This window comes from Manihot esculenta, chromosome 1, assembly GCF_001659605.2.
Source record: "Manihot esculenta cultivar AM560-2 chromosome 1, M.esculenta_v8, whole genome shotgun sequence".
Taxonomy (NCBI): Eukaryota; Viridiplantae; Streptophyta; class Magnoliopsida; order Malpighiales; family Euphorbiaceae; genus Manihot; species Manihot esculenta.
In genome coordinates this window covers 30705839-30846821 of record NC_035161.2, presented here as the reverse complement: position 1 = coordinate 30846821, position 140983 = coordinate 30705839, and the positions used below count along the sequence as shown (strand labels likewise).

At 34.2% G+C, this 140983-nt stretch overlaps 15 protein-coding genes across 33 annotated transcripts; 8 read left to right on the top strand and 7 right to left on the bottom strand.

Annotated features, from left to right (window-relative positions):
* Positions 1–1204: 1204 nt before the first annotated feature.
* Positions 1205–3095, top strand: LOC110609823 (rootletin-like). The gene is made up of 3 exons (XM_043959304.1): positions 1205–1649; positions 1807–2006; positions 2088–3095. The coding sequence occupies exons 1-3, from the start codon at positions 1205–1207 to the stop codon at positions 3093–3095; spliced, it is 1653 nt and encodes a 550-aa protein (XP_043815239.1).
* Positions 3096–28581: 25486 nt separating this feature from the next.
* LOC110599746 (IST1 homolog) lies at positions 28582–30095 on the top strand. Its single transcript, XM_021736320.2, has 5 exons — positions 28582–29064; positions 29147–29250; positions 29339–29510; positions 29596–29703; positions 29791–30095. Exons 1-5 carry the CDS (start codon positions 28879–28881, stop codon positions 29980–29982), a joined length of 762 nt encoding a protein of 253 aa, XP_021592012.1. The 5' UTR covers positions 28582–28878; the 3' UTR covers positions 29983–30095.
* A 6353-nt stretch (positions 30096–36448) lies between these two features.
* On the bottom strand, positions 36449–37518 carry LOC110626621 (30S ribosomal protein 3, chloroplastic). Its single transcript, XM_021772649.2, has 2 exons — positions 37173–37518; positions 36449–36935 (listed from the first exon to the last, which is right to left on the bottom strand). The coding sequence occupies exons 1-2, from the start codon at positions 37404–37406 to the stop codon at positions 36657–36659; spliced, it is 513 nt and encodes a 170-aa protein (XP_021628341.1). The 5' UTR covers positions 37407–37518; the 3' UTR covers positions 36449–36656.
* Positions 37519–38464: 946 nt separating this feature from the next.
* On the bottom strand, positions 38465–52370 carry LOC110631143 (NADPH-dependent diflavin oxidoreductase 1). Of its 10 annotated transcripts, XM_021778871.2 has the most exons (13): positions 51940–52369; positions 51144–51361; positions 49170–49247; positions 48970–49074; positions 48317–48408; positions 48046–48230; positions 44119–44216; positions 42865–42939; positions 42662–42772; positions 41238–41360; positions 40500–40619; positions 39440–39662; positions 38465–39356 (listed from the first exon to the last, which is right to left on the bottom strand). In XM_021778871.2, the coding sequence occupies exons 2-13, from the start codon at positions 51282–51284 to the stop codon at positions 38827–38829; spliced, it is 1881 nt and encodes a 626-aa protein (XP_021634563.1). In that variant the 5' UTR covers positions 51285–51361; positions 51940–52369; the 3' UTR covers positions 38465–38826. The 10 variants fall into 10 exon arrangements, with proteins under 10 accessions (XP_021634563.1, XP_043813191.1, XP_021634571.1 ...); XM_043957256.1 differs by lacking the exon at positions 42662–42772 and having other exon boundaries at positions 51940–52370; XM_021778879.2 differs by lacking the exon at positions 51940–52369 and having other exon boundaries at positions 49170–49198; positions 51144–51282.
* A 5216-nt stretch (positions 52371–57586) lies between these two features.
* Positions 57587–63523, top strand: LOC110631133 (T-complex protein 1 subunit gamma). The gene is made up of 13 exons (XM_021778861.2): positions 57587–57818; positions 57936–57997; positions 58696–58768; positions 59254–59321; positions 59748–59817; positions 60056–60124; positions 60208–60279; positions 60621–60694; positions 61331–61993; positions 62069–62194; positions 62351–62455; positions 62558–62632; positions 62987–63523. Exons 1-13 carry the CDS (start codon positions 57794–57796, stop codon positions 63176–63178), a joined length of 1674 nt encoding a protein of 557 aa, XP_021634553.1. The 5' UTR covers positions 57587–57793; the 3' UTR covers positions 63179–63523.
* A 936-nt stretch (positions 63524–64459) lies between these two features.
* LOC110629906 (probable carboxylesterase 17) lies at positions 64460–66014 on the bottom strand. Its single transcript, XM_021777114.2, has one exon. It carries the CDS (start codon positions 65857–65859, stop codon positions 64837–64839), a length of 1023 nt encoding a protein of 340 aa, XP_021632806.1. The 5' UTR covers positions 65860–66014; the 3' UTR covers positions 64460–64836.
* Positions 66015–72512: 6498 nt separating this feature from the next.
* On the top strand, positions 72513–79666 carry LOC110631092 (T-complex protein 1 subunit zeta 1). Of its 2 annotated transcripts, XR_002490459.1 has the most exons (16): positions 72513–72781; positions 72854–72917; positions 73429–73564; positions 74305–74456; positions 74555–74602; positions 74702–74794; positions 76187–76293; positions 76392–76506; positions 76623–76709; positions 76947–77151; positions 77313–77407; positions 78277–78345; positions 78442–78549; positions 78639–78757; positions 79272–79404; positions 79450–79666. XR_002490459.1 is itself a non-coding variant. In XM_021778810.1 (15 exons), exons 1-15 carry the CDS (start codon positions 72648–72650, stop codon positions 79345–79347), a joined length of 1608 nt encoding a protein of 535 aa, XP_021634502.1. In that variant the 5' UTR covers positions 72513–72647; the 3' UTR covers positions 79348–79666. The 2 variants fall into 2 exon arrangements, 1 of the variants encoding a protein (XP_021634502.1); XM_021778810.1 differs by having other exon boundaries at positions 79272–79666.
* Positions 79667–81023: 1357 nt separating this feature from the next.
* On the bottom strand, positions 81024–86080 carry LOC110631115 (uncharacterized protein DDB_G0275933). Its single transcript, XM_021778837.2, has 3 exons — positions 85876–86080; positions 85551–85698; positions 81024–81462 (listed from the first exon to the last, which is right to left on the bottom strand). The coding sequence occupies exons 1-3, from the start codon at positions 85928–85930 to the stop codon at positions 81384–81386; spliced, it is 282 nt and encodes a 93-aa protein (XP_021634529.1). The 5' UTR covers positions 85931–86080; the 3' UTR covers positions 81024–81383.
* A 579-nt stretch (positions 86081–86659) lies between these two features.
* LOC110631104 (14-3-3-like protein A) lies at positions 86660–89718 on the top strand. The gene is made up of 5 exons (XM_021778825.2): positions 86660–86818; positions 87636–88150; positions 88336–88458; positions 88902–89018; positions 89450–89718. The coding sequence occupies exons 2-5, from the start codon at positions 87665–87667 to the stop codon at positions 89516–89518; spliced, it is 795 nt and encodes a 264-aa protein (XP_021634517.1). The 5' UTR covers positions 86660–86818; positions 87636–87664; the 3' UTR covers positions 89519–89718.
* A 2292-nt stretch (positions 89719–92010) lies between these two features.
* On the top strand, positions 92011–94198 carry LOC110627085 (GDT1-like protein 4). Of its 2 annotated transcripts, none has more exons than XM_021773330.2 (12): positions 92011–92370; positions 92443–92511; positions 92588–92647; positions 92730–92777; positions 92873–92964; positions 93062–93098; positions 93276–93323; positions 93392–93460; positions 93553–93597; positions 93686–93737; positions 93834–93906; positions 94025–94198. In XM_021773330.2, exons 1-12 carry the CDS (start codon positions 92347–92349, stop codon positions 94110–94112), a joined length of 705 nt encoding a protein of 234 aa, XP_021629022.1. In that variant the 5' UTR covers positions 92011–92346; the 3' UTR covers positions 94113–94198. The 2 variants fall into 2 exon arrangements, with proteins under 2 accessions (XP_021629022.1, XP_021629030.1); XM_021773338.2 differs by having other exon boundaries at positions 92023–92370; positions 93686–93747.
* Positions 94199–95934: 1736 nt separating this feature from the next.
* Positions 95935–105866, top strand: LOC110631073. Of its 3 annotated transcripts, XR_006350931.1 has the most exons (14): positions 95939–96507; positions 97090–97187; positions 97273–97359; positions 97451–97616; positions 97728–98477; positions 99904–100046; positions 100136–100330; positions 100422–100512; positions 100616–100784; positions 101289–101399; positions 101480–101576; positions 105136–105230; positions 105323–105438; positions 105525–105866. XR_006350931.1 is itself a non-coding variant. In XM_021778786.2 (13 exons), the coding sequence occupies exons 1-12, from the start codon at positions 96367–96369 to the stop codon at positions 105420–105422; spliced, it is 2148 nt and encodes a 715-aa protein (XP_021634478.1). In that variant the 5' UTR covers positions 95949–96366; the 3' UTR covers positions 105423–105438; positions 105525–105866. The 3 variants fall into 3 exon arrangements, 1 of the variants encoding a protein (XP_021634478.1); XM_021778786.2 differs by lacking the exon at positions 105136–105230 and having other exon boundaries at positions 95949–96507; XR_006350932.1 differs by lacking the exons at positions 100616–100784; positions 105136–105230 and having other exon boundaries at positions 95935–96507.
* A 905-nt stretch (positions 105867–106771) lies between these two features.
* Positions 106772–110690, top strand: LOC110609813. Its single transcript, XM_021749637.2, has 5 exons — positions 106772–107011; positions 107519–107569; positions 109066–109188; positions 110243–110326; positions 110486–110690. The coding sequence occupies exons 1-5, from the start codon at positions 106772–106774 to the stop codon at positions 110603–110605; spliced, it is 618 nt and encodes a 205-aa protein (XP_021605329.1). The 3' UTR covers positions 110606–110690.
* Positions 110691–113719: 3029 nt separating this feature from the next.
* Positions 113720–117586, bottom strand: LOC110619673. Its single transcript, XM_021763214.2, has 5 exons — positions 117321–117586; positions 117169–117213; positions 116790–117077; positions 116539–116714; positions 113720–114318 (listed from the first exon to the last, which is right to left on the bottom strand). Exons 1-5 carry the CDS (start codon positions 117544–117546, stop codon positions 114103–114105), a joined length of 951 nt encoding a protein of 316 aa, XP_021618906.1. The 5' UTR covers positions 117547–117586; the 3' UTR covers positions 113720–114102.
* Positions 117587–121283: 3697 nt separating this feature from the next.
* Positions 121284–127298, bottom strand: LOC110631044. 6 transcript variants are annotated; one of them, XM_043957226.1, is made up of 7 exons: positions 126375–127296; positions 124254–124535; positions 123699–123821; positions 123258–123338; positions 122816–122872; positions 122623–122734; positions 121284–121736 (listed from the first exon to the last, which is right to left on the bottom strand). In XM_043957226.1, the coding sequence occupies exons 1-5, from the start codon at positions 127255–127257 to the stop codon at positions 122844–122846; spliced, it is 1398 nt and encodes a 465-aa protein (XP_043813161.1). In that variant the 5' UTR covers positions 127258–127296; the 3' UTR covers positions 121284–121736; positions 122623–122734; positions 122816–122843. The 6 variants fall into 6 exon arrangements, with proteins under 6 accessions (XP_043813161.1, XP_021634445.1, XP_021634452.1 ...); XM_021778753.2 differs by having other exon boundaries at positions 122663–122734; XM_021778760.2 differs by having other exon boundaries at positions 121284–121726; positions 122663–122734.
* Positions 127299–129570: 2272 nt separating this feature from the next.
* LOC110631034 (allene oxide cyclase, chloroplastic) lies at positions 129571–131302 on the bottom strand. Its single transcript, XM_021778740.2, has 3 exons — positions 130844–131302; positions 130624–130745; positions 129571–130089 (listed from the first exon to the last, which is right to left on the bottom strand). Exons 1-3 carry the CDS (start codon positions 131265–131267, stop codon positions 129688–129690), a joined length of 948 nt encoding a protein of 315 aa, XP_021634432.1. The 5' UTR covers positions 131268–131302; the 3' UTR covers positions 129571–129687.
* Positions 131303–140983: the final 9681 nt, after the last annotated feature.

The window sequence follows — 140983 nt, the reverse complement described above, 5'->3', positions numbered from 1 at the left end:
GGGCTATTGTCATGGGCCTGGCCCCAGACCGGGGTGAGGAAATCCAGCGGTCATCAATTGCCCCTTTACCTTCTCGTCAGTTATTGTCCGACTAATGAGGGGGTAAACCTCGAGAGTAATAATGATCGCGCCGCCCCAAGACAAAACTGCTCCAAACATCTTTTCGGCTCTTCATTGTTTCAAATTTCATTTCCTGTCAGTTTCCTTAGAACGTTCGCTCTTCTCTGCTCTACTGCTCTCTTTGCTTTCCTTTGCTCATCCGCCCCAATCGTTTTTCAGGTACGCCTCTCCTTTTACCATGGATAGTTCTAGCCTCCCCGATGTCGTCAACCTAGAGTCTAGCATCACCCCGTCCAACATTAGGAGTTTCATCTCCAAGGAATACCTGGATACCCCTCTTTTTCACATCCGGACTCCTTATTGGAATGAGAGGATCATTCTCTCTGATCCTTCTCCTCCCGGCCTAATTGACCCTCAAAGAGACGTCAGTCTAGTCTTCTTTATCAAGCAGATGGAGTATGGTTTGTCTTTTCCCTTTTCTCCGTTTTTTAACGAGGTCTTCCGGTATTTCGAGATCACCCCTCGAATGCTAACCTCTAACTCCGTTCTTTTCATGTCTTGCTTCGAATCTGTGTGTCTGAGCTGGGGGTTCACACCCACGGTTCATTTGTTCGTCAGCTTCTTTAGGCTGGTCAAAGCGAGCAAAAAATTTTACTACTTTGTCCCTCGTGGAGGATTGTCCATCTTCACGGGCTATAAGGACTCCATCAAAGGCTGGGTAGAGGGGTTTTTGGTGGTAGAGTTGAAGAAGCAGATGGGGTTGGCTTGGGAGCTCGATCTCCCCTGGGAGGATGTCTCTCTGAGTTGCAACGACCTGCCCCAGTTGAGCCTTACCGACCAGGTCGGATTCCTTCGACTGACTTCTGTGGAGAGGAAGTATGACGTCGAAAAGTGCTTGTATGCGTCCAACCTTCGAGATATTAAGGACGCGGGTATCTTATTTTATTTGCCTGCGTTAATTTTGTCTTTATGATGCTTACTGAGAATGGCCCTAATCTGTCTTATTCTTGTGATTCTTGCAGCCTCTTCAGTGAAGATGGATCAGATTAAGCCTCCCAAGAATCTCATACTGTCCCGGGAGTGCATGGATGCTGCTCTGGATGCCCTCCTGGCTGGGCAATCTGTTGGGGAGGCTACCTAAAGGATGGCCGAAGGTATTTCTTCCAGGTCGGCTATCCGACCTCCTTTTCCCCCGGTCTCTTCTCAAGCTCCCAGATCGAGCTCCCGACGTAGCAAGTCGTCTCGGCCCTCTAGCCACAGCAGATCGAGCTCGGCTCGCCAGTCCTCTCAAGCCCCCCGGCCTCGACGCTCTTCTACTGAGAGGACGAAAGAGGTTCCAAGAGTTCCTTCTGCAGTGACTGAGGACACCGTGCTGACAAGGACGGATCCTGTCTCTCCTTCCGAGGAAGCTCCTGAGGTGCGGATGGAGGTTCCCGTCGCTAAGGAGGATGCTCCAGAGGGGAGAAGGGAGGTTATTCTCACAAGTGAAGGCACCCAGGAGGCCCCTGTCGGAGTTGCCCCTGCTTCTGAGGGGGTTGGACCCAGTCCTGTTGATAGCGGGAGTGTCGGAGAGAAGGTTGGGGACAAGCGTCCTGCCCCCACCGAAGCGCCTGCCCCGGCTCCTGTCCCAAAGAAGTCTCGGGCTTCTAGGAGGCCGCGCTCCAGCTCTCCTCCCTCTTGAGAAGAAGAAAGAGGCTCCCGTGGTCCCCCTGTTGTCCGCTCCTGACAATGACATCTTGAATGCAGAGGACATCACCCACCAGTCTCCCGCAAGTGTAGTCGCCAAAATTATCAAGGAGCGAATGTTTGGTGGCGTCATAGAGGCTTCAGACCCACGCTTGCTTGCTCTTACTAGTCTTCTAGCCAGTTCTACCAGGGAGCAGGCAGCGTTCTGGTCTCGACCTCGGGGGGAGCTGGGAGACACGATCAGGGAGATGCTCCTGATGGTAAGTCATTCGTTCCGGCTTCTGCTCGTATTCTAATTTTCTTTGTTTCTTTATTATGACAGTTTTCTCTTTTTACACTAGGTGATGGGCCTCTTCATGGAGGTGGACGCTCGTGACCACTCTCTCCAGGAGTCTATGGATTGCCGGGTTGAGGAGGCACGTTTGGAGGAAAACCTGTCTGCCACCAGTGATGCCCGGAGCAATCTAGCCGCGGCCCATGAGCATGCCAAGTCCCTAGAGGCGGAGTTGTCTCACGCTTGGAGGGTTCTTAAAGAATCTGACGAGAGGGCAACTGCTGCTAAGGTCCGCTGTGAAGAAGTCTTGAAGCAGCTGTCCTCCACGGTGGATGCCTTTCGTGAAAGGGACGAGGCCCAGCGTCAGTACGAGGCCTTGAAGGCTGATTTCGAAGGAGCCCAGGCTCGTCTTAACAAGGTGGAGGTCCAGAAGGAGGGAGCGCTAGCTTGGGTTGAGGTTCTTGAGCAGGAGCTGAGTAAGAGTTCTGATCGCATTAGAGATCTGGCCTCAACGGCAGAGGAGTCTAAACTTCATAATCAAAAGCTCTGCCATGAGGTCCAGGCTTTGGAGCACAGATGCTCAGCCCTGCTCGAGGACGCTAGACTCGTTGAAGATAGGATTCAACTGGAGTGTGAGAGGCGTCTGATGGAGTATAAAGAGTCCCCCGAGTTGAAGAAAAAGATCGAGCAGGCCTGTGAAGCTCGCCTCCAGGATTACAAGAGTTCTTCTGAATTTAAAGCCATGGTAGCTGAGGCCTGCGAGGAGCGACTTGCGGAGTTTAAAGCTTCTGGTGAGATGAAGACAGCCATATGGAATAAAAGCTTCCGCATGTTCGTCTCTAGGTACAACCGGGGCTTAAGGACAGCCAGATACGCTCCCTCCACCCCGTTGGCTGAGCTCCGAGCTGCAGAAGAAGACTCTGATGGCGAGGCGGTGCTTTATGGGGAGGATGACAGACCTCTACCCAAAAGAGCTTCTAGCAGTGCAGCTGGGCCTTCTGAGGCAGAACCCGAGCTGGGGAACGACGGTGCTGGGCCTCAAGGGCAGGAGATCGTGCCTGTAATACCCGGCTAGATTCTGGCATCGGAATCTCTACCTTCCGGCGGAATCTCCGTTGAAATCTGGAATTTTCGAAGATGCCAGAGGCTTCTAGAGGGGTAAAATATGTTTTCTAAAGTGTTTTCTACTGATTTCATGGTTTTAAATGAAAAAGAATTGAGTTTTGAAAAGAAAAGACCAAGGAGGCGTTTGCCAGGTTCGGCCGCCGAAAGTGAAGTTCGGCCGCCGAACATGGAAAGGCTTCGGGAGCGCCTTTGGCCTCCGAAAGTCTTGTTTGAATGAGCCAAGGTTCGGCCGCCGAAAGTCAAGTTCGGCCGCCGAACATGCATGAGTTTAGGGGGCACGTTAGGCTGCCGAAGGTCTTTGACCAGGCCGCCTATAAAAGGCCCTCAGATCGGAAATGGGAGAGTTTTCTCCCCATTCTCGAGCTCAGGTGAGTTTATGCCTTCCTTTGGTCGTTTTCGTGTTTTCTCTACCCATCTCTCAAGTTTTTCATGATTTCTACCCTTGTGTTTGAAGATTTAAAGCTTAAAAGGAGTTTTGGGAGCTTGGAGCTTTTGGAGCTTGGATTCTCCACACCTCCGAGTTAGGGATTACACCACCCTCGATCTTCAAGAGGTTAGTGTAGATCTCTGCTTTTCTTTATGTTTTAATGAAGTTTTAAGTAAGTTTTATAGAGTTTGATGGTTGAGTTTGGGTAGAAATGCATGTTTAAGGTTTATGTGGGTTTTATACCCAATGTATGTTATGTGATGTTTGTGTTGAGGAGTTTATGTTAGTTTATGCTCCTTTATGCTTGTGGGAGTGAGTATGCATGTTTGGGAGAGAGTATGTAAGGATTTGGGGTGTTTTGAGTTTGGTTTTTGGCTTGGCAGAATCGGACCTGTCGTCCAGAGGGGACCAGGTTCGGCCGCCGAAAGGAGTTTCGGCCGCCGAACCTGCATGGGAGGCAGTCTTTAGGCTGCCGAACGTGCCCCCGAAGGAGGGACTTTCGTTTCTGTCCAGGGGTTTCGGCCGCCGAACCTGCCGCCGAACCTACCCGAGTTTCGTCTCTGGAAGGGACTTTTGGCCGCCGAAGGTGCCGCCGAAAGTGCCCTGTCCAGCCGTTTCTTGGGTGTTTTCCATGCATGTTTAAGTGATGTTTAGAGGGGTTTTTGGGGGTATGTTTATAAGTTGTTTAGAGTATGTTTGGCACCTCATTCGAGTCCACCTATGTAGGATCGGACCCGAGGGATCGAGGAGGCCATCAGTGTTAGCAGTTTCAGAGTCGGTTCAGCGTCTGCCAGAGGTGAGTAGAACTAAACTTAATCTTTTATGCACAAAATCTAATGCCTAAAGCATGTTCATGCATCATGATTATATGTAGTAGGTTGATTGCACTAGTTTCACGAATATGACGCATTGCATTATTTGATGTTGATGGAGGAAGGGTGGACCGAGGCGACTTCAATAGCCCATATCTGTCACGCGTCTTGTCTTAGTCCTTTGAGAGCCGGACAAGTACATGTAGGAAAGTCCATGTGAGCTCTCTGTGGACCAGACACCATGTCATGTATGTTACAGGCCTTTGTGAGCTCCTATGGGGGAGCCGGGCACCGACAGAGGGATTTTTGATGTCATGTCCATCCTCTGAGAGGAAAGATGCATGCAAAAAGACAGACTCTCAGAAACCAGGGTCCGTGGGGAATAAATATTGCATAAGCCCCGAGGCGGACAAGATTATGTGATTTCTCTGTGTTATGATGCATTTCATGAAAGCATGTAATTAATGAACTGTTTTCTATGTTTCTACTCACTGGGCTTTTTAGCTCACCCCTTTCCCCTAACCCCAGTGTTGCAGGTTTAAGTCAGAGTCCAGAGGCTGCAGGGTAAAGTCAAGGTTAAGATATGCATGTTGTAATAGCTTAGATTATGTTTATGTTTAGTATGTTAGAGTGGACATGTATTATAAATTCATGTAAGATAATGTAATGTTAAGTAAAGTTGTGTTTATGGATTAGTGGTGCTTGGCCCTATAGACTGGTTAGTCCCTGTTAATGCATGGTTATGTTTATGTTATATGTTGAAGTTGAGAACCAAACTTGAGGCATGTAATGTTACCCCATTGGAGTATATGATGAGGACTCCAGTGGAGGTTTTATGATTTTATGATGTATGTTTCATGTCAGGATACATGCACAGGTCAGGTTTGGGTTCAACAGATGTTCAGTTTTCATGTTTTTATGGTTAAGTTTTAATCATGTATGGGATTTGACCAGGTAATAGTAGGTATGTTTGGCTTGCTACGGGTCCCGGCGGCCTTAAGCCGATCTGGATCCTAGCGCCGAACAGTTTGGAGCCGTTACGGCAGGGTATCGGTTTCCGGGCTGTTACAGTGCCTTTCGTGGGCACTGGGGGGTCTGAGCAGGAGGATGCTGGGCCTCCCATGGATAGCAATGTAAATAATGTAAATGTAGATAGTGTAGGGGATAATGTAGATGCTAGTGTAGATGATAATGCCCCCTAGGCATGTAAGTCCCCTAAGGACTGTTTTTCCTTCAGCAGAATAGGTACTTGTAATAGATCGTGATATAGGCTGTAATTACTTTCTCTACTTAATGAAACTTAATTTTTGTTTATTGTGCATACTTGAACAGTTCTTATCTCTGCTTATTTTTTCAACTTACATCGGGCTATTTATACTATCACAAGCGTAACTTGTTTAATTTGTTAAGAATAAAACATTTAAGTTATTCCCCATAATTTGTAAGGGATTGAGCACATAGTCCCTTACTGCTTGCCTTTAAGCTATTCAGGGTCGAAAGCTTAGTCAAAGACTTGGCTTCTGACTTAATAACTTTCCAATTTCACAAGGGTATTCTTATCTGCAGGCTTTTTCCGAACTGGATTTACCTTAAGAGTAAAATGTTTAATTAGTCTCCCGTAGGACTCAAATATAGCAGATTTTCATCATGAGTTAAATTCCTAAAAATCGATTAAGATGTAATCTCGGGTGTAGAGCCTTCATATCACAATGATAATAATAAAGAAAATATGTACCTTTTAACTTGGTGAGCAGGGCCGACCTTCTTATTTTTATGACAAGATTTGAGATTGAGGCCTTATCTGCTTACCCCATTGAACTTCTTCTTAGCTTATAGGAGGTGTGTTCTCCTCAGTTTGTTTTTGAGCTTTATGAGCTCGGCTCTCTTTTGCCTGGTTTTCTGAGTTCATTTTTTCAGGTCGGCACTTTTGTCCTCTTGTCGTCTTTCATCTGATGATTCAGTTTTTGGGTATGCCCTGGTTGGGTTCTTTGTTGCTTAGATCTTCCTCTAGGTTAGCCGAGCTAGTTTAGTGCCATCAATCAATCTTTGGGGTCGGTGTCTTACTAGCCTGTAATTTGAGTTCAGATTTAGACTCTTTATATCTGCCTTAGTATATTCTTGAGGTCGGCATGGCGCTTTGCCTCCTTTGGTTGTCGTATGAGATCTGAGTCTCTTTATCTTAGGACTTGAGCTCCTTGGGGAGGTTGGGGTCTAGCTTTGCTCTGGGAGATCTCGGGGATCTCATGAGCCGTTTTTGCTCCGAGAGATCTTGGGGATCTCACCGGCCGTTTTTGCTCCGGGAGATCTTGGGGATCTTCACCGGCCGTTTTGTGCCAGGAGATCTTGGGGATCCTAGACTTGTTGCTCCGGGAGATCTTGGGGATCCCGGTCTTCTACCTCCCTGAGGTCTCTATGTCTCAGTTTGGTTATGCCAGGAGATCTTGGGGATCTTGGACTTGTAGTTCCGGGAGATCTTGGGGATCCCGGTCTTCTACCTCCCTGAGGTCTCTATGTCTCAGGTCGGTTGGTGATGCCAGGAGATCTTGGGGATCCTGGACTTGTAGTTCCGGGAGATCTTGGGGATCCCGGTTTTCTTATTCCAGGAGATCTTGGGGATCCTGGTCTTCTACCTCCCTGAGGTCTATATGTCTCAGGTCGGTTTGTAGTGCCAGGAGATCTTGGGGATCCTGGACTTGTTGCTCCGGGAGATCTTGGGGATCCCGGTCTTCTTATTCCAGGAGATCTTGGGGATCCTGGTCTTCTACCTCCCTGAGGTCTCTATGTCTCAGGTCGGTTTGTGGGCTTTTATGCATGTTCCATTTTTCTTTTTGTTTCTTTCATGAAAGCAATGTGAGTAGCGACAAATAAAGAAGTTAGACGACAATCAGCGTCTTAGTTTATTATCATGCTTTAGAGTACACTTGGTTTTTTACATTTGATAATATCTCAGGGGAAGTATCTTTTCAGGTGCTGGATATTCCAGGCATGGGGCTCAGGGTTTCCTGCATATCTTCAATTCGGTATACCCCTGGCTTGACCACTTTTGCTATTCTGAAGGGCGCCAACTTGCCTACTGTCGCTCTTTTTCCTGTAGCTTCTAGGTTTCTCAGGACCAGGTCTCCTAGCTTCAGGCTTCTTTCCCTGAGCGTCCTCCGGAGAGAAAGTGATAGCCACTGGAGAGTGTTCGATGACCTGCACGACTTCGGCATTGCTACTTTCCCCATCTCGGCTCCTCTTCTTCCTTCTTCAGCTCATCTGATCTCCTGTGCCTCCCACAATCATGTTGATGGTCCCACTGGACCCATCATTCACCGGTCTGGCTCCCGTTCTCCTCGGTGCTTGGGCTGCTGGGTTAGGCTGAGGTCTCTGTCCCTCCGGTTTCTTCACAAAGTTCTTGAGGTGTCCTCTCTTTATCAGCCTCTCGATCTCAGCAATCAACTGAAAGCAGTTATTGGTATCATGGCCGTGTGTGCGGTGATACTGACAGTATTTGTCAGGATTTCGTTGATCTGCTTCAGTTCTCATAGGTCTGGGCCATTATAGGAACTCTTTGTCCTGAACGGCCATGAGCACTTCGGCTTTAGAGGCATTGAGTGGGGTCGGCTTCTCTGGAACCCATGGAGGGAGTGGATTCTGCTCTGAGACCCGAGGAGGGAGGGGTCTTTGGTCCCTTCTCTCCTATTGTAACGACCCGAAAATCGGACCGCTACCGGCGCTAGGATCCGGGTCGACTTAAGGCCGCCGGGACCCGTAGCAAGCCTAACATGCATCCTGTGAACCTGCTTAATCCCGTACATGATCAACAATATACATAAAAATTAAAACTTTTCTTTACATGGAACATCAACCAAACTCAACCTGTATAAACATAAACATAATCTTGATCCCCCTATGGGATCTCATCTGTGCCCTCAATGGGTAACATACATCTGTTGAGTTGGTTTACATAATCATCATAAAAAGAAATCTCTAAGATCATGTAATAAAATGGGATACAACATTCTATGGTCAAGCACACTCTAACATCCATAAAACTCATTACATAACTGTACTATACTTTTACATTACAATTTGATCATGTCCATTGCTATCTATTACATAAGCATGACTTCTTCACTCTAACCGAACTCCCGTACTATATCCTGTACCTGTAAGCCTGGGGGAAAGGGAGAGGGGTGAGCTAGAAGCCCAGTGAGTAGAGCTATTAAAACACATTAACACTATGCTTTATGAAATGCATCATAACACAAACAATTCATATAAGGGTTGGGTGAACTCGTCGCCAATTAGTCCAAGTTAACTCTGTGCCAGGCCTGTAGAATGGGGTCCTGGTCTTTCCTGTCAGAACATACATTACTTACCATTTTCCAGGGCCTCCTCTGGGCTCCTGGTCTTCGAGTCCCATAACCGTGCTTTACTCTGTGCCAGGCCTGTAGACTGGGGCCTGGTCTTTCTTACTCTGTGCCAGGCCTGTAGCATGGGGCCTGGTCTTCCTGTCTTGGACTAACTGGGTCATCCGACATTCACCCACATCAACAGTAATCTATGCAATGCGGCATATTCGTGAAAACTAATGCAATCATCCTATTGCATAATCATGATGCATGAAACATGATAAAGCATTTAATTTAAAAGATTAAGTTTAGTTCCACTCACCTCTGGCTGACTCTGACAACACCAAAGCAGCTGAACTCACTGCTGGGGTCCTCGGTTCCTCGGGTCCGAACCTACACAGGTGGACTCAAATGAGGGACCAAACATACCTGAACATAACTCTAAAATATCCCCCAAAAACCCCCTAAAACATCCTGAAATTATCACAGAAAACATGCATGAAATGGCTGAACAGGGCACTTTCGGCGGCACCTTCGGCGGCCGAAAGTCCCAGACAGAGACGAAACTCATGCATGTTCGGGGGCACCTTCGGCGGCCGAAACTGCCCGACAGAGCCGAAACTCCTCTTTCGGGGGCAAGCTTCGGCAGCCGAATGCTGCCTCCACAAGGGGGTTCGGCGGCCGAAAGTTCCTTCGGCTGCCGAACCTGGTTTCTGCCAAAGGGCAGAAACTTGGTTCAAACATGCACATTTGCCTCCCATATCATCAATCATGCATAAATCTTACTCTACAACATGCATACTCATACCACAAGCTCCTAGGGGTCTCAAACTACCTTAAACCCCATCTACAACACATCCAACACATACACATTAACCACATTGTTCAAAAACACATATATCAACTCATAACTCAACATATACCCTAACATGCATTTCTACCCTTAGATCTTGCATAAAACTTGTTTAAAACGCATAATAAGGGTGGATCCGAGCTTACCTCTTGAAGAAATGAGAGGGAAGACGATCCTAGCTTGGAGATGAAGAGATTGAGCTCCTTGAACCTCCAAGCACCCAAAACTTACTCTTTGCTCATAAATCTTCAAAATAGAAGTTAAAACTCGTGAAAACCATGAAAGATCTAGGGAAAACACTCAAGATCGAGGGAGGAGCGGCGGAGACTCACCTTGGCCGACAATGGGAGAGAAAAAGCTCGCCCGTGCGGACCAAAGGGACCCTTTTATATGTGGCTGGCCAGGCCACGTTCGGGGGCCGAATGTGCCTCCGTATCCATGCAATGTTCGGCGGCCGAACATGAGGTTCGGCGGCCGAACCTTGACTTCCCTCACTCATGCTTTCGGGGGCCTAACGTGCCTCCAAAACGCATGCATGTTCGGCGGCCGAACTTGACTTTCGGCGGCCGAACCTGGATTTTCCTCTAAAGCTATTTTCATGTAAAAACTCATTTAATTCACACTTAACATCATTTAAAACATAAAAACATTTCATAAAAACATGATTCTACCCTTCTAGAGGTCTCCGACGTCCGAGATTCCACCGGACGGTAGGAATTCCGATACCGGAGTCTAGCCGGGTATTACATTCTCCCCCCCTTAAGAACATTCGTCCCCGAATGTTCCTCAACTAGCACATGCATAGCAATCAACATAACATACATACATAAACACATAAAGATCTAACCTTAAAAGAGATGGGGATACTGTTGGAGCATGGACTCCCGTGTCTCCCAGGTACACTCCTCAATATTGTGGTGGTTCCAAAGGACTTTCACCATCGGGATTTCCTTGTTTCTTAACTTTCTGATCTGGGTGTCGATGATCCGTACTGGCTGCTCAACATAGGTGAGATCCTCTTGGACCTCCACATCAGGCTCACTAAGAACCTTGCCCGGATCTGACACGAACTTTCTTAACATAGAAACATGGAAAACCGGATGGATTCTTGCCATAGAAGCAGGTAAGTCCAGCTTGTACGATACATTCCCAATCTTTTGCAAGACTTCAAAGGGTCCGATGTACCGCGGAGCCAGCTTACCCTTTTTCCCGAACCGAACCACTCCTTTCATCGGAGACACCCTGAGCAATACCAGATCCCCCTCCTGAAACTCTACTAGCCTTCTGCGGATGTCTGCATAACTCTTCTGTCTGCTTGCAGCTGTCTTGATTCTTTCTCTGATCATGGGCACCACCCTGCTGGTGATCTCTACTAGTTCGGGTCCTGCTAAGGACCTCTCTCCTACCTCTTCCCAGCAAACAGGTGATCTGCACTTCCTTCCATATAAAGCTTCATATGGGGCCATCCCGATGCTAGCATGATGACTGTTATTGTAGGCAAACTCCACCAAAGGTAGATGCTGCCTCCAAGAACCGCCAAAGTCCAGCACACACATTCTGAGCATATCTTCTATAGTCTGGATGGTCCTCTCCGACTGTCCGTCCGTCTGTGGATGGAAGGCAGTGCTAAAATCCAATCTAGTACCCATGGCATTCTGCAGACTCCGCCAAAACCTGGAGGTGAACTGGGGCCCTCTATCTGACACTATAGAAACAGGAACCCCATGCAGTCTGACTATCTCATCAACGTACACCTGCGCCAACTTGTCCACAGAATAGCCACTCCTGACAGGGATAAAGTGAGCAGATTTGGTGAGTCTGTCCACAATTACCCATATGGAGTCCAATCTGTTGGACGTCGCCGGTAACCCCACTACGAAGTCCATAGCTATATTCTCCCATTTCCACTCTGGAATAGGTAGCGGGTTAAGCATTCCAGCCGGCTTCTGATGTTCCAGCTTCACCCTCTGACATATCTCGCAGGCTGACACAAACTGTGCCACTTCTCTCTTCATAGCTGGCCACCAATAGACCTTCTTTAGATCCTGATACATCTTGGTGGCTCCGGGGTGAACGCTGTATCTTGCATTATGAGCCTCTCTCATAATGTCTCCTTTTAGCCCAATGTCATCTGGTACACATAGTCTGCTCCCATAGCGGAGGATCCCCTTACTGTCGAATCTGAACTCACTGTCCTTGCCTGACTGAACCGTCCTGGCAATCTTCACTAACTCTGGGTCCTCATGCTGTTTCTGAGCCACCTGCTCCAGAAACACGGGTGTCACTTTCATCTGAGCGACCAAGGCACCTGTACCAGACAACTCCAACTGTAGACCTTCCTCAATGAGCTTGTAAAACTCCTTCATCACCGGTCTCCTTTCTGCCGTGATGTGGGATAGACTGCCTAGTGACTTCCGGCTTAGGGCGTCTGCCACGACATTCGCCTTACCCGGATGATACTGAATCTTGCAATCATAGTCACTCAGCAACTCTACCCATCTCCTCTGTCTCAAATTCAAATCTCTTTGACTCAGGATGTACTGCAGGCTTTTATGATCTGTGAAGATCTCACATTTTACCCCATAGAGGTAATGCCTCCACATCTTGAGTGCAAAGATTACTGCTGCCATCTCAAGGTCATGTGTGGGGTAATTCAACTCATGCTTCTTTAGCTGCCTAGAAGCATAAGCAATCACCCTCTCATTCTGCATAAGCACACAACCCAGTCCCACACGGGACGCATCACAAAAGACTGTAAAGTCCTCTTCACTAGATGGCAGAGCTAACATTGGGGCTGAAGTCAATTTCTTCTTGAGCTCTTCAAAACTCTCCTCGCACTGGTCGGTCCACAGAAATTTCTGATTCTTCCTGGTTAGTCGGGTCAGAGGAGCTGCTATCTTCGAGAAGTCCTGAACGAACCTCCTGTAGTAACCTGCCAAACCCAAGAAACTCCTGATCTCTGTCACTGAAGTGGGTCTAGGCCAGTTAGCCACAGTCTCTGTCTTCTTGGGGTCTACCTCAATACCATTCTCTGACACTACATGCCCCAAGAACGAAATGCTCCTCAGCCAGAACTCACACTTGGAGAACTTGGCATACAAGCCATGTTCCCTCAAGGTCTGTAGAACCAACCGCAGATGATGGGCATGCTCCTCTGCATTCCTGGAATACACCAAGATATCATCTATGAAGACAATAACGAAGTGATCCAGGTACTGGCTAAACACTCTATTCATGAGATCCATGAATGCTGCAGGGGCGTTAGTTAACCCGAACGGCATCACAAGGAACTCAAAATGCCCATATCTGGTCCTGAAAGCTGTCTTTGGTACGTCCTCTTCCCTGATCCTCAACTGATGGTACCCCGATCTCAGATCTATTTTGGAGAAACAACCCGCTCCTGCTAGCTGGTCAAATAGATCATCGATCCTTGGCAATGGGTACTTGTTCTTGGTAGTGACTTTGTTCAACTGCCTGTAGTCGATACAAAGTCTAAGGGATCCATCCTTCTTTCTCACAAACAAGACTGGAGCACCCCAGGGTGAGGTACTCGGTCGGATGAAGCCCTTGTCTACCAGCTCCTGCAACTGCTCTTTCAACTCTTTTAATTCTGCTGGCGCCATCCTGTAGGGAGGGATAGAGATCGGTCGGGTTCCAGGCATCAGTTCTATCTCGAACTCTATCTCCCTAGCAGGTGGTAAACCTGGCAGTTCGTCTGGGAACACATCTAAGAACTCTCTAACCACTGGCACCGAGGCGGGCTCTCTGACCTGACTATTAAGCTCTCTCACATGAGCCAAATATCCCTGACATCCCTTCCTAAGCAACCTACGAGCCTGAAGAGCTGAGATCATACCTCTAGGTGTACCCCTCCTGTCTCCTCTGAAGACAACCTCTGATCCATCCTGACCTCTGAACCTGACTACCTTGTCCCTGCAGTCCAAGGTAGCACCATGGGTAGATAACCAGTCCATCCCTAGAATGACGTCAAAATCTGTCAAATCTAGAACCACTAGGTCGGCGGACATGCATCTCCCCTCAACAAACACAGGACTACACTGACAGACTGACTCTGCCACTGATGGATCACACTTGGGTCCACTGACCCAAAGAGGACACTCTAACTCAGAGATCATCAACCCCAACCTCTGAACGGCTCTCGGAGCAATAAATGAATGAGATGCACCAGGGTCCATCAATGCATATACATCCGAACATCCAATGATGAGATTACCTGCCACCACGGTGTTGGACGCGTCTGCCTCCTGCTGTGTCATTGTGAAGATCCGTGCTGGGGCTGACGGACCTTCACCTTTGAAACCCGCTGAAGAAGAGGCTGCTCCTCTCCCTCTGCCTCTGCCACTGGCCTGAGTCATGGCTGGAGCTGCTGGCTGCACTACACTGCCTGAAGCTGTCTGCTGGGACTGAGCCATCGGGGCCACTCTTGGACAATCTCTAGCTATATGCCCCTCCTGACCACATCTGAAGCAAGTGTTTGTCCCAAACCGACATACTCCCCTGTGTGGCCTACCACACCTCGCACATACTGCATTATCCGCACCAGAGCTTGAGCCACTCCCAAATCCCAGACTGGACTTGACTTTACTCCAGAACTTGTTCTTCTTACCCTTGGGTTTACCCCATCTCTTACTGCCTGAAGTTGCTGCACTCAAGGTAGAGGGATCTAGCTTTCCCCCTCCCGGAGTTTTAGAACCAGAAGCTTGTGCCACTGTCTGCTTAACTGTCCCCTGAATGATGGCACTAGCCTCCATTCTCCTAGCCATGTCTACTATGGCATGAAAACTCTCTCTGTCTGCTGACTGTACCAAGGAGGAATACCTGGGATGGAGCTTCATGATATACCTCCTTGACTTCTTCTGGTCTGTGCTAAGGTCTTGCCCTGCAAATGGCAGCAACTCCATAAACCTGTCGGTATATTCATCTACACTCATGTCATCAGTTTGCCTCAACTGCTCGAATTCTATCATCTTCAATTCCCTCGAACTATCAGGGAATGCCCATCCTGCAAACTCGTTTGCAAACTCTTCCCAAGTCATGTTGTCCACTCTCGGGTTCACATAATTCTTGAACCACTCTCGTGCCTTCTTGCACTTTAGCGTGAACCCAGCCATCTGAATGGCTCTACTGTCATCCGCCCCTATCTCATCTGTAATTGCCTTGACCCGCTCCAAATACACGAACGGATCATTACCGGTTTCAAACTGGGGGGCACCCAGCTTCATATAGTCTGTCATCTTAACCTTGCTCCCACTGGCTGAGCTAGGTCTAGGAGGTTGAGCAACTGGGGCTGCTGGTTCTGCAGGTGGTGGAGGTGGTGTAACATTTTCTGGATTTGGATAGTAGGGTGGAGGTGGATACATTGGATACTGAGAGTATGGTGGGTAGTAAGGTGGGTATGGCATCTGTGTGGGATAAGGGGTGAAACTAGGGTAATCCGATGTACCTCCCATCGAATACCCGGGATGTGGTGAGAAATGTGGGTAGTGAGGTGGCTGAACAAATCCCGAGGCCTGAGTGCCTCCTTGGGACTCTCCCATTCCTTCTTCTGACATATTGACTCCCAAACTGCCATCCCTCCTCTGTTCTACGTCCATATCATCCCCCATATCCTCTGACGCTCCTCCCTGAACTGTTCCCCTTACTGATCTGCTTCTACCCAGATCCAAAGACCTTCTAGGGTCTCTTGCTACTCTGTCCCTGTTGGACCTGCTAGACATTGCCCTAGGCAATGCTGGAGGACGGGCGCTCATGCCCTCATCCTCGGGTGGTACTCCAGTCAATCTTGCTGATCGACGAGTTCCTCTCATCCTGTTTTCTGAAAAACAGTACACATCACAAGCAACATTAGCATCATATGGTTCATGTGGGCACACATGAACCCTCATCACATACATCACATATCATAGCATATCATTAATGCACATGCATAAAGTCATGGCATTTCACATCATTATGCAAGACAGGACTCCACATCCTATCCTAGTGGACATGATCTTTTCCTATTGTGCTTGACCTTCTATAACCTCTATGAGCCCGACACTCTAGGTCCGACCATATGAACCTAGGGCTCTGATACCATTCTGTAACGACCCGAAAATCGGACCGCTACCGGCGCTAGGATCCGGGTCGACTTAAGGCCGCCGGGACCCGTAGCAAGCCTAACATGCATCCTGTGAACCTGCTTAATCCCGTACATGATCAACAATATACATAAAAATTAAAACTTTTCTTTACATGGAACATCAACCAAACTCAACCTGTATAAACATAAACATAATCTTGATCCCCCTATGGGATCTCATCTGTGCCCTCAATGGGTAACATACATCTGTTGAGTTGGTTTACATAATCATCATAAAAAGAAATCTCTAAGATCATGTAATAAAATGGGATACAACATTCTATGGTCAAGCACACTCTAACATCCATAAAACTCATTACATAACTGTACTATACTTTTACATTACAATTTGATCATGTCCATTGCTATCTATTACATAAGCATGACTTCTTCACTCTAACCGAACTCCCGTACTATATCCTGTACCTGTAAGCCTGGGGGAAAGGGAGAGGGGTGAGCTAGAAGCCCAGTGAGTAGAGCTATTAAAACACATTAACACTATGCTTTATGAAATGCATCATAACACAAACAATTCATATAAGGGTTGGGTGAACTCGTCGCCAATTAGTCCAAGTTAACTCTGTGCCAGGCCTGTAGAATGGGGTCCTGGTCTTTCCTGTCAGAACATACATTACTTACCATTTTCCAGGGCCTCCTCTGGGCTCCTGGTCTTCGAGTCCCATAACCGTGCTTTACTCTGTGCCAGGCCTGTAGACTGGGGCCTGGTCTTTCTTACTCTGTGCCAGGCCTGTAGCATGGGGCCTGGTCTTCCTGTCTTGGACTAACTGGGTCATCCGACATTCACCCACATCAACAGTAATCTATGCAATGCGGCATATTCGTGAAAACTAATGCAATCATCCTATTGCATAATCATGATGCATGAAACATGATAAAGCATTTAATTTAAAAGATTAAGTTTAGTTCCACTCACCTCTGGCTGACTCTGACAACACCAAAGCAGCTGAACTCACTGCTGGGGTCCTCGGTTCCTCGGGTCCGAACCTACACAGGTGGACTCAAATGAGGGACCAAACATACCTGAACATAACTCTAAAATATCCCCCAAAAACCCCCTAAAACATCCTGAAATTATCACAGAAAACATGCATGAAATGGCTGAACAGGGCACTTTCGGCGGCACCTTCGGCGGCCGAAAGTCCCAGACAGAGACGAAACTCATGCATGTTCGGGGGCACCTTCGGCGGCCGAAACTGCCCGACAGAGCCGAAACTCCTCTTTCGGGGGCAAGCTTCGGCAGCCGAATGCTGCCTCCACAAGGGGGTTCGGCGGCCGAAAGTTCCTTCGGCTGCCGAACCTGGTTTCTGCCAAAGGGCAGAAACTTGGTTCAAACATGCACATTTGCCTCCCATATCATCAATCATGCATAAATCTTACTCTACAACATGCATACTCATACCACAAGCTCCTAGGGGTCTCAAACTACCTTAAACCCCATCTACAACACATCCAACACATACACATTAACCACATTGTTCAAAAACACATATATCAACTCATAACTCAACATATACCCTAACATGCATTTCTACCCTTAGATCTTGCATAAAACTTGTTTAAAACGCATAATAAGGGTGGATCCGAGCTTACCTCTTGAAGAAATGAGAGGGAAGACGATCCTAGCTTGGAGATGAAGAGATTGAGCTCCTTGAACCTCCAAGCACCCAAAACTTACTCTTTGCTCATAAATCTTCAAAATAGAAGTTAAAACTCGTGAAAACCATGAAAGATCTAGGGAAAACACTCAAGATCGAGGGAGGAGCGGCGGAGACTCACCTTGGCCGACAATGGGAGAGAAAAAGCTCGCCCGTGCGGACCAAAGGGACCCTTTTATATGTGGCTGGCCAGGCCACGTTCGGGGGCCGAATGTGCCTCCGTATCCATGCAATGTTCGGCGGCCGAACATGAGGTTCGGCGGCCGAACCTTGACTTCCCTCACTCATGCTTTCGGGGGCCTAACGTGCCTCCAAAACGCATGCATGTTCGGCGGCCGAACTTGACTTTCGGCGGCCGAACCTGGATTTTCCTCTAAAGCTATTTTCATGTAAAAACTCATTTAATTCACACTTAACATCATTTAAAACATAAAAACATTTCATAAAAACATGATTCTACCCTTCTAGAGGTCTCCGACGTCCGAGATTCCACCGGACGGTAGGAATTCCGATACCGGAGTCTAGCCGGGTATTACACCTATGGTTGTCTGTAGGGCTCAGGTTTCCTGCCGTGCTTCTTCTCGTGTCTCTCCGGCCTCCTTTCCTCCGAGGCTTTCCCCTTATCTGCCACTCCCTTAGCAAACCTGCTTGTTATCAAGGCATCATCCTGTCTTATATACTTTTCAGCCCTCTTCATCAGCTTCGCCAGTGAGGTGGGAGGCTTCCTACTCAGCGAGCCAAAGAACTCAAGTGAGGTCGTTCCCTTCTACATGGCTTCCACCGCTCTACCCTCGTCTAGCTCGGGGATCTGCAGGGCCTCCGTATTGAAATGGGCGACGTATTCCCTGAGCGATTCGTCCATTCTCTGCCTGATTGTCTCTAGATAGCTCGTCTTCCTATCTGCAGGCACCCCGGCGATGAACCAGTTGATGAAGCGAGTGGCCAGATCTCCAAAGCTTCTAATACTTCCGGTCTCGAGGCTATTAAACTATGCCCGTGCTGGCCCCGAGAGCGTCGTTGGGAATTCCTTGCACATCAAGGCATCTGACAAAGTCTGCAGCTCCATGAAAGTCTTGTAGTTCAAGACATGCTCCCGGGGGTTCCCAGCTCCCAGGGGTTCCCAGCTCCGTCATATGCGGCCATAGGCGGCATCATGAATTTTTTGGGGACGGTCTCCTGCTGTATCCACTTCGAGAAGGGTGAAGAGGTGGGCAGGAGAGCTTGATTCTGATCCTTCGTTCCCAACTCGGCCAAGAGTTGCTCTCTCATCTTTTGCAGCTTCTGGTCTACACTCTCCTCCTCCTGCCTGGGCTTCTTCTCTAAGTGGTACTCCTCCTCTTCCGCTTCGCTTCTCGTCCACCTGGTCGTTCCGGCAGAATAACTGTCGACCCCATCATTCTCAATCATCTCCCTCACCCTCCTTCCATGGACCCTAGCTTCCGGTTCCTCCTCTTCTACAGCCTTTCGCCTCCCGTCCCAGGTTTCTCGGCTGACAGTTTGGGGATGGTTGAAGGTAGGTTGAGGTTCATTGGTCTGGGGCTCTTCTACCACCGGTAACACATTTACTGGGGTGCTGAGGCCCCGTTGTTGCATTATCTGCCCCAGCCAGTGGGCGGTGTTTTGTAACTGAAGGGCGATAGCTTGGAGGTCCTGGTTGGACAAGGCAGCAGCGGACACATTCCCCGCCGGGCTTGGCGAGGGGTTAAAAGGGATGGGTGGTTGATTGTTTGGAGTTGTAGGACTGGAAAAAGAGAACTGATGCCCCTCTTGGGCAGAGCTCAGGTCATTGGGAGTGTTAAGATTGTTGTTTTCATTATGATTAGTCATCGTGGATGTCAGTAGGTTTTGTAAGAGTGGAACTTCCGGTGATGAGAAGATCTCCTTCGTTCCCACAGACGGCGCCAATTGATGATCTGAAATCCAGAAAATAGGGTTTTACAAGGGTTCTGTAAATTTAGCAAAAAAAAATCCCTTGAGAAGAGAATGTTTCTTCCTTTTATCTGTTTCCATTGTCTGTCAGTGACGTGTAACGGTCTGACTTCCATTGGGCCACCTGTCTCTGCCATACTGATACGATCGTACGAGGATATCATATTTCTGCCCCATACGTAACAGCCCCTGATTTTCCCCAGGTGCGCATGCAGATGGTCCCATAAGGCGAATGGGCTGAACTCCTTCCTGGTTCCGGGCCGGACCGGAAGATAAGGTTAAAACTAAGTTCAGAGAGGATCTGCTCGATGGGCCGTGAGGGCTGGACCGGCCTGGTTGAGAAATTCAGATGAAGCCCGGTCGCGAGACTGAGCGGACTGGACCCAGTCTGCGTGAGTGACTTGGGAACCTCTAAGTAATGGACTATTGTCATGGGCCTGACTCCAGATCGGGGCGAGAAAATTCAGCGGTCATCAGATATAAATGAATATTTTAAAATTATTTTTTTATATAATTTAAAAATGTTATCTAAGCAATAATAATAGGATCAAATTTGGGATGAATATTTTAAACGTAGTTGAGAAGGAATAGGATATAAAATGAATTTTGAATACGGGTTACAGCTAGATAATTTTCAGGTAGTTGGCCGCAACCATCCAAAAATTTACCCACTCATCCACTTGCTGATGTCAGCATTAGCCACTGAAATATTTGCTTATAGCTTGCTGAGTTGTCGGGTATTTCAGGTGATAACAATTAAAAACTGACTTTATTTAGTTGACAAATTTTGCCCATTGGATTGGGTTTCAGTTGAGTTTGTGTTCTGATTTAGAGTTGGCTTTAAATGAATTCAACATTTAAGATGTGAGATAACGATTAAAATTGACAAATTACTATCAGAGAAACACTGCGTTTTGCATCAAGACATGACACTAATTGTTATGGCGATTAAGGTTACCTTTTTTTCTATTATTAATATTTCATTTGTTTTTAGAAAATAATTTATATTTAAAAAATATTTATTGCGAAAAATATTATATTTTCTTATAAAATAATTTATTTTTTATTATTTAATTTTAATTTAAAAAATAAAAATAAATTAATAAATTTATTAAAATTTTATAGAAAATAATTTTTTATTCCTTAAAATTATTCTTTTTAAAAAAATTAAATTTTTTATTAAAAAATATTAAATGTCTTAAATGTTAGAAAATATAGAAAATATTTTTTAAATAATATTTTATATAAAGTAAAGAACGGTTTAATAAAAAATAAATATAAAATATATTTACATTTTAAATATATATTTAAAATATTTAATAATTATATTATTTTATTTAATATTATTGATATTAGATAGAGTCTTGCAAATAAGAATAACATGCACGTAATTTATGATAATGTTAAATTAGTTGTAACACTAAGTTTTGATTGGTGAAAATTGGATAAGTTTTGATAATTTTTCGAAATCTAGTTACGTTAAAATTTATCAATTAGATTAAAACGCAATAAGACAAAAAAAATTAATTTATTTTTATCAAAAACATATACTCAAGTTTTAATGGTAATAAAAACTAAATCATACCACAAGAAGACCTACAATATTAAAAAATTATGTAATATTAGAAAAATAGCATAATTTTAATAAATTATTCATATAAATAACAATATAATTTTAAATTTTTAGAAGAACTTAATTTTTAAACATATTAATATTTTTTAAATAAAAATCGAGCTAAATAAACCTTTTAGCTGAATCAGTAATAGCTTCAACACTCTGGTCTGAATATTTGAATACACCACTAATTGATTAATTTAATCCTGCAATATTATTAACATTAGAATGCAAAAGTTCAAATAAAAATAAAGGCGGACATGCCCATTCAAAATCAAACTTAGAAATAGCAACGCTCGCTACAGTATGAAGATTCGCCGACCTCTTAACATATCTAATAACTATAAAAAGCCACTCCTACAATAATAATCTACAATCTGAAATAACAATAATTCGATATGAAATATCCAAATTATTTGTAGATAAAAAATTAATTAAAATCTGGGAATAGTATTTGCCTTCGTTTCAACTAACTGAGTGCTTTTTGAAAACAAATAGTCTCTCCAAAATCAAATTTTGCATCGCGGGAACGGTGCAACATAGAAAACATATTAATATAACTAAGAAATGTTATTAAACAGAAAACAATCTAAAGTAATTTCATCTCAAGCATTTTATGTAAAGATTATATCACTATTAGAGCATCATCAAATCTACTAATAGCAAAATCAATAAAATCTGTTGAAAAAAATCATAATTAAAGAAGGGTAAACTGTAATTTAGTCCCTCTGGTTTAGTGAAATGTAACATTTTGTCCCTCTGTTTTAAAAAATCTTCAATTTAGTCACTGTGATTTTTAAAAATTATGACATTAGTCCCTCCCGTTAGATTTTCAGTTAAATCACCGTTAATTTTAGTTAAAAAGACTAAAATACCCATTCTCTCTCCTTCCTCTTCCTCCTCCTCTTCTTCTTCTTCTTCTTCTCTTTTCCGATCTCCTCCTCCTTCTTCTTCTTCTTCTTCTCTTTTCCGATCTCCTTCTTCCCGATCTTCTTCTTCCCGATCTTTCACTCGACGTTTAGCATCCACTGGCTTAACATTTTGACTATCACAATTATGCTTTTTTCCATAATTCATTACAGAATGATGTTTGTCAAAGCCACTAATCCCAGTCCCCTCTTGACTATCATCTATTGCAGGTACATCATCAGAGCAGGCACAAAAGTGATTAGGTCTCTTGCTCAAATTAGGTAGCTTTCCCATACAATTACTCTGATTTGTAGATGCGCAACCAAGTCCTTCCCCTCCTTCTCCAGATGCACTAGTATCCAACTTTGAAGTTTTCACAGCCAGAAATTCTTCCCTGGACTTAAGATTTTTCAATTCCACTGATAATGACCGCAATTTCTGCTGCAATTCAGTTGTAGTTTCCACGCACTGCTCAAGGTGCTGAGGAACAAGAGCAGAGTTGAGTAATTCATCACAAAGGAACTTAAGAAGAAAGGAGATCAGAAAAGAGAAGAAGAAGAAGAAGAAGAAGAAGAAGAAGAAGAAGCAGAAGAAGGAGATCGGAAAGGAGAAGAAGAAGAAGAAGAAGAAGAGGAAGAAGGAGGAGATCGAAAAAGAGAAGAAGAAGAAGAAGGAGATCAGAAAAGAGAAGAAGAAGAGGAGGAAGAAGAAGGAGATCGAAAAAGAGAAGAAGAAGAAGAAGAAGAAGAGGAAGAGGAAGGAGAGAGAATGGGTATTTTAGTATTTTAAACTAAAATTAACGGTGATTTAACTGAAAATCTAACGGGAGGGACTAATGTCATAGTTTTTAAAAATCACAGTGACTAAATTGAAGATTTTTTAAAACAGAGGGACAAAAGGTTACATTTCACTAAACCAGAGGGACTAAATTACAGTTTACCCATTAAAGAATAATATATTTTTAATAATTAATCAAATAAGGCTTTCCTTTATGGGCAAAAAAAGTTAAAAATAGTTTGAGTTTCAATTTTATATTCACTAATTTCCTAAAATATAAAAGTTATAAACGAAAATGAATTTTTTATTTTTAGTTACTTTTTTAAATAAATCGATGAATTTGTTTTTTACAACATGAGATAATGGGTTTTTTTTAGGAAAAACCTGACTTTAGATTTTAGCATTTTTTTTAAATTTTATTTTAAATTATAATAAAAAAAATCTTAATCAAATATTATTTTAATATAGATAATTGATGTGGTTGAAACGGAAGCATATTGCGATTATCAATCTATAAAAAAGAGAATATGAGGTAATTAGCTTACGTAAGTCACTCTAACGTTTAAGATAAAGGCCAGTATAATATAATGTTTTGAACTTGTATAAGAATTACATACATTTGAGTGATCTAACTTTTATATTGTAAAATTATGGAGTTTGTAACGACTTGAAAATCGGACCGCTACCGGTGTTAGGATTCAGATCGACTTAAGGTTACTAGAGCCCGTAGCAAGGCTACTATACATCCTGTTACACCTAACAAAATCTCATACATGATCATACGATATAACAAAAACTTAAACATTTCATGAACCAAGACTCGACTTGTGCATATATCAAAATTGAAATCATAAAACTCATACTAGAACTCTTATCAAATGCTCCAGTATGGTTAATATAGCATGCCTCAAGCTCAGTTCAAACATAAACTCATACTTAAAACTTTTACATAAGGAGCATGCAAACAGGGATTATAAGGACAAACATTAGGGCAAAGCACAATTCTAAAACCATAAAACAATGGATGTCCACAATTATACTATCTCAAAAGACTATACCAGCAACTCAGCCGACTTTCCCGAGCTAACTCTGATCCCGCAAACCTGGAGTTAGGAGAAAGGGATAAACTATAAGAGTCTAGTGAGCAGAACATAAAGCAGTTAAATAAATATATGATCGTATGAATGCGTCATAATACAAACAATTCATATCAAGATGGACTTGTCACCAGTAACCCTCTACAAATTCCAAAAGTGCCCAGTGCATGATGGGTGATTCTCAGGACTTTCTCTTAAATATAACATACATAACATATTCATAGTGCCAGGGGCGTAGAATGAGTCTCGACCTGGATTTTCTCTTACATATTGCCAGGGGCATAGAATGGGCCTCGACCTGGACTTCCATATCCATCATGACATACTCGAGGGCTAGTGGGTCATCCAACATCCATCCACAACAACAATAACTATGCAATGCATCATATTCGTGGATTCTAATGCAAAACAACCTAATTATATATACATGGCATTCGTGATGCATGAGCATGCTTAAAAGGTTTGATTTCTTTAAAATAATAAGTCAGTTCAGTTCTACTCACCTCTGGCTGACGCTCGCCTAATACTGAAACAATTATCTCACTGCAGGCCTCTACGGTCTTTCAAGTCCGATCCTACACAGATGGACTCAAATGAGGGACCAAACAAAATTTTTACAATACTTTAAACAACCCCTAAGAAACCCCTAAAAGCATACAAGAACATACATGGAAAACAAGCAGAAAAAGGCTAGACAGAGGACTTTTGGCGGTAGGTTCGGCGACCGAAGGTCCCTCACAGATCCGAAAGTCAGAACTTTCGGGGGCAGGTTCGGTGGCCTAAAGCCTGTCATAGATTCGAAAGCCAATACTTTCGGAGCAGGTTTGGCGGCCTAAAGCTTGTCACAGATCCAAAGGTTGAAACCTTCGGGGGCAAGTTAGGCAGCCAAACGGCTGCTTCCACGAGCAGGTTCAGTGGCCGAACCTGGGTTCTCCAGCAAGGCAAAACTCGATTTTGCCCTAGCATGCAGCCTCCCAAAAGCTTCCAAACAACAACTAAACGCACATGCAAGACTCCAATAGCTATTATAAACACTTAACACACATAAGAGACCTCAAAAACTTGCTCTAACACAACATGTATCAAAAGATACCCAACAGAAAAGCATCTCACCTCAAAACTACTATAAACTTTAAACTTTTTGAATAAACAATCATGCATGCCCCAAAAACTTATAAAACTTGGTTTAAAATCTTCGAAAACATAGGAGAAGCAAGGATCAACTTACCTCTTGAGGACAACGGGGCACACAACAAAGAAGAACTTGAAGGAAGAGGGGAGAATGGTTTTCCAAAGGTCTCCAAAGGTAAGATTTGAAGTCCCAACTTGAATCTTAAAAAATAAGGTAAAAACTTATGAATTCTCCAAGGAATTGAAGCAAATTTCAACAAGAACATCAAGAACAGGACATGGATTTACCTATGCCAGAAGACGGAGAAAAGCTTTCTCGATTTTCGGGCTGAAGGCCCTTTATAGGTGGCTGAAAAAACCACCTTCGGCGGCCGAACCTTTAAAACCTTTACAAAAGATCCAAAATCATTTTATGAAAATCCTATTTTACCCTTCTAAAGATTCCAACTTTGAGATTCCAGATTCCGATGGAGATTCCGCCGAAAAGTGAAAATTTCGACGCTGGAATTTAGCTTTGTATTACAGAGTTAATTAATAATTTTCTTGAAAATTTGATTAGTATCCACTGATAAATAAGAGATTCTGTAATTATAGGCGTAACAGAGATTTAATATATAATATTTTTTTACGGTAATTTTCTATAGAGTAGATTGACAAGTCGAGTCTTTATGAAAAATTGAGACCTAAAACGTCCAGGTCTTCTTCTTTTTTGTGGAACCGAATATTATCTTATCATATATTTACTACGTAGCTCTATTTTTTAGTATCAGTGCATGACCTATGATTATTGTGTTATATCAATAATGTTATCAACTTTAAATTTATATGAAGTTTAAAATTAATTTTAATTAAAATTAATTTAAATAATTAAAAAAATGATAAATACAATAAATAATAAAAAGATGATAAATACCATAAATAATAAAAAGTATTGTTGATAATTTTAATATTCTCACTCCTTTTACACTTCTATATGTTATAGGTCATTGTAATTTTGGAGTAATATTCAAGATTGTGACCTTTGAGTTGAATCTCAATCAAAACAATTACATAAAAAATAGGGAGATTTATAATTTAGTCCCTGAATATTGCCATTATTAACAAGTCAGTCCCTGTATTTTTAGAAACCTATTAAAACGTCCTTATGTTTTCTTTCCGTCAATAAAATAGTCCTTCCGTCCTTTTTTCCATTAAAATTAGATAAAAGAGGAGAGAGAAAATTTTTAAAATCCAATTTTACTCTCAAATAAACTTCTTATTTAGTTTTAGATATTGCTATTATTAACAAGTCAGTCCCTACATTTTCAAAAATCTATTAAAACGTTCGTATCTTTTTTCATATCTATTAAAACGTTCTTATCGTTTCTTTTCGTCAATTGAATAGTCCTTTATCTTTTCTCATATCTATTAAAACGTTCTTATCTTTTCTTTCCGTCAACGAAATAGTCCCTCCTCATTGTTTCTTTCCGTCAACGAAATCGTCCCTCCCTATATTTTCATAAATCTATTAAAACGTCCTTATCTTTTCTCATATCTATTAAAATATCCTTATCATTTCTTTTCATCAACGAAATAGTCCCTATCTTTCCTCACATCTATTAAAATGTCCTTATCGTTTCTTTCCATTAACGAAATAGTTCCTTCTCCTCCTCCTCCTCCTCAAAAAAGAAGAAAAAAAAAGAAGAAAATGATGATGATGAAGGAGAATAAGAAGAAGAAAAAGAAGAAAAAGAAGAAGGAGAAGAAGGAGAGGTAGAAGAAGAAGCCTCCTCCTCCTCCTCAAAAAAGAAGAAAAAAAAAAGAAGAAGATGATGATGATGAAGGAGAAGAAGAAGAAGAAGCAGAAGAAGGATGAAGAATCGATGAAGAAGAAGGAGGAGGAGGAGGAGGAGGAGGAAAAGAAGAGGGTAATTTGGTCTTTTACTATATTTTTTAATGACAAAAATAGACGGAATGACTATTTTATTGACGGAAAGAAAGAAAAGATAAGTACGTTTTAATAGATTTCTAAAAATACAGAAACTGACTTGTTAATAATGGCAATACTCAGAGACTAAATTATAAATATCCTTAAAAAATATAACTAATGTATCAAAACGTTTAAAAAAAAATTATTTTTTAGTTTTTGTAATATGGAGAAATTTATTAATTATTTTTTTTAATTTTAAAAAATATATTAAAAATATTTTTATAATTCTAAAAAGTCTATTAATTAATTAATTTATTAATTTTAAGCGTTAAATATTATAAAAAATATTTTAAATATAAATTAATTAATTAATTGATATTTTTATTAAGATTGAAAGATTAATTAATAATTTTTTTTATATAATATAAGAATTAAATAATAAATTTTTAAAATTTTTAAAATGTGTTTGTCGAGGAGGAGAATTATAAAAACCTCCTTCTAAAATAGAAAAACTATTTTAAGAGTATTACTTTATTTTCAAAAACTTGCTCCAAACGGAAAAAAGTCCCTCATAAATCATTAGTTTAATGAGTCATTTTTCAATCATGTTGAATTCTACAGCATTATTTTTTTTTGGCCAATCATGTCGTTCTCTCTCACTGCCTTCAAATCCAATCTCTTTAACAACTCCATCATACAAGTTTCAATCAAATTTCCAAGAAAATTACACATCATCTGTCTCCTAATTTATTTTTTAGAAGAATTACAATTAGGTCCCTTATTTTTTAAAAAATTTACTATTTCTAATTTATTTTAAAACTACTCAATTAAAAAATATGTACATTTTTTATTTTATAAAATCAAACTCCTTACTCATATAAAAAATAATATTAGCCAATTTGAATATTTATACTGTTTAGTCAATATATTTTTAATTATATATATATTATTCAGTATAAAAATGCACAATTTTAAAATAGAAATGAATTAATAAAATTTTCTTTTTTCTTTTTTTAGGAGTTCACATGAGTTTCTTTCAAAAATATCTGGTTATAACTAATAAAATAATAAAAAAAATTGCATTATTCAAAGGTTAGGTTTAAAAAAGCAAATAATTGTAATTTATAATTTGATTACGTATTTTGTAAGTAATGTATTGTGCATGTCTAGCTGGTAACTTGTGATTCCAACATTAATTCCCCTTGTAAAAAAAAAGTCCATCTTCTGTGTTCATTTTCTTACTCATCTCGTATACTACCACCTTCTAATCAAGCAAACAGCTGTACACTCTTCCTTCACAAGGGAAATTAGTTTCAAAAAGTTTCTGTTTATTCCTTACTGGGTGTGCCTAATCTCATATTTATTGAGGTTTGCGTATAATTAATCAAAAAATAAATATAATAAATGCATAAATCTCTGTAAATATTTTATAAAATGATTATATAACTAATTTTCATTTGACTTGGTATTTTTCGTCTCTATCTTATTTTTGCTTTTCTTTCCTATTTTCTATTCTGTGTTTTCTTTATTTTTCAAACTCTTCGATTCCAATGTATAAGAACAAGTCATACTACGTGCTAGCTGGGAAGAAAATACTAATTTGGTCTCATAAAAGAATTTGAATTCTAAGCTATACCATACATGGTCTGCTGCTTCTTTTAAAAGTTTCTGAATTCTGATTCGTACACCGAAGAAGAACTGGCTGGTCTAACATTTTTGGTCAAAATCAATTAAAAATAATAAAAAAATGTTATGTAAATATTCGTATGTATGGCTTGTTATACTATGTAAACATTCTATCCACCTATAATGTTTTAACCCACTCCACCTCCACCTCCACCTCCACCTCCATGTCTTAGCTTTACCATAGTTACTTGCAAACGGAAGCCAACACGTGGACTGGTGGCGATGCTCCCTAGCTAGCCGCTGAGAACTTCTGTTAAAACATGTGTTTTTTGTGATAATCGTTTTTTGAGATGTTGACATTCATGGGGAAAAATATTTAATTTGCTTCCTTCAGTTTCTTTCTCTTGCGTACGTAGTCTACAAAAACCAGGTCCAAGAAAGGAAGACAGCATTCTACCAAACAAAGAAAAAAAAAACGACGAGAGCAAACAAAATTATGGAGGCTATTGTAAATGTTTTTCTTAGAAAGAAGTTCAAGACCTCTAGAGTCAAGATTCTTGCAAAACTTGCAATCTCTAGGGCTCAAATCCTCTGGAAGCAGAGACAAGTTCGGTATTCCCATGCAAAGTCTGACGTTATTGAGCTCTTGAAACTTGGTTATCAAGAACGAGCTCTTCTTCGTGTAAACTCACTGTTCCCTTCTTTAAGTAATCGCTTCGTTCCTTCTGTTTATATGTTTATAAATATATATGTGGACTTTGCAGGTTGAGCATGTGATGAAGGAGCAAAATATGATGGATGCGTTTGCTATGATCATGGATTATTGCTCCCTCCTCATAGACAGAGTCATGCTACTTAAGAAGAACAAGTTAGTTTCTTGATTTCTCTTAGTTATATATACAGTACGTAGATGATTATTGAATTATGTTTACGTGGATGTGTTTGTTCTTACACAGGGAATGTCCTGAAGAGCTAAAGGAGGCGATTTCCAGCTTGATCTTTGCGTCTTCTAGATGTGGGGAGTTTCCAGAGCTGCAAAAGATTCGTGGGATTTTTGTATCAAGATTCGGGAGAGAGTTTGCTGCTCATGCGATTGAGTTGAGGAACAATAGTGGAGTGAATCCTAAGGTAAAGTGTTACCATAAAGAGATGCATGTTTGGTTTTTATTATTTTTGGTCTAAATATTTGGATATTTGTATGCCTTTGATTTAGATCATACAAAAGCTTTCGACACAATGGCCAAGCTTGGACAGCAGATCGGAAGTCTTGAAGGACATTGCTTCTGAGAATGGTATCATCTTGAATATGGAGGAAGACGAGGTAATTAAGAACTTCTCAATCCTCTAACAACTACAACACTCTGTCCAAAGAGACTAGATGTTTTAACTGCAAGAAATGATATTTCAGGAGAAATTTGAAGATGATGAATTATCTGAGGACGAAAATGATGTCTTGCCTAAGGATTTAAAAACAAGAAAGAAGTACAGAGATGTTGCTGCTGCTGCTCTAGAGGCGTTTGAATCAGCAGCTTATGCAGCAGCAGCTGCAAGAGCTGCTGTTGAACTGTCGAGACCCAAATATGAGGACACTGATCGATGAGAACTAGGAGACCACGGTGGGTGGGGGGGACCAAAAACGTAAATTTGATGAGAAGTGTACATTTGTTTTTCTTGGTTTTTGAGATTGAGACATAATTCTGTTTTCTTTTTCTTTTCCATTTATATAAATTATCTGATTACATAAAGTGAAGAACTGAAATGATTTAATTTTTCTGATAGAAAAAGAAATGATTTGATTTTTTATTTTTTTTGCATGATATAAACAATACGTCATTCCAACATAAGTCTCGTGATATAAACAATCCATACTCCTTCCTTCCTTCCTTGCCACCTGTTTTGAGACAAGGACAAATTATTATTTAGTTTATATATTTTAATTAAATTAATTATTTAGTATTTTTATTTTTAAAAATAAATTAAATAAATTTTATTTTTTACAAATAATTAATTATTTATTATTTTGAAATAAATATAAATTAAATATTTAAAAAAATAAAAGCATTTTTAATATTATATATATATATTAATAATTATTTTTTTTAAGTAAAAATTAGAGATCCAAAATATAACTTAAAATATTTTAAATTTATTTAGATAGATTTATCACGAAATTAAATTTATGGATGTATGTATTAATAGTTAAAATAGATAAAATGATTGTATAATAATGAATTGATTATTTAGTTTATTTTTTTAAATAAATAAATTAAATAGTGAATTTAACTAAGCCAATTTCTGTTGAAACAATCTCTTCTACCAAATAAAATAACAATAATAAATGAACAAACTATGCTATAATCTTTTTTTTTTTCTTTGGTGGTTTAGTGGTTGGTCTTCTGGCTGTCGGAGTAGGAAGAGAAAATACATTTAAAAACACTTCCGTGCTTAAACGCGTGATTTTTTTTTTTTTTTTCCAATAATATCAACTGATCTTTGTTTCGCCCTTAATTTGAAAAAAAAATCAAAATAATAAAATTTAATTCGATTTAATTTTTTTATTCATCCTTATAAAGACATCTTTTATAAGAAAAAAATTGAATTATATTAATAATTTTATTTATTTTTATTCATAAAAAATTCATTTATTTAGAATAAATTTTAAAATAATAAAATTCAATTAAATTATTTTATTATAAATAAATTAATAGTAAAATCAAGTTGATTTGTTTTCTTTGTCATCCTTATCATTCTTACTAAAGATGAATATTTATTCTTATAAATAATAGTCATTTTTATCATATTGAACATATTTTTTGATAAACTATTATTAATATTTTTTATAATATTAAAATTAAAAATTTTTATTTATTATTATTAAAATGTAAATTAAGATGGATTTTTTTAAAAAAATTAACTTAAATGTTAATACTCGATATTAAATTAAATTCTAAAAAAACAATTATTAATTAAAAGAAAACATAAATAAATTTGAAGCTAAAATAATAAAAAATAAAGGAAAAAAAATAAAAGTAAAGTTTTCAATAGCCAATTAAGTAATTTAATGTAAATAGTTTCACATGAAATCATTATTTGCAAAATTTTAAAAATTTTAATAATATTTTATTTTAATTCAAAATTAATTCTCACAAAAATTTAATATAATTAAATATTTATATTATTAAATATAAAAATTAAAAAAAATAATTAATTTAAATTCTCTCAAAATTAGTTACTTTAAACAATGAGATTTAAAATGAAAAATTTTATTTCTTTTTAATTTACAAATTTTTAATTTTTTTAAAATATCGTGCATAATATTATGAAAATTTATTAATTTTTTTTTTATAAAATAAATAATAGAAAACGGAGGCCAACAGACGGATAAGGGGTCTAACTATTGAAATTTATATGTCAATGTTAAAGCTAAAGCCAATAGAATTTGACCTTATTTTTGTTTAACATTCTATTTTTTTTTCCAATTTTAAAAATAATTATATATAAAGAATTAATTTTCGGTTCTTAAAAATTTAATATATTTAAATTATACAAAATTACTTTTATGTTATATTTTCAATATTATTAATTATATGATTTTAAATTTTTATATTATGTATTGAAATCTACTTTTTTATTTTTTTTGGTATTGAATTTAAAATAAAACCTATAACTTTTATTTATGATGATCGCTGGATTTCACCATTCCGATATAAGAGGTTTAATCCATAATAGCGATCCTGGTTTAAGGGTCAAAGGGCCTCATTAACGCATCGGCCTGGACCATCCAGCATCAAGGTCGAGCCTCCCGTAAATCTCAGTCTTCTCACACCTGACTCAGCTCTGAAGTCCAATGTGATAAGGGGCAGCCGGCCCATACGTCAGGCGGACTTGTTACACGCATGCCAGAAGGAAATTAAATGGTCGTTTAGCATGGAGCAGACGTCTGATATTTCAGTACATACATATACACATGCCAGAGACAAGTGACTCAATAGTGGCAGGGCCGTTAGACCTTATTAGCCGACAAAAAAAAAAGAATAAAAGAAGAGAGCTCCCTCGCCTCAAATCAAGCTTATTAAATCATTGTAAAACTCTATTATGTACATATCAAATCATCAATTTATATTAAAAATTTTATTATATAATAATATTGGAATAAATCTTTACGAGTATATCTCAAAATTTTAATACAAAAAGTATATTGCAATGCAGTGTACACAATTTTTATTTTATAATAATATAAAGGATAAATGACAAAACTTAAAATATAGAAATTATCAAAATTAAAAATTAACAAATGTTTTATTGTCCTTTAAAAAATAAAAAAATATTTATATATAATAATATTAATAAAACTTTTCATATTCAAAAAATTATTTCCTCGTTTAAGAAAATAATTATTTTATGTATAATGTCTTAATTTTTTTATTAAATTTGTATCTTTTAATAAATTTTATGTAAATAATTTATTTTTATTTTTAAGAAAATAATATTTTTATTTAATTTTCATATTATTTTTTTTTTATAGAAAGTCATCCATTTTGCATTGTAGTTGGCGCAGCCCTTTATCCTCTCTTCGAGATTACATTTTATGCTGTTCTCAAAAAAATAAATAAATAAATAAATTCACGTGGATAGATAGACACGTGAGTGGGTGTGGGAAATATTTTCATCCATTAAATAATTTTATAGTTCAAAAAATAATATTTCTAGAAATGAAAATGAAAAGGTTGGAGCTGGAATCTCTTCTTGTTTGAGAGAAAAATTTAAATAAAGTGTTACAAAATTATGAAAGATTTATATTTTTTTAAAATTTAAATATTTTAAATTAAAAAAATTAAATTTTTTCATTTTAAATAAAAAATAATAATAAAATCAATTGAATTGAAATTTTTTTTCATACATAGGGTTAAGATTCTAAATTGAGATGTTAAATTCCCCGCCAGAGAGCAAGAAGCAGGTTTATTCCGCTAGATTTTTTTTTATTTTTAATTTATTGATATAAATATGAAATTTATATATTGAAAAATGAATTATATATAAAATATAAATTTTAATGACTACATATATTTTTATCAAAATATATAATATTTATGTACTTAAAAATATAAATAAATTAAAAAATTTAATAATAATAATAATAAAATTAACATTGGATAAGACTATGGAAATTTAAATATAGCAAAATGAAAAATTAAATTTGTTCTTTAACTATACAACAATAATAAAAAATAATGAATTTCATATTAAGATGGAAGGAAATCGGGTTAAAAATTAACGAATTCAGACAGCAGCGGGTTTTGTAATCCCCAAATATGCTTAGCAGATGATTACAGGTGTGGGAAACGATTGTACACTCCCCAAAGACCAGTGTATATCTAATGCACGACCACAATGTCGGGAAGCAACAGCAAGATTCTCACTTGAAAATATTAAATTTTCTGTGACAGCCGTTATTAGTAGTTTCAATATGGGAATACAGAACTAACGATTGAAGTTGTTAGCAAGTTCACTTCCGTCCGAAGCAGCAGTCATGGTCTAAAATATACTTTTGAGCACTTTTGAAAATCTAATCGTCCCGTAGAACATTTCTCTAATACTTTATTCGGACAAATGAGTGAATACATGTCTCATGATATATTAACAATCCAATGACTCAGATTCCTACTTTCACTGCCACCTGCTTTAACCCATCTCTTCAACCAAATAATATAACAATCATAAATGAAGAAACCATGCTATAACCTTAGGGGTTTTGGTCTTGTAGCTATTGAAGGATATGTAAATTTAAACCACAGGATTTTCTTGAGTTTCTGTCAGCAAATGTAGGATTCACACTCTTCAAATCTACTGATCTTTCTTCCACAGTTGATAATGGTTTACCTATTGAAATGGTCTCATTTAAGGGGTATAGAGCATGTGTCTCTATTCCTTTAGAAAAAGTAGATAATTGCAGCTTACATCATTCACCAGGTATTTCACTCTGTATACAAATAGATGAACAACTTCAAAATCATCTACCCCTTTAGAAATCTACCCCAAGTTAGGTTTGCAACAAGCTTACACTAACCAACTTAAAACGTTAGATTAGGGTTCTTAAACCATTTTTTCTCTTCCCTCCATTCTAATCAACAAAGAAATAAGATTATATAGTAGCCAAAGGCAATGGCTACAAACCCAAATGCATAGTTTAATCATTCACAAGAAAAACTAAAGGGAGTCTACAACAGCTTACTTTAAGTGCCTTTCATAACTTATTGAAAGCAACTTACCCGAACCAGATGCCGACACTAAAAAAGACCTTTACTCGGAAGCCAGGTTATGGTGCCCAATTGCACACTAACCTAAAACTTGCAAAGGGTGTTGGTCGATTAAGACAGCAGCACAGTGGTCATGGAAGTCGAGATCCGTTAAGGATTAGGTAACAACTCACCTGTCAAATCAAATAGACCCAAAAATGGCGATGCTTAAGCGCGCAACCTATACCCGGCTGTCTATCAGTTTCAGAACAGAACAATGACGTAGGTTGGGGAGCTCATCACATGTCAAAGTTATCTAGAAGGCAGCATATCTTCTATGCCAGTGGTGGTAGGAGACAGAATAAAGTCAAATTTTGTTACTGGTCCCAACAATCTGGATGCATTTTGTGCAATCTTGATTGTTCAGCTAACAAGAACACCCCTATCTCAGCACAGCATCAGTAGCATGTTAGATAGCAAGAGGTTTAATTTCAGCAGTGGACACTTCAACACTAAGTCCAACACAGTTGAAGGTCTCTATCCCCATAATTTTATGTTTAGCAATTAAGAAATTATTAAAGAGTTTCTTTTTATTGTACCACAATGATAGGAAAAAAAAACTTGGTAATGTTTGAAAAATCCAGCTCAGATTCTGTCAAAATCTAACAATAACGATCTAATTGAAACAAAATAAAAGTTTAGTTATCTTGTCGAGTCAGTAACTAGATTCACCTTCGATGAAATCAAGTCTATTGCAACACTGTTGTTAGAATACTACGATACAATCCAATAAATCCATTTGAATCTATAGAGTGAATCTTAAATATACCTGAATATTATGATTCTTAATTCAAATTTTACGATTCTTGATTCGAGTCTTACGATTCTCGATTCTATTCCACATCTTAGCGATTCAAATGTATAGGGTAAATTGAAAATTTATGGGAATTGTGACTAAGGCGATAATAAGGTGAATGTATGTGCATCAACCGAGCCTTCACCCGATTCAATTAATTATTTATAAAGAGTTTATCAAACCTTCTATTTTCAAAATCTAAGATTTTGCTATAAGAAGTATACACAAAACTTAGCTATTTTTCTTCCTCCATCTATTCTCTTACCTCTCCCTTAGTCCCTTTTCTTTTTTATTGTTAATTTCCTTAACTAATCATAGTTGTCAAGTTATGACAATTTATATTAATAATATTCTAACTTGCTATCCTTTTTATACTGTTTAATTATTTGACAATTAATTTATATGAGAGTTTCAACATATGTATAATGATAACTATTGTCTATAATTCCAAAGTTCGTAATTTACTAAATAAAACTATATAACATAATAAATACATATTCTTCTGTTATACAGAATATTTCTAATTAGATAAATGATAATTCTATATTTATCAAAATATGTCATTATGATGTATTTTTTACTTATTTTTAGAACATATATTATTTTTAATTGATTTTTAAATTTTTTATCGAATCATATGATTCGGTTAGATTCTCTATTCTAAATTCATAAAATGAATATTTGGATTCTCGATTCAAATCTCAGTTTGATAACAATTATCCATATTCCACATCCATAGTTAGTATTAAACGGCCATTGTCAACAACGAGCAGAGATTACTAAATTCCAATTAGAACAGAACAGCACTCCTAATTAGTGTGTTTTGACCTTTAAGATAATTATTTCACACCCCCATTTACAAATGAACTTATGAAAGTAATAACACACTGCAAAATAAAAAACTATTGACTGGGGAAAGGAAGTCGAACTCCTATTATATCACATGCAACTATTTGCAATAATCCCCATAACTAACACAGTAAGCAATGCACAGCTATTCAATTTATAAATAAACAAGATATTTCATATAATTTCAACAAGAAAGAATGAAAGCAGTTGAAACTTGAAACAACTCAACTGAAGAGTTTACAAGGTAATTGTAATCCTAACCTTTGCAATATAGATGAACCTGTCCACACTGCTTCTAACTTGCAAAAATTTTTTTTCTGTATCTGTAACTTGCTATGAATTGCTTCTACTTTCCTGCCACAAGTTGATGACATCAGTAGCCTGATTGAGAAGGATATGCATTTGCTTCCGGGATATCCAGGGCTTGCTTTCAAGCAACATTTTAAGCTGCTCCCAGGCATCTTCTTTGGGCCAGAAGTAGTAAGGACTCAAAGGGATTGTGCCAAAGCCTGGTATCACTTGGTCTAGAGCAACACCAATTGCCTTCTGCATCCAAATTAACTTCAATACTATCCTCGGTTTCTCCATTGGCTTCACCACCACTCCAAGCCTCTACAAAAATTATATTGAACAAAGGAGTCAGACCAGTGCCCGGGCATGAATTCGCCAAGTTGAATTCTGGAAGGAAGAATTCAGAGATAGTCCAGTTCTACTATGATATATTGAAAAATAAAAATAACAACAAGGAGGAAAAATGCCCAACCCACTTGCAAAATCGAATTAACAATGTACAAATACACTTTTAAGAACTCAAAATTCAGCGGTGAACAGAATGATATACATAATAACCTCTTTATCTCTGGGTGTTTCTTCTTCAGAGAGAACTGGTTCAGCTGCTGAAGCTGAAAGTTTGAGTTTTGCAGTGCTCTGAACGACTCTCAGACTAGAAGCCGAACTTAAGTTCAACAAGGAAGATTTGGGTTTCACAGACAACACTGGGGTTTTAAGGAGGTTTTGTGAAGTGAAATTTGTGGGTTTTAGAGAGGGATTGATTTTGGGTCGAATTGCCATGGATGCTGACATCTTCTATTTTCTTGTGTTCCGGTGAGGCGAGGTGGTCGTATTGTGGGAACCAAGCGAGATACAAAAACCTTTTTTTTTTTAAAATCGGGGGCGGGTACTGACGGTGTAGATTTATATCCACCGGATTTTTCTTCTCTATCTATATTCATTAATAACCTAAAATTCACGTATAAACAAGTAAATTTTATTATTTCGTTTTTTTAAAACATTATTTCTTTATTTTATATCTTAATTTCTGTTTATTTCATCGAGAAATTTTGAAAAATATTTTTTTAATTTTTTTATATTTAAAATATTTTTAAAATTAATTAATAAGAAATATTTTTTATAAAAAAATTAATTATTTTTTTTTTTTCAAAATACACATTTCACAATTTTATTAATATTTTTATATACAAATTTATTAGTATAATTTAATTTTTAAATTAAAATTAAATAATAAAATTACAAAAAGTATTTTTAAATATAAATTATTTTTTAAAACAAACGGATGTTTAATTTATGATAATTTGAATATGCACAAAATAAAAAATTTTCGTCATTTATAAATATTTATATTTTCTCACATTAAAAAAAAAAAGAGAAATCTCCATATGTTTTACATAAATATTTAATTATAAAACTTTGTCTTTCTAAATTTGTATGGAAGTATTAAGTTATATGTTATTAAATCAAAGTATCTTTTATTAAAAAAAATATATACTTTTTATATTCATTTAAATAATTTTATAAATACATAATTTTATTTTGTACTTTTATAAGTTATACCAAGTAGATTTATTTCCCATGAGCAAAAGAATCATTTTTCATTCCAAATAATACTATTAACCAAATTCGAAATGAGTATTTATGTTGAGAATGATATTTTTTATAAGATGTAGACATATTCTTTCAAAATATATATATATATATACACATAAAGCAAGAGAAACATCATTAGTAATAAATCCAGTATCGAAAATTATTTGAATTCGAATATATATTGTACAAAAATAAATTATTTTACCAATCCATTGACCATTGTATTTCCTTCATATAAAATAAATAAAGAGAAAATTGTCACTCATTGTAATTCTAACAATATCCTCGGATGAAAACTGTCACTTCCAGACGCTTGAAAAATAATTTTCTTCAAATATAAAAGAGAGAGAGAGAGAAACTTGATGTTAGAATTCAATGTTTCAGTTCATATCATCATATGACCTGTCTATGGAAACATCAATAAACGGAACACGACTCCTAAGTCTCATCTGCAGATGAAAATTGAAGCAAACATAACCTTAACTGAAGCCAATCTTGTATTCCCTTTAACTGCTCAACATACTCTTCCTGAATCAAATGTTGTATAACCTGCTTGTAACACTTTCACTATTATACTTCATATGGAATTACACTGTGATGTTAAAGAACACAGCAGCACTCAAGACCATGCTTCAACATGGTATCTACCATCCCTTTCCAACCTCCTAAGTTGCAGCTCAGCAGTTTCCTTCGAAACCCCAGCTTCTCGGGATATTATATCCTCGAACGCTGCCCTTACATCTGAGGGCATTTTGGTCGAAGATCCTGCGACATAAATAGAAGCCCCCTCTAATAACAAATCCCATATCCTCCCACTATGTTCTTGCATTTTATGCTGCACATAAACCTTTTGCGGCTGGTCTCTTGAAAAGGCAACATAAAAACCCCCACCCCTTTGTTCTGCAAGCACCCCATTTTCTAGTGCATGAGACAGCCAAAAATCTTTATATAAGAAGTCATTCTCCTCACTTCGGCAACCAAAGAAGAACATAATGGGAGCAGCTCTATCAGATACGTCTTGTATGGTTCTTTCCTCCACAAACCCACGAAAAGGTGCACATCCTGTCCCCGGCCCGACAAGAATAAGGGGAAGTGATGGTGGTGGTGGAGGAAGTAAACCTTTGTGAAACCATGCTGGAATATATAAACCTGCTAATTACAAATGCGCTACAGGTGTTAAACAAATTTGGTCAATTTCAATCCACAGGAAGTTTCAATTGCAGAATATCCACCTGTATTTTGTTGAGGATCTAATTTGGCAAGCCACGTGGAGCAGAGACCTGTCCGCGTCCTCTTAAAAGGTGTTGTCCATGACACTACATTCACGGTCAAGTGCACTTGATTAGGATGAGCTGAAAGGGAAGAAGAAATGGAGAAAGCCCTAGTTTTCAATTGAGGAACCAACTGCACCAACCACTCAAAAGGCATTTGCACAGAAGGGAAATCCTCTAGCACCTGTATCAGAAAGAATTAAAGACAACAAATTCTCAGGAGAAGCAAGTACATGCAAATGTATAAGATGCAAAAGATTCAATTGGTTAGAATAACAGGTTCCTCTACATTCTCTCTAAGAGCACAAATAATTCCAAAATGATGGTACCTAAAAAGTTGAGGAGCCACCTTTCCTACCATCACAAGAAACCACTGAACGCTAAAATTAAACACACAAGACAAACTGGGAAGTACTCCAATCGTTTAATATAAAGCTGTTTACCCTTCACAAACACCCTCAATGCAGAAGGCATCCATGAATAACCTATATGAATATATTGTAGCAAAAGCCAATCATATTTCAATTGTTCAATATCGAAGGATAGATGCCTAGGATTATACTCTGTTGTCGCAATTTTGTTAAAATTGAAAACCTTATTCGTTTCACCAACCACATTTTTCTTACTCTCCATGTATCCTAAAATAGTTCCGTCTGCAGCACAGGTATCATTTCAGCAAATAATACAGTAAATGAGTAGTTTTAATTGGGTGAATTGAAGTACAATTCTTGTCTAAGACACTTCTGCTAGCAATTATGCTTAAAAAAAGATAAAATAGACCAGAACCTCATTCTTTTCACCAAATTCACTTTCTTTCTTCATCAAACCATTTTATTTATGTATTACTGGATTTACTTAAGCAAATTAAACAGAATTTATATTAACATTGTGAGGAATTAAACCTTAAATATATAATATATATTAAGATGCCTAAGGAATTGAACCTCAAAGAAAGAAGCTTATCAACTAATGTACAATGCACAAAATGACAAAACACATCAATTATGTTTCTTAAATTCACCTCCAAAACAGTTCTTCGTTCCTTCTGGTTGTATTGGTATAGATCATCTCTTCCTTCAGGTGATGCAAAATATTGAAGTCTCTCCTTTTCATGTTGAGCTGTTGCGAAAAAGCTCATAACCTGAAAAAGTATATGCATAATCATTAATAGTATGGAAGATGAGAATCATGCAGGCAACAGAAGTGTACAACCATCAAAATTTAGTGGGATCACCTTAATGTATTAATCATCAGCCTTAACTAAATTAGTCACTGACACATGTTTTTTCACTGTATATAGAGATTAGATTAAACAAAAGTAACACTCATCTCAGTCTCAGACAGGAAAAGGTTATTCTGCTAGCAGATATTGAATTTTATCAAGTGCGACACTGCCAGACATCCAATTAGTATCCTACGTTTTTTAGTTTCACAATTCAACCAGGCAGATCAAGTAGCACAATAATTTCCAATCAACTAAATTATTGCTTAGTGGAACTTATATACAGTTTATAAGCAAGAAAAACTACAACAAATTTAAGGATCCAAATTATGAATTCACAAAAACCAAGTTGTTATTTTGTATTTTTCGTTAATTTTCCAATAAGTATATTTGCAATGCCACATGGAAGATGTAACTGTCATAAGCACAATGTGGCAAGACAAAAACAGCACACAGATGGAATATCAAATAACATGTCCTCGGTGCTGTTGGTTGATAAAGTTTGCTAGAAGAGCAAAAAACATACAGGATCCTTGCCTCAAAGAAATAGCGTCTAGGAGAAGCTGATGCAACATCCATATTTAGTTCCACAAAAGTTTTTAGCTTGATAGGGACATTAGGGGCATTGCTTTCAGCACTTTCCATCACTCTAGGGTGCACCTGAAATGAGGCACAGAAAGGAAAAGGTTAAAATGCAATTCACCTACATCAGACAAGTATGAAAAGTAGCATTAAAATATAGACAACCTAATGGAATAATCATTGCATCAACTAAGGGAAATTGTTTCCCTTCACAAACTATGCAGGTCAGTCAATAACTCAACCTAGGCTCTCAAGGTCAGATATACTGTTACATTCAGAATAATTGCGAATTAGAAAAGAAGAAAAAATCAAATTTTAAAAAGCAGATATTAAATGATTCTAGGTACTTGTTCTTTCATAATTTAGAAGCCACATCACGAGTTCCAAAGTGAACGAAGTTTGAGTTTTGCAAGCTTACAAGCACTGATCAGGTAGTTTTCAAGGGCAGGATATTTAGTAAATAAGATAAGATTCATCTCCAAGTACAAGCTTGAAGAAGGGTAAGATGAGTCAAGTTCCAGATGTTCAGTAGTGGGTACTGGCTTGATCCAGTTCTGGCCACAGCTGAGTTGTGTCTGGAACCACCTTGAAAGAGGGTGGCGTGGGGGGGCTTGAAAGAAGATCCAAACCAACACTCTCTCTTAAAAAATAAGGAAATTTGAAAAATTATTTCAACTTTGAATTGCCTCAATCCGTATTAAATCCAGAATCAAACCAGAGCCAGAACGGCGCTTGAAAGTTGAAATGACCAGAACCTGGGCCTGGCTGCTGGTTTGGCCTGGACCAGCTCCTGTCCAATGATTCAAGCAGACCAAAACCAGACCATAGGATCCCTCCTGTTCTGGTTTTGATCAGAATCTAATAGTTGAACTTTTTGTTCAATTTTTTAAAAAGGAAACCTGGTTTTGACCTGAAACCAGACTAAACAATTTGTCCAGCTCCAAGCCCCAAATTAGATTATGGGCAGGCTAACCAGAAATGTGAGGAACCGGAAAAGTGGGGAAACAGCCCCTTCCGTCCAGTTCAATTGGACCATGAACAGGTACAGGATTGAAACTGGCCTTGGCCAAGTCCAGCTTGCTCTACAATTCTATTAATTTCATTGTAAAATTCACAAAGAATAATGCAAGACCTGTATGAACTACAACAGAATAATGATACTTGAGAGGAATTAAGAACGCAAGATTACTATGCAAGTGAGTTAATCCCATGTTCATTTAACAAAATGTGATGTCCATAATCACTTTCACGTGGAGCATCAATTGTACCAATCACTGATAATGAAATCCTCACACACAAGCAATATAAAAGAAAATCTCTATCCAGACAGCAGCACTAAAATATGCACTCTACATGGTCAGATCAATCCAAGTGCATACAGTGATGAGTGATTCAGGTTCCAAATTACAGTGCTGTATAAAAGCATCCACTGCAGCAGGATTTTGACCAGGGAGAAGTTCAAGGACATCACCAACTTCATATTTGATTGCCTGTACAATCAGTGGAACATGCTAAGAAGAGGATACCAAATTTAACTCGATCAACATATAATGACATTCAGAACATAACAAGAACGACTCACTGATGAAATGAATTCAAATTCAAAATGGCGCACATCTTTTCCACAGTCTGCTCTAGTCAATGGTTGATTCTTTACCTACATGAGGAAATTCAAATGGGTCAACATCAGAGTGTAATTTGGTAGATGTTAAGTAAAGAGAACAAGGAAGTCCTGAGCAAGCACCTATATACAGTTTTCCATATCCACAACAAGAAAGCAAAGCCATCTTAACGTTAAAATAAAAAGCTACTGAGGAAATAATATTCCGAACGCCTATGTCAGGACCTGGGTTCATACCCTGACCCACAATCAAGTCACCATGAACCAGAAGAAGAGGGATCAGAATAGAAGTGGAAGAGAGAGAAGAAAGAGAGAAGTGAGAGAGATAAAATTCACAACTTGTCAAATCAAATACAACTTCTCTAACTGATTAACTAACTATTTCCAGCTCAGCACCAAAGCTTTCACTGCTACAGTTGGTCTTCAACTGCTCACTAAATAAGTCATACTCACACAGCCTAATATTAAAAGACATCATGAACTTCAGATCTTCTTATATTTATTGATTCAGGTCATAAACATCAATTAGCATTATTACCACATCCCCCTCAATCTCTTAGTCAAATTTATCATTAATTAGTTAACCTGAATATTATGCGGGAGTTATAGGGCCAATGTTATGTTGAGAAGCTAACGAATTTAAGCAATAACACATCTTGGGGTAAATATACATGATTTGGCAACAGAAATCCCATTATGCAATAGGCCATTTGATTTGAAGCCCATGCCTCAGAAGCTCATTCTCCATTTAGCGTCATCTTCACAAGTTAACAGTAATTTTTTATAAAATCATAAGAAGTAAAAACTGAATGTAATTGTTAAAGTGCCAAAGTTCATATATGTATATATATACATTGTCATTAAGCCTACTATAAAATAACGACGAAAAAATATATATATAATTCAAGCAAGAATAGTTTAACCAGGCATTAGAAATTTATAACTGGAAAACCACAAAACACCTTCATAATAAAAAAACATGAGATTGATTCTTTTCCATTTTTATTGACATTTGCAAGCATAAATGAATCATTTTGCATCTTCAACAATGACTTTACCATCAGTAGAAAATTCTCTCAAACTGATTAAGTAACTTCAAATATCATAAAGCAGCGATATTGCAATTCATTGAACTATAAGTTAACTGAAAATGGAGGAGCAGTTATTTGAAATGTAAATATCCCTTGCATTATACCACAAGCGTGATATACTTACCATTTTAAGAAGACAATCCGGCCTGTTCTTGTCATGAGAAAATTTCCCAGGCAACATCGAGCGAGCCATCTCAACATGCATTTGAATATTTTTTAAACCTGAGACAACCACAAGACGAGCAGGCCGAAATAGTCAAGAAGGATTTGGCATCATTACAGACTTCATAAAAAATGTAGGCTTGAACTGAGTAAAAGTACAGAATGAAGGAAAAGATGGTCTTTTTATACAATCCCAATTAGACTGTAATTGAGACTAAAGTCTGTTTGAATTTGCAACTACGCGCAAGCATATGGCATTTGGGACTCAACTACTTGCTGAGGGTATTTGGTAAATAGAATAATTGGGGCAGCTTTCAAAATTATAACTCAAATACTAAAGAATAGGATTTCTAATTTTTAACGTATAGGCTTCTAACTGCCAATTTCCAATATATAACTGTTAGCCGCAACATCAATGATTGACTGTAACTGCTAATCAAAACAAGCCCTAAGTTTAGTTGAGTTAATGGGGTACTTGTTCGACATTGAATTGAATTATAAAACAATTACATAAATTAGCTTGCAATAACTCATTAGTTTATGAGTTTCTATTGTAAAGAACCAAATGCATGCTTATTAATATTTCTATTTGAAACAGATGAAACCCTATTATTTGGTATCAATTATATTGTGCAATAACAGACTGATACAATATATATATATGTATAAAACAGCATAGTGCCATAGTCACAGAAGGGAAAATGAGTCAAGAAACACCCGCTTTTACACTGTTGCAGTCCTCTTACTATAATCTTATCTCTACTATTTCTAACTTATCTACTCATTAAATTATCCAGTACCGCAAATATAAAATAAGTCAAGCCACACAGGCTACTTGAAGCTCAGCTCATTAAAAGCTTACTTGAGCTCATTTGTGAGATTAATGACCCAACTCGAACTCAATTTTAACATCACCTACCCATTAAATTATCCAAACTTGGGCTAGGAAACCTATTTTGGCTTGGGAACCTGCTAACTTGTAGGTTGATATGCTTAAATTTACTAATTTCATTTTGAGGTCAATTTTATGTATACGTATACACTAAATATATATCAAAATTTTTATTACTAACCTTTTTAATATATGCTTAAACATAGTTCTTATTACTGGTTACATATTTGATCATACAATTAATTAAAAGGAACATAAATTGTGAAGCATATAAAAATGTAAAATATAAATTTCTTAGTTGTTTGAAAAAATTGTAAATTGTTTATTTCTAACAAACAAACTTATGCATACAAGGATGTTCTCAGCTCAACTTGACCATTTAAGAAATATGCCAAACCCAAGCTTAGATTTAAAGTTTGTTTATAAATGAGATGAGCAAACTTTAGGGAGCCTACAATGGCCAAAACCCAGGTCAACTCAGCTGGATGCCTTATTTGCAACTCCACTAATATTGTAATACCCGGCTAGACTCCGGTATCGGAATTCCTACCGTCCGGTGGAATCTCGGATGTCGGAGACCTCTAGAAGGGTAAAACCATGTTTTCATGAAATGTTTTAATGTTTTTGATGATTTTAAGTAAAGAGGAAATGAGTTTTTGGAATAAAAAACACCCTTGGAGGAAACTCAGATTCGGCCGCCGAAACTCAAAGTTCGGCCGCCGAACATGCATGCTTTTCGGGTGAGCCTTAGGCCCCCGAAGGCATAAGTGAGGGAAGCCCAGGTTCGGCCGCCGAACATGGCATGCATGCGGGGGCACGTTCGGCTCCCGAATGTGGCCTGGCCAGCCACTATAAAAGAGCCCCTTAGCCGAAATGTGCGAGCTTTCTCCCCATTTTCGGCCAAGGTGAGCCCTTCCGCCGTTCCTCACCATCCTTGAGTTCTTTCCTTCAAATCTTTCAAGATTTTCACACGTTTTTGCTTTGTTTTGAAGATTTTCGAGTTTAAAGAAAGTTTTGGAGCTTTGAGGTTCAAGAACTCAAAATCTCCCACCTCCGAGTTTAGGACGTCTCTCCCTCGATCTTCAAGAGGTAAGAGCCGATCTTAAGCCCATTTCATGTTTAAAGTAAGTTTTATGCAAGATCTATGGGGTAGAATGCATGTTTAGCTCATAGTTAGGTTTTTGAGTTTATGTTGTGTTTTTGAGCAATGTGTTGTTGTTGTGTGCTGTAGTTGGGGTTTAAGTTAGTTTGAAGCCCCTAGGAGCCAATGTATGTATGTTTGCATGATTTGGATGAGTTATATGCATGTTGGAATGGAAAGGAGAAGTTTTTGTGCAAAGGGAGCCAAGTTTCTGCCCTTTGGCAGAAACCAGGTTCGGCAGCCGAAGGACTTTCGGCCGCCGAACATGGCTTGGGAGGCAGGCCTTTCGGCTGCCGAAGTTGCCCCCGAAAAGAGACTTTCGTCTCTGTCTGGGACTTTCAGCCGCCGAAGGTGCCGCCGAACCTGCCTGGGTTTCGGCTCTGAAGGGACTTTCGGCCGCCGAAGGTGCCGCCGAACCTGCCCTGTTCAGCCTTCCTTTGCATGTTTTTGCATGATTGTTTGAGGTGTTTTAGGGGGTTTTTGGGGGATGTTTTTAGAGTCATGTTCTAGTTGTTTGGTCCCTCATTTGAGTCCACCTGTGTAGGTTCGGACCCGAGGAACCGAGGACCCCAGCAGTGAGTTCAGCTGCTTCTGAGTCAGTAGAGCTTCAGCAAGAGGTGAGTAGAATAAACTCTTATATTTTAAAGCAAATGAATTATACAGTTGAGCATGTTCATGCATCATGAATGCCATGTGATGAATTAGGTTGTTTGCATTAGAAATCACGAATATGTTGCATTGCATTTATGATGTTGATGTGGATTGGTTATTGGATGATCCTTTAGTCCTCATATAGTATGATGATGTTACGGCATGATATGGTATGGAAGTCCAGGTTGTACCCATTCTACGTCCCTGGCACTATGTAAGAGAAAGTCCAGGTTGTACCCATTCTACGTCCCTGGCACATTGGTATGCATGATATGTTATGATTAAGAGAAAGACCGGTTGTACCCATTCTATGTCCCGGCACTTTGGAATGTAGAGGACTATTGGTGACAATACCATCCGAGATGTGATTTGTTGTGATGTGTTGCATTACATGATGGTATGAGATTTAAATGTTGTTTTCTATTATTCTGCTCATTGGGCTCTAGTAGCTCACCCCTTTTCCCTAATCCCCCAGGATTGCAGGTACGGGCTAGACAGAGAAGTCAAGAAGAGTAAAGTCTTGTAATTATAATAGTTAGAAGGTGGACATGATAAATTGTAAGATAAATGTAAAGTTGAATAGTCATGTTATGTATATTGATATTGAGGATTAGAGGTTGTGCTTGACCCTATGGATGTGTTATCCCTTTTAAATACATGATCTTAGATGTTTTATGATATAGATGCTTAGCCAACTCAACACATGTATATCGCCCATTGGGGCATTGATGAGATCCCACAGAGGGGTCAAGTTTATGATTATGGTTATGTTCAGTGCATGCACAGGTTGAGTTTGGCGTATGATAGAATGTATGAAAGAAAAGTTTTAATTTTTATGTATGTTGTTGATCATGTATGGGATTAAACAGGTTTACAGGTTACATGTCAGGCTTGCTACGGGTCCCGGCGGCCTTAAGCCGATCTGGATCCTAGCGCCGGTAGCGGTCCGATTTTCGGGTCGTTACAAATATTGTGTTTCTCCTCTATTCTCCAAGTTCCTCCCCCAAATTTACGCAAATTCATCATTTCAAAAACACATGAATACTGATTCTACAAACATATGCATTTTGACATATTTGTCTGAATTGGTTCTGAAAAACAGTATGTAAAAATAAAAATCTGTCCAGAAAGATTAAATTTTTGAATAACTATGTATAGCCCTACAAGGCCAAGAAAAACAATTGTACTCCAAACAGTTGAGTTACCTGTATCAGTAAGTAATTGCGAGTCCACCATGTCAGTTTCATGATATATTACTTGGAATTTAGGTTGATCAATCAATTTTGATTCTGGAGTCACAAAATCTGGACCTTTTGGGAATAAATTAGGACTGACTTGGTACAGTGCACGCCACAAGGATGACATCCAAGGATCCAACTCACCTTCGTACCTAGAAATGAAAATCAAGGTTTTTGGCACTTAGTATTACCTCAACTCATGACACACACATATTTATTGCATTTGTAGTGTTTGTACCCTGAAGGGTGCTGATCATCTCCCAATCCTCTTTCAACAATAGTTGTTGCCCCAAGATCTGAAAGCCTTCTGTCAAGCTTCTTTGCCACAAACTGCAGCCATTACAGCAAGCAAAGTAAGCAGAAAAAGAAACCAAAATATTTCAAGATGGATTCTTGAATGAAAATTCATATCCAAAATCAAATGATTCCACATAATACAATGTTTTCAATCAAATGATTTGAAGATCTAATTTCACCTCAACAACTGAAACGAGTCAAATTGATAAGGATTATACACTAGGTGTTATGTTTGGATAATACATAAGCCATAGAGATGCCAGACGGTACAAATACTAGGAGGCACAACGTGAACCCAAGTTCTTATCTTTTAAGTGCAATAGAAATACATACACAACAATACATTTGGAAATGTGCTCGTGGTTGCATTGTCAGCAGAAGATCCTAAAAATATGTAAAGATTCCTAAAGCCCACAAAAATAATATACTTGAAAGATTCATAAAAAGAACTTAAGTTTAAAGCTCGATTCTCTAATTAGAAAAACATGGAATGGCAAAATGCAGTAGAGAATTACAGCTCTGAATAACTAAGAAGATTAATGACAATAACAACTCATACAAGCCACAGAAGTATTTCCTCTGGAGATTACTTACATTATATTTTTGGTAACCAGAATCACCCAATCCAAAAACAGCATAATGAACTCCATCTAGCCAATGCTTACTAAGATTTTTCTGCAGAAGGACCCTCCAAAAATCCTAGAAAGACAGGAAGGAATTTTAGAAGAAAACAAGGATGAAAAGATCTGTTCTACCCCCAAAATGAACAACGAAAAATTATAATGAAATCCAACCTTCATAGAATCTGGTGTATCTCCCTGGCCTGTGGTAGAAACAACAAAAATTACAGTGTCTTCTTGAGGTAAAGAACTCTGAGATATTACAAAATTAACATGCTATTAAGCACTGTTTAAAAGGCATTACAAAAATGTTTCAATATAGCTGATATAGTTGTTGACAATAGGCTGTCTTTGTTTCACTATATGGCTATGTTCTTCATTTTCTCAGACAGTCTAAGAAAACGTTACTAATATTATGCCAATCCACATTTTTCATTTCAATTTTTCCTTTTATACCCATTAATTCACAGAAAAGTTGTTATGTTTATCTTTCCTTCAAGTTATTTACCTTGAACAATATAAAAATATTATCAATATCACATTTTATTATGGAGCTAATAAAGGGTATAACAACCAAAAATAGTTCAAACGAGTAACATAGCTCATTCATCCATGTGATCCGTTCAGCAGAGACATCATTGTTTGTTTCATAGTTACCAGGATCTTGGTACTCTTAAGTCGTGGTACAGGTACATGGTACGCCAATTAATGAAATATAGGGTAAGTAGGGGTAGACTTAATTAGTATGCTAATTCAGTTGGCGGAAGGTTTAGTCAGTATGCCAATTTAATTTGAGACGTGTAAATTTTATTTATTTAATGTAATATAATTTTTAAATAATTAAATATATGGCTAATAGTTGATAATATTTATATTTTCTAAAAAAAATAAATTTTAACTAGTAAAATAGACATTTACACCTGCAAGTTAACACTACTACCGATTCCACTAATATTTAAATCAATTATCTCACTTAAAGGTTTCAAAATGTATTCTCTTCTTTTTATTCTTCTTTTGCTATAGTCTTTCTCCTTCTCCCCCTTCTCTTCTTTTTCTTCTTGTGCTTACATGCTATTGCACAAATGAATATTTGTTGATCTTTCTTCTTTCTTTCTTCCTTCCATCTTTTCATTTCTCATGGAATCCTCTATTTTGGTGAACCAGATCACATCCCCAATGATTTGGGATGCAGAATTGCGATTTGATACGTAGTACCTGGATCACGCTTCCTTGGGGAGTGAGATCTGGTATCTATGGTTTGTTCCTCCATAAGATTATTCCAGCCAGAAAGATACATAGTTTGGCCAAATAATTGGTTTTAGCCACATGGTTCATTGGCTCACACATTACATGATTCATCCCAATAGAACAAGAGAAATCTTTCACATGGTTCATTGTTCAGCCATACAGCTCAAAAATTGTGAGGCTCATCCAATAAATTAGAAAAATCTCAATCAAAGATGGTACTCTTATATTTTTGGGACTCTCAATCCTACCTTCAACAGAAGCCCTCATAAATAGAAATTAACTACCATCTAGAGTCTATATAAAGAAATCATCTCGTCATGCCAAGGTAGGTCCTTCTTATTTAATCACACTATTCTCTCTAATAAATTTTACACTCTAATTTCAAAGTATCTTTAACTTACTTAAGCATCAAAGAAGTTGCTAAACCAACCTATCTGGTGTTTCTCTCATCTTGCTCCATATATACCCAATAGAAAATCTTGGAACAACATCAGGTAGAACATGAAACTTTTTTTTTTTAACTTTGTGGAAATGGGCATATATTTTGGGATGTCCTAAATAGGAATGGCAAAAAACTTCTCTAGGAGTATATAATTTTTTTTTTCAATTTTCTATAGAGAAGATATCCATTTCAATGAAGTTGCAGAATTCATTCAGCTGACAAAAATTTCCCACATATATTAACATTGAAAATAATAGTTTATGAGACTCATAAAATTGTCATTCATTCGCTTGCCTACATTTCTCAGAAAATGCATGAAGTATCAAAACTTAGAAGTTGGAATGGCCGAGTTTCTACCAATTAAAAGATATAGATACTAAGATAAAAGATTTTAATTTTATATGCAATAAAAAGAAAGCTAAAAAAATGAAATAATAAACTGATAAAAACAAACTTACAGCGTCAAATTCATCCATGGAACAAAGAGTGATAGGGCAGCCTCTGCGCTCAGCCTCACGGCCAATACGCTCAGCTGCATCCAAAGCATTTCCAGTTTGAGTTGCATATAGTATTACCAACTTCTTAGGTTTCTCAACCATGACTGTAAAAACTTGGCTGCCTTTCACGAATTTTTTTTCCTTTTTGTGCAGAAGGAGATGTTGACTAGGGTGGAAACCTACAGAGAAAAACAGTAGTGTTATTATTGCGAGTGAACAAAAGTTTAAGGCCTGATAAAATAAAAATCACATTTTCAATTTTCTTAATTTAGACAATTTTACAGGGACAATCTAGGGCGACTTTGTTTTTAGTGAACTTTGTTTTTTACAAAGTAAACTCTATGGCTCTACCTTATCAATAAATAGTGTGGCAAGGGTTTCTGTAATCACTTGGCAGAAAATTTACTAGTGAGGAGTCCCATTCTAATTGTGAAGGAAACGAGAGAAAACCATTTTATTTTCAAAATATTTAAAAAAAAAAAAAAACTACTTACATTTTATATGTTTCATTATTTATTAATAAGTCTAAGATAAATAAGCAAAATTGAACTCACAGTAAGTGCAATTCTACTCTTCCAATCCCCAATTCCCATTTCAAAAAAAGATAAATAAGCAAAATTAAATTATTATACGTAGTCATTTCCATACGTCCCAATTCAGCCCCTAATTGGGAGATATCCATTAATTTTCACCTAAAACATTTAATTTAGGTGAAAACAGAACTAAAAAATGGAAAAAAAAAAAAAACTATGAATACCACAAATCCCCTGCTCTGAGTGGACAAAGCGGCGTCTCCCGGAAATACTGTGTAAAGCTACTGGTGCCGCCACTGGTAGAAGTCGGCTTGCTGGCAACACTCGCAATCTGCTGAGATCGTTGGTGGCTTCGAGTCTATCTCTGGTTGGGCATGGATGGCTGAGGGAGATGAAGGAGCTGAAATCGGGTTCTTAAGGGGTGAGTGTGTGACGGGCGTGGGATTTCGCGGGGCTGAGGGATTGAAGGTGTTTTGGTGGAGATGAGTTGCTGTGGAGGAAGGAGATGGCTACGGGAGGGCGAAATGGAGGACGGACTAAGTGGTAGTGCCTCGCAGCGTGTGAACTGGGAGAATGGGGAGAAGACTGCTGGCTCTCTAGCTTTCGGTAGGAAGGAGATGATGGTGGGGAGGTGGGGATTGGGTTAGTGGGTAGGTGGAATCGCCTCTGTGAATGTCGTTTGCCTTGAGGTAAGAGAAAATCGGAAGGGTGAAACGGCAGTGTTTTGGAAAGGAGCAGACGAAGAAAAAAAAGTTAATAAAAAATAAGAGATAATTATTGTCGTGTCTATATAATTTATTTTAATTAATTAAAATATTTATATAAATTTAAAATTATATTAAAATATTTTTATAATTTTATTTCATTAATTAAAAAATATATGTTAATTATTATCTATTTTTATTTATAAATTTATTTTAAATAATTAAAAGATTTATATAATTTTAAAATTATATTAAAATATTTTATTGTGTTAATTAATAAGAATATTTATTAATTTTTATTTATTTTTATTGTTAATTTATTAGTTAAAATTTAAAAAAAAATTTAATTAAATTTTATACTTTTATTAAAATTATTTATGTCCGATTTATTTTTTTATCAATTAAATTTTTATATTTTATTTTAAAAGTAAAATAAGACTATATATAAAAAAAATATTTTTTAATAATAAAAATATTACTTTTTGATATTAAAATATTATTTTAATAAAATTTTATTTTTATAATTTTAAAATTATTTATTATTTATATATATTCTTTTAATATTTTTATATTAATTAAAATACTAATTTTAAATTAAAAATAATAATTTATTATTAAAAAATATTAAATGAAGTCATGATTTATTTTACTGTTTAATAAAAGTATATTGATTGAATTGATAAAAAAAAATTGAAATTAGTTGACGATTAAATAAAAATATATAAGTTTAATTTGATTTATTTTTTTAAAAAGAATTATAACCAATTATTCTATTCACAAAAAAAAACTCACCATCCGCTTTACTTTTAATCTGTTTTCATATTTTTTTGCATCTTTTTTTATATTTCTTTAAAACATTAAAGATTTATGACAACAATAAATTGTTGACTGTATAAATAAAATGAAATTGATAAACCGTGGATAAGGGATTAGTTAATACAATATCAATTTGAACACATAAATAAATTCTTTTGTTATGTACAATAAATTAATAATAAAAATAAATAATAAATATATTTTTAATTAATAAAATAAAAATGAAAATTTACAATTTAGTCTATGAGTATTACCATTATTAACAAGTCAGTTCCTATATTTTTAGAAACCAATTAAAACATTTTTATATTTTATCTTCGTCAACAAAATAGTCATTCAGTCTATTTTTATTGTTAAAAATATAGTAAAAGACTAAATTACCCCTAATTATTTTCTTCCTCCTCCTCCTCATTTTCTTCCTCCTCCTCCTCATTTTCTTCTTCATCAATTCTTCCTCCTTCTTCTATTTCTTCTTCTGCTTCTGCTTCTGCTTCTTCTTCTTCTTCTTTTGCTTCTTTTTCTTCTTTCTCTTCTCCTTCTTCTCCTTCTTCTCCTTCTCCTTCTTCTTCTTTTTCTTCTTTTTCTTCTTCTTTTTCTTCTTTTTCTTCTTTCTCTTCTTCTTCTTCTTCTTCTTCTCCTTATTCTCCTTCTTCTTCTTTTTCTTCTTTTGTTTCTTCTTCTTCTTCTTCTTTTTCGGAGGAGGAAAGAAAAAATATGGATTATTTCGTTGACAAAAAGAAACGATAAAGACGTTTTAATAGTTGTGAGAAACGATATGGACTATTTTGTTGACAAAAAGAAACGATAAAGACGTTTTAATAGTTGTGAGAAAAGATATGGACTATTTTGTTGACAAAAAGAAACGATAAGGACGTTTTAATAGATTTCTAAAAATATAGAGAGGGACGATTTCGTTGACGGAAAGAAATGATAAGAAAGATTTAATAGATATGAAAAAAGATAAAAACGTTTTAATAGATTTTTGAAAATGTAAGGATTAACTTGTTAGTAATAATAACAATATTCAATAACTAAGTAAAAGATTTTATTTGAGGGTAAAATTGGATTTTAAAATTTTTCCCTCTCCTCCTTTATCTAATGTTAACGGAAAAGAGGACGGAATGATTATTTCGTTGATGGAAATAAAATATAAGATCGTTTTAATAGATTTTAAAAAATACAGAGACTGACTTGTTAATATTGGCAATATCTATGGAGTAAATTGTAAATCTCCCAAATAAAAATATAAGAAAATTTAATGTAATTTCTTTATTCTAGTTAATTAAGATAAATTAAAGTAACACTATCAAAATGTTTTTCAATTTTGATTAATAGATTAATAGTAAAATGAATTAATTAATATTTTTTTAATCGATAAAATAAAAATATAAGAGTATTTTAATATAATTATAAATTATAAAAATATTTTAATTAATTATCTCAATTACAAATACACAATAGTAGTTATCTAAAAAAATAAATACACCTATTGCTCTCTAAAATCCTTTCTCTTGAACTGCAAAAACAAAAGTAAAGAAGGTTTCAAAATCCTAACACTATTTGGGAGGATTTTTTTAAAGTGATGAAATTTTTTTTAAGACTTTATTTTATAAAATCATATCTTATAAAACCTTATATTATTCTACTTTCGTGTAAATCTAGTAGTTATAAGAATTTATAAGTACATTTTGAGTTAACTAATTTTAATTTAAGAGTTAGAAAATTAAAAGTACCAAAATAAATCAAATGTTAGGAGTTGAAGTGTTAAAAAAATAACTAAAATTAAAAATTAATTTTTTCTGTCTTCTCCATTTATCTTTTTAAAATTTTCTTTTCCTTTAATGTTAATTTAATTAAAACAAAAGAAACTATTAAAATTAAAAGTGAATGAAATTTAATGAAAATTCGTATTTTGTAAAAAAATTCAATCAGCTAATTAAAATTGACTTGAATCTAATATTTTTAAATTTTTATTAAATTATTTGAATAAAATATAATCTCTACAATCATAAAAAATAAATACATAAAACAGACTTAAAATATGCATTAAAAAGTAAAACAATCAAAATTCAGTCTTGGTTATAAAGTTACAATTTATTAAAATTAAAATATTTATATAATATATTTTTTTTCAATTACAAGGCACTGTATCTATGACGTGGGTCCAATAAAATTAAAAAAAAATCACTGGGACTGCAAATCAAAATTTTTAAAAGTTAAACACGAGTAGCACCATGGATCTCATTCAGACAGAGATTCAAGCACTTGAACTACAACTCAGAGCAATAGTTTATAAAAGGAAAGACAGCTCCATTCCAAAAACAAATCCAATAAAGCAAGTTTCCCAACTGAAAATTGTTAAGCTCTTAACCAATAACGAGATAAAAATTGTGAGAGGTAGACAAAACTCGCCCAGTTAATAGGAAGAGAGGACAAAGGATTTGTTTGGCGAGATTCAAGTCGTCAACCCTGAAAACCTTTTTTGCGCTGCTTCGGGAGATAACTCCAATTAAACATTTGTACTGTGTTTCGATGGTCAAATAAATTTAATTTAAATTTTTATATTTTTATTTTAAGTTATAATATAATATAATATTTTTTATAATAATAAAATATAAAAAATTGGAATTTTAATTACCATAAAAAATTTAAAATATATATAGGTATAATAATTAAATTTTAAATTTATAAAAATGAATTCAAAATAAAAAAACTGAAAACTAATCTATAAAAAAAAAATCAAACCTTTGATTTGAGAGAAACGCCTAAGAAGCGTATTTCCTCACCCAGCCTCATTTCCGATCACAATTCTAAAGGATCCAAAAATCACAGCAACAGTTATCCAAAATAAACCAATAATCCAGGATTATTTACACACAAATTAACAATAAATTTACATGAAAATTCAACAAGCTATTTACATGAATTTCCTAAAGGCTATTTCCAACAGTAAATTTCAGCAAAGAAATTCAATCGACAGTGACCCCAATTTTTCAACAAAATTGTTTATATTAATTTAATGAAAAAATTACAAAAAAAATCACAACAGCAATTTTCGATCAACAACAATTTCATACCTCAAAACCTAAATTTATAACAAGCAATTCACATTAATAGATTTAATAAAAAAAAAAAACTAATTTACAAAAAATTCGCATGTGATAAAAGCCTCTCTTTTAATATAAATAAGTCGCATCAAAAAATTAAAAAGTTGGGTTTTTGGATGAAGAGATCCACAGTAAAGCATCATGTAAATTTATGAAAATTTTGGGATTCTGAAATTTCAATATGAGATGAAAGATTCGCAGCTTGAATAAGATAAAGAAGAATCAGCATGTGAAGAAGACAACCACATGCAGTAGTCTTGGACACAGAAGGATTCGAGGGAGATAGGGGGGGGGGGGGGGGGGAGAATAAGGGATATTGATAATAGAGATTTGAGATAAGAGGAGAAAAAGCTAGGCCAGGTAAGAAATAAGTACTATCACTTCCCTATATGCAATTTTTTTTCCTGCTCTATCTATATATACTTTACTTTTATTCCTCCTTAACATTTTCATTTATCTTCCAGTTTTTTTTTAATTAATTTTAATATATGAAATTCTAAATTATCACCTAATTAAATTTCAATAAACCAAATAAAAAGTAATTAATTCAATAACAAACTTAACAAAAATAAGCAAATAAGACAGCAAATCTTTTATATAAATTAAACTATTTTATTTTAGATTATATATTTATAATTATTTAAATTAAACTTTTATATATTTTTTTTGACATGAAAAGGGAAAATTTTATTAAATTAATGACAATCTTTAATTATTGTCTATTTTATTTTCCTTTATTTTAAAAGTAATTTCAATGAAAATTTATTTTATGGTTGCAATAGTTAAATTAATTATAAACATAAAATATGTTTCAAATTATATTAAATTCATAAATAACCATATCAAACTAATAATAGGAAGAAAAATAAAATGACTATATTTTGGGACCTTATCAATTTATTCCAATTGTTTTAAAAAAAAATACTCACACTATTTAATGATTTTTATTTATATTTTTTTTATTATCTTAAAATTATTATTTATTTTATTTTTTTAAATCATAATAATATATGAATTACTTATTATAACTCTATTTTTTTATTTTTAAGAAATTTTTGAAATATAAATAAAAATAATTAAAAAATTAATATGAAAAAATGTGAAAATGTAACGTGGATAAAAATTATGAGAGGGGGAGCGGGAAAGCAGCAGCAGTATTTAAACGGTGCCGTTTTGTTTCCAAGCCTGCACCTGCACAACACGACGCCGTTCGACTTAGGGCAATAAATTTGAACTCATCTCTCACCATTTTTCAGTTCTAGGTTTCTAGTTCTTTCTCGGCCCCGCCATTTATTGTATGCCGTCTGAGATCTCCACCGACTGTGACCAGAACCGACCATCTTCGCCGATCCACCGCTCCGGAAGCCTTTAACAAACTGGTTTTTCTACTTGGCATTGATACAAAGATCCACCTTGTTAGTTGTTAATACAAGAAGAAGAGTAGGTAAAAGATGAACGCTCCTGTTCTCGTTCTCAGTAAGTTCCTTTCTTGTAGTCCCTATTTTTATTGTCTTCCTGTGAGATCGCTGCTTTTGCTCTGATTTTCTTTTTTACTTAATTAATGGAGTGTGAATGTACTGGAAAAATGAGCAGAGGATTCTTTGAAACGGGAGTCTGGAACCAAAGTACATCATGCCAACATTCAGGCTTCCAAGGTAAACCCTTAGCGGCTCTGCCATTATCTTAAATCTGTAAAAACACTTTCTTGAGAGAAGCTTAACTTTTTTAATTTCGGATGTAGAGATACAGAGGCTTAAGTTTTTTGCATGTGTTTCCTGTTCAGTTTTGTTTTTTTGGACGGTTCAAATGTTTAAGTCTGCTTCATAGAGTTGAATACTATGTGCTTTCTGCTTGTTGCATTGTGTTAACTTTTCGCTGTAAATGGTACTCAACCCGGCTTTCTTAAATTTTGAACTGGTCGGGGCCAGCTACAGATACTCTTTTCCTTTTGCTGTGTATGATGGCAGATGAAATTATTGACTCTAAGACATCGACTTCACAGTTGAATACCTTAAAACTATCCTTTTTGCTGCTTGACATTTTTGCCTAGTAACATTTGACAAATTTCTGGGCGGTTTGTGTTTCTTTGTTCAACTGATGGCTTTATATTAATTATTTCTGTTTTTCTAAACGACAATAGATCACCTTGCTGCATTTTCTTCACTAAACTGATAAGAACGCCTTCAAGTTTTTTATCTTTGTTCTTGGATATTTAATACACTAATTATGAGTATGATTGATAGTCCAGCATCAATGCGTCACCAACCTAGTTAGTCTGAGATATATGAGATTTTAGAACTTCCGATTTTGTTGTTCAATCATTTGATTTTGATCTGTGTCTAATACTTGACAGGCGGTTGCTGACATTATCCGCACTACTTTGGGTCCACGATCTATGCTGAAGATGTTACTTGATGCTGGTGGAGGTGGGCCGTTTTTTGCTTGTGTTAGTTTTTGAAATGCTTGTGCATTTGTCTCTCTCTCTCACACATTCACTCATACAAACACATGCGGAGGAACATATTTTGCCATCTTCAGTACCATTAACATTGAAGTACTTAATGATCGTTCTTCCTTTCTTTCTCTTCCTTTTTGTTTTCTTTTTTTTTAGTTGGGCGAGGGGGGATGCTAGAAATTGTTAAAATGAAGAACATGTGGATAGGTGCATATGCATATGAAAAATGCACATATATGTTAAATTAATATGAAATCCCATTGCTTAAGTGTGGAATTAGCTTGTTAAAGGTGCCATTTTATAATTATAGGTTGACATGGAGGATTGATACACATACATTTACTAAAGGACAGTGAAAGTTTTATCAAAATTCAATGATGAGTGTCAAGATATTGCATTCCTTAATGGAGATTTTCGTATGGGTGATGATGCTATTGTTTTGCTGGTTGTTAACAGGAATAGTTGTCACTAATGATGGGAACGCTATCCTACGTGAATTAGATCTTGCACACCCGGCAGCAAAGGTATACCCCCTTTCCCAACAGAAAACAATCCCAAACATTTTTCCGTCAGCTGGAAACATATGATCTCTCAGTTTTTAATAGGGATGGTTTGTAAAAATGTTCCTATGTCTGATTGAATTTTTCAATTATGGCCCGTTCTTTGGAAATGGTCATTTGTCACAAGTGCTCAAGTTATCAGGTGCAATGCGGTAGTTGTGTGTAGATGCTAAAAAATTGCACGTTTTATTTGAGGTACTTACAAATAGCCCACAACTGTAAATAACAATTGAGGTCAAGGGTTTTTGAGTGATTTATCATTTTAATTATCACTAAGTTGATTTTTTTATAAACTAATGTGTCTTTCATCTGAAATTTTCATTCACTTTTCTTTATGATATTTTTGTGTTGACTTGTTTCTATCTTTCTGATATGTTTTTCCTGTGACAGTCAATGATTGAATTGAGCCGCACACAAGATGAAGAAGTAGGAGATGGGACTACATCTGTCATTGTTCTTGGTATATGATTTAAGATTAAACTGTTATGTGCACCAATGAAATGATTCTTTTACCTTGTAATTAGGGAGTAGTTAACAAGTGGGATTAAGCAACATTTGCCATATTTGTTTAGTGTTGGCTATGAGTCTGACTTGAGAGTTGAGATACATAATTATAATTTCAATTACAGCTCATTTAGGAGAATTGCAGTGTTTATAATATCATTTGTTAATTTTTTTGTGGAATGGCTTTGTTACAGCTGGAGAGATGCTTCATGTTGCTGAAGCCTTCATTGACAAGAATTATCATCCTACGGTCATTTGCCGAGGTAATGTGGGGAATGTTTAATGTTACTCCTTTTGCCTTTTGGATCATAATTTTGCTTTTTGAGAGCTTTTGATTTGATTGCAGCCTACAATAAGGCTTTGGAGGATGCTGTTGCTGTGCTTGACAAAATTGCTATGTCCATTGACGTTAATGACCGTAAGTTGCTAAGTGGTTCATTAGCTTTATTTTTTCATTATCATGATTAGATTGCTTGAGCATATCTTGGTATTCTTGGAAATTGCATGAACATCTAAGTTTATTAATCTATTTACAATGAAAGATTCACATTTTTTGTTCTGAGATGTGCCTACATCTGACATTAGTTCCAAGGCTAAGTGTTGAATCCTCTATGTATTTATTTATTTGGTTTGTTGACGCATGAGATGCTGCAAACTGAAGTAAAGTCAAGGTTCATAGCTTTGGACCAAATGATTGTAAGGTCACATGATATTTGTTTTATTTTGATCGTATGAGTAACATGTGTATGTGCATGGCAGGTGCAATGATGTTGGGACTGGTTAAGAGTTGTATAGGCACAAAGTTCACCAGTCAATTTGGGGATTTAATTGCTGTAAGCATTTCTCTCATTCTATGGGTTATGCATGTCTTATTCCATAACTTTTATAATGAGTGCCTCCTGTTTTTGTAGTTAACGTTTTGAAAATTTTTATGTGACATGAACTTTTAGTGTCCAAAGTAATGTGGCTAAACAGTCAACTGAAATTTCAATATGCAAATCGATCTTCATATATTATATATATATATATATATATATATATATATATAGAGAGAGAGAGAGAGAGAGAGAGAGAGAGAGAGTACGCATTTCTCTCATTCTATGGGTTATGCATGTCTTATTCCATAACTTTTATAATGAGTGCCTCCTGTTTTTGTAGTTAACGTTTTGAAATTTTTTATGTAACATGAACTTTTAGTGTCCAAAGTAATGTGGCTAAACAGTCAACTGAAATTTCAATATGCAAGTCGATCTTCATATTTTATATATATATATATATATAAGAGAGAGAGAGAGAGAGAGAGAGAGAGATACAGTCTCCATTTATTTTTCTTGTCCTTTCATCTTTTTGTATTTCTTCTTCTTGTTTCAAGTCCTCAGATATTAGTGAGTGCTGGAAATTAATTATTTTCAAGAACCTATCCTCGCCCTGATTGGTATTTTATAACTAATTTTGTATCCTTCATTCAGGATCTGGCAATTGATGCCACCTCCACTGTAGGGATTGATCTTGGTCAAGGATTGCGAGAAGTGGATATCAAGAAATACATTAAGGTTGAGAAGGTACCTGGTGGCCAGTTGGAAGATTCTAAAGTTCTTAAAGGAGTTATGTTTAACAAAGATGTGGTTGCCCCTGGCAAAATGAGGAGAAAGATTGTCAATCCACGAATAATTCTTCTTGATTGTCCCCTTGAGTACAAGAAGGGTGAGAACCAAACAAATGCAGAGTTGGTTAAAGAAGAAGACTGGGGAGTCCTACTGAAAATGGAGGAAGAATATATTGAGAGCATGTGTATGCAGATACTAAAATTTAAACCAGATCTGGTTATCACAGAGAAAGGGCTCAGTGATTTGGCATGCCATTATCTAAGCAAGGCTGGTGTCAGTGCAATCAGGAGGTTAAGGAAGACGGACAATAATAGAATTGCAAAGGCATGTGGGGCTGTCATTGTGAACAGACCAGATGAATTGCAAGAGTCTGATGTTGGTACTGGGGCCGGGCTATTTGAAGTTAAGAAAATTGGGGATGAGTTCTTTTCTTTTATTGTTGATTGCAAAGATCCAAAAGCTTGTACAGTTCTCTTGCGAGGTGCCAGTAAGGATCTCCTGAATGAAGTGGAAAGGAATTTGCAGGTAAGCAATTCTTCTAGTTTTCAAGTCTGTTATGTACATAGACCACAGAATTACTGAAGCCTGTTTTCAATACAGGATGCAATGTCTGTGGCCAGGAATATACTTAAGAACCCAAAACTTGTTCCTGGTGGTGGTGCTACAGAGTTAACTGTCTCTGCCACTTTGAAGCAAAAGAGTTCAGCTATAGAAGGAATAGAAAAGGTGAGTGGCCTTTCATTGATGACTATCACTGTTTAATATACAGTTTAGCCATCAAAAACCTCTCCGGAAAGTATTTGTGGGTAAACAAAGTTTTGTGCTTCTTGACATGATTTTTTTAAGCCATGATTATTTTTATCTTTTATGATTGTAAAACAGTGGCCCTATGAAGCTGCTGCCATAGCTTTTGAGGCCATTCCACGAACTTTGGCACAGAATTGTGGTGTTAATGTGATTCGGACAATGACTGCACTCCAAGGAAAAGTATGAACCTTAACCTTGTGTTTGTATGGCAGTTGAATTTTTTTTAAATATTTTTAGTTATTGTTAATCTGTTTCTGTTTATTGCTGCCAAATTTTATACAGCATGCAAATGGTGAGAATGCATGGGTTGGCATAGATGGGAACACTGGTGAAATCACTGATATGAAAGAGAGGAAGGTATGATAATGTAGTTTCATATATCCCTTCATGATAGAACTTTGTTCACCTATTACTGGCGTTATTTTATTTATTTGTCTTATTCCAATTAGGGATTGAACTTAAAATCACGGCCCTCTAGATGTCATTGAGCTAAAGCTCATTAATACTGGCATTCTCTTTTTGATATACACAGTATGAAAACTTTGTGATGTAGTTTGAGTCATTTAACTGTGTTTTCATGTGGACTGAATGGAACATGTTCAAGCTTATTGTTAAGATCCATTTACTGTAATCATATTCTTGGATCAAAAGTCTACTGAGGGGAACCGCATCAGTTTGAGTGATCTGATAACTGTTTGGTTGTATCATCAGATTTGGGACGCCTATAACGTGAAAGCACAAACCTTCAAGACAGCAATAGAAGCAGCATGCATGCTTTTAAGGATTGATGACATTGTAAGTGGGATCAAGAAGAAACAGGCCCCAGGAGCAGGCCAAGCTCCGTCCAAGCCTCAGATTGAGACAGAAGGAGATGCAGACGGTGAGCAGATACTTCCTGACTGAAGTTATTGAGCTAGCTTTCCTTGAAGTATTTGTAGGGGTGTATTTCCTCCGGCATTTCTGGTTGGTAAAACAATTGAGTAGCTGTGATTTTTGTCCATCTCTCATATCTTGTTTTGAACAATGGGGGGTATTTCGCATGATGAGTCAATCGTTGGGATTCTTTTGGGTGCTAACCAGTGTGTTCGTACATGATATTATTAATTGGTCACTAGCTGCCTGTATGGTGTCTATTTGATATTGTGGTTTTAGGGGGAAAAAACTTGCAGGAAAAACATCATTATAGATGCCGTTGAGACAAAACAGTTCCATAAAAAGGTTCTATTCTTATAGTGTTCTGACTAAAAATCTATTTTGTTATTGCATTACAAGTTTTAGTTCAATGTTGATGTATTATTAGCTTTTATCAATCCAATTTAAAAGGTTTGAGCCAATTCTTAACTGGTATAACATGAGGGATTTGGTGAATATAATTTTTATCAACGTTTCAAAAATAAATTTTAACAATTTAAGATTATAGATATTCTCTAAATGGCTTAATTTTTTTAGCAATCAATTTTAACTAACAACTTTTCATCCTAATCGCCAACTCTCGACTGTTTTCCATAGAAAATGCTTATGATAAGAGTTGTAGTGTTCGTAAAATTTTTAAGACTCAGATGTTACCAAACATTACAAACATAACTAAAATTGAGCCAAGCTAAAAAACAAAAGAAAATATCTTTTGACCGTACTCGGACTTTAAAAAAAAAAATGTTGCTTTATATGCGTATGTTGGAGTTAAAGAAGATATGCTCCACTTCTCCGACAATGATCTCATAATAGTAAATAAAATTCCAACATTGGTGGTCCTTTGAGGCATCACTACCTCTCTTAATTTACTTTATTTGTGTATATAAAATACACTTCTTGTAGAAATAAGATTCCGATGAAGTGAGTAAAAAATATGGACCATTGCTTTAAATCCTCTAAAAAAATACGACTTGATTAGTGCTTAGGAAAATTGTTATCTTAAAAAAGTAATTTAATGTTTCCAAGAAAATAAAAATAATACATGGTGTTAATTAAATCTAATAAATTACTTTCTATTTTAGAACTTTCACTAATCCTTATTTGAGATCAAAGATTTCAAAAGAATTTAATTAATTCATTTTTTTCTATTAAATTTTTTTTCAAGATGAAGTTATGCATAATTTAATTAAAATTTATTTGAATTATTTTTTTGTAAAATAAATTATATTGACCTGAGGGTAAAAAAACCAGAAGATATTAAAAAAAAAAATTCTACAAAGTAAATAAATGTGGCCTAGATATGAAAAGAAGAAAAATGATGCTTTGGTCAAAAGCAAAAGCAAGTTATTATTGTGTGCTTTCTTTTGACACTGAGGATATCAAGACGAAAGTTGTAGAATGTAGAATAAACTGACTTCATCAGAAAATTAGAAAAGAAAAGAGAAAAAAGATACAAGGCAAAGACTAGCATAAAAAAGCCATTAAACTAGTACTTCAGCAGTATATTGCCTGCCTAGTAGTGCAGGAAACTTATAAACAAACATAATCAATGAAATCTAAAAGCTTTTCTAACGAAAGTATATGGCAGGATTCCAATAAAGAAAAGATAGAATCATGGAAACCAAAATGGGTCAATAGATATCCTCTCATCATTGATTGATGAAAGCTCTGAAATGTGATATCATTTCTTGAACCTTAATTTGAGAGAAATGAGAGTTGTTCAGAATTTGAAATGCATGTCCAACTCCTTTGTAAATAACCTTCTCCACTCTCTTCCCAGAACTAGCCAACGCAGTGCAGAATTCCAAGTTCCTGTCTTTGAGAATGTCCATCTCTGATATGCAAACCAGAACAGATGGAAGCTGCAAATCTCGGAGTTTATTTGCCAGAGGATTGCAGCATGGATGATCACGATTAGCCCCTGAAGGCAGTGACAACCTCCAATATGCATCAGAGGCTGATAAATTTAGTGCTGAATTGGCTGGTTGAATCATATTTTTCTCCGATGATGTTCGTGTCTCTCCTCCGAAGAAGGGTTGGATCAGGATGATACCCTTGAGATACAATGGCTTTAAGCTGGATTCATTTGTGAGATTGGTTCCTAGTCTTGTAGCTACATTGTAAGCTATATTGGCACCAGCACTATCACCTGCCAGGAACAAGCTGGAGAAATTGCACTGACTTAACCACCATTTCTGCTCAGAAGAGCCAATCACAGCCTGCTGTTTTACCCACATAAGAGCGTTGATGCCATCATCATAAGCAGCAGGGAGACGATTTTCTGGAGCTAGACGGTAGTTTATGGACATGATGATGCAACCTGCTTTAGAAGCAAGATTGGCTAAGAACTCATGATAACAGCTCCAAGCAGCTGAGCCAACACAGAAACCACCTCCATGGAAGTAAACAAGCAAAGGAATCCTGCTGCCGGGGAAGTTTGGAACGTAAAAACGTGCCCATAAGTTAGTGAATTTGTCAATAATAACATCTTTAGCTGTCACACCATCTTCTCGAATTCCAGCACAAGGTACGTTAGGAACAATCGGAAGTCTTTCAATGCGTCCATCTCTGTAAACTTTAATAAGCCCTTCAATCTCTTCAACTGTGACTCCATTTTTATTAGCCTTGCCTACTGGATGATGAAGCCTTGGATCGCAAGAGATGGTGGCCATTTTTTTCGAGTCTATAATACTTGGGATGAAATGGAAGGTATGTTTTTTGCTGTGCTTGTTAATGAGTTGAGCTGTCTTTATATAGAGATTGAGAAGATTAGGCCAAAGAGGAAGAAACTTCAATGGAGAAGGAACCTTCTCTAACACTTTCCTTTATTTGACAAGTAGGCAGTTGATTTGATTATGTCAACTGATAGATTCTCATATGAGGTGGAGACTCTCACTTTTCAAATTCTTTTCTGAATTCTTGGTTATGTACCGGTCATTTTTCAAATTATATCCAGTTACTATCCAAGAAAAGAAATTTTCATTCTGAAATTTGCTGCTCCATTTTATCCATTTGATAAATGAGTAGCAATCTGAGTAGTATAAATTCACATTTCTAGGAATAATCATATTCTTGTCTGATGAGTCTCCTGAAATTTTGACTCTTAGCAGTCAATCAATCCATGTGAAGTATAAAGAAAATAACTGTCAAGTGGGTACCGGAATGTCCCCAGCGTGCCAACTCCGGTAGTCTAGTAAGTTTCTATTGGAGGAGAGGAAAAAGATTGTCAGCATTTTCAGACCACTTAATTGTAAGCCGTTGGAAGATGATAACTATGTAAAAAAATACAACTGGAAATAATTTGTCTTTTCGTGATTTGATAGTCGTATATGAATATATTTGAATTTCTTATTATTTTTCACATTGGTGTTACTGGTCATCAACTTGATCTGCATAGAGGAATCCCTTGAAAAGATGCTGTCAACGCAAGAAACTTGCATTGATAATAGTGTCTTCCTAGTTTATTCTTTCAAATGTTTGTTCATATTTTTCTTACAAAGAGTCTAATGGAAAAAAAAAAATCATCTTTACAAGATTGAAGCATATCCTTTTATCAAGATGTCAAGTTTCTAGCACTTAAAAGAAAAAAGTATACACAACCAAATGAGTGATCTGCATGGATACACATCAACTGCTGCATCTAAGTTTGATTTCTTCAATGCCATTTGCAGATGATTGTATCCCACTTCTGCTTCTGATGGCTCAAGTTGATTACTCATGGAGAAATTTTTGTTTTTTTCTGACTTTTCATGTAGCACATGAAAAATTGACAGCATGCTCATCAAAATATTCCTCTATAATCTCTTCCTTTATCTCTCTGAGTCTGTGTCACAGTCATTCTTCTTGTGTTGTAATCTTCAGAAGGAATTTAGATCTTCTGCATAGCTGACTTTAATGTTGAAGATAATGACAGTTGCTCTTACTAGATAACCATGCACAGCAGAATTTTGATCGTCCCCATGTTTCATTTGATAAAGAATTATATTTTCTGCTTCATTTAACACAAGATTCTTTGACATGGTCTAGAACATTTCCTTTTTCAAAATGATTCTCTATTTTGTTCTTTTTTAGTCTTGATGAGATCCACTCAATAGTGTAAAGATTACTAGTGTTTCAAAACAATGTGCAGTCTTCCATTTGTCAAAAGTAAGTGATATTTACTTGTACCACTTCTCCCAGATATTCCAATGGATGAAAAAGAAAAAAGATGAGAAGCTTTCCAAAGCAGAAAAAATTCTCAAGATTTTATTCTTTGTAATTTGTACTTGGCCCCAAATCTTTTTGCCTTCCGTCCATGCTTTCTATGCTTTTTTTTTAGTCTAACTATCCAGTATCCAAAATACATTAACTCTGCTCATCTAAATTCACACCGACCAGATTACTAAGAGGTAAAGCCTCATTAACTCGACTCGTTCAAATTTTTACCGATCGAGTCACTCTGGAACAAAATACTCTTAACTATAAAAGGGACACGAATCATCCCGACTCAATTGATGAAGAGATTAAGATTGAGTTCTGCTATTGGCTAAGTATGGATTTATGAGCTCATAAACATGACGTATGTCGATGAAGTGCCTCAATGTCTATGTTATCTGATGATCTGAAATCCAGAAAATAGGATTTTTACAATGGATTCTGTAAAACTGGAAAAGTTTAGACTTAGAGGAGAGTATTTCTCCTTTTATATATTTCCTTTTGTCTACTAGTGACGTGTAACAGAATGTGTATCATTGGACCACCTGTCCTTGCTACGTTGATACGGACCCTGCTACGTTGATACGGACCCTGCTACGTTGATATGGACGTACGAGGGAATCAGATCTCTGTCCCATGCGTAATGGCCCCCTGATTCTTCCGAACGCGCGTACGGGTGGTCCCATGTGAAAGATGGGCAGATCTTCTTCCTGAATCCGGGTCAGGTTGGAAGACAGGGTGTGGACTAAGTCCAGAGAGAATTTGTTCATCTGGCCCAAAGAACTAAGCCGGCCTATCTGAAGAGATTGGTGGGAGTTTAGTCTTCAAGGCTGGTGGACTGGCGGGTTGGGCTTAGATCATAAGGAAGACTTGAGGGACTCTATGTACTGGGCTGATATCATGGGCTTAGCCCCAGGCCGGGGTGGAGAAATCCAGCGGTCATCATTATCTATAACATCAGAAGTATAAATGCTTCATATATATATATATATATATATATATATATATATAAAGTGAAGTTATTTGGAAGAATCTATGAAAGAAGATGAAGAAAGTTTCTGAATGGGTTTACATTATTTCTTTAATGTCAGAATTCGGTTGATATACACTTAAACTCTTCTGAAAGTAGATAGAAAATTCTTGTTTGAAGTTGAGAGCTGAGAATATATGCACATGAGAGACCATGAAACAAAGATTTTTGCCATTCCTTGAAGATAATACTTAGAATTTGAATCCTTCATTTCTATACAATGAATTTGAATCTTTCATTTCTTTTAAGAATTAAATAATCAAACAATTCAAACGTTAATTACGAAAAAAAATCAACAACGAATGTACATGACAGTTAAAAGAGTTTTTTTTTCATTTCTCTTTAAATTTTTAAAATAAATACACTGAAAATATTATCTATTTATATGTTCAGAAAAAGTATAAAAAAATAAAATAATACTCAAAAAATTCACCTGAAATTATTTCTAATTGTGTACCATAATATATCATTAAGGCTATTATTAAGACTCCATATCTCAACAATTTCTATGTTCTTTTAAAAATAAATTTGGATGATCAAAGCTACCTTCAGGTGTATCTGGACATAATGAGGCATTAGTCAAATAAGGCCACCATTCTGGACATTCATTAAAAAAATCAAGATGCCCTGAAATCGTCTCAAAGTTAAAGATCTTGAATTCGACTCCAATCAAAATCAATTATATAAAATGAAAAACATACATAACAAGAGAAGATATAGAAACAAGTGACATGCATGCCCTGCATAATTATTGTTCAGGGCAATGACGTTCTGCTTAAGCTTGAAATGTGACATCCCATATTGATACAGAATGAAAAATTATAAGCGGTTAGTAAAAATTACTTAGCATAAAATAAATTTAAAAATTATTTGATTTAATTTGAATCAAACTATTATAATTAATATTAAAATTATTTAAAAATTAAAAAAAATTGTGTCGGACTGTGACATATGAAAGGTGGTATTACAGGTTGAGACGCATGTTTTTGCATGTATACAATTAAAGATGTATCCACGCAAGGGAATTTAGTGGCCTAGAGAAAGACTAAAGAGCAAATGACCTGATCTATTGGGTGAAGTGTTATGTTTTAGGGAGGCATTGAGCTGGTTGAAATCTAAAAATTATTTTTCAGTTTGTGTGGAGACAGATTGTGAGCTGGTTGTTAACGTTTTGAATTCTCCACACACTCTAATTCTTCATATTTTGAGTTGATGATTAATGATGGTAAGACTCTTCTTCATGAGCTGCATTATGTTTCATTTGCTTTTATTAGGAGATCAGCGAACCAAATTATTCATACAGTTGCAAGGGCGGCTGGTTTTATGTCTAATTTTGATTGGGGTATGCCCTTCTTTATTCTTGTACGACGCATTATTCTTTAATATTAATAATATGAGCTGAACTTTCATTTTGATTCAAAAAAAAAAAGCCAATGACCTGATGCATGCCTGCAGCCTTATCCTTTAACAAAGGAAGCTATTGTCTAGAAAAATATCATAAATCATATGAATGGGCAAATGAACGATTTTAGAAATTATATAGTGAGACAGTAATTATTTATACGACAAATATATAAATGGCAAGTCAAGAGAAATTTAGCATATTAACTGCATTCAATTATTAAAAATGAGGTAATTTAGTAGAATTTACAATTTAGTTCTTTTTTTTAATATTAAATAATTTAGTCCTTCAATTTTTATTTTATTAATAAAATATTATTTTAATTAATTTTAAAATCAATTAATTATTAATAAAAAGAATCAACTCAAATTAGATTGATTAAATAGTTATAAATATTAAAATTATAAAGATTAAATTGTTATAAATTATTAAAATTAAAAGAATTAAACTATTATAAAAAGTGAAATTTAAAAGACTAAATTATTTGATTTAATAATAAATTTTAATACAATAACTATTTTGTTAAGATAATGAAATTTTTGGAATTAAATTTTAAATTTTGTTAAATCTCACGAACTTTATTATAGATCACCATCTAATTTTTTTATCCATTTTTATAGTGCATGTGACTAGAGATATAGTCGGATAAGTTACTGTAAAAATTAAATTATCTAAATTTAATTTATATTGTTAATATTTAAATTTATACTAAATTTCATTAAAAATTAATCTAAACTATGAATTCATCTCAAATTGAATTTGATGATCTAAGATCCAGAAAAATAGAATTTTACAAGGGTTTTGTGAACTTAGAAAAATTTAGTAATAGAGGAGAGTGTTTCCTCCCTTTTATCATCTTTCTTCTCCCTCACGCGAGATAGCCTTTCCGCTATAGGACCACCTACTTCTTAGTGCAGGTTCGTACGTACGGATAACTCAGGACCCTCCCTGTGTCAGGCAAGCATTTAATTTCCTTCGGCGTGCGAGTGGGCAGGGCTGCGAAATGACGGAACCTGCAGTCTTTTCTTCTTGTGACCGGGTTTGAGGGAAAATGACCGGAGCCTAGAAAAGGGCTGGCTTTAAGGCTGAAATGGGCCGGACTGGTCTGATTGAGTGACTTAAATAGGAGTCCGATTAGGAGGATGAACGGGTTGGGCCTAGCTTATTCGGGGGCTTAGGAGCCTCCTAATTGTGGGCTGCTGCTATCGGCCTGGTCTCGTAGTGGAATGGAGAAATCCAGCGGTCATCACAATTATTATTATTCTAATAAAATTTAAATTTCTTTCGTGTTATATATTTTAATTAATAATTTATATAAAAAGTATTTTTCATTAATAATTTTTATTTAAAAATTTAATATTTTTAAAAAATATTTAAATTTAAATTTTTAAATGAAAAAATAAAAAAATCTATAAATATTATTATAAAATATATATTTTTATATTAAGTTAATTATTTATATAAATGAATTTGAATAATAAATATCCTATAAATAAGATTTCTTTCTTTCGCTCTTTCTTTTTGTGAGTACTATTACTTTTTTGGGGAGATGGGGTGGGCATAGATAAAATTTGCTGGCGGAATGAAATATTCAGTGGTCCCATGAAAGGATATTATGCCAAAACTGTATAAACTGGTAAAATTGCTTGCCCTTGAAGTTCAAATCTTTTTTGTATCATGCAAAATGCCATTCTACAATTCAAAAGCTTAAGATCTTTTATGTTGGAAACCAGTTAATATTGGGCCATGCATGTTTACCTCACAATCTTCGTAAGTATCCAAAGTAGAAAACTTTTTCAATTAATTAAGAATTAAAATATCATATAAATATATAGTTTTTATTATATTTAATTAAATAAATATAATTAAGTGTGTGCAAGAATTTTCTATGAGTGAATAAAAGATTAGATTCTTTTCATGCATGAGAAACTGATGTTTGGAAGCCTCCCATGGACGGGCAAATGGGTTGCCACCCCTTTGTATCTTTATTCTGTAAAATGTTCCACTTCCTTTCATCTTTTTGAATTTTGACCACTTTCTTCCACACGTGTGTCCATGCTAGAAAGGGCTCTCACCGTATGGTCACCTAATTTTTTTTTTTTTTTTTTTTCTTTAAAGGGTCATTAGCTGTATCATATGTTTTGTATTTCAATCGTACATAAAACACCGTAGCTGTATCATATGTTTTACTAATACATTAAAGGAGAAAGTTAAAGAAAATGAAAAAAAATATTTATTATAATTAATAGAATATAAATAAATATAATATCAATGTATTTTACTGATTAAGGCATAAAAAATTAGTTATAATTAGAAGAGAATCGAATAGACAGTATATTACCCTTATACCATACTTTATAAACTTTTTGGTAATACTCTGAGAAGAAATCGTATCTTCCTGGTTATCTTTTGCTCCAACCTCTCCCATTGGGTAGTCCCTAAGTCTTCCCCCATCTTAGTAAGCTAGGATTTCTCTTACAGTTGGGTTAGATCGATCGTAATCTTGTAGTCCTGGGCCTTGGGTCTCAGGTCTTTGTAATTTGGGTTCAAAGAGAGACTTTTTTGCCATTCCAAATGGACCAAATCCAAATATCAAACGGAATGGACAGCAAATTTAAAACGGCGCGTTTAAGTCAGAATGGGGAGGGATTTTAGTCGAACAGTAATAATCAAATAAAGTTGTAGAAAAGCCCTAAAGGCTGAAGCCCACAGCTTCTTCTTCTCTTCCTCCTTCTTCTTCTTCTTCTTCTTCTTCTTGGCAGTTCAGAAACTCCAAGCACACATTTCCTTTCTTCAGCTATCTAAATTACATAATACTCCCTTAGCATAAGAAGATGTCTCTGCGAGTTTTGAACCCTAACGCTGAGGTTCTGAACAAATCGGCGGCGCTTCATATGAACATCAATGCCGCCAAGGGCTTGCAGGATGTCCTCAAGACCAACCTTGGCCCCAAGGGCACCATCAAGATGTAATCCCTCTCTTTCTCTTTTGTTCTCTCTTTTTCTGGTTTTTATTTGTTTATTTTATATGCATGTTTTAGGCTTGTTGGCGGAGCTGGAGATATCAAGCTCACTAAGGATGGTAACACTCTCTTGAAAGAAATGGTTAGTTCTCTTCTCACGATCTTTCAATCTGCATTGGATTTTCTTTTGCAAAATTAAGTGTCAGTAACTACAAGCAGGGCCACGGCTTTAGTCTCACACTTGTCTGTTTTATATTTGCTTATCGGGTATCGATTCAATGGCAATTTTTTGTAGTGTTTATGTGTGTTCCATCCAATTTTGTGGAGAAAAAGGAAAATGTAGTCAGATTTCATATTAAGGATGTACGCTTGCTGGCATAAATGAAATATAATGTGGCATGTTGGTAAGTATTAGTTGCCAAATTGAAAGCAATGTGCAATCAAAATGCTGGATAAGATTTAAAGTAATTGATATCTCTAAGATATCATAAATGCTAATGCTTTTGTTTTTATTCAACGGTTTAAGAACGCCAAGTGAAATACATGTGCAGAGAAGTTGATGAATTGTTTGTTACAAGCTATTTCATCCTCTTGATCTTCATATATTTACTGCTTACCGAATATCTTTGTTTGTATTTCCTTGATGGTTGCAGCAAATTCAAAACCCAACAGCAATTATGATTGCAAGGACAGCTGTTGCCCAAGATGACATAAGTGGAGATGGTACAACTTCTACTGTGATCTTCATTGGAGAGCTTATGAAACAGTCTGAACGATACATTGATGATGGTTAGATTAAATCCTTAGTAGCTTTCAGCCATGTCATTGGTCACTTTACATTCCTGATTTATATCCCTTAAGTTCCTTTCATCATTCATATTATTATTATTATTATTTCACAATTATTTGCTACTTTCCACTAACTTTTATCTTTTACACTTGCTCACTTGATGATTAATATTGGGAACCATAAAGGAAGAAATAATTGTGTGAGAACAACAGCAACAACTTATCATTAATCTCAAACTAATCGGGGTTGGCTATATCTCCATTCAGCTTTGATTGAAATCAATTATCCATCAAGATCCAGAAATTATAATTCTTTGATACTACCTTTATCTGCGTCACTTTAATCTCTTCCTTTTTCCTTCTTACACCTTCCATCCATGCTTCTGAACTTTGTCATGTGATGCTCTATGTCGGAGCGTTGGACATGACACTGTTGAACAAATCAAAAATTAAGTTGGTATTTTCCAATAATTGTGTGTGCATGTATACACAAATATTGCACACTTAATCCTTTTAGAATTTATCTACAAGGTATCTCTTCTTTCTGTCAACTCCCTTCATTCTTCCTTATAAAGAACTTATTATTGCGATTTCTGGTTTCTGTTAAATTTTTTGAAATGGGAATACAAGACGGGCATTATGAGATTTGATGTGAAAGAACATTTTAGGGAGTGTTCACGTTCACAGTTATAGTTACGTTAGTGGTAACCTTTGTGCATGAAACATTTTGTGCATTTTAGGTATGCATCCCCGTGTTTTGGTTGATGGTTTTGAGGTTGCCAAGAGGGCTACACTCCAGTTTCTTGAAAAATTTAAGACTCCTGTGGTATCCGGTGATGAACCTGACAAGGAAATTCTGAAAATGGTTGCAAGAACAACGCTAAGAACAAAAGTAAGTGCATGGTTTATGTTAATTGTAGACCTTGAATACTAAAGTTGCATTTATTCTTTATCGGAATTCAGAAGTTCACTTCTTGTTTCCTCAAACAGTTATATGAAGCTTTGGCTGATCAATTGACTGACATAGTTGTTAATGCGGTGAGTTTAGCAAGTGTTAATAGTTTCAAGACGCAAAATCAGGTTCTAAAGCTTTTGTTATCTGATACTTCCATTAATTTTAATTTGAATCTATGGCAGGTGCTTTGTATTAGAAAGCCCGAGGAAGCCATAGATCTATTCATGGTGGAAATCATGCACATGCGTCATAAATTTGATGTTGACACTAGGCTGGTAAGTTTATCTTTCATGCATTAGTCTCTCTTTTGTAAATGATGCTAGTAACTTAGAGTAGGTTTACAAATTTGTTTTCTCAATATGCAAACTTTCATGAATTATTGAAGTTTATTGAGCTCAAACAATATAGAAGGGCCATGTCTTTTTTGATGACAAATATCAGGATTTGAGTTGAGATATATGGCACATAAATATAATTCTTGACAAAATCTGTGTTTTACGTCAAGAAATGCCAGACCTTTGTTTGTTTGTTGGTTTTTCATGTCCCATTTAAGGCATTCTTGGAAGTCATTCAAGCACTAAAGAGGTTCTTTGCTTCCCCACCCCTTTCCCCCTGAATCTAATCAACCTCTGATGAGTTTTTGGTTTAGAGGATGGATTTAGCTGATCCATTCTTTCAATGCCACCACTCAACCTGCAACAAATGACGTGTGACAACAAGTGTCGGGAAATGAGAAACATGTGCACAATTTTAGTTTGGAAAAACATGAGGATGTTAAGATAGCTGTGTGGAATTACAAGGATAGATAAAAATAAAGAATGAACACATTAGTAGGAAATACAATTGGCAATTATTAGGGATAGGTTGATAGAAGGGAAAATTGAGGTTTGAACATGTGCATTCTGGACCACTAAATGCACTAGTAAGGAAGGTTGAAAGTGTTACAGCAGATTAAAAGTGAGATGTAGGCCTAAGATGATTTGGAGGGAATTAGTGTGAAACGGTTGAATGACTAAATGTAATTCTAAGATGTAGCCGTAACTGATTGTTATGCTGGAAGTAGGTCCATAGAGCCAACAACAAATGGTTTGGATTAATAATTAGTTGAGTTTTTATGATTCTCATATAATCAAGTATTACAAGTTAGATGTTTGAGTGAATCTGTATTTTAGTCTTTTCCACTTCATCTATGCTTTAAAGCATTGAGCTAGAATACCTATTAGAGACTTCACCAAGTTCCATAATGTTTAGTGTAGAAATAGTGCAATGAAAGATATGCACTAGTTTGGCACTCTCATGAATTCCTATTTGAGTTGGTTGCTCGATGATGCACCACATCGTAACGAACTAGCTTTTCTTTTGTGCTGTGAATGAAGTGGATTTTGCACATAGACTTCCATTTAAATCACATTAATGTAGTTACTTCAATTGTGAAGGGATGCAGATCCCATAAAGTCTCTTGACCCTCGTAGAGGGATGACTGTGAACTAAAGTTGTTATTCTTAAAATTAAGTAATTTTCTTATAAGTGATGACTGTATAACCTTTGTGTTTTCACAATTCACTGAAGCTGCAATTCTTTCTACTTTGGTACTTGTTAAATGGTAATGCCCATTGTCAATACTGTGGGTGGACTTTTGTCATTTTGTATGTTTGGTTCTTTTCTAGGTTGAAGGTCTTGTCCTTGATCATGGTTCTAGGCATCCTGACATGAAGCGACGAGCAGAGAACTGTTACATCTTGACATGCAATGTGTCTTTAGAATATGACAAAAGGTAAAAGTGACTCATTTTTTGGCACTCTTTGATCTTCACTCAATTGGATATAATTCTGACACCATGAAGCTAATTTTTACACCCTATTTGTACCCAAGTGAAATAAATGCAGGATTTTTCTACTCAAATGCAGAGCAAAGGGAAGCAATGGTTGCAGCTGAAAGGCGTCAGGTGGATGAAAGAGTGAAAAAAATCATTGAACTAAAAGACAAGGTTGAGCAACTTAAGTAGCATATTTAATTTATGTCATAACTCATAAGTGGTGTTAGGATATCCAATATATTGCTGTTTTTTAAAGAAACATTGATTATAATTTTGCTCATATGCAGGTTTGTTCTGGTAATGACAGCAATTTGGTTGTTATTAATCAGAAGGGTATTGATCCCCCATCTCTGGACCTTCTTGCTCGTGCAGGGGTAAGTCATGGAGCATCTATAGTAATAGTGATCTAGTGCATATTTGCAGTTAATGCATACAAATTTGGTACTACTAAGCATCTAGTTTAGTCTGTCTTGGCGATAGGTATTAAACTATTTTGCTTTACATACTGTCCTTAGCTTTCTATGTTCTAACTATTGTTAGATTTATTGCTGTTTTTGCCTTGGTGTTCCCTTGTTTGCAATAGCAGTATGATAACTTTGATATTTTTATAGATAATTGCTCTTCGAAGAGCCAAGCGAAGAAATATGGAACGGCTGGTTTTGGCTTGTGGTGGTGAGGCGGTGAATTCTGTTGATGATTTAACCCCTGATTGCCTTGGTTGGGCTGGATTGGTTTATGAGCACATCCTTGGTGAAGAGAAATATACATTTGTTGAAAATGTGAAGAATCCCCATTCCTGTACTATCTTGATAAAAGGTATCAAATGTTCTATCAACTTTGAAAAGAGTTGTATGGTTTGTTTTTTAAGTTGCAAGTTTTAGACTTTTTTCTCTGTTGTGGCCACAGGACATACATTTGTTAGCGTGTGCCATCTATTAATTCAGGTGGACCATTCATTTTACTGTTTAATGTTGCAGGGCCTAATGACCACACAATTGCCCAAATAAAGGATGCTGTCCGTGATGGCCTAAGAGCTGTCAAAAATACAATTGAAGATGAAGCTGTTGTACTTGTAAGTTTTGCTCATAGAAACTATGATGATTTTGTTTGCTGCCGTGCTTTAATGAAATGATTTTCTTGCATTCTTTACCGCCCTATTTGTGGTTTTACAATCATTCATTTGAAAATTGTTCAAATGATACGAGTCCCATATTTAAAAAAAAGAAAATAGTAATAATGATGCATGTTTGTTGAAGAGCATAAATAGAATCTGTGCATATGATGACTGAGCTTTCTGTTTGGGCATATGTTTACTGTACTTTTGTGAGGAAACCTGCATGCATGACTTGAAAATTGAAACATAACGTTCTCATTCTGCACCATAATATTTGCGACAATATTTGCACATTGAGGCTGGTTGTCCAGTTTTATTATGGACCGAGGTAGTGTGGAATGACATATCCTGCTGTTGCTTCTATTGGTACTTACTCTCATGGAAGGGCAAGTAGTGGTTCTTTTTGTCTCTAAATAACATATACTTCCTGCTTCTTTTTTTTTTTTTTTGAAATTTCAAATTACCTCAATGGACCTAGGAAGAGAAGTGTGCTAAGAGAACATGGTCTTTATGATTCAGTTAATAAGTAATTGTCTTCCTCAAATACTGATAACAATTTTAGGTAATATCTGGAATACTTGTGGAACACATGGAATGTAACTAAATATAAATTATGTAAAGTAATGAACTCATAGAATCCTTACATTACACTTCATGACAACTTCTAAAATGCATTAAAAGTTTTGACAGGAATTCACATGTTTGTTGAATTTGTAATTTTTTTTAACTGTGAATCATGGGTTTTCGAACTGTTAGTTTACTGTTTTATTGCAAAATGTTGCTGAAAGGTTCTTGCTCGAGATTTGACGTCTTGTCTGTGCTTTTAGGGAGCAGGTGCTTTTGAATTTGCAGCGAGAAAATACCTATTAAATGAAGTAAAAAAAACGGTTCAAGGGGTATAAAATCTCATCATGCTTGGATTATTTGGATTAGCATTATTCTTTGACTTGGTTAATTTTATACATTTATGGTGTTTGTTAAACTTGGAGCAGCGTGCTCAGCTTGGTGTTGAAGCTTTTGCTGATGCCCTTCTTGTGGTGCCTAAAACACTGGCTGAGAATTCTGGCCTTGACACTCAAGATGAGATTGTTTCCCTTACGGTAGGCCTGTGTAACCCGCCATCCACTTCCATTTTGTTTCTTGATCTACAAAAATAGGCTAATTTGGGTTTATTTGCATGGTTATTCAGGGAGAGCATGACAGGGATAATATTGTGGGAATAAACTTGCAAATGGGGGGCCCCCTTGACCCCCAAATGGAGGGCATCTTTGACAACTACTCTGTTAAACGCCAAGTCATAAACTCAGGGTATGAGATACTAGTATTATTTAAAATTTTGTTTTTACCATCCCTCCATGCCCTATCTCTCGCTTCTCCTTTATTTTCCAGCTTTAACATGACCACACCCGCTTCATTCAAATACTTTGTAAATGCTCACTCTTATTCCACCAAAATAGGGTTACAGTTAAATTTAACATCAAATTGATATAGTTAAAATAATAAAGTTTATATTATTTTTCTTGATATACCCTCCACTCATATTGTTTCATTACTTGATAACTAGTAATTTTACTTTTTTATTAATATATATTAAATAATAGAACATGAAGAAGTTAATAAATAAATTACAATCTCAATAAGAAAAATGGCTTATAATTTGAGTTTCATTAAAAAAAAAAATTTAAAAATAAGTCTGTGATGGAGGGAATATTACAATTGAATTGCCTTTTCTCAAAGTTCATAAAGTATTTATCAAGTTCTCCATTTTTAAGCCTTTGACGTTTATTGCATTAAGTAACCATCATGTTGCCGAATTTTGCAGGCCTGTGATTGCGTCCCAGCTATTATTGGTGGATGAAGTGATTCGGGCTGGGCGAAATATGAGGAAACCAAATTAGAATGTTTACTTTTTTGCCTCGCACTGTTGTCGTCCAAGTTTATTAATTGGAGGTTGATTGTGTTCTGGGGATCGTGTTGGGGGAATCTCTATTTGTTTGATGTTGTGGAAATTTTTTTTGGGGGAATGAGCACTCGCCGTCTTTATTTATTCATCCGGTTGGTTTGTTATGTCTGGGAATTTTTTAATCGCCCCTCCGCTAACATTGCACCTTGGTTTAGGGAATATCTTGAACGGGGTTGGATTTGAAGTAAAAGTGGATTTTGTTTTGTGAAAATTTATAAAATATAAATGTAGTTTCAAATTTAAGCGTCTTTTCATTTTAAATTGTCTTTAAACTTTTTGTTTTGTAGGAAAGATGAAATGATGTTTGCTCAAATTCTACACTATAAATTCCTAATCTTCTTCCACTCCGCTCTTTGCTGCACTTCTACCTCTTCAGCTACAATCAACAGCATTATGCCGCCCTCTGCACTCCGTTGCGGTTTAATCTCCAAAGTTTCCGTTCTCCCAAATCTTAATTGCATTAGTTCCAAATTATCTAAATATCCATTTTGACATTCATACTTCCATCCGATCCTCTGGCATTTTGCACCTCAAATCCTTCGTCGATGACTTTTCAAATTGTACCTTCTTGCCAACTTGAATCTACTTTCATATTGCAGCATCGGCTCATTTCTTTGAACGAAGAATATTATGCCTGAACTGTAAGGGTAGCTTTTAAGTTTATAGAAAACAAATGAAAATTTTTTATGGTGATGTATTTTAGTATTTTTGCTGATAAACAGTTCAATTTTAATTGTGATCTAAGTATCTAAATTTTAAAAAAATATATTAATTTAAAACACAATTTTACTAAATTCATGATTTTGAAATTGTATTTAAAAGTAATTTTTTAAATTCATGATTTTAAATTTGTGTTTAAAGATAATTTTTTTTAAAGTTTAAGTGTTTAAAATAATATTTTTTAAAATTTATTTGTTTAAAAGTAATATTTTTTTTTAAGTTTTAAAAATTTATTAGGTCGTTGAAATTGAAATGCTAAAGCACATATATGCATTTATATATTTTGTCATGTTATCATCATTACAATCAATAGTCAAATTTGCATCAACTTCAAAAAGATCTTCGAGAGCTCTCCAAATAGTATTGAATCAAATAAATCACAGTTATGCATCATTTGGCATACGATGATAGAATGAATGAGAATTTAAAATGAAACATGATAGATAGGTTAACAGGGATGCGAATAAAAAATGAAACATGATAAATACGTTAACAGGGATGCATGCACATTATTCCTTTAGTGAAAGGAGTAATGAGATTGGTGAACTGATGAAGTTCGAGTTGCACAAGGAAATGGGAGCATTATAGATGATTTGGATGCCTTTTGTTGTGTATTATGGGTAGGGTAACCAAAATGGAGAGAAAGAGAGGGGAACAAAAATGCATGTGAGAAGGTAAGAGAGATGCAAAGGGAACAGAGGAGACTACAAATGAGGAGATGAGAGAGGAGATGGAGAGATACACACAATGGGGAGAGAGATTAAAAATGGGTAAATGGGATAAAGTTGAAATTACAAATTTTTCCTACACTTCAGACTACATTCTCCAGTATTAAATTTATATTTTATAAAAGCTAAAAATCTAATCAGAATAACTAAATATTAAACAAAATAAAAAAAAAGGGAATTTACTAATATAATTATAGAAATTCAACTACTTAACCAATGAATAATAAAAACAACTAGGAATATACTAGTATAGTAATTCTCCCATCATTATTTGGTCAAATGAACTTCATCTTCTATAGGTAAGGCAGACATTCCAGACAAAAATATTCCAATTGCCCCATATTAAATCTACTTTTAAATTCAAAATCTGTAATCCACAAGATGTTCTTTATGCAAGTCAATAGAAAAGGCAGGGTTCAAGCTCGAACGGGATGCAAATGCGTCATTCAAAAGGCTAAACTGGAAGTACAATTGTACTTCAAATGCTCTTCTGGTAGTTACATCATCATCAACAGGAAGAAGCTTAGGTTCTCACAGACCCCTTGCCATCTTGTTGAAGCATGTATTCTTTCTTCATCTCTTCCAAGACAGCATCATTTGTGCTGCCAATGAAAAGACAATGATTATTTTAGATATATGAATTATGAGATTGAAATAGCTCAACTATGTGCTAAACCATTGTATTTTCCTATGATATTTGAATTCCATCTGGTTACATATCTTGGCTATATTTCCGATGAAACTTTATATTTTGGGACAGTGCGAAAATCTAGGTCACTTTAGAATGTAGATAAAAACTTGCAATGCAGTACAACCATCAATCCTATTGATATCATCTTTATAAAAACATGAACACTTCTCATTCCTGATTTCATGATAAAGGGCTCACTTCATTTCATGCCTTCATTTTACAAGGATTTTTGTATGTGTGTGTGATTATGTATATATACATATATTAGCAATTGGAGCAAAAGGAAGAGTCAAGTTTGTCACCCCTTCTAATAAACCAAGGACAATAACTATCTCTATTCATGTAAACAGCAAGGAGAGGTTGTACCTTTGTAGGGACTTGGCCAGCAAAATAGGCAAAAAATGGAATGGCTCTGGGTTAAGTAGAATTCGGTTTTAATAGAAAAATCAAACTGAAACAATCTTTTTTAATTTCGGCGTATCGGTTTGGTTTAGTTATCAATTCAGCTAATTCAGTAAATAAATAAACTAATGGAACCTACTGAAACTCTGTATAAATACTATGTCTGTTTTGTACACCTATGAGCCTAATTTTTCCTCCTTTCTGTCATTTACCTTTGTCTTTCATGCAAAGACTCAATGCCTTGTTTTTCCTCCCAATCTCGCCTCCCCTCTCAATGAGTATACTCTTCTTCTTCTTCATCTTCATCACTAGTCTCTTTTTTCTTCTCGTCATTTTGCCTTTCATCCAGACTCTTTCCTCGCTTCCTCTCAATCTTGCCTCGCCCTTACACTCAACAGACCTCCACAACCCCTGCTTCCTCTACGTTTCTCCTAAAGTCCCACCTCCCCACCATTTGTTGCTTCAAAACAGCACTTCTCATGGCTAGCCACAGTGCACATAGGATCAGATGATTTATCTTATGCAATAAAATGTAAGTGACCATGCACAACAAAATTTACTTTAATTCACCGATATCATTGCTGGTCCTTGCCATCTAGCAGTCTTGCAATTGGTCCTTGCCATCTAGCTGACTTTTACACTCTCCCTTGCTAAATTTGCGACGTTCTCATCGCAACTGAATCGGATACAATTGTTAAACCAGTACCGGACTCTTGGGTATTATGGTTCGCTAGTATTTCGGACGGCTCCACCTCGTCTCACACAGTAGCTCTTTCCTCGCATACCCACTAGCTCTGCATAATTCTTCTGATCCAGGATGACTCTGATACCAATGATAATAATTAAAACAGCCCTTTCCTCGTAGGTCCACTAGCTCCGCACAAATTTTTTGATCCAGGTTAGCTCTGATAATAATTGAAACAGACCAGTCCAACCGGCCCAAATAACTTTTGGACTCACTTTCCACTTGATCCAAAATGGTTAATCCAAGCTATTTAATAGTTTCATGCTAGCTATTATATATCATTCAAATTTGTCAAGATTTGTTCTTTGAGATTTAGCTAGGTCTTGATTGTTGATGACTGAAATTTTTGTTGTTATATTGAAATCTATGGTTTGACTATGACATCGAATAACTGAATCTTGTTGTTTTCAATTAAATTTCTAGTTTTACTGAAAAATTTTTATTGTTGGTTTTCTTTCTTTTCTTTTTTGCTTCCCTTTTTTTTTTGGGGGGGTGGGGGGGTGGGTGGGGAGATATAGGGTTGTTGGATGCTGATCGAAGATTGAAGTGGCTTGCTCTTTTTTCCCCCTAATAGTGGTTTGTTTGATTAAGTTGATGAGTAATAAAAAATTTGACTTTAGAATTTGTCTTTCACCTTTTGTTTGATGAGCATAGTTGTTAAAACTGCAAGTCAACTCGTATGATTTACAGTTTTACGAGTTAAAATCACTAAAATGAGTAAAAACATATGTAAAATCGAAATCAAGTAAAATTAAACTAAAATCACGGCCTTAAATAGTGAAATCAAATTTGAAAATAACACGATTTTACAAGTTTATGGTTACATGATCTTACGATTTTATCTATTTGAAATTTCCAAATTTAAAAGATTATCTTTTAATTTATTAATGACTATTACTTATCTTATCATAATTATTATGCACATCTATTATAATATTTTTATAATATTTTGCACAACTTTTTATTATATTGTTACTATTATAAATCTAATCTAATTTCTATATATTATTCATCAAACTTTTTTATTATTTGTATTTATATCATTTCAAAGTTTGAAAACTTGAAACCATATTTTCAAGTATGAAGGTTATGCATGTACATAGGTTTAATTTTAATAGTGAACAAAATATAAAATTTAAAATTAAAGTAATTTGAGAATTAAATTTATCAAAATATTAGAGAGTTCTTCTTCAAACCTTTTTATGTTTTTCATATATATGTATATATATGTATGTGTATATGTATATGTATACGCATGTGTACATGTATATGCATGCATGTGTACATGTATATGCATGCATGTGTACATGTATATGCATGCATGTGTACATGTATATGCATGCATGTATGTGTTTAAGTAAGTTGTACACTCTTATGATTTTAGCCTTTCATCGATCCTGGATTAGAAGAGAGAGTTTGACAACCATGTTGATGAGGGTGCAGGGAGTAGCCAAAACAAATGAATCAAACAATTTTCATTAGATTCAGTCTGATTTCCTCTGTATTTTGGTGTAATTTCCATAATTTTAGATTTTGCTCTTTCGGTTAGTTTAGTTCAGTTTAAAACTGAACCAACTAATTGCACCCCTACTCTTGGCCACCAATTCCTAAGCACATCATGGACAAACTAAAGCCAGATGAAAGGGCCCATTGCTATAAAGGAGCGCCTCAGATGCAACACAACGCGAGAGGATTTGCCCCTCTTCCAGTTATAGGTGGGTGACATCAATCAAGTCCACCCAGTCGCTTCAAGGCTCCAAGTTATACGCCAGCCTATTGTTCTTTTCACTTCTTTTTTAATGTTAAAAATCAGGCACAAATGTGTTCTTATTTTGGGTAACCCAAAAAGACCTTAGGGCAATCACCCCTATAGTTCACTCTAGCAAACTTGCTTCTAGACCATGACTAATTTCTTTTGCTCCAGTAGCTTAAACACAGCTTCTTGCCTCTTGGTAGCAATTACAAAACATATTGGTTACGAATTTGCAAAAATTATAGATGACTATACTACAGTAGCACTTCCCAAAAATCTTGATGCATCTCTACTAACATAAGCAACAACTATTTGATAATTTCAAGAAGAAAACACTAAAATTAGGAGACAGTACACATATAGACTACAGATTACTAGGTACATAGTCATTACTGTGACTCCTTCCATGAATCTCTGGCCCTTTAGGAACCCATGAGTCATGATGCAATAGAGAAACAGTAATTACAAACCCAAAACAGAAAAACTATATGTGCTTATACATTATGCAATCAATAAACTATCAGCAATATGTCAATTTGAAGAAACTTCCCACAACGTCATTATCTCATTGGTAAGAGGTGAAGCACCATTAGAAAACTGTAATCTCAGACTGACATCCAAAAAGAAGACTTCATATACATTTAGCATGAAAGGAATGCTTTATAAAGTAATAACCATGCTCTTCAAACTCACTGTTGTAAAAATGACTACAAAACAATTATAACTACAACATATCCATCTAAAAATCTGTTAGACTTAGAATGTTAATTAATTTCCGTACCTAAGAACACAACAGCCATTCATGGGTCGCTATCTGTCATGGTGCGGTAGTTGAGCTCTTAAGTTCCAACAATACTAAATTTGATATAGTCGGAAAACATATCACTAAGACATGCAAAAAATTAGGCAGCAAGCCACCATGCATGGTGAAAATGAAGTAAATAGAACAATATAATCTACAACTTGGCATTTAATAATCTATACACATAAAAAATATATATTGCAAAATGTCCCCAAAACGAAAGAAAGAAAAAGAACTCAACAACAAGAGAAGAAATCAAAGGGGGGTGTATGTGATTACAGAAAAAGCAAAACTTACTATTGATGTAGGCAGTTATTGAGTTCTTTAGCCTGTTTTCGACACTGCCAAACAACAGAAAGGGTTCTTCCAGAGGCACATTGCGCGTACTTCGAAGTGAACTGGTCACATTCTTTAAGTGCCTTCTGCTTCATTTTGCTTCTCAAAGCTGCAAAATGCAATGCAGATCCTACTCATTTCAAGCCAAAATCCATAATACCATAAATTCTGAAATTTACAATTCATTTGACTTCGAACTTTAAAAAAAAAAAAAAAAAGAAACTCAAATTCCAGGAATTAAAGCGGGTTTTACTAGGGTTTAGTGGAATAGTGAGAGTAGTAGTACCTTCTTCGACCTTCTTCTTCACGTGATTTTCACGTGCTTCCTGTATGTAGCCCATCTGGAAGGCTTTCTCTTTTCCGTCTCCCGATGACAATGTCCAGAAGTTAATTCGATAACCACGAACTTCCCGACGTCCCGTTGCAGAGAGAAGAGAGATCAACTGAGTCGCTGGCTGCTTGGATTGGCGACGCGAGTCAGATACGACCCGGCCACCATCCGTTTGAAACTTGGATCCGAGCTTTGAGCCCAAACTGAAGCCCAGGCATTTTATTTTATTTTTTGAAAAAGAAGCCCAGGCATTTTTGTAATAAAAAAATGTTTAATTTTGGAAATGATAATAAAAAATAAAAATAAAATTTGATCGGTACTGATTAATTTTTTAATTTATTATTCTGAAATTATTTTTATTGTTTAAATTGAGTAAAAATATATTTAATCACAAATAAAATTTTTGATTGAATAATATAACTTTTATAGTATTCTTAAATTAATTTTTAACATGCCAAAATATTAAAGATGAGAATAATAAAAATTAAAAAAAAAATAAAAATGAAAAAGAAGTAATAATGATGCGTAATTTGCAAGTCAAAACAAGAGCGTGAAAATTATTGTGCTTACTCATTCTTAATCAGCGTCGAAGAGAAGGCCCACTAGGGCAAAGATGATTGGCTTGGATTGGATTTGATGTAGCACGGTTCAGGGCCCTTTGCGACATAAGCTTATAGTGTGCGTGGTTAGGGCGCGCTGATGGTCAAACTCTGCTTGTTTCCTTCGTCTATAAACTTCATTGAATCTCCGCCACCCACCACTTGTCACCTTTCTACTGGACCCCTCTCCTCGTGACCTCCACTTTTAAATATCCTATTCCCTTCTTGTTTCCATATTCACTTTGACGGACGAGTGTGAACTCTTCATCAATTCATCCCAATTCCAAAACATTTCCAAGGTAATCTTATTCATTTTAGTTTCTTTGCTTTTATTGATCTCGTGCTTTAGATCTCGTGGTTTGTTTTGTTTTTCTTTTTGTGGATTATTTTATTTCTTTTATTTTTTGATTGTATGCTTTGACCTGATTCGATGATTTTAGGGTTCTGAGATGTTTCTTTGATGTGTAGTTTTTTCATAGTTTACTTGAGAGATTTTCTTTGTAACGAAGAGGAGTTGGTTTTTAGGTTTCTTTGTTTGGTTTTGTGGTCTCTTCGGTTACTGATAAAGTAGGTTGCGGATGGCGGAGGTGCAGGGAGGGGGTTGTGAAAGGGAACTATAGTTTGACATTAGGCTTTTCATCTTCATTTCGCTTCAAGAAATCGGGCTTTGATTTGTTAGGGTGGTGGTAAATGTTGGAGAAACTAAATGGACTGATAGTTGACTTTGGTATATATATATATATATTTTTTGCTTTGGGCTTTTTTTTCTTAACTTAGGTCTTTGAATAAAAAAATTTTGGTGGTTCTTTTTTTTTTTTTTGAAAAAATCTTTTAAAAAATAAATAAAAGGAATTAAGTTATGGAGTTTGAATTTTTATTATTATTAAGATGACACTTGTGGATTTCCCTCCCGACAAGCTTAATTTATGTATTTGACCTGATCTCAGAAAGAAAATTAAGTGAAACAGATCAATTTTCCAAGTGCGGTGTTGTTTGGTAATTTGTTTGACGGATGCTTGCTTGTTACTTATATCTTGATTTAGCTGTTGAGATATGATTGCAATTGACAACGTTTGGATTATTCTAATGATGTTTGTCTTGGGAATTATCATGCAGAAATTACGTTTTAGTTTGATATATCAAGGATGTTGCCCACTGAATCATCACGTGAGGAAAATGTCTACATGGCCAAGTTGGCTGAACAGGCTGAACGTTATGAGGAAATGGTGGAGTTTATGGAAAAGGTTGCAAAGACAGTGGATGTGGAGGAGCTAACTGTGGAGGAAAGGAATCTTCTCTCTGTCGCTTACAAGAACGTCATTGGGGCTAGAAGGGCTTCATGGAGGATAATCTCTTCCATTGAGCAGAAGGAAGAGAGCAGAGGAAATGAGGATCACGTGTCAATAATTAAGGAGTACAGAGGTAAGATTGAAGCTGAGCTGAGCAAGATTTGTGATGGGATCTTGAGCCTCCTTGAGTCGCATCTCATTCCCTCTGCCTCATCTGCTGAGTCTAAGGTATTCTACCTCAAGATGAAGGGTGATTATCACCGGTATCTTGCGGAGTTCAAGACTGCAGCTGAGAGGAAGGAAGCTGCTGAGAGTACTTTGTTGGCATACAAGTCTGCCCAGGTTGGTAATCAAATGTGATGTTGTGTCTTGTTCTTTTGCCGCCTCTTTGACTTTTTCCAGTCCTCTTCCGCCTCTTAAAATTAACGTTGATATTGCTTCAGTTCTCGTTTGTGCTGTAGGTCTTTGTGCTTTTATACAGTTGCAATATGTTTCTGTGATTTATTTATTTATCTATGTAAATACAGGATATTGCCCTTGCTGATCTCGCTCCTACCCACCCAATAAGGCTTGGGCTTGCCCTTAACTTCTCCGTGTTCTATTATGAGATCCTAAATTCACCTGACCGTGCTTGTAATCTAGCAAAGCAGGTATTATTGTGCAACCTTGTCTCATGCTATATCAATTAGTCTGCATAACTCATTTGTTTGAATTATGCATTTGCTTCCTATTCCTCTTCATCATTTTGATTAAATTACAATGCTTAATGTTTTCTTTAGTTCTTTTGGAGTTGTTTACCTGAGTGTGCACTATATTTCATTGACTTTGGGTAATAGTTTTGAAGCTAATATGGAATCTTGTCTGTCTAATGCTGTGAATTTTATGCAAGCAAACCATACTGACTGCCGTTTTTCAGTTGATCCACCTTTTTTTCCTGATCTTAGCCCATATTTTTTTTCTCCCTAAAATATGAACGGTCTCTATGGATAAACTAGGTGTTTGGCGTCATGTTCTTCTATAGGTTGATAAAACCTTTCTAAGTTCTGACATTTAGAATTACTTTGTGTTAACTGCTATATTTATATCTGAACAGGCCTTTGATGAGGCTATTTCTGAGCTGGATACATTGGGTGAGGAATCTTACAAGGATAGTACATTGATCATGCAACTTCTCCGAGACAATCTGACGCTCTGGACTTCTGATATCACGGTAGGTGAACATGTTGGCCTGATAAATAGGACTTAATATCCTTTAAAGTAACTGTTAGATAAATAAATTAACATATTTAGGCGGATAATGTGATGCATTTTTGCACGTAGAGTATTTTGTTAGATAATCTTGTATGCAATTTTTAACATTGAATATGGGATTGGACTAGGTTTGTATCTTTGTCCTAGATCTAATAAGCATTATTCCTTGTTGATACTAAACTGGTTCAGCATACCTAGAAAGCCAAAAGTCTAATATAAAAATGCAAAACCTGGCTTATCAAGCATCGCGGTAGATTGCTGTGAGAGGTAGTGGCTCTAGATGTGTTACTAGTCAGTTGCTTGTGTGTGAGCAACTGTAGCACCTGTTATTTATTTATTTGTTGGATTATCCGCTGCTTATGCTTAATGTATTGACTAATTTGATTTCAGGACGAAGCTGGGGATGAGATCAAGGATGCATCAAAACGGGAATCAGGCGAGGGACAGCCGCAACAGTGATGAGTTAAATTCGTAGGACGTGTAATGTGTACTTCTATATCTTGTGACTTCTGAGTAGATGCCATCATCTGGTGGTTGTAGCTTGGATTGCTTGATGAATTTGGTAATTCTGAGTGCTGCTGTGCACTGAGGATTGAAATGTTCTGGCAATTATCAACCTTCTACTATTGATTTTAGAATGGAAGTTGGTATTTCTTATTGCTCAAGTTCTTCCATGTGATGATGTTGAAACTAGGAATTTCCATACCGCATACCCCACACAATTCTTTATATCAGCTTAGCCTTGCTAGCTATTTATTTGTAGGGGTGTAAATGAATCAAATTGTTTGTGAGTTATTTGAGATTTGGTTCGATGAAAGCTCAACTAAGCTCGATTCGATTTCTAAACGAGTCAAGATCGAACTTAATTTTTAGGCTAGTTTGGTAAACGAGTCAAATTTGAGCGCCATGTTCGTTAAGACTCGTGAGTTCGACTCGTTTTTGAGTTCATGAGCAAGCGCACGAATAGACTTGCGACTCGTTTTTGAGTTCATGAGCAAGCGCACGAATAGACTTGTGAAGAGTCTTGTTAACTAAGCTGTGAGATTATTATTATAAGATAAATAAATTTAAACCGTGCATATGCTTTCATGAGTCAAATTTAAATTTTTTAAAATTCAGCTCTATATAGTTTAGTTACACTCTTAAACTTGTATATATTTGGATATTAAGATTTAAAAATTCATCTTTATAAGTTTACGAATTAATTTGTAAATATATTTATTTAATTAAAATTATTTTAATTTTAAATTTATTAATTTTAAAAACTCATTATATATATAAATAAATTAAACTACTCGGGAACTATTTAAAATTAAACCTATTCGAAATTAAATTCGATAAAACCTTTTGAATATTCGGCTCGAGTTCGAAACGAGTAAAATTCACTTTGAATTTAAAAAAATTTTAACAAATCAAACTTGAACTCTTCAAAGTTTTGACTCGATTCAATTACATTTCTATTTATTTGCTATTATTTTTTATGTTGTTATATTAAGATTCTAACCATATACATTATAGTCTAGTAATTAATTTAAAAAAAAAAAAACACTGCTTCTGTTATTATTTTATTGTCATCCTGTCATAGCAATATCTTTATTTAAAATAAATGAAAATTAGTTTAAATAATTTAATAATTTCATTGAAATAATTATTTTTCTCTAGCTAATTAATTTATATTCTAGTTAGTATTGTTTTATGGTAAATGAGTTTCGTTGTGATTAATAAAATTGATCATTCTACTACAATTTGTTCTTTGATATTACAAAGGAGGCACAGTGCCTAACCGATAAGCTACTGTAATGGGAGGTAGTTTTCTCTTTTCCATTGTGAAGACGAGGCAATATTTTAGCGGTTGGGAGATTTTAGGAAATATTTTATTGGCTGGGAGATTTGAACTTTGAGATGTCAAATGTGAAATGTCATCCGCTTTCAACAGTAGAAAAAACTAATAAAAAAAAAAAGCTAATCAAATTAGTTCTTGATTGGCACTGCAATTTGCTACATATTATTATAATTTTAGTTTTTTATATTTTATTTTTTAAATAATTTAGTAACTAACGTATAAAAAATTAAAAATAGACTTTTAAAGGTGAGTTGATTTTCTGATTAAAAAAAAGGTGAGTTGATTTTTTTAATTATAGTATTTTTTTGAATTTCGAATGAGGATCATAAATGTAATATAAATATGTGTAAATTTATATTATTAAATTATTTTATTGATTTTTTTTATTAAAAATTAGAAATTGAGAGAGTAAAATATGAGATCTCTCGTATTTACTTATATGCAATTACTATCAGACTAAAACTGTTAATGCTAAATTGATAATATTAAAATAACAATAAAAATAATAAAATTATTATAATTAAAATTATATTATATATAGTGTTTAATATATAATAATATTATACTATCATTTATGTATTTTTTACTATATGGTATTTAATTAAAAGATAAATATAAATAATAAATACATTCACAGATTTAGTATGATAGTAAATGTATTTGAATAAATATCAAAAATTTCAAATTTTAATCTCTCTTCATTCTCAATTTTCAATTCAAAAAAAAATATAAATAACAACTAAAAATACATTATTATATAATTAATATTTGGTCATATAATTGATGATTAAAAATAATTTAAATATTTTTAATTGAAATTATATAAAATCCGTAAAATAATAAAACATTATAAAAAATTTGATTAGTTTTTATAATAAAATATATATTATTTTATTTTAAATCACCAAAAATGAAATACCGGTACTTAATCTAGAGAATCTTATTCAGGAACTAGATTCAAGAGTAGATATTATGAAAATTGATGCATTTCTCCCTTTTTCTTTTTTCCGAAAAATCATGGATGGCTATATATATATATATATATCATCGCAAAGTTTAAGAGCGTTGTAGAAATTTCGTAAAATTGGCATGAAAAAAAATGATAAATGGCTATCGATGTGGGCTTACAATATCAAAGAATGAGATGGGATCATACAACTTTTTATTTTTTGCTAAATTTTAAGGATTTGAATAATATTATCTGGAGAGCAGGTACAGTGATGGATGTGGCCTCCCTCACATGGTTACTTCCTCAGCTAAGATTGAACGCCTGAACTAGTTGAACAAGAGACAATATGCTCTTGATTCGCGCTGTACGCTAATTAAGTTTTACGAGGTTTCAATCAGCTTCATTTTGTCAACTCTCAGACAATTACTCTCAACTCAACTGCTCAGTTCTCTTCACTGTTTTGGTGGCTTCTGCAGCTTATCTTAGCAACAGAAAATGCTCAGTATTCTAACATCACAGGTATTATCTTCTTCCTGTCCAAAAATTCTATCTTTTTAGTCTTCTCTTCTGATCATGCATTCCCTGTAACAGGGATTCCCCAAGTCCATTGCCATGACGATTCTTTCAGAATTGGGAGATCGGACGTTTTGTGTTGCTGCAGTAAGTAATATTGTTAAATAAAATCAATCCAAGTTTTCTACATCTGCTTCTGAATCTGTCTTCTGCATGTTGTAAGATCTTGGCAATGCGGTATCCAAGGAAGAGTGTCTTGTTAGGCTGCCTGGTTTCTGTGATTGTAAGGATATATACAGACTCCATCTTCATGTTTCCTTTTAGTTTGTTAAATGTCCTGTGTGAGTATTGCTGTTGAACTGCAGGCTACGACTATTATCTCTGCTCTGCTTGGTTGGGCTGCACCAACTCTGGTAATAATTTAGTAATTTATCCGCATAGGAATGATTTAACTTCTATTGGCACTAATGCATTGTGAAGAGTTAGTATTGGATTCCAAATTCTGCAGCTCTCCGAGAAATGGACACATCATATCACAACCCTACTCTTCTTTGGCTTTGGTCTTCGTTCTTTGTGGGAAGGATTCACAGAAGATGATGAGTAATTCTTTCTCTAGTTGATATTTGAAAGTTATTAGTTGAAGTTGTTTTCGTTCTCACTGGAGAATTTTAATTAAGCTTTGATTTTCCATTTACAGTGACAATGAAGAACTGGAAGAAGTTGAAAAGGAATTGGTAAGTCCTGTTGTTGGATTTTTTCTCACACAGCAAACAGAGGTTCTCTACCTCTCGCATACACAAGAAATGAAAAATCACAGAACTGCAACACCTGTTCTCCATTCTCCTCAAGCATTTTTGCTTAATTTTCCTTGGTTGATTGTTTGACTTAATTCGAGTTTTGTAATGAGATAGGAAAAGGACTTAAAGACAAGTGCTGCAAAATCAAAAGCAATTTCTAAGGTTGGATAACAAACTACTTCGTTGACTCTTATGTAGTGTGTGGTTTTATTGAGTCAATTTTTTTCCAGGAAGATGAGAATTTGAAGAAGCAACACAAGCCATTTCTCACACGTTTCGTCTCGCCTGTTTTCTTGAAGGTTTGAGTACAATCTCAATCCTAACATAACCATGTATAACTGTTCTGTAATAGACACCGACATTTTCCATTTTCGCTTTGTCTTGAAAACAGGCATTTTCCCTCACATTTTTTGGAGAATGGGGTGATAAGAGTCAGGTATCCTTCCCAGTTAGCCATCAGTTTGTTCCTGGAACTTGTACTGTATTGGAAGAAAATCAAAATCACATTAAACTGTCTTATGCAGCTAGCAACAATTGGGTTGGCAGCAGATGAGGACGTTTTCGGAGTTATTATGGGTGGAGTACTGTATGATGTTGCCATTGTCATTAATCTTATTATCGTTAATTAGCAGATTTTCAGACAAAGTAAAGCATCTGATTATCTTTTATCAGGGGACAAGCAATCTGCACAGTGGCAGCTGTTCTGGGTGGAAAGAGCTTGGCCTCAAGAATATCCGAGAGACTGGTAACTCTCCTGTTGTCCCTGCCAACTTCAGAGATTCACATCTCTGGATATATAGATATACAAATATATTAATTGGTGATATAAATGTAAAGCTGATAGCTTGTGCCTTTGGTTGCAGGTCACAATTTTGGGAGGATTTCTCTTTCTGGCTTTTGGTGTTCAATCTTTACTTTCCCCAAGTTAAGGACATGTTCTATATCAAATAATTCTTGACACAGTTGTATGCTTTAATTCGCTCCAGAAACTATGTTACTACATTATTCTCAAAATTTTCAAGTTCAGTTTTATTATACATTTGAAAGTGTCTTGGTATTTAAATACAAGACCATGATTACGGATGAGTGGTTCAGCACTCTGCTCTAAAATTTCATCCTAAATAAATACTCGAAAGCATTTTATATTAAAGAGTAGATTCGATGTTATACCACAAAAAAATACAAGGCTATAAATTCTGTAATCAGATTCAGATAACAACAGAGGGCTAGACCTCTGCTGTTCGTTGCCCATGGCAATCAAACTAGGTTGTCTTCTCTTGAACATCTCATCACAGAGGAGCAACAAATACGGCAACTAAGGAGTTGTATCATGATCAGTGCTTCCAGTGTTTGCTGCAAAAGGTCAGTCGTTAGAGCACTGACTAGGAGACAATTTTGCCATTGAAATCATTAAAGAAAGCGTAGGCTATTCTAAAGCGTTTAATGAGAATATTACTATATGCTTTCCTACTACGATTTCCTTGTGTGCAAATTATATTTATAAATGGCCTTGGGAGCGTTTGCTCAAGCTTATAACTTAGCATAGCCAGTTAGCCACTTATAAAGATGTTGAAGGTTCTTAGCACATAGTCCTAGCTACTTTTCAACTTTGAACCATTGTCCAAAATGAAACCGGGTCGGTCAAATCTGGAACAATATTGATAAATTGGTTTTTGGTTTATAAGTTAGATTGAAACCACATATTAGGAGTCAGTTTTGGTTTACCTCTTTGAACTAAGATCGAAACTAACCAGTTTAAATTATTAGCGTTTAACAAATAATTTTAATTATATAAATAGATTATAAATTATTTAAGTAAGATAATTATTTTTTTAATAATAAAAATAATATGTAAAATTAAATTAAGTAATGAATAAATAATTTTTTAAAAGAATTTTATATTAGAGTTAAAATTTTAAAAATAAAAATAAATATTATTAAAAATCTATTTCATAATAGAAGGAGAGGTGATCAATTAATCGATTCATTGTTAATTTATATTGAAATATATATTTATAAAAATTAAAAATGAATATGTTATTAATATATTTTAATTAATAAAAAAAGATAAATTATAAACTTTTATAATTTTTTAAATATATATTTATTTTATATATTTTATTTTTATTGAGCGTAAAATCGGATCCTTTTGTGATTTTCTTTTAGGAGTTGTTAAGCATGTTTGTGTATATAAATTGACGTGCCCACATTTTGTTTGTTAAAATTACTCTTAGTGCTGTCATTGTGTCGTAGTATGATTGCATATCATGTTAGAGAAACTGGTGGGGTATTTGTAAAGATTAATCTACCTCATTTTGAACTTAATTTATATTAATAATATTTAAATTCACTTTAAATTTAATTAAAAATTAATATAAACTCTTAAACATGTCACAAACTCTATTGTTATTATTAAATAAAATATAAACTCATTTAATCTCCCATCAGTATAATAATTTATATAAAAAATATTTTTTATTAATAATTTTATTTAAAAAATTTAATATTTTTAAAAAATATTTAAATTTTAATATTTAAATGAAAACATATAAAAAGTATTAACGAATATTATTATAAAATATTTATTTTATTATTTTCTAAATTCAAAACCATCACAAATTCCATTATGAGTACCTAAACTCATTATATTAACACTCGTTCGGAATATCAAAACGGTTGCCATCCCTATTTGGATTGTTTGATCGAACACTGGCCTCGTAGTTCTAGGGTTTTTCTCAAGTTTAGGTTTTTGGGCTTTTTATTGAATTAGGGTGGGCTTTTCTCGTGTCTTTTGATCCTATGGAACTTATATTGCTGCTGACTCTAGTGGATTATATATCTTTGGGGAAAAAAGAAACGCATTATTTTCTTCTTCTTACATGTAAAACCGTTAATACCCGAACCAGACATAAAACAGAGGAAGGATAATTTGGAGAAAACAAAAAAATGAAACCCTAAATTGTAGTGGCGCTCAACTTACCCTCCAAAATTCCAAAACCATTAAATTCGTTTATTGCCCCTGAAAATTTTCAATATTATCAAATATCCCCGCCAGTACAGGAATAGAGGGAACCTATTGGCAATTGTTAAAAAGTCAAAAAAAGCTTAGACATTTTTCCGTATATCCCTCTATATTGTCTTTGAAGTTCATAAACTGTGTTTGTTTTCTATTGGGAAACACTTCCAAAAAGCAGTTGCAGCAGTTATGGCTGTTATTTCTTCAGTTCCTGATTTGAATATCGAAGTTGTTGTTCGGGAGGAGAAGAAGGGTCGTTCTAATTGCCCTGGAGTTCGCGTCATTGGAGGCAGAATATATGATTCTGAAAATGGGAAGAACTGTCACCAAGTAATCTCTCTCTTTCTTTTTAAATTTTAGTTTTCAATATACATTTCTTGTTTTCTCTGTTGGGCTGACGAGAAAATGCAAGAAAATAAAACCCCAAGGTTTGAGTAATCTTTTGATTAACTGGCTTTTTTGTTTATAAAGAAGTTATAATTGTTTAGTGGTCTTGTTTTGGTTCATTATAACGCAGGAAAATGAAAAGCAAGACTTCTTATTGATTTGAAGCATTTAGTGCATTTCTTTTTCTTTATCACACTGATTCGGCCGTGGTATGCGAAACAATTTATCTTAGTTCCATTTAAGTTGTGAGAAAATGCGGTCAAAAGAAAGTGTTACTTTAGATCTCAGCTCAGCTGTGTGGTGTTCGGTACATTTGTTTTGATGATCATTTCGGAAATGGTTAATAAGCCTGAGTATCATTTATAATCATGTTGTTATACAAAATATGTCCTCTAGGCTTCAACCTTGTAATGGGTTTTGAATTTTATGTTTATATTCATAATCCTTTTCTTTGCATCTACTTATTGTTTTTCTTTTCTTTTTTTATTGCTTGGGTTCTTATTTATGTGAATTGTCGAATTGAAGTGCCGGCAAAAAACAAGAGATTTTGCAGCTGGGTGCAGGAATCAGAAAGGAAACAAGCAATGTCCCATGAATTACTGCCATAAATGCCTGTTGAACAGGTTAGATATTGTTAGTTTAATGAATTTTGTTGGATTTTCGCATATATGACGTTGATCAACATGTGTTGGTTCATGATGCTATTAGGTATGGGGAGAAAGCTGAAGAGGTAGCTCTGCTTGATGAGTGGAAATGTCCAAAGTGTAGGGGCATTTGCAATTGCAGTTGGTGTATGTAAGTAGATACTATGATATTCTGATGTTCCGTATTGCTAGTTGTATTGCTTGTCTTCTGAATGAATCCAATGGTTTAATTCTGTTTCCAGGAAGAAAAGAGGTCATAAACCTACTGGTGTACTTGTGCACATGGCTAAGGAAAATGGGTTTTCTTCTGTCTCAGAACTTCTTCTGGTTAAAGGTGCTGAGAATTTTGGTATAGATAGAGTTGCAAAAGATACAAATGTTTCATTGAAGACGCCTGCTTCCACAAAGGTCTGCATATTTATTAATTATGACAGTCATGTTATGTTGTTAGGCTGCTTGGTTGATAGGGTTCCTGTTCCTGATTGTACAAATTAATATGTGGATTGATGCTTTTGACAGGAGTCTACAATTGCTTCACTGAGGAAACCAGGGAAGGAAAACTCTTTTGATGGAAACAATGATCTGAGTGAGCACCCTCAGAATTTAACTCTAGTCTCTAACAACAAGAAATCTAAGAAAAGGAGAAGGGAAAGATTACTGGAGGCTAATAGCATCAGGGATGGCTATGATGCTACTTTGGGGGAGAGTGACCAGAAGAAGCCTAGACTTACTGAGGAAGTTCATAAAAGAAAGGTGAAGATAAATGAAGAGGATGAAAGTGTTGTGGTAGAGAAAGGCAAGTCTAAGACACAGAATGAGGACATTCCTAAGAAAGAAGTAAAGAAAAAAGGAAAGGATGAAGGTATTATTGTGGAAGAAAAGAAGTCCAAGGCACAATCTCAAGATGTTTCTAAGAAAGAAGTAACTGCAAATAAAAAGGCTGTTGGCATGAAAAAGAAGTTTAAGACACAAATGCCAAAGGATATTGCTGCTTGTTCTACTGGAAAGGAAGATTTGGATGCTGCAAATTTAAAGAATGGAGCTGTTTTGAGTGGCATTAAAAATGATAGTCTTGAAACCAAGAACATGACAGCTGTAGAGTCGTGCAAAATTAGCAACTGTACCGCAAAGCACTGCAGCAAGCAAATCGATGAAAACATTCCATTGCCTCCAGCCACCTGCTTAACTATTGTGGCAGGAATTGAGTTACCTAATGAAGATGCTGGGGATGCATTGCAATTCTTCGAGTTTTGTGCTGCTTTTAGTAAGGTACTACCAAATTCAGAGAAATTAATTCTAAGCCAAATGTGATACTGTGGAAAGTTTATTTGACTTTTTTATTGATCAGAATGTCATTGCTCTCGTTGAACAGTTGGGCTTTCATTAAATGGCATTTCTAAAAGAAAATTCTATATCTTCATCTATAGGTGAATTACGTAAGATATTATGTATCTTATGCATCCAGTGGTTATAACATTTATTTCGGTTTGTTTGGCTTTATTGTTAGAGCTACGTTTGAGAAAAACGACCACTGTATCCATAAAAATAGACCTTTTCTTTCGTTTGCCCTAAATTTTATGACACTTCTTCTGTTGAAATTGTAGTTTTTATTTATTAATTTATTAGTATGGTCATATTTAATATGCATTGAAAATTTATTAGTTTCTAGAATAATTTAATAATAAAGTGATGTCCTGAGATCTAATAGAAGGTAGACTCAAGGTATATATTTGTGAATTTGGTCTAGCTAGTCCATGCTTTTCTTCTTTTATTCCTTTCCATTTTGTCCTCCAGTAACGTGTAATTGTCGTCCTACTACAGTATGTACTGTGCCATTTTCCATCGTCAGATAACCATTTAATTCCCTCCGTTGCCGTGTGGACATGATCCTGGATGTATATGGGTCTGTTACCCCACTTACACATCAAGTTAGTTGAGCTGGATCTCCCTCCGATGAGCCTGAGACCTGCTCTGTCCGACCTATTTGCTCGAAGTCAGGGCCGTGCGCTAGTGAATGGACCTACGTAGCGGGCTTTGATGAGGCTACGGTCCGACCTTCCTACATCCTACATGGGCTTAGCTGTGGGCAGGGTATCCGAGACTCAATAGTTATCACAAAGAGTCATTTAATTCTTGAAGGAGCAATATGATTGTAAGTTGTATTAAGGAAAAGATTAAACAAAATTAATTGCTTTAACTATATTAACCACGTTTTCTTAAACTGTGTGAAGCTATAAGTAGGCCTATCTTTATATGTACGGAAAGAATATTAAAGGTTGGGTTAACATTAACCTTGATAGATTCAGTCATAATAACTCTAAAACGGCTAACTCCTTTAAAACTTTTTCTTTTTCAACATCTAAAAGATGCATTTCTTTTTTTTTTAAAAAAAAGGCAGTTTTCTAGCCTTCCAACCAGGATTCTAAATGATGTTGGTGGCCAAGCAACACTTTATGGGACTATTGTTCAATTTCGTTTATCCCATGTATTTGCAACAGTAACACCAATTTTTGTTTATGTGCTTGCTTTTGTGTTGTTTCAATTTTTACATAGATCAGATGCTTCAATAACTGAAATGTTGAATTATGTATTGATATAGCTTGGTTTCATTTTCATTACTTGAGCATTTAGACATCTATAATTATTGTTTTTCCTCCATTTTTTAAATTTATTTATGATTATTTTGTGCCACCAGGTTCTTGATGTCAAGAAAGGGCAAGCTGAAGCTGTAATTAGAGAAATAATATTTGGCCGAAGAACTCGCCGGTCACAATGCTCATTACTAGTGCAGTTTCACATTAAAATATTATCCTTGATACAAGAGGATATAGGAGAAGTGTATTAATTTCTTCCAGTATATTTTTTTTTCTCAACTGCTTTGGCTTTTGTGGGATGCAATTGTAATAATCTGTGGTTTTCTTGTTCAGATTTGCAGCCCTAAGTCCAACAAATGGCCGAAATTCATGGTTGAAGGCTCTTGGGAAATGTGTCTCTAAGTGCAAATTTATATCAATGGGGATCCCCTCTGATTGCTTTGATACTGATGAAGGATATGATATGTTGAGTACCACACAAAAGTTTAAACTCTTGAATTTCCTATGTGATGAAGCTCTTAATACAAAGTAAGCAAGATCTTGGAAATGCTTCTTTTTATAAGAAGGTTTCTCTTCATTTGATTATTGTATCTTATGTTTCTCTTTGATATATTTCTAGAGATTTGAGGAAATGGATTGATGATCAAAATTCTAAATTTTTTGAAAGAGAGAAGGAAGCAAAAGAAAAGGTTCTAGCAGCAAAAGATAAGGTACCAAGTGATTCAAAATGCATGCTTTGCCTTTTAAGTGATGTTGTTGAGTAAATTTTTATTGTGAAATAGATCCCCAAAAAAAGTTTGGATTTTGGTACAGGAGAAACATTTGAAACAGAAGGTGCAGGATGAGGTGGCTAAAGCCATCATCGCAAAAAATGGTGCTTCCTTCTCTGTTTCTGAGCATGAAGCTTTAGTGTCACAAATAAAAAAAGAAGCTGCTCAAGCTCATGCAGAAATGATGGAGGCCATTGGGATGGTATCCAAAAGTATGGGATTTCTAATTTGTCTACTTTTTTAAGAATATAAAATATTTACTTTTATTTTCCTAAATTTTTGTGGGTATGAGTGCTCTAATTTATCTTTTGGGCTTTTGGACATTATCTTTGTGGTTTGCATATCATGTAAGCTACTTAAAATGCTCTTGTAATGGTCACCTAAATTAAGGGAACTAGATGAAGTGATGCAGATCATTTGTATTTGTGGCTTAATTTAATTGGCATAGCAAAATTGTGTTGCAAACTAGTATGCGTGTGCTTTCCTTTGATTGAGACGAATATTGCAGCAAATTAATGATTGAAAATCAAGTTATCTTATTCTGAGAAACCCCACTAGTTGCTAGCTGGATTCTCTATGGCCATGAGCTCGTACTACTACTTTTACTGCTACTAATTCTGCTATTATCTTGGGGATCGGAGGGATTACGTGCAAAGTTTAAGGGTGAACATCATATTGTGAATCGTAGCTAACCTGCCTCTGCATGATCTGATCAGAGAGACAAAGATCTGATGCTGTTAGAACAGACCCGACCCTTGTGGATGTCAATGGTCGTGCCTTTTGGAGACTAAAAGGTTATATTAATCAACCGGATATCTTGTTTCAAGGTTAGGATGCTTTGTTTATTTTAATTTGTGTAGATTAAAGATACAAGTTTCTGTCTAACTATTATTTTTCTCTTTTATAGATTTGGGGAGCCGGACTTCATTTGCCCTTGAGGAGAAATGGTTTGTCTATGATGTTGAGCAGGAACAAGGAATCGAGAAATACATATCCTCTTTAAGGTAACATCATATATGACTGATGCACTAAGGAAAACGCTACAAGTTGAAATTTCTGAATTGTATTATTTATTTATTGGAGTATTTTTTTTAAACCTTAATGCAAAGGTAGGGTAAAAATGATCGTGCAGCTTTGGAAATTTAGTTTTTAGCTTAGAGTGCCCATAAGTATAAATGGAATGCTATGGCTTCTAGCATTAGTATCTTGCGATTGATATTCATGGTGCCAACTGGCAATAGACAAGGAGAACAGAACACTTAATGGTAAATGCCATCATATGTAGACTTACCTTTGGCCTGCTATCTAAAATGTTGTCCTTTGATAAGTTACCAAGAAGGGTGAATTAGTAACTTTTACCAATTTTTCAGCTTTTACGCTATGCTTTAATGAAAAATTGTTACTGCTAATTTTGAGGGTAATTTAAAAAAGCTAACAAAAATAATTTTCTTAAAGCAAGCTTATAAAATTATCAAGCACGACTTGCACTGATCAGATATGAAAAAATGAGCAATAGATATGAATTTAGCAAACAAATTTCAACGCATTCTTAACAGCATTGTTCAAGCATTCAATATCACATAAATATTAAAAGTTGAATGTAAAGAATTTAATAAGAAAATCAAATACAAAATATTTATAGTGATTCGGCAAACACAGCCTATGTTCGCTCGCTCTCCAAGGACTTTTCTTGAGTTTTCACTCTATTGAATCTCTTTTACGAGGCAAGAGAATAGCCTTACATACAACGATAAACTTTCCAAGTGCTTGAAAACCTTTACAAGTTTGATTCACCGTTCAAACTTTTACATAAGCTTCAATAAGCGCTTAATACCTCTATCAAGTAAACACACACTTGATCAATTTTATATAGATTTTGGTTTAGAAAGAAAATACTCTCGACAATTTTCTGCAATTATAACATAATACTATTAAAATGGGAGAGAGAACATTTACCAATGAAGAACAGAAATTGAATGAAAAGCTTTGAAGACAAGTGTTTAGATATTCTCAGAAAATCAATACTTTTTCATTACAAATCCATGAAGAGATTAGATTTCTTAAATAGTTGTTTAAAAATCTTTCTTCTCAGCTGCAAAGTTAGTTCAATAGTAATAAATTTTGAAAATATTAGCCAGAATAAACGTGCAGGCTAAAATTAGTTAACTTACAGACTAAAAGTAGTTTAGCTAAAATAAATGCAGGCAAAAATTAGATACCTAAATTTAAACTGCATCTAAAATTAAATTTCTAATTTCAGCTTAGATAAGTTAAAAATAATAAATTTCAAATTCTTTTTTTTTTTTGAAATTTTAAAATTAAAATTCATCTTTCACAAATCATTTAAATAGAATGAAAGTAAAAATTTTATCATTAGCATATCAATTCACTCTTATAATGAATCCTAAAAATATTTATCTTTACTTTTCTTTTGATTCTTTTTGAGTTGCCTTTAGAGACTTCTTCCTTTTTGTTAGAGAACTTTTTTTATTCCTTCAATAATTTTGACATATTCTACTTTTAATACCGAAGGTAATTAGATAAATATAACTTATTAAGTTTTGATATCATTAAAATTAAGCTCTTTCAAGACTTATGGGACCGACAATCTCTTCTTCTTTATGATGACAAAACTTAATGATCTTTAAAGGAAATAAAACATATGTACGGTAATTAAGCAAGAGTCAGAAAGCTCCCTTAAAAATATGCATACGGTATATACATTCAATAACTTGTAAATAAGATCATGTTCAGAAGTAATTCATTTGCATGTTGTTTAGCTAGCTAAAAAACAAAAACATATAATCATATAGCACATAGTTGAAAACCAATTTATAAACAAATAACAATAACAAACAAAATATATAAATAAACAAACAAAATAAACAATAGAGCATGACCAACTTCTCTCTTTTATCATCAGCAGAAAGACAATAGGAGTCTTAAAAGGAAATTGTTCAAAAGATCATGCAGAATATTTAAAGATTGTTTCAAAAGCAATTCAAAAGTAGATAAAAAATTGGATGTTCATAGGTTTGTCTTTGCTCCTAGGCTCTCCTGGTTTTGCTATTGTTGTTTTCATTTCATGTTTTCTGCTTCATCTCAATTGAATTTTTGGGGATTTATCACCCTTTGAGCTTGAGAAATTGCTGTCTAACCGATCTGATTCGCTGTCGTCCTCATAAGCATCCTTGAATATCTGTATTGGTTCGATGTCTGATTGAAAGGAAGGGTTGCTTAATTTAGTTGTAGGAGGAATAGGATGCACGAATTTTCGAGCAGTGAGTTTTGAATATCTTTTTGCAAGAGCTGGAGCAACAGGATCAACTGATGGTTTTGAAATAGAAGTTTGAGTTGCTGTATCACTGGATTTCTGAGTGTTAGAAGGCTCTTTTGGTGAGGTAGGATGTGCTTCAACAGATTTTTTTTTTTGGTGAGGCAGAAGGTGAAGGATGTATGGTATTCAAAAGCATGAGACACATTAGGCACCAGGCGGGTGCTGTGCTTGAGGTACGTTCGCGCCCTTTCAGGCGCAGTATATAAGTTAGGGCAAAATGTTGTCCTAACTTGAAACATTTTATTACTGCAGCAGCTAAGGAGAGGAAAGAGTAGCTGTAGTAGAAAGAAAAAGAGTAGAAAAAAAAAAGGAAAAGAGGAAGAAAAGATTAAAACTTTCAAGATCAACAAGTACCGAGCCACTTGGCCAACATTGGTGAGGTAGGATGTGCTTCAATAGATTTCTCTTTTACTAAAGTAGAAGGTAAAGGATGTATGGTATTCAAAGGCATGAGGCTCACTAGACGCCAGGCCAGCACCGTGCTTGAGGCGTCCTTGCGCCCTTCCAGGCGCCATATATAAGTTAGGGCAAAATGTTGCTCTAACTTAAAACATTTTATTACTGCAGTAGCCAAGGAGAGGAAAGAGCAGCCGCAGGAGAAAGAAAAAGAGCAGAAAAAAAAAAGGAAAAGAGGAAGAAAAGCCAAAGGAGGAAGAAAAGATTAAAATTTTCAAGAATCGACGATCAACAAGTACCAGGCCACCTGGCCAGCAATCCCTTCCCCAACACCTGCTAAAATTCGAATCCATGACCTTGGCTCTAACACCAATTATTGGATCGAGCGCTTACCACTATACCAAAAGCTTAAACTATTAGCAGATGCGCCTGAAGTCCAATAAACTATGTGCTATATGATTATCTGTTTTTATTTTTTAGCTAGCTAAACAATATGCAAATGAATTACTTCTGAAAATAATCTCATTTACAAGTTATTGAATGTATATAATGTGTGCATATGTTTAGCAGGAGCTTTTTAGCTCTTGATCAATTACAGTATATATGTTTTATTTTCTTTGAAGATCATTAAATTTTGTCACCATCAAAATTAAGTTATTTCAAGGATTGTGGGGCCAACATCGAAACTTATCTGATGATACTGAAGTCCAACAAGAGTTTTGGCCTTTTGTTCGAAGTTAAACCAATGGAAATTTTAACATAGATGTTTCATGGATCTATTTTAATCTTGCTCCTTTTGGCAATGTCATGCATCAAAATCTGTAATCAAGGCATAATACCTTGTGGGATGCACACCTAGCTATTGAAATGTCCAGCTTATGATAACATTTGTGAACTAGAGCGAACCAAGTAATGAAATGGAGAGGTATACTTTATGAAGAGACGTGTTAGAATTAATCTGTATGGATATTTTATTTTTCTTGTTGATATGAGTGGCCATTTCATCTTTGATTTCAGGACAAAAAGGCTTAAGATTCAAAAAGTTACCGAAACCCCTTTCTTTGGAGGCGTTGAAACAAACTCAAAGGATGCTTTTACAGACCACTCGCCATCTTGATGTTGCATAATTTGAGGTAAGAAATTGTTGCTTCATGCAAGAGTTGATCGTTTGGTAGTTCAAGTTTAATGGTGATTTTGTCTTGTTTTTATGTGAAAGCAGATAAAGAGGAGAAAATTATGAGATTTGTCTGCCACAATTTTTTGACAGTGGCGTCATGCAAATTCATCAGATACTGAACTTGCAATATTGAGTAATTGACAAAAGTTATATATGCTTCAACACCTTTTCTGGGGCAGCTAATTGTTCTTTGTTGCCTTATGCGACCCTTCTTGTAAAGTTCATTATTTGCTACCTTTATGAAAATAGCAAATTAGAATGTGAAATGAAATAGATGTTCAGAATAGGCAAGACAGTGAAGTATGCTCTTTCAATCTCTGTAATTCATTCTGTCCTGAATCTTGTCTCTTCGTTTAATTCATTTGTATAGTTTTTGCTAATTAACTATGTTTATTGTTTTCAAAATACAAAATATTTTGTGAGAAAGCAGTGTCTAATTACATGATAAATTGAAAAGTTTAGCTTAATACTAATATTTAAATAATTACTGAAAATAAAATATTTTAAAATAATTATATGAACTTTTTAAAAATTTTAATTATAAGTTTAAAAAATATGAAGGACAAAATTAAATATTTTTTTAAGATAATTTTCTCTTTAAGTAAAAAATATGGTTTTTGCTAATTAACTATGTTTAGTGTTTTCATATTATAAAACATTTTCTGAGACAGTATTGTCTAATTACATGATAAATTAACAAGCTTAATATTAGTATTTAAATAATTGCTGAAACTATAATATTTTAAAATATTTATAAGAACTTTATTTAAATTTAATTTATTGTAATATATTTTTGGTTGTAATAGTTTAAAATAATAAAGTAATTAGTTTAAAAATCATTTTGAAAAGTAATTTTCAAATAGAGTTTAAATAATGGGAAAGAATTTCTATTAATTAGGTTATGCATAATTTAGATTCATAGCATAGGATTTGACTAAATGTATAATTTATTCTCTCATTTTTTATATTTTATTTATTATTTTTAACTTTTAAATAATTTAAATATATATATTATTTATTAAACTTTTAATCATTAAATAATTCAATTTTTATAATATAATGACGTGTAAATATTATATAATAATTATAGAAATTAAATTATTTTATTTTAAAAACTTGATTAAATAAAATTAAAATTGAATTTTTTTCCCTAAAATTTCGTTTGAACAATATTTTTAATATCATGATAAAAATAGAGCTAATTGAACTATTAAGAGTGACGATTGGGATAAAGTTTCACCATATTCCATTTTTTTTTTTTTATATAAATTAACAAAAAACAAGGGGAAATGGAACAGAGACTATGGATGGTAGTTTTGGCGGTTGACGGAGAAGGGGGGCTTCGGCTGGAGTATGATTCAGTGACCCTCTCTATCTCTGTTTCTTCACTGCCTTCGTCGCAACCTCCTCGTCTCCCATCAAGACCGGGTGCAAAACCACACTATCATCTGAAGGTGCTGTTTCTTACAGGAGCTGCAGATTCAACTCAGCCTTCTACTATTGCCTCGTCGTCTTCAGCCAGAACTCTTGTTCTCTTTCGCTAATTTTTTTTAACCAATCTCGTTTCGTTTTCTGCTGTTTTATAGCAACATCTGATTGCTCGTTACACAGAATTTGAGTTCTTGCTCTTCTCTATGCATTTTTTAAATCCTTTTCTCTAATATATTAGGAGTCATTTTTATTGTTATCTCTATCAAAATTGAAGAACAAAAGACTGCAAAGCTAATATGGTTGCTGTTTATCATTTGCCTCTAGTCTAGCCAGTACCCATTCATTCACCCGAAGGAATGAAATTAGGTTATGTATGGATTAAAAATTGCAACTTAAGTTTTTTGTTCAAAATATATATAGATGTTACAACTTGTACGTAAGAGAAAAAAAATATATGTGATTTTATATGCTTCAACCAAATCTTAGATAGTTTATTTGATCGGCATTTTAAGTCAATCAAACTGCAGAATTTGAACTAACTACTAAATCAAAATCCCTATTTCCTATACAATATTCAAGCTTATGCTGTTGTGCGATGTTTTCAGGTCTCATTTGGTGTTGTCAGACTGGGCTATGGGATTTCAGTGCTGTTGCGAGTTCTTTTACCTTTTTATGGTACCTAGTATTCTTAAATTGAATGCTGATTGTGCATGAACTGCTCGTATGGTTTTGCCATACTTGGCTTTGTTTAGTTAGAGGCTGTTTGGTTTAATTGTTAGATATAACTGATAGCCAATTGCTATTTGCAACTTAAACATCTGAAATATTTGGTAAATTATGTATTGTTGTTATTGTTTACATGTAAAATGATGAATAAAGTTATATATCATATAATTTATTTATTATTAAAGTACACATAAAATTAATAATTTGTCATATAATATATATAAGATTTAATATTATAATTGTTCACGAAATAAAATTTACTTTTTATGTATTTTTGCATTTTTATTATATAAAGATAAAAAAAATAATATAGAATATAGGTATTTTATAATATTAATACTTATTTTGTAAGTATAAATAATCTATTAATATATACTAAAATTTATGTTAATATGAAAATTTTATAAGTAACAAACACAAAAAGGATAATATGATCAAAATAAAAGATAAAGTCTCATTAGCTACAGCTTAATGAAAAAAAGCTCTAAAATTAGAGTGGATAAAAAAGACAGCTACTCGGTTACCTATTAGCTCTCAACTTCCTTTTTAAGGAGGTTACCAAACATTTAAATTGACTGTTTGTGAGCTGATCTGCTTTTAGCTAGAAGAAAAGGGTAAATCAAACATCCTCTTTGGGGTTATTTCAACTTAGGAACTTTTAGGTTCCCAATAAATACTAAATTTTGCTTGTTTAATTCCATCTTTCTTGTCTTTCTGTAGTCAAATGTCTTACATCCTCTATTACAGGAAAGCAAGTTACTTTCCCTAACTTGGTTAAATTATATTTTAGGAAGTTAACCTCCTAGCAAGTAGGCTATTTGAACCAAACAAGGGTTTGATGTCCTCCCAGGATCTGAATGGTCACTATTAATGCTAATATGTTGCTTTCCTATTGCAATTATTGGTATACATAGCTGTGAAGGTTAATATGTCTTTCTTCCTTGCTATTAGGATTTTGTCCATTACTTGAAAAAATGTCGTGTAACTTTGCTTTTTCCTTTTCTTTTTTGAATATAATATGACATTAATGTGTTTGCTGAATCATATATGTATACTAATGTGCATTAACAAGGGATCTGATTACCAACTTGTTTTAGTTTTTTCCATGAACTTGCTGCAACTCTTCGAATTTTCAGCGTTCTCATAGTTTAAGTACACGTTAAAATGGTATCCATAATTTTATCTTAGTTTTAGCGGAACTAGATTACATGAGATGGTGTGGTTGTATAAAATAATAAGTTGTCAGTTAGTGTGACACTGAATGCATGTCTATTTTCGTCTATTTCCTTGATTTGATATGTATTTTTGCTTGTCTAGTATTCTGGTTTGATATTTTTCTGCTAGCTTCCATTTCTATTTGGATTTAAAACCATATGTAAAATGTTGAATTAGATCATTAACTGCTTTATTCTAATTACACTGGCAGCAATGTAATTTTTCTTTTCCTTTGACTGGTAGAGCATGCAGAACTGAAGCCAGTACACCATGCCTTACTTATTCTGATGCTCTAATGTTAAGGGAAACAAGTGCCACTCCAATCCTTAAACAGGTATTGGCCTTTCTTGATTAATTTGATTCGGAGTATTTGGATTCCTTAGTTAGTAATTTGACTCAAGATTTTGTGATCATAGGTTATGCTGAACCAATTTTGAATTATTAAAGGGAAAATTACTATTTGATTCTTGTGTTATAATGGAACTCATTAGTTAATCCATTGGTTTTAAAAATACATTAAAACGTGCATGAAGTTTTAAAAAATTTACTAATTAGTTATTCCGTTAATTTTAGCGGTTAATTATTGTAAAAACGTTTAAAATGTCCTCAACACAAACGGACTAATTAGTAAGCTTTTTATAAAATTAAGAGATCAAATCATGAGTGTTTTTCAAAGCTCAGGGACTAAATAATAAAACATCTAATGGTTTAAACTAAACAAATGACTAACTAGTAGATTTTTTAAAATTTCAAATATATTTTAATATACTTTTCAAATATATTTTAATGTACTTTTTAAAATTGAGGACCAACTAATGAGTTTTTTTATAATATAGGGACTAAGTAGTAAATTTTCCAAATTATTAAATAAAGAGATGAAATGTGGAAATTGAGTAACATTTCCAAGGATAGGGCCTTTTACTGGCCAAATTCTTTTTTCAATCTGCACTTCAGTTTGCGTTTGCACTCATTATTATTAATCGATATTGTTTTTGGGGCAGAATTAAGAGAAGTAGAAAAGTAGATGAAATTTATACATTGACAGATGTAAATATTCGGGGGACATAGTTATTCATTCACATGTATTATGGTGGTAGTACTGATGAACAGGTACAGCCAATAATGGTGTTATGGTGCTAATAGTGATGGAGTACTGGTGTTGGTGGTGGTATAAAGGTGATAGTGGTGGCATGATGGTGGTTTTATAGTTGGGTATCAATGGTGATGGTAGACTTTCTGTGGTGAGTAGGTGTGGTACTATCTGAGGTCATATGTGTGGCATTACAGTGATAGTCGTAGTATGAGGAAACATTACCACATGTATGGTAGTATGCTTGCTATGCTTCTGGACTTCCATCGATGGAATGACTTACTATAGTTCTAATTAGGTCAAGTGTGATGTTACAAGATACCGATATAGAGATGAGCAGCATTTGGATGAGGCATTGAAACGAAATTTTCAGTATGGTCAGGTATGCCATTTAACCATTTTATAGTGCCTTAGTTTAGCCCCACTCTCCCTGCACCCAATTCTATTGTTAATATACTGTTATCCATTAGATCTACCAAAAGGTCTTTTTCTATATAAAGGATTGCTTCCATTAACATGTTTGATCTGCTTTGAATTTCAGGGTGGAGGAATTCCAAAGAGGAGTGCGCCTATTCTACACATGATTCGTGAAGAGGTATGTTTCTTAATATGCATTAAGAAACAACAAATGTTGATTGGTCTACATAGTAAAATTATCTGAATTACTGGATGCTGTTTTTTTTCTGGGGCATCTATCTGTATTTGAAAAGTTTAAAAATGAAAGAGTTGAATTCAGTTTAGTTCAATTTAGTTTGACCAATTCTCATTCTTGAAAAGTTTAAAGTTGCTATAATTCAATTCTTTGAGTTAAAAAATTAAGTCATTTTGAAAGACTTGAATTCATGATAAAAGTGATATAATTTTGCTAGAACCCAATTTAAAGTCTACTTATTGAAAACCCAAAACGTTCCTACTTCTATATTTGTTTCTTTGTAATTAAGGATAAGCTAGGAATATAAGCATGTCCTAGCTTTTTATATTGAGGATTTAATTTGTGAAGGCCCTTACCTCTTATTCCCTTTTTATATTGAGGATTTAATTCCTGATGTTGAGGATTTGCCGAGTGTTTGATATTCTTGTGCCTATTCTTAGTAAACAAATAAGTGTGGATGCAATCTGTATGCTGAAATAATGATTTTCGGGCAAAATTTGCCTCATTGTTTGGAACCGGCATCACAGCTGAAGTGGGTAAGTCCTACTTTTCTGTGTCTAATCTTAATAAAAATTTTGATGTTATTCGAGGCATGTGGTAGCTGCAGAATTGCATGCATATTGAAACGATGAAATCTATACTACAAAGCTAATTTCCAATTTAAATGCCAATTTGTTGTCTTCATTAAGTTTTCACGGTATCATCTATTCTGCCATTTACTTGAGCTTTTGTTCATTAGTGTCTTCCCGGAAATTTTATATTCTGATGTTTAAGATTTACTTTTCCGTCTATATTTTGCGACATGTAATCTTTGTCTCTCTCTCTATATATATAGATGAAAGCAGGTTGGAAAGAATAACTGAATGAAATGATGGACAAAGCTGATAAGAACAATATAGAATTGTTATGATTGAAAACGAAGAATTATTCCCTTAACATGAAGGGAATTTTGAGGAATGGTGAAACTGAATGCTATTTTATTGTTTGTTTTTTTTAACTAGCTCTAATTAAAATTGAAAACTAGTCTTGAATACGGTTTTCTCAAAATTCTCCATTACATCATCTCTAATCTTTTGTAATTTAAGTAGAAAAAAAGAAGAAGCAAATGTCGCATTTTAACCCTTTTAACTGTTAGCAAATAGTTAATTAATCTCCTAAAATTTTTTTAAGTTCAGTCTAATTAATTTCGCATATTATATTTTTAAACTAATTATGCCCAATCGGTTAATCAATTCACTAGTGCAACTGAAGGTGCGTAGCCTCTTCTGAACCGAAACAAGAAAGAGCTTATAACCACTGCTTGTGAACAGCTCTCCTCAACTGAAGGCACACCTACTGTTACTAGAAGTCTAGACTCTTTCAGGTCCAGTTTCATGAAAATAACTCTATTAAACATTCATCTTTTAAAGATTTTTTTAAAGTTATAAAATAGAAAAATAAGAACAATTTCTTGCTCTTCTTCTTCCTCTTTTTTCTTCCCTCCCTTCTATATTTTAAAGCCAAAATCCACATAAGTTTTAGTAACATTGTGAAAAATGGAATGAGAGAGAAAGGAATCATATACCCACCCCTTTTCCTCTTTCTTTGTCCTTCTCCTCTCTACTAGCAGCTTCCATCATAATTGAAAATGCTCCAATTGATACATGCCCGAAGCTTGATGCAATCCCACATGTTTAGCTTCTTTTGTGTGATAGACTTTGTATTATGAAGCAAAATACCCGTAGCAATTTTCTGGTTGCAATCCGCTATGAGTTTTTCCGTCAATTTTTCTATATATTCTTCTCTCTCCCCCTCTCAGAATCTATTTTTACTTTTCAGTATGGGTAATTTTGTCTGATTATTGGATTGGGTTGAGATCCAACTCTTGGACAATTGGGGAGAGGAATTGTGCTGTGTTTTGTATTAAGGGGGCTGCTTAGTTGCTTCACTTGCTAGATTTGTTGCTTGATAGACAAATCTCCATTTTTGAGAGAGAAATTGCAAGGTTGATGAGAGGGTCAAAGGCAGTGAGAAGAAATTATTTATGTTATTTTTATTTTAATTATTTAAAATATAAAATTAATATTTTATTCATTAAAATTTTATTTTATTAATTTATTTCACTCTCTTAATTAATACCGTCAAATTTGGATTATTAGTTAGAAATTGAAAGGCGAGAGGTTTGACTGAATTCAAAAAAAAATTTAAGAGCTTAATTGACTATTGGCTAATAGTTAAGGGATTAAAATGGTTTTTTTTCCAAAACAACTTAAAATGTGAGTATTTTAGAATAGGATGTTTGGATGATTTGCTGTTTCATTTTCATTCCATTTCTAGAATGAATTAAGCAGGTAGGTAATTGCTTGATGCCCTGCTGCTTCCAACTCAACTCTCCACTTTCCTCCCAAATGGTAACATTTTTTTTTTTTCAAAATTGAGACTTGTTCTCTCCTTTTCTAATACCAAAAAAATCTACACCAGGTAATATAAATTTTTATTGAAGGACTTTAAATCATTGAAGTGATAGAGAATTCTGAGTTTGGTGTGAAATCGGTGAGAGATGGAAAGACTGAAAGAAAAGAAACTATGAATATGGGTTCTGTTTCGAGGAAACAAAGCTTTTGAACGCAAAAAAAAGGATTAAGAAGTTTCTATCAAATGGGAAGTGTCTTCTGCTGCCAAAATCAATATGTCAAAATTTTCAAATCGATTTTGTAATTATGTCAAAGTGGTTCAACTGATACTAGCTCCAACTGTCCTCTAAAATGCTTGCAATAACAAGAGAAAATTGTTATTGCATATTGCATATATTATTCTGGTCGGATTTAAGATATATACTCCAGTTGTTCGTCATAACTTGAATAATAAGAATTTCAATAAATTCTAACGTGTAAACTCAAAAACCAAAATAAATTTTATATATATAAAAAGAGGAGAAATGATGCATGTGGATATATGTAAGTGCTAAGAAAATCCAAGACATGAAATAAATGACCTCAAGTGACTCCTTTTTCATTGTCTTATTGTGTCTGCTGCTGCTGATAAGAAGTTGATTTTCAAATTGAGTAATTGTGATAGCTAAAAAATTTACCAAATGTTTATTAATTTTCTCAGTGAAATGAAATTATGCTATGTTTGTAGGTATGAAATGAAAAAGAGGAACCTTTCCATACTAAAGCCACAAACAAAAGCTCCCACGTGAACCCAAAAGCTGTCAGCCAATTTCCACCATAACAAAGTAAAAAAAACAACACATAACATCACTTCCTACTGTAACCCAAAAATTTAAAGAAAAAAAATAAAAAAAGAAAAGAACAGAACAAATATAATCCCCACCACCATATATGTCATTGCCACTATCTTTCACCTCTGTCCATCCATGATTGCTGCCCTCATTTTCCCCACCACAGGTACAAATTCATGCATGCATGTCAAGATCTCTCTCTCTCAAAATCTCTTCCTTTCTTTCTGTTTGAGTGGGAGAAGGAATCTTGAAAACCCTCCAAATATTTCCCTTTCTTTGATTTTTAACATCCTTCAAGATTAATGAGAAAGATGTTCCTCTTTCTTGGTTTTTGTTTCTCCCTCTGCCTTTTTCTCATCCATGACAAGCACCCACCCTGCATGCTGCTGCTGCACCTCCACATTTGCTCGTGTTCCTTTTTCTTTCTCTCCTCCTTTTCGCTTTCTCCTTTTGCTGTTTCTTCTTCTTTTTCCCTTCTTGTTTCTTTCTCTTCTTCCACCTGCCAATGCCATTCACATCACTGTGTCACATTAATTATTCCTATCACTTCTGCTCCTCTGAATGTTATACATGTCTTATTATTTTCCCGGATGGGGAATGTTTAGTCACTTCATTGAAATTTTCTTTCTATAAATGACAAAAATAAGTTTCTGATTGCTTTCTTTCTTTTTCATTCATTGTGTGTGTGTGTGGACTCGGTCAATGTTGTTGCATTGAAAAATAACCATGCATCATATCGTTTTTCAGGGGTGGTGATAGTTATTATTTTATTCATAAATTGAAAATTTAATTATAATTGGACAAATGCTAAAATACACGTTAACAAACCAGTAAAAAAAAACTGAAGTATTGCTGAAAATAATAGCTAAATATATTGACAATAAAATTTAATTAATAATTTATTTACCAAAACTATATAGAAACATGATTTAGAATTATTATATAAATTCTAAATATGGCATTTTCTCAACTATTGCAACTTCCCTTGTCCTTTTTCACTGTTTTCGTATGTAGATACATAATTCTCAAGCTCAAAATCGTTTTTCTTGATTCAAAAGAAAGAAGAAGGAAATAAGGGTTGTCAAGGTTTTAAGGTTGACCGTATTGTAACCCAGTTTTACACCAGATCGTTGAACTACTCACCAGTGAAAGAGAGTGACTTTAGTTGAAAGGAAAAAATTGTTTAACATGTTAACTAAGTTAACTTTTGTCATAATCTCATATTGAAATTTTAAGAATGCCTTGAGCAAGATAAAACACTCAAATCAGATAATATCAACAGCATTCAGCTTCAACAGTTCATCGTCTAGCCTAACATTTGTGAAAGGTTAGTGTTGACCACTAATTAGATTATATCTCAGCCATAGATATCTTTTCTTTTAGGTTTTACATTTTACATTGATATCCTTTTCCATTAGTTTTCTGTTAGGTCAGTACCGTAGAATTATACAAACTCTTTCCAGAACAACCTTCTAATGGGGATAATGTTATATAGTACCATTCATTATTTAAAGGTCAATGTGGCTCAAAAGTCAAAACTTCAGGTGCCTGAGGAGCATTTTCTGAATTCACATGATGATTCATGGGACTAACAATTACAGAGTTCGTCAAGATTTCCAAGACCATGTAACTGAGGTGTCACAATTTTCTCAATAGAAGGTAACTGTGAACGCTATCCTGAATGCAATGATGTGGAAATTTGAAGAGCAATGATACCATTATTTTGTAACCATTCCTAAAACACATGGCTAGTTTTCCAAAAAGAAGAAAGAAACTGAAAACAGGCAGTGTCTTGCAGCTTTCATTGAGAAACCCAAAGAAATGAAATGAGAAAAAGATAAAATAAAAAAAAAGGTTAAAGCAACGATAAAGAGAGACGAGAGGTTGACCCATCTTCAGTGTGGCACGAGACAAAACAGAGAGGACAGAAACAAAAGAATAAAACCCATAAATGAATCAAGGAAAAGAATTACTGGAAGGGTAAAAAAGATGGATAATTTTGAAAAATGCTATGCGGCCAGATGATTTGATTCATTTGAACTCCCAAAATGGGTTATAACTTAATGTGTTTCTACTTTTTGCTTTAGCTTCTGAAAAAGGAAGAGAAAAAGAAAGAAGAATGACATTTTTTGTTAGAAAAATGTTTCTGAGAAACTTACATGAACACAAATAAAACGTTTGTACTCGAAGAGCAGGCTACTTAGAGGAGGATAACATGCAAGGAATCCTTGGGTGTCCACTTGGGAGGACATGTACCCATCATTTTGTTAGAGGGACCAATTGTCATCTATCAGTTCCCCATGCTGATTGGGCACACATAAATTATTTGAATGGACAACTTGTGCCAAATCATCTTGTTCTTCATGTACATATATGCTGTATAGCCTTAGGGACCAATCTAATTCTATCACAGGCTTGGATGGTATTTTGTAATTATCATTTATCATATTTCCATCTTGAGAGACCCACCAATCAGCAAGGGAGAGAAAGAGACCAAGAGATGTGCAAGACATTAGTGCACAAAGGTCAAAGCAGCTTTATAAAAAGCAGGAAGAAGAAAATAAAAAACAAACATTTTTGAATTTCATTTTTTGTTTCTTGAGTTCCCTTATGCAAGGACTAGGAAAAAGGTTATGGTCTAATTGATTCTTAATTAGTATCAGTAATTATAGTAAGTGATAGTACTAAAAAACAAGAGGGGAAAAACATAGATTCGTACCTTCCCTTCAGCTCTCAACTTGCCATTACATTTAGGAGAATCTTCACCTGCTTCACATCTCTTCAAAGATCTCTCTAAAATAGGAGGAGTAGAGGCAGGGCTGGGGCTACTTGAACTAAGCTCAGGCGGTGTGCTTTGAGTCCCAACATCTCTAGTGGTGCCCTCCATTTTCTTTTCTACACAGACAAGCTTAATCAATTAATACATAGAACAGAAAACAAACACACAAAGGCATGAAAACAGGGTAGAACCTTGAAGGGGGAAAGGGACACAATCATCTGGTGTAGCAACGTAAGGCTTTGTGTGGACTTTATTCGAATGGGTAGTAGAGTAAACAAGAGGAGCAGACATTGTAATTCTATTTGCTGAGTTACGAAATGATCTCCCACTGAGTGTTTTAGCTGATAAACATTCCATTGGTACCTCTCCTGAAAGTGGATTACATATGTACTTCTCTGCTTCATTCCACTTAGAATTCAAAGCAAACCCATCTGGTGATAAGCACTCCCAGCTGTTATAAACTGCTCTCGCCTGCAATGCTGCACACAAAAAAGGGAATAAACTCCCAAAACAAGTAAAAATCCAGCATTATGTATAAAGATTAAGGCATTGAAATTGTAATTAATGCACCTTTGAGAGCTGCAGTGAAGGAGTAGGTTGATGGGTCAATTTCTTCTGAAAAAGCACAAGTACCACAGAAGTTAGTTTTGCTTAAAAAATGGAAACTAAAAAGGAAGAACAGAGAGAAGGACATGAATATAATAGATAGAAAGTAAAGAAACCTTTGAGAGTGTAGCCAGGAGATGAAGCAGTGCTAGAGATGGTAATGCTTGATCTAAAAGACCTTGCATCTTCTCTGAAACTTCTGATATGTGATCCTGAAAACCTTCTTGATTTGGTGTTCTCACGACTGATTTGAGCCCTCGAAGCCCATTCTCTGAGATTAAAATCTGCTTCCTCTCGTCGTCGAGAACCATAAGGAGATTGTTCCATTGTGGAATTAGCCATGAATCAATGATTTTGCTTCTCACCTTTTATATTACTCTTGAAAACTAAACAAGCGGTTCTTTTCTGGACTCTATAATTTCTTTATTTTAAATAAAAAAAATTCAATTATTTTATTTAGTTTAAATATATTATTTTTTGAGAAATTACTTTTTAAAAAGTAATTTAATTATGTTGAGATAAATAAATTATTCTCTCCTTTAAAAAAAAAAAAATCTTTAACTTTATAGAAAGTGAAAAAGAAATATCAATCAATAGAAATAACTTTACAGTTTCATTATCTTAAATCCAAATAGAAGTTAGGCGCCTGTGCAATTAAATTTGTTAACATTTTGTCTTTGATTTTTGGCTTCTTCTTCGCAGTAGAAAAATGGAAATATACAATTTCTTTTTTTTTATGAAAAAAAAAATGTAGGAAATTAGTTGTCGATGTCGGAACTTTCAAGGTTGACAGATGAATTATTGTGTGGGGTGTACGTAAAATTTGAAAGAAATTGCAGATCCGTAACCTCTTAGCAAAGTGCTCAGAAAAATACAAGAAAAAAATAAAAGGAAATTTCATTGCCTTAATGGAGTATATTTATGTTGTATATTCATAAAATTTTTAATTGGAGAAAAGTTCAAATAAGTCCTCAATTTTTTTTTACAATCCAAACAAGCCCAAGCTAACTTAATAAAAACTATTAGTTTTAATCATAAAATATTTTTCTGTAAATTTTAAAACATCAGAAATCATATACCATTTTTACTTAAATATATATATATAATTCCGGAATTCCCTGGATTGCATCTCCACAGCAAAGCCTATGTGGACTGGACCAAAACTCTATTTCAAAACCAGCACCAGCAGAGACAATGCAACAGTCAAATGCAATACCATTTATCCAACCCAACAACACCAAGCTCATAAATAAATTTCAATTTTTCTAACGTAATCTCGCATTAATAAATTATTTCCTCTTTTTAAAAAATAAATTATTTTCCTTGACTTTAATGGTATTATTTATATTATTATATATATAAATAAAAAATAAATTATTTTCCTTGACTTTAATGGTATTATTCATATTATCATATATAAAAATAATAATTTAGTATTCGGAGCCATCTGAACCTGAGCTCGAGCTCCCAATCTAATCCCAGATCCGACTTTAACCGGTTTCAGAATTTATTTTTCTTCGACTTTTTAGAGCCTCTGTCCAACTTTTTACTACCCGAAGTCGTTGTACTCAAAGAAGAGAGGTCGAACTTTCCTGAACCTAGGGTCTTGAAATTCGAGGGCTGTGCCGTTTGCTGTTTTACTGCCTCCTGTATAATGGCACTAGCCTCCATTTTTCGTACTGCATCCATTATGGTGTGAAAGCTTTCCCTCTCGTAGTAAGTGCATTTGAGTAAATTTGAGAGATTTCATATTTTTTTCCTTTAATTTTCAATCCCTATTTTTAAAAAAAATTATTTTGAGAAAAAATATCTTTTAAATATAAATTATTTTATATAAAAAATAAAATAATAAAAAAATCACTTTATTATTTTATTTTTATTTTCTAGTTAAATTATAAATATTATATTTGCATCGAGTCTACTTGTTGAGTAGAAAAAAAAGTATTAAATTAATCATTTCAACACTTATTTTATTTTCTTAATAATAATAATAATTAAGACAAATTTTTAATTTCTAACTTATATATATATAAGTCATTCTGTTGGTTATGGCACATTGATTCAGAGGTAGAATAATCCATGCATTTCGGTCTTCTAATTCTCATCTCATGATATACTCAGTTCAGAATCAAATCTCATAGAGTTAATTTTATTGAGGAACTTGGTTCATCTTTGGACGTAAAAATAGAGACATTGTGCTTAGCCCATATGCATCTGCTAAGCATTTCTTAAGATTTATTATTTTTATTTAAATTTCTTTATTTCAAATAAAAAAATTAATGAATTTTTATGAAATTCTTGATTCAAAGGAAAGTAAGATGAGGTGGAATCAAATTAAAAGTTGATAGCATGCCACATCCATCCACTAAAAATATGGAGCTTAGAAGGATAGTGGTGGCAGAGGATAACTAAAAATCAGTGAAGGGTAGTTTTCAAGATGGAGTATTGTTTGTTTGGAAGTTAGAGGACGAAAATGAAAGAAAGAAAGAAAAAGGGAAATTGTGGTAAATTAGGGAATGGAATGGAAAAAGGGGGCCACACAGGACAGGGGGAATGGTTATTTGCATGTGCATGCGCATGTGTTGTGATAGTCATCATCTCCATGAAAATGAGCAAAAGGGTACTCCTCATATTGTGGGAGTGGGATGATGGGGGGGGGGGGGCCTCTTGGGCCTAATCATGGCCATCAGTTTTGTCTGATTTGTATGCATTGTAGGTTTCAGTTGACAGTGATTTTGTGGGTTGCTCGTGGGTTTGCCAGTAGAGATGGTTTGGTCCTTTCACCTCTTCTCTTCTGGTTTATGCTTCATTTAATCTGTAAAGTTTTCCTTTGATATATCGTTTTCCCCTTTACCATTTTTAGGTCTTCTGTTCTATTATTAATATACAACTGATTTTTTTTTCAGGAGATAAAAAATATTTCATAGCTGATAAAGTGAAAGTGCAAGCCCAAGGGCTGAGATACATCATCAAGGCCAGATGCCCAAAACAGAAAGATAATAATCTATCAGGTCTAGAAAGAAAGGCTTGTGACCCAGAATATAAAGAAAATCCTAAGACTCTAAAAGGCACCAGCTCAAAGCTCCAACCTGGTTCAGGGACCCGATTCCATGATTCTTAGTGCCACTCGTCCATCTTCAACCTTCTGGAACCATCTGCTCCATCACCAGGAACACCAGGGCCACATGTAGGCCAAGAAAATACAACAAAGAGACATGCAAAGTCAAAGAATGAGTCAACCCAAACAGAGATCCCTAAATGAAAAAGAGCAGAGTTGGCTGCTACCATCCATCGACAATCTTTAAGAGAGCCCAGAAAACTCAATAGTCGAGATCTAGAGAGGCTTGGCATAGCTCTTGGCTTCTCACTCTCATATAGTCATTAAGGTACTGACGCCTTCATTTTGACAGAAGATACAGAAGATACGTCCTCAAGATATCATCCTCTGTTCCCCTTGAAGTCTCCCAAAATGGAGACTACCGCAGCCATAACCGAATCAACTAAGCAACTTTCAGCATAGAGAAAAAGCTCAAGCTGCAGGCATTAGGTAGAAACCCTCACATAAGCACAACCTACCGGGAAAAATAAAAACCAACAAAAATTATACACATCAAACCCACATCGGCTAAGGGGCAAGGGTATTAAAACCCTAAACGACAGAACACAAAAGAGAACAAGGGAGAGGTGCCTGTCCCTCATTTTTATCACTTATTTTCTAGTCAAGTTTTACCATTTTCAGTCCAATTCCAACAATGATTAGATGCTTGTCCGCCTGATAACAATCTATCATTCACCAAAAATTAACCCTTTTTTGGTTATATAACACGAGGGTTTGGATCATTAAAATTAAAGTGATTTGGAGTAGGACTTCAATGTACTTTCAAATTGATAGCTATTGCTTGGAACATATAAGGTAGAATTTTTTTTTTTTTTTTTCAAAAGAAATAATGCATTCTGGCCTTTCACAGACTTACCACGTCAATCTGGGCTTGAGCTGCCATGGAAAATGCAGCAGACTGTTAGTTTCATAATGACAATGCCCTACTCTCAATCATCAATCTAATTCTTAAAAGGACAGATAAGACAAACACATAAGATTGCATTATTAAACAACATTGTATGTAAAATCACGGCGGAAGTCTAGGTTTATCAGAAACAAACACAAGTCAATATAGACTCTCACATCTCAACAAATGGAAGACAGAAATGCATAACTCAAGCTACATGTTTACGTGGGCAATAAACCCTCATCTTGACAATTAAACAACTGAATCATGTATTGCAACAGTACATCAACCCGACATGTCCCATCTTAATCCATCTTCACGATTCCTTCGGTCCTCTGGTAAACAAAATCAGACATAATGTGGACTCTGCAGGGACCAAATCAGATAAAAACCATAAGCCTGCATCAAATCCTCTTCAACTCATGGAAGCTGGATGTACAGCACAAGAGGCTTCGAGTTGTCGCATAGTCCTGGCTTTCAAGATCCAAAACTCCATGACAAGCATCCAACTGCTTCTGATTTCACCTTACAAAATTTGAAGGGGCAGAATCAAAATTATAGCATAAACAAAACCAGAATGGATAACAAATGGCCCTAACATAATACTGACAAGTCATAACAGTTTCAAAACCACAAAGGAAGACTAATTGCAGTGGCTTGGATTACTCGTTGCCATGGCCAGACCACGAAAAGCACCATGTCGGCCTTGCCAAAAAGCAATCTCCATAAAATAATGTACCCCCAGCGATTATTAAGGTACCAAAGGGACAGATATGAGAACTAAAGGTTTGCTCTGTGGTCCCCCCAAGTCACCCGATTAGTTCTCAATCATAATGTTTCCAGTCAGCAATCAGTCTTAAATAAGGATCTCAAGTTCTCAACCAACCAGTTGACCACACTGGTCTCTCCATCTAATATCCAAGGTTGGAAAATATGCCAACTCTGAGAGCCATAAATGAATGCAACCCTCAACAATGACTGATTGAGAAAATTCAGGAACTCTACACACTATATATCTTCACATATGGCAGATCCTCTGCCATATGTTTTAATCCTGTTACTTTTAATTCTTACATGTCTGATGTTTCTTCCTCAACTTGGTTTTTAAATGTGAAAGCCTCTCATCATATGATCTGAAATCTTTTTTTCATGACAGTTTCTAAGACATGTTCATTCACAGATAAAAGACATTCCTTAATCACATGTGATTGGTTCATAAACAATCCCATTTTGGCTTTACAACAATCTGGTATGAGTGATTAACCTAACTAGTAAAGGGGGCATGGTCTCTCAAAAGAATATTTTGATTACCACCAAAACCTAACCCTCCCAGGATAAAGGGGGAAAAAAATTTGGGTAATTATCAAAAGTCCCTAACAGAAGGTTTCGATATAAATTAATAGAGATGTACCTTTTTAAATGAAACAGCAAAAATAGCTCAGAACACTCACCATACGAGAGCATTGATCCAGGAATCCATAAAACTGTGACAATCATCTAACATGACCTGGAAAATAGACTTCCTACAAAATTAAGATTATTAAAACACAGCACCAAGTAACTTTCTTACATTTGAAATAAGAAATACAATATTAAATTCTCACCAATATAAAAGAGATACTCCAAGTAACTTCAGGGAATTGCATAAGCCCATACAGTTCCTGCTCAGCAGGGCAAAACATCATCAATAAAATCTAAGATCTGGTGAAGTGGTCTTTAGCACAAAAGAAGAATTAAATTCCACCAAGTTACTTTAGGTTCCAAGAACCTAAAGAAATAAATACATATCAGATATGGTTTATTATTTTTGAAATGAACTCATCATTTGGACAAACTGAATACAGGCAATAGAAAATGGAAAAGATACTTGGCAATTGTACACAAACAAATTGCTTTCAAACAACGGAGGTATGCAGTAGACTCTGTGTAAGGTTATCAATCACAAGCCACAAAATAACAACATTGTACTTTGCTTAGTTTCCCCTTCCCTATTCCTTGTTAGATTAAAAATATCCATATTTTAGAATGTAGATAGATGAAGATTACCTTGTCCAAGAATCAGGAAGGCATTTGCAGCCAATGGAACAAGATCTTGTATCTTTTCACCAGCAAATATTGCTTGAATGACTAGTAGCAAAGGAAAAATTAATAACGTGAACTCAAAATTCACAAAAAATAAGGAATAACAACTGATTTTTTATGCCAGAATGCTGAAATTCTTCAACCAAGAAAGTGCAAATCAGTAAGAATATTCAGGGGGGAACGAGTTGCAAAGTGTACAATGGACGAAAATTTTCCCTATCATTGAGATGTTGATATACAATTGCTCTCACAACACAAACAAGCTAGATGATGATATGCAAATACTGTTCAATGATGATAAAGCATCAGAAACGGAAAAAGGAGAAAAGAAAGAAAGAAGAAAGAAAGATGTGATTTAAAATAAACTTGAAGAATAAGCAAAAGAAGAAAGCGGCTCACAAAAACCTGATATTTGCATCAATTTTTCCTTACTCTCCTCTCCATCATTTTCAATAACAGGATCAGTTTCTGATGCTGTCATCATGTGCACTGAATGGAATCCATCTGATATCCAGAAAGTTTGAATTCCTACAGAATGAGGCCGTGATTGCAAGTTGCTTAAGATTCAATTAAGGACAACTTGAATATGAAAAGCAAAATCAGTAAGCCTTTTGTTTTCAGTGAACAGAAGTTAAAACAGCATTAAATCCACAACATATCAACTTGAGATATTTCATTAGCCAGTCTTTTTTTTTATTACACCTTACATGAATGAAGCTTTCTTGCCATTTTTTTTTTCAATCAATGAACATGGAGGCCAAGCGCATAGGTTGGCCTAACCGCTAATGCTAAACATCAACACACATATATTTCAACTCCAAAAACAATTTGTTAAATATGAATCATATTAGCACTTGATCACGCTTTTGGGCGATCCCACCAGCCCTTTGTTAATTACCATTTTTTAATACATAAGCAAGCAAAAAAGAAAATTGCATCAAGGAAATAAGAACTGCATACTTGACGAAATATCAGGAAGAACAGCCAGCTTTTGCACTTTCATACTCTGAGGCAAATGCATCAAGTTAGACCTGATGTTTGATCCACCAACAGGGTTAGACAGGCACAAAATATGCAAGTCCCCAGTAGAGTCCAAAATCATGAACTTTTTGGGGGACAGTGCCTGGATGGAAACAGCTTTCGCAGTTGATTTTGAGATCTCAACCTCCTTGCTTTTAAAGGCCACAAAAATTGCACCCCCTTCACCAGAATCTTGTCTACATCTTACAGACCTATTCTTGACTGCAAGTTGAAAAGTAAAATCAGCTCCACAAGCTAGTGATCACTCAAAAACATTTTTACATGTCTCCATGTCATGGAAAGATCTTCTAGTTAACTTTAGAATAGCTTGCTCAAACTGATAAAGGTACCACATAATTACCGTGCACAACTACAGAACACAAGAAGCAGCCCTTAATTCAAGATATATTTCTAATACTCAGTAATTTACCATCTGATGCATCCTTATGGATTACACCAAAAAACAGCACCATGCTTAATATCAGTTGCACCATTTCCTGGTCAAAAAGTAATCCCTAAACAGAATCTGTCAGATAAAAGTAAAACTGCAATAAAGAGATAAATTTTTGACATGTAATGTAATTTGAGAATACATAAACCTAATACATGTTAATTTTGTTAATAAAGTCCGAAAAGATCATCCATCAAATTCGCTCCAAGATCGGAATATGTAAGGGGTGAGCACTTGGTCAACTCAGTCTATTCAGTTTGAAATTTAGCAAAACCAAATAAACCAATTCTTTTTGGAAGAAATCCACACTAGACTGAACCAGTAGTTGAAACAAGCAAACCAAATTATTTTGGTTTATTCGGTTCAGTATATTAGTTTTTAGTTTTAAAAATATACGCTGCCAGTCACCAAATACTTTATGATTAGCAAGAATATTAGTAAATTTTAAAGTTGATAAAACATACTCACCAGAGAGTGGGAGAGGACCAGATGGCTCATTACTAAATTTTAAAGGTCAAATTTGAGTTGAATATTGGCTGTTTTGTTGTTTATGAGCTTGGAATCCTTTAGTTATCACTATTGGCACCTTATTGATTATGACCATGGGATCCTTAAGTTATTTCTATCTCTTTAATTTCTCCCACAATTGGCACTGATTCAGTTGTATCTCTGATGGCCAATGAAGACCACAAGTCTGGATTGATTCACTCCCACCAAAAAGAGAATGACAATATCTGGCTACTAAACATAAGTAGGTTCCCTTAACTAGAGAAACTGACAAGCTTACAGACATGTATAGACTAATTGACAATAAAGTGGAGATTTTATTGATCTAGTATTAGTTTTCAGCCTTCAGAATTGATCATCTATGAGAGATTTATCAGCTTCTTTGTCTAAAATCCAAGCAAACATCATAACAACAATTCACGGATCTATGAGCATAATATATTAAGAAAATGTCCCTAAATCACTTTTTTCAAAATGATTGTAATTTAGAGCCTAAATAGGACTCGAAATCTATTCTGGAAGAATCAAATCAACAGGAAAATTAGCACCAACACACCCCAAAATCCTAAACTCCTAGTCCTGGCAGGGGGAAAAAATCTTAGACTAAATGGAAGTATACCAATTTAATAAATTACAGATGCATGGGAAAGTGAATCAGAAGTTATTATTCTCCTTTCAGTAAGGATATCTCTAATATTTCCATTGGAAAGAAAATTTAACGAAATTGAATAAAGAATAGGAGTTGTAGACGTAGGAAAATAAAATACCATTCAACTAATTCTTAAAAGTATAAGGCATTCAAATTCATTCTCAAACAAGTTGTCACCCACATTGATCAACTTGCGTATTTCAAACCTTATTCAAGTAATTTAAACCAAATGAACAAAAATCCCAATCATTTCTATCCATTTGCAAAAGGTAAATTAATGGAATCAAATACATAATTTAGATGGACAGACTTATAATATAAAGAGTTCGTACTGCAGTAGTCTAAACTGCTAAGTTCCGTAAGCAGAACTCAATATTCTCTAGCAAAATTGATATTTTTCGCATATGATCAACATAAGCAGAACTCAAATAACTCATGCCCTCCTTATACTTACCTGAAACACAGTGCTTATCAATCTTCCCATCCAATAAACCATTGCAAGCAGTTGAACCACAGTGACGATCACCTCCAATCACTCCATTGGGCAATCTCAATCCTTTACTATCCAATCTCCCATTAGAATCCAAATTACCATTTGAATTTGAACTCTTAACTCTCTTGACATTCCCTTTCACAAGATGCCGCAAATTGAAAACCCTAACTCCATTATCCTCCCCGAGAATCAAGTACCCAAAAGAGATACTAATGGACCAAACCGGCAGACAACAGTCAATGACAGCACACCTCATCAATTTAACAGCATCCCCAACACCATCACCATCACCAATGGGTTTCAATGCAAAAACCCAAACCTTACGGTTAGAAACTGAATACATGGCGAAAAAATTAATAGACCCAACAATCTTTATCGAAACCCCATGATTGACATCCACTAAAACTCCAAACTTGGAATCAAACCCAAGTCCCTTCTGGTTGCAAACAACTTGAGCCTTACTAAAACCATTGTTAGAGTTCAGAATATAAAACCTGAAAAGGATCTGGGAGCCACCCTTATGTGGGGCAGCAACAAGGAAGAGAACTCTGGGATGAGGGAGGTGGTGGTGGTGGAGGAGGAGGAAGGAGAAGGAAGAGGAGGGAGGAGGGATTAGGGTTTGGGGTTTGGAGAGGAGAGAAAAGGGGGAAGGAAATGGAAGAGAAGGAAAGAGAGAGAGAGAAGAATCAGAGTGCATTAAGGCTAAAGAGAGAGAATTAGGTTCGAGAAGAAAGGAGGTTGTCTGAGGAGAAGAGGAAGGGAGAGAGAATTTGGAGGATTGGACAAGTACCATTAGGGGAAGAACCTCAGATTTTGTTGTTAGGACATTGAAGAAGGGATTCATGCTGCCCTATGAATCTCATGTTTTTATTTGTTTTTTTTTTTTTTTTTTTTTTCTTTATTAGAGATCCAATGGCTTAATTAAATATTACTATTATAAAACTCCTGCTTTCTTACGCTGGTCATGAACATTTGCGCCGATTGGACTAAAATACTCTCTCCTTCCCGTCTCACAATAACTTTGTTTTAAAATTTATACACATAAATTAATAAAATTAATTAAAAATTTTAATTTTAAAAAAATATATAATAATTTATTTAAAATACTCTTTCTATCACATATTAATATTAAAATATTTAATTTTAATAAATTATTATCACATAAAATGCAAATAAATTTAAATAAGAATCGCAATAAAAACTGAATAAATAACCTTATTACATTTTATCTTAAAACACTTAGCAATCACCCTAATAAAGAATACATGGAGTCTTCAAAACGTAACTGTTTAACAAATTAAAATAAAAATAACCGTTACTTAAAAGATAACTAATATAAGACTTATCAGCTATCTTATATATCAATCCTATAATTAGAGTTATTTTCTATTTTAATATTATATTACTTTTTTAAAATTTATTAATTATAATTTTTTAAATTAAATTTTTACGTTAATAAATTACTTAAAATTATAAGATATAATAAATAATTAAAAACATGATAAATTAGTTATGATATGTATATTTTTGAAACTTATAATATTTATTATTATATTATAATAATGATGGACATAATAAAAATAATTATATTTAATTATTGTATATTATAATAAATTAATATTTTTATATTTATTTTATATATAATAAATTAATATATATTTTTATTAATCATTTTACATGCTAATAATGGTTAGATTATATAATTTCCTAAACATCTAGCATATATCTAGTATAATTTATAATCAGTTATAGTTATCAATTATATTCAATCACTCAATCAAATATATCCTTAGTCTATATAGTAAGAAAATATTTATTAATTTAATAATTAATATATTTATATTGAAAGTATTTTAATTTTTTTTTTAATTCTTAATAGTTAAAGCTAACCAATGGACTCATTTAAATAATTTTTTTAATTTTATCTAAATTTTAATATATTTTTTCTTAAAATCGAGAAATAAGTAATGAATTTATTCGTATTATAAGTTTAAATCATAATTTCTTATTAAATTAAATATTTATCTCTAATTTTGTGCTTTTACAATATATTTTTATATAAAATTATTTAATTTAACGAATGTGAGCGGGACTAAAAATTAATCTTTATTGAGCAAAAGATTAATAAAACAAAGGACTAAATGAAAAATATACAATATTACTATATGAAATTAAATAATCTATGAGATAAATAGTAAATTGTAAAGCACACTTAAATTTATAAATAAATTTTTAATTTAAAATTTCTGAAGACTAAACAGTAATTAGAAAGAAAAAAAAATAACAGGTATAATTTCAATTTTGAAAACTTCGAAGAAGCCGAGGCCCTAACATAAAAATCGAGTTTATTTATAATATGTATATTTTTATTTTTTAATAAATTGAAAGTGATTTTCATGTAAGATAATATAAAAATTAAGTGTCATTCCAAATATAAAAATTAAACGTCATTCCAATAAGTGTCAGAATGAATGGATATAGAAATTAATAAATGACATTCCAATAAATGTTGAAATTTCTATAATTAACGTCATTTTAATATTCATTAGATTGAGTAGTGTACGACTATTTATAAACGTACTAAAAATTTTATTTTTATAAATAAAATAAATATTAATTAAAAATATTTTTATTATTTAATAAACCCATTCAATACAAATAAAAATAGTAGTGATTAGAAGGCTTCTTCTGCTCAGATATGTGTAAGGGTTTTTTATAAATCTAGTGGCGTGGCTTTTTCTTTTTCTTTTTTTTTTTAAAGTATGATTCGTTAAAGGTTAAGAGTTGATCAAAAGGGAGACTATAAAATTAGTTTATGCCAAAAGATTGCACAAGAGGAAATCACCAACCCTCATATCTACTAGCAATATTATGAGCAAGAGTTCTCATCCTATTCTGAACTCTTTGTACTGGGATCTTTGTATTGGACTAAAGTTTTATTATAATGAGGCGTTATCTTGGACAGAAAGTGATTTCCATTTCAACTTCCTTAAAAAAAAAAACAAAAAAAAAAGACACATCCATAAAGCATGGCAATTCTCAGAATAGACAGTCTGCCATTTGTCTTCCACTGCACTTGCCTTCTCTTTTTCAGCAACACCTCGGCTCTCCACTAATAGATTTTTGCTACCAATACGACAATGAAACGCAACCAAAAAAAGCGAAAACGAAATCGAGATATGTAAATTCCCCAAACCAAATTATCCAATCCACCAACACTTTTATCATAATTAATAACTTTCCCTAAACACTAAACTCTCATTCATTAATCAAACTAATTGGTGTAATTAGGCACAACAGCATGTGGGTGGCAAGCCTTAGCATCTGGGTGTGGCTCCACCGCAGGGCTCGGGTCAACACGGTTGCTAAGCAGCTCCTCCGGCAGATCCTTAATTCCCTTCAAGTAAAATGTATAGAAAAGCTTGAACGGAAAAACTATCTGCTGCAGCTTAACTTGACCGGAAACTCCTTCGAAAATGCCCGTGCCGCCGGTCACCGCTAGGTAGGTGTCCTCGTACGTCAGGTAAGATCCCTGCACAGCAATCTGCCCGTAATCCCCGAAGTAGAAGCTGTAGATGGCTTCGTACCGGTCACCTTTCATTTCCGGTTTGTTTTCGATCAATACACATATTCCTGCTGTTATTCCTATACGTTTTTTCAGGTCTCCGGTGTAAAGCTGTAATGGTTACACACATTCAAAGAAAATCATCATCAGTGATGTAAGACTAATTAACCATTTCCTACCAACCCGCTTTAATTGTCTCTATTCTGCCAGAGTGCTTATTCTTCCCCTTTAAAATTTAATATTTAAAAAATCTCTCTCGTGATGCTTATTCTAATTTTATAGTGAAAATAAGTTTTTATTTAAATAGAGCTATTTTTAAATAGAGTTATCAAATTTATATGTCAATGGCAAACAACTCAGCTACTCAATAATTGATATGACACCCCATTTTATTCATTCTCAAATATTCTTTTTATATATATAATTGGACTGAAAAGATATCATCTTTTGCGGGGAAAAAAATATCCGCAGGAAAAAAAAAAAAAAAAAGCACAGTAAATCCGGTTAATTTTGAGCTTGAAACGGAGAAAGAGCATTTGGGGATTATGATTTGCGAGCATAAAAGCAAATTATAATCAGAATCTTCAAAAAAAACATGGTAGATTTTCTGGGGAAACAAACGAAACTGAGATGTAAAAAACTTACTTTGTTGCTAAAAGGCACCAGATCACCCAGAGAATTAACTTCTTTCTTGCTCAAGCGGAGATAAGCAGGACTTCCACGATCTCGCTCATTGATCTCATACACACAAAGTTCTTGGACCTTAGCTGCAAAACCAAGAAGACAAAACCCAATTCGATGAATCACAAAATTAACTCCAAAACTAAGAAAAGAAAAATGAGAAACATAGGGAAATAATAGTTACCGGGTCTTGCATCATCAGATGAGGCCGCTTGGCTTCTGCAGAGAAAAGATCTCTTGGGAACAGAGAAGTTGTTAAAGCTTGAAGTCTTTGAAAGGAGGAGTCTAGGATTCTGAGTGAGAGATGGGGTTGTGAGCTTGAAGGGCACCGACTTGGTGGGCACAGTAGAGGTGGAGTTAGATCTTGAACTTGAAGCGTTGGTCAGATTCACAGAAGAGATAGTTCTGAGAGAAGCCATTGATTTTGATGATGATTGGTTTTGATTTCTATAGTTCTTGGGGTTTGGCAGGAGAGAAAGTGAGGTATCAGTGTGAGAGAGCGGTGATTTATATAGAAGAGTGTGAAGTGGCCGGTGAGGTGTGGTAACTGGCTTTTGGGTGTATGGATGGACGGTGCAACCGCGGGTGGACCATGGATCATGGTCCATGGCTAAAGATGGCAACAGATTGAATTTAAGGAGTTATAATTAAATTTGGAATTGTGTTTAGATTTAAAAAATAATAATAATATATATATATTAAATATTAAATATATATAGTAATTTATTTATATAAATAATTAATTTAATAAAAAATATATATATTTTATAATAATATTTATAAATTTTATATATTTTATTTAAATTTAAATATTTAAATATTTTTTAAAAATATTAAATTTTTTAAATGAAAATTGTTAATGAAAAATATTTTTTATATAAATTATTAATTAAAATATATAAAATTAATTATTTTAAATTAATTCGATTTGAAATAAATTTAAATACTATTAATATAAATTAAATTTAAATTTAAATAATTTAACTTTGGTGAATATAATACCATTTACCTCCTTATTTGTAGCATGGCTTTTAAAGAATAGTCAACCAAATATCATGACTCACATCTGGGTGGTGTTTTTTTTAACAAGGTTCTAGTTTTGGTATTGAACACGTGATTTATGGTGTTTGGACGGAAGAGAAGGGAAGCGAAGGAAAGTTTGGCAGCCGTTATTTTGAGGATCTTGTCAATGACACCTTATGTGAAAATGAAACCTAATTTTCGGCTTCAATTGATTCATAATGTGGATTTTGTTTTTATGGGTCAATTCATATCATGCAACTGCAAATTTTGATTTTAAAAATTTTAATTTTGCTTAAGATATTAATAAAGCAATATAATTTTTTACAGTTTTAAAGCTTTTATATAATTTTATAAATTTTTATTAGCTTATAAAAATTTACTTATTAATATAATTAAAAATAGAATTAAATTATAATTAATCAATTCATAATATAAAATATATGAGATTGTTGATGCCAGTACAGTCACTTTGTCGTTTAAATCATTAAATTAATAAAATTATTAATTAATAAATTTTTAAAAATATTAAAAATATTTTAATATATTTTTTAAAATAAAAAAAAAACCATCTATTAAACTTCTTCTTTATCATAAAAACTAAGCCGCAATTCTCCGTTTTAAAAATAACCTCTCGCCAGTAAAACAACTGAAGAACCTTAATAAGTATTCGGGATTTTTTTTTTCTAAAAACGACCTTAAAAATAGTCGAGACGATACACGTGGATGAATATATGGGTTGTTACGCTAGCTGTCCCAGGTGAATAAAAAAAAGCTAATCGGTCACGTGCGTGGAATGCGAACCATCTGGATTCTGCAGAAGTGAGCGGCGGCCTTGTGGATCACATGGCTTCAACGCTAAACTAAACTAAACCAAACCAAACCATTCTTCTCTTTCTACAAAATCATTTCAATTTTGCAGCATAAAACTTTAGTATACTCATTTTCACAAAAATATGCATATATAAATATTGCTTTTTATTATGAAAATATTTAAATTTAAGAAAAATTAAATTAAATTTATATATTCATTTTATCATTGTGGTAATATTAAGTTGCTTTTAAAAACATTTTAATCATACACACATATGGTAGTTTAACTAAATAACTAACTATTTATTTTTAAATTTGACTTATAAATTAAAAGATACATTTTAAATAAAAAAAAACTCAAAAGTACTATTTAACCAAATGTAATCTTGAGTTTTCAATACAAGCAATGATCAATTTAATTTATATATATTTTTAGGTTATGTACAATTCAATACAATTTCTGCTCATATCTAAATTAATCAAAAAAGTATTTAAGTTTCAATAAATATCATTTTTGTCTAAAAAAATTAATAATAAAATATTAATATTATATTTATAAGACTAAATGTATAGTTTGTGTTTTTTATGTTTTCATAAAGAGTCATTTTATTCTTTAATTTTACTTTTATTATATTTATAATTTTAATTTTTAAATTTTAAATAATTTAATTTTTATAAAATGAGATAATATATTTATCATCTCCTCAATTTTTAATTATTTAATAATTTAATTTTTATAATATAGTTACGCATAAATATTATATATCAGTTGTATGAATTAGATTATTTCATAATTTAAAATTTTAAAGAGTAAATAGAATAAAATTAAAATTAAAAAAGTGAAATTATGAAAGTAAATTATGTATTTTATTTTATTTTTAAATGTTAAAATAAATTTTTATTTAAAAGAAAAAAATTCCAACGAAACTCATACAAATTATCATCGTCATCATCTTCATCTTTTACTGAATGTTGGATTTGATGGGAAGATAGGATTTGCCCCCAGTCGTACATATCCTACCAATTTACAAATATAATATATACTAAAATCATAATAAATCACATTAATAAATGCATAATAGTGAATTTTTTATTAATTAAATGTTTAAATACTGATAACATATAATGTGTAAATTTTACTAAGATTGGGACATGCATGTTAAGATATTAATCACAAAATAATGACTTAGTGATATATCAAACTCCACATATGCACGACCTCCTAAAATCTTAATCTGATATTAATACCTTTAATTTCAAAATTTTTGTATACGATTATCCGACTTCTGATATCTATTTTCCATATTAAATTTTAAATGTGTGTATTATGATGATTCTGATATAACATGCGTGTCAAAAATGACATAATTCAAGCCAGTTAAACATTAATTAGTCGCATGCCCACTATTACTGAGTGGTCTAAAAAAATATGTTATAAATATTATCGTCTTATTAGAAAAACATACCATGTATGGCTATAGATATATATATTTCTGCTACTCGAAATAAATTATCATTTTTTTGTTTTTTTGAAAAACATCTTTTACTTGCCTGCAGCCTAAAAACCTTAGTATTCTCAAAATATATTACCTAACTTCATTAATTTTATTTACTATCTGATGTGGTCGAAAACAAATTAAAAAATGATATGTCAATCTAGATAAAAAAAGTGAGGTGGTTGACACTTATGTAATGCTCACATTAGTAATTTATTAAAGAGAGTCGAGTGTAAATAGATTGTTTGAATTTAAGAATATTGTGTAAGTAGATTACTTTTACATTATAAGAAAACTAGGTTAGTTGGTGATTTTTTGGAAATTCAACTAATACCAGCTAGCGGATAAGAGATCTCGTAATTGTAGGCATAATAGAGATTTAATGTATAATATCTTTAACGATAATTAGATATTATGGAAGATTCAACTAGATACATACACATGGAATGAGTCTTCTATCATTCTGTATACTAACCATCATGATGACCGAATTTTCTTTCTCATGAATGAAACTTAAATGATAGAGTGTTACAGATTATTAGGATTTTACTGCATAGTGCAATAGTATGATGACAACGTACGACATATTTTGAAAGTATATTGTATCATATCACTACCTTTATTTACTCCTTAAGAATCTCATTACTCGAATCAAGTATCACAATCTCATCGCCTTGAATTTCAATCTCATTAAATACTGTGATACAGATACAAATTCAATGCAATAAAATATTATGATATGGATAAGTATTTACTCTAGGAGTTAATTGAAGTCTAAATTCAACTTAAATGGATCTTATCTTTTGGTCAATGTTGGACTTAATGGCCAAATTGCTTAAGGAAGAGGCTCCTAAAGGCTTTAGAAAAAGGGCAGCATCAGATGGGACTTTAAAAAAAGATGGTAATGCAATAATTCCTTATTTAAATTGAGAGATATGGAAATAAAATAAAATAAAATCAATTAAATTTAATATCTTATTTTTTATTATTTAGACACCAAATAAAAGGAGGAAAAAAGGTGAAGAGAAATTAAATTGAATTTTTTAAGTTTTTATAAGTGATTCAAAATATTTTCTTTCAAATTAATGGAAAATCGTTTGAAAATACTTAAATCATTATTTTCTTTAATCTTTATTTTAAGAGAGAAACTTGATTTTTTTTTTCTGCATTAATAATTTAACTAAACAATATAAAGTAAATGATGAAAATTGATTTGGAGGTTCAATTGAAAAAGTGTAGGGGTAGGGAAAGTGAGAAAAATGAAGGATTTGAAAACAAATATTTAGATATGATGTAGATAAGGAAGGAGTGAGCAATGTCAAATTAATTCACAGTGAATAGTCCAAGCACCATTCATTGACCATTGTCACCGCTCTCTTCAAAAATAAAACTGCCATAATTATTGAATGCATAAATAAAAAAAGAGTATTTTCGAGACAAACACAATACAACTAAAAGACAATAAAATCATAGAAAAGTAAAGCATAAACTAAAAAATAGATATAGAAACAACAAATAATATCGAAAAAACTCTTGGCACTAAAAAAAGATTCGATCATCCAAAATAGCCATATAAAAAGGTGACACAATAGAATTTAGCTAATTTACAATCTATAAAAACGAAAACTATGAGATGAATTAGTATAATCCCGAGAATGTAATAATATCACCAAGCAAAATCAGTGCATCCTCAACCACAGGTCCACTAAAACCATCCCACAAAGAACCTCGTAAACCTGCAATTAAAAATAAAAAACAAAACAAAATAGAGAGCATCATAAAAAAATAAAAAATAAAAAATATTTCTACTCAAAAACAAAAAAAAAAAATCGTGAGCGTGCAAAACCCGCTACAGAATCACAGGAAAAAATAAAATTGTCGTGCCTAATTCTTTTTGTTGATGATCACTCACCCACCTCAATCACTTTTATCTATTCTTTTTATTTTATGTATTTTCTTTCTCCTTGAATGAGAATATTTTTTATTAAGCCGCATCTAACTTAAAATCAAATAAATAATCAATAATAAATTTAAACTCATAGATTTAGCCCGATGATAAGTAAATATTAGAGATTTCAGATTTTACTTCTCAATTTTCAATTTCCATCTAAAAAAAATCTTCAGGTCAAAATGACGAAGTCACCACATCCAAAAAATCAAATATGGCTGAGATTTGGCCACCAAATCATATGGGCAAATTAAAGAAGAAAAAGAACAAGATATAAAGGCACAAAAGCTAGTGTATAGTGATGTTGAAAAGCCAGTTTTTAAGGCTAACACTTTTATGAAGCACTCTCCTTTTTCCAACAAGGAATCAAAAAGGCTATTGCTAGGCTTTGTTTGGCGAGTGGAAAATGTGTGATTTTGGGAATCAAGAAGATATTCTAGTGGGAAAATGTATCATATGCCCCACCACCACCACCACCATCTTAATTATTTTAATGAGGATTCTTTGAATTTCTATGAACAACTCATTCATTGGTATGAATATAGTAGTTGAGAAAAGGCAATTGATCCTTAAAATCTAACATTTCTTCTTTGATTTGTCTAGGAATATTTATGAAAAAAAGAGTCCAAATCAACCTTAAACATGGTAAGCATGTTTAAATTTACCCATTTCAATTTTTTTATTAAATAAAATTTTAAACTTTATATTTAAGTTTACATTAATTTTAATTTAATAAAATATTATATTTAGTAATTTTAAATATTAAAAATATTTACTACTTTTATTTTTACATATTTTATAATTTAATATTTTAAATTATTAAAATAACATCTTATTATGTCACGATTTATTTTAAATTTAAAAATAAAATTGATTTTATTTAAAAATCAAACTTATTTAAACTTTAATGAAATATTTAAGAATGAAGGCGTTGAGATTTTTTCTTTTAAATAAAACTACTGGTTGTATTAATAAAATTTTATAGAATAAATAGAGAAACGATCATGCCTAATTATTATATTATTATATGAGTATAATAATTATTAAATTAAATATTTTATATTGAAATTTATGTATAATTTTTAAAATGTAAATAATAACAATATGATTTTTTTATGTAAATATTTAGTTTAGTATTATAAAATTTATTTTTATGTGAATTGATGCTCTTATAATTTAATTTAAAATTAATTAGTGTAAAATAATAATATATTCTACACTAATGAATTTTTTTTAAAAAAAATTAAAAATTAACAGAATAAAATTAAAAATATAAAAATTTAAAATTTCTTAAATTTATTTAAATGTACATAGTTTCACATTAATGAATTTTAATTTATTAATATTAAATTTTTTATTAAAATGTAAAAATCTAAAATTTAAAATTTAAATTGAATCTAATAATAAAAAAAACATATATTTAAAGTGTGGATTTGAGATTTTTGTTTTTTTTACTCTATACATAAACAAGAATATAATAATGACAAATTAAGTCTAATTTTATAGTCTGATCGTATCACTGTTTGTTTTTTTATTTTTTATAAAAAGTGGTTATATTAAAAAAGACATTAAATTCAATAGTGCAATAATTAGGTCTAGAGGGACTCAAAGTCAATAAATATTGGTCAAAGGCCTACAAAGTCCGGTCTAAATTAAGACCTAATTTACTGAGAAGAATTGATTGTAGTACTACCACATTGGTCATATAACTGTTGTACGGAAAAATATCCTCTAAAATCAACATATCATTCTTTTGAAGCCTATAATCGAGCCCAATGGGCCACTATTCTCTTTTCAAAGTTCCAATGCTTTTCATTTGGATTATATAAACCACCTACACATCTGGTTTAAGCACGTGTTACTCTCCTAACTCCTACGTTAAAAAATATTTATCTCAACTTAATTTATTATGAATTAAGATATTTTTAAAATATAAATAAATAAATATTTATGAAAAAAAAATATTTTATAAATTCATAACAGTTTAATTTTTGTAATACAGCCGCTCTAAATTTTTAAATAAATAATTATTTAACTTAATTAGATGTTGATAACTTACCATCAGATAAACGAGTACAAGCCCTACGCTAAATACAACGAACCAAGGAGTCAGTGGTGTGGAGAGATCCTGTACTGTATTTGACTTGGCAGCAAATTAGAGGGTAGATAGCAGAAAGCCGCAGCGGCCTGGGCTAACTAGGTAGCCCAGGTATGGCTCAGTCTCAGTGGCTAAAGCCCGATATGGCATGGCAGTGGACCAGTGGTTAGCTCTACTGGTATGCAACCTGCACTCACAACTCAGGCCCTCAAAGTTCCACACCCGTCAGTGAATCCAACCACAAATCAGTGGCCCTCTTTAAGTTTTACGTTCATAATATTAGATCGATTCGATTTAAAATTAAATTAAATTAAATTAAACTAATTTTATTCAATTTGATTTAATGGATTTAAATTTTTAATAAATTTTTTATTTGAATATTTTAAAATTTAATTAAAGTATTTTAATTTTAATATAATCTAATCTCTCAATATTATTAAAAATAAGTTAATAACATAAAAATTATCATTAATCGATTCGGTTTGATTTTTTTAATTTTTTTCTAATCAAAATTGGATTAAATTGAAATAATTAAAATTTTTAAAATTAAAAATCGAATCGAACCGAAATAAATAAAAAATTAAATCAAAATTTTAAATTAATTAAATTTAATTAATTTTTTTAATTTAAACCGAATACTGCTCACGCTATCATAAATTATATCTAGATAAATTTTTCTTTATTATTATTATTGAGCGATCCTCTTTCATATGAAATTTGATGTTATTGTAGACTATACTGAAAATTTCTTTTCATTCCATCATCCCTCCCTTCCTTCACATTTATACACGCATGGGAGACCGACAAGGTTTGCTGAAGCCCTCTTTAGAAAAAAAAAAAAATCAGAAATCTCTGAAGCAAAATATTTTTTTTTATTAGTATTAATTTTAACAAAGCGTATTCTTGATTGAAGAAGTAGACAATGATCAGCAAAACTGATAATTCTGTGCAAAATTAATTATTTTCAATGATCGAATAATTGCGAGGGCTTACTTTTAACTATTAATTATTTGCATAGAGCCAAGCTTGCATAAATAATTCCTTTGAGTGCTATTGGCTGCTTCAAATAATTGGCCAGATGCAACCAAATCTCCAGATTGGTCTGAGCATCCGCAAATAAGCAAGGGAAATTGTTGTCTATGAAATTTACAGTGATTAATCGGATATTAGATCTCCATTGATTTACAGTGAATATTAACTCATAACCATATCATCCACATACTCAGAATGTAAAGTTTCAAAACTGATTCCACAAGTATCTGCACATCTCTGACGTTGACCTCGCCCAAAATTCAAATTTCTTCACTCAATCAAAACTGGCCAAGCTGATGACTTAGTTCAATGAACTCCCCAATTTCTAATTACCAATATCTTTCGTGTAAATCAAGAAAAAGATACCATCATTAATTCCTTAATTATAATTACGTTAATTACCATAACACCAAGTTGATGAAAACTGGATCAATCTTAATTCAATGAATCGTACAATATGTAAGATGTCTGAAGTCCGGACATGGATGAATTATCTTTGAACAAACCAAGACAAAGATACGAGAACTTAATATTGAAATTCTTTTAAAAAGTAAAAATCAGATGGAATTGCCAAGAATATTAATAACCCATCAAAAGAAAAATGAAAAAAAAAAAGAGCACCTAATAAAAAATCTAGGTTGTCTACCATATCCAAGACACAGGCCATTTCTTCACGAGATTGTCACGTGCAAGACTTGGTTGTCTTCCATGCACATTACAAGCTTGCAAATTTTCTATTGTTGTATACAAAACAAAACCAGCTGCATGCAACCAACACACGAGACAACATTGTTTCATAACGATGTCAGATTAATTTAGCATGCATTGTCCCCTTATATTTCTTTATTCAAAACTCAATTTTTTTTCCCTTTTAATTTCTTGAGGTTCATATGAAATTTGACCCTACCCACCTTGCAATGGGCATGGCAAATTCTTGATGGGCCAAGTGGATAAGGGTAGGTGCCTTTATTATTTTTCTCCATGGTTGGGTTGGCCAGCCACCGTAATCGGCTATTTATGTGATTTTTTTCTTTAGTGGGTCAGTTGCACCCTTTAAAATTATCAAGAATAGTGCTTCATCCATGAAAAATATCAACAACAGTCAAGATATATATAACTGAGAAAAAACAAAGAGAAATTTTAAATATCACATTCACATTTTTTTATGAAAAAAAAATCAAGGGTTAAAATGTGAGAGACTATGGTAGCTAAAATTGGCAATTAAGGAGAGGGAGTTGACTGCAAACAAGTGTAGATTGAGGCAGCGTACGTGGAATTTCAGGGACCATGTAATTTTCTGTTAATTGAATTGGGAGGAGCACAAGAGAAGACATGTGGGATTATGGTTTGCTTGATGTTGATTAAGTTAATCATAGATTTAAGTAATGATTAGATTAAAAGATCTGTCCAAATCATAAGGCAATTTTTTGAGCTTTGAGCATTCAATTGTTTATCTTAATTAATGTCCCCTTGTTTTCTTCATTATAAGAGCTGCTCATTTATTCATTGGGAACCTCCAATAGAATTTCATTCCTAAAATGAATTGGGAAAAGCCTTTTTCTTTTTTTTTTTTTCAAAAGAAAGGAGTTAGCCCAAATCTTTGTACAAAATGATTTTATTTTTATATCTAACTAATATAAGAAAATACATCAAACAGTTCAATATTGGACTCACAAATTTAATCTAGTGATAAGTGCATTTGAATAAATTTGAGAGATCTAAAAAAAAAAGTTCAATATTAACATGCTCAACATTAAGATAAAAAAATTGAATTAAATACCATATTAATAAAATAAATCGAGTCTAATCTTTTAAATATGTAAGAAACGATTTTTCAAATTTTATATGCCTCCTCCCTTTTTCTTCCTTTCTTATTCTTTATTTCTGCCTCCACCTTTCTTTCCCTAAGATTTCTTT

Coding starts and splice junctions, on each gene's coding strand:
- LOC110609823 (XM_043959304.1), top strand. CDS start 1,205: ATGGCCGAAGGTATTTCTTCCAGGTCGGCTATCCGACCTCCTTTTCCC. Junction 1,650..1,806: donor AGAGAAGGTTGGGGACAAGC/GTCCTGCCCCCA, acceptor TCTTGAATGCAG/AGGACATCACCCACCAGTCT. Junction 2,007..2,087: donor TCAGGGAGATGCTCCTGATG/GTAAGTCATTCG, acceptor TTTTTACACTAG/GTGATGGGCCTCTTCATGGA.
- LOC110599746 (XM_021736320.2), top strand. CDS start 28,879: ATGGAGGCTATTGTAAATGTTTTTCTTAGAAAGAAGTTCAAGACCTCT. Junction 29,511..29,595: donor ATAGTGGAGTGAATCCTAAG/GTAAAGTGTTAC, acceptor CCTTTGATTTAG/ATCATACAAAAGCTTTCGAC. Junction 29,704..29,790: donor TGAATATGGAGGAAGACGAG/GTAATTAAGAAC, acceptor ATGATATTTCAG/GAGAAATTTGAAGATGATGA.
- LOC110626621 (XM_021772649.2), bottom strand. CDS start 37,406: ATGTCAGCATCCATGGCAATTCGACCCAAAATCAATCCCTCTCTAAAA. Junction 36,936..37,172: donor AAACACCCAGAGATAAAGAG/GTTATTATGTAT, acceptor TAATTTTTGTAG/AGGCTTGGAGTGGTGGTGAA.
- LOC110631143 (XM_021778871.2), bottom strand. CDS start 51,284: ATGGTTGAGAAACCTAAGAAGTTGGTAATACTATATGCAACTCAAACT. Junction 49,248..51,143: donor CCATGGATGAATTTGACGCT/GTAAGTTTGTTT, acceptor GTAATATCTCAG/AGTTCTTTACCTCAAGAAGA. Junction 48,231..48,316: donor GATGATCAGCACCCTTCAGG/GTACAAACACTA, acceptor TTTCATTTCTAG/GTACGAAGGTGAGTTGGATC.
- LOC110631133 (XM_021778861.2), top strand. CDS start 57,794: ATGAACGCTCCTGTTCTCGTTCTCA. Junction 59,818..60,055: donor TACATCTGTCATTGTTCTTG/GTATATGATTTA, acceptor GCTTTGTTACAG/CTGGAGAGATGCTTCATGTT. Junction 61,994..62,068: donor AAGTGGAAAGGAATTTGCAG/GTAAGCAATTCT, acceptor TTTTCAATACAG/GATGCAATGTCTGTGGCCAG.
- LOC110629906 (XM_021777114.2), bottom strand. CDS start 65,859: ATGGCCACCATCTCTTGCGATCCAAGGCTTCATCATCCAGTAGGCAAG.
- LOC110631092 (XM_021778810.1), top strand. CDS start 72,648: ATGTCTCTGCGAGTTTTGAACCCTAACGCTGAGGTTCTGAACAAATCG. Junction 72,918..73,428: donor ACACTCTCTTGAAAGAAATG/GTTAGTTCTCTT, acceptor TGATGGTTGCAG/CAAATTCAAAACCCAACAGC. Junction 78,346..78,441: donor TAAAAAAAACGGTTCAAGGG/GTATAAAATCTC, acceptor AACTTGGAGCAG/CGTGCTCAGCTTGGTGTTGA.
- LOC110631115 (XM_021778837.2), bottom strand. CDS start 85,930: ATGGGCTACATACAGGAAGCACGTGAAAATCACGTGAAGAAGAAGGTC. Junction 85,699..85,875: donor GAAGAAGAAGGTCGAAGAAG/GTACTACTACTC, acceptor TGCATTTTGCAG/CTTTGAGAAGCAAAATGAAG. Junction 81,463..85,550: donor AATAACTGCCTACATCAATA/GTAAGTTTTGCT, acceptor TTTCATTGGCAG/CACAAATGATGCTGTCTTGG.
- LOC110631104 (XM_021778825.2), top strand. CDS start 87,665: ATGTTGCCCACTGAATCATCACGTGAGGAAAATGTCTACATGGCCAAG. Junction 88,151..88,335: donor TGGCATACAAGTCTGCCCAG/GTTGGTAATCAA, acceptor ATGTAAATACAG/GATATTGCCCTTGCTGATCT. Junction 88,459..88,901: donor CTTGTAATCTAGCAAAGCAG/GTATTATTGTGC, acceptor ATATCTGAACAG/GCCTTTGATGAGGCTATTTC.
- LOC110627085 (XM_021773330.2), top strand. CDS start 92,347: ATGCTCAGTATTCTAACATCACAG. Junction 92,371..92,442: donor TCAGTATTCTAACATCACAG/GTATTATCTTCT, acceptor TCCCTGTAACAG/GGATTCCCCAAGTCCATTGC. Junction 93,598..93,685: donor AATGGGGTGATAAGAGTCAG/GTATCCTTCCCA, acceptor TGTCTTATGCAG/CTAGCAACAATTGGGTTGGC.
- LOC110631073 (XM_021778786.2), top strand. CDS start 96,367: ATGGCTGTTATTTCTTCAGTTCCTGATTTGAATATCGAAGTTGTTGTT. Junction 96,508..97,089: donor ATGGGAAGAACTGTCACCAA/GTAATCTCTCTC, acceptor GTCGAATTGAAG/TGCCGGCAAAAAACAAGAGA. Junction 101,400..101,479: donor ACCGGATATCTTGTTTCAAG/GTTAGGATGCTT, acceptor TCTCTTTTATAG/ATTTGGGGAGCCGGACTTCA.
- LOC110609813 (XM_021749637.2), top strand. CDS start 106,772: ATGGAACAGAGACTATGGATGGTAGTTTTGGCGGTTGACGGAGAAGGG. Junction 107,012..107,518: donor CGTCTTCAGCCAGAACTCTT/GTTCTCTTTCGC, acceptor CGATGTTTTCAG/GTCTCATTTGGTGTTGTCAG. Junction 109,189..110,242: donor CCACTCCAATCCTTAAACAG/GTATTGGCCTTT, acceptor AGTTCTAATTAG/GTCAAGTGTGATGTTACAAG.
- LOC110619673 (XM_021763214.2), bottom strand. CDS start 117,546: ATGGCTAATTCCACAATGGAACAATCTCCTTATGGTTCTCGACGACGA. Junction 117,078..117,168: donor CTTCACTGCAGCTCTCAAAG/GTGCATTAATTA, acceptor TTTTGTGTGCAG/CATTGCAGGCGAGAGCAGTT. Junction 114,319..116,538: donor AGTTGAGAGCTGAAGGGAAG/GTACGAATCTAT, acceptor TGGCATTGGCAG/GTGGAAGAAGAGAAAGAAAC.
- LOC110631044 (XM_043957226.1), bottom strand. CDS start 127,257: ATGAATCCCTTCTTCAATGTCCTAACAACAAAATCTGAGGTTCTTCCC. Junction 124,536..126,374: donor TGATAAGCACTGTGTTTCAG/GTAAGTATAAGG, acceptor TTCAACTTGCAG/TCAAGAATAGGTCTGTAAGA. Junction 123,339..123,698: donor AAAATTGATGCAAATATCAG/GTTTTTGTGAGC, acceptor CTTTGCTACTAG/TCATTCAAGCAATATTTGCT.
- LOC110631034 (XM_021778740.2), bottom strand. CDS start 131,267: ATGGACCATGATCCATGGTCCACCCGCGGTTGCACCGTCCATCCATAC. Junction 130,746..130,843: donor ATCTGATGATGCAAGACCCG/GTAACTATTATT, acceptor TTGGTTTTGCAG/CTAAGGTCCAAGAACTTTGT. Junction 130,090..130,623: donor TGGTGCCTTTTAGCAACAAA/GTAAGTTTTTTA, acceptor TAACCATTACAG/CTTTACACCGGAGACCTGAA.